This window comes from Ictidomys tridecemlineatus, chromosome Y (assembly GCF_052094955.1).
Source record: "Ictidomys tridecemlineatus isolate mIctTri1 chromosome Y, mIctTri1.hap1, whole genome shotgun sequence".
NCBI classification, from domain to species: Eukaryota; Metazoa; Chordata; class Mammalia; order Rodentia; family Sciuridae; genus Ictidomys; species Ictidomys tridecemlineatus.
The window spans coordinates 11,608,793-11,752,971 of NC_135494.1; the positions used below are offsets into that span (position 1 = coordinate 11,608,793).

At 36.1% G+C, this 144,179-nt stretch overlaps 1 pseudogene; it reads right to left on the minus strand.

The window, feature by feature from the left end:
- Nucleotides 1-1,432: 1,432 nt before the first annotated feature.
- Nucleotides 1,433-113,816, minus strand: LOC144372171 (dolichyl pyrophosphate Glc1Man9GlcNAc2 alpha-1,3-glucosyltransferase-like; annotated as a pseudogene).
- Nucleotides 113,817-144,179: the final 30,363 nt, after the last annotated feature.

Here is a 144,179-nt window from a genome sequence, read left to right on the forward strand (position 1 = left end):
CCTTAAATTGATTAGTGCCTTGCTAGTTTGCCGAGGTTGACCTCAAACTTGCAGTTCTCCTGCCTCAGCCTCCTGTGTTTGAGAAATTTTAATGAGAATATTGCCAGCAGGGTGGAAAATCAGGTTCCAATACAAAACCATGGACCTCAGTGATGCTCAATGCTTTTGCTGGCTAAAAGCATTGAGCATCACTTTATTTTATTTTATTTATTTTCATAAGAAGTGCTTTTAAAACTTAAATAGTAGTTTCCTGTAGACTTTATGACTAAACTGAAATGTTCTTGAGAACCAACATGAATGTAATGAGATGCACATACATATCTAAAAAAAAAAATGCATAGGTCTTCTTCCCATACAGACTGAATGCCATTTTCCTCCATTAATAGCTGGTTCTCATGAGGAAACCATTCTTCTCTGTGTCAGCTTGCATAAAGTTTGGTCATGAGAGCAGCTCTTCCAGAACAGGACTTGTTGGAAGTTTCACTCTCAGAGATCATGCACATTTTTACATGATCTTTTTAATCAGCAGGAGATTTTTGAGTCAGATGAATTTTGCAGAGAGGGTAAAATGTTTCTAGATAGCCTGTACCATTGGCTTGTGTTTACTTTTTTCTCCTCCCTTCCCCTTAACTCCTCCCCCTTTCTTTATCTTTTCTTTCTCTATATACTCTCTCTGTCCCTGAGGATAAACCAAATTGTTTGGACTGCAACTATAGTCTATAACACAAAATCTATTATTTAAAAAATATGAGCAACTGCGTGGGCTGCCTTTTAAAACTCTTTTAGCCAAATGAGAGTGTTTTATGTGGAACTGTTCTCTTTAAGGGAACTCTAGGGGAATTTTGAACACAGATTTTGAGTTAGAGTTCTGTTTTATGTATAAGCAGTTGTCATTTCCTTCACTTCCTACTGGGAGATACAACAGGAGAAAGAAAAAATGTTTTATCATTTTCCCTGTGAATCTGCCATTTATTAATTTTTGGGTATTTGGAGGAAGAAGAGGGAGAATAATAAAATGTCCATGTTTTGATTGTTTGTCCAGTTCTTTCAATCTGTCTCATGGATTGTCACTCTGATATATTGGGTTCACTCTTCTCCCATGTAGCAACTACACAGTTAGAATCTAACACTTGCATCATTTCCTCCATTAGGTAAAGCACAAACTCTACCTGACAGCTTTTTTGCCCCCACTACTCTAAGGAGGATTGAAGTACATATTGAAGTACATTTTATTACTTGATGGTGATATCTGAGGAGTGGCCACACTTACAGATCCATGGAGTCAATTCAGTAGGTAGGTCTGACTTGGAATCTCCGCACTTGTAATTTTTCTTCAGAAGCTTCTTTTTTTCTTTTTTCCCCAGTCAAAAATGCCCTTTATATTCCAAGAAAAGAAATTCTGGATCAGTATAGGTAGGACGTACACTTTGAATCACTCTTCTAAGAGAGATAATGTTTGTTTTTCTCCATTTCCATTGATGTCTTTCCTCCTCTCCATTAAGTTCAAAATATCACTCATGGAAATGTCCCTAACCATAACTGGGGGTGCAGACCAATCTATTTTGCTGGCCTACATAAAAAGCAAACCCATGATATTTAAGTAATATGCTTGACCTAAGAAATCTCCATATTGATACCTTGATTTGAAGTTTTGTATACTTTGTTCATTGAAGCCTTGTGGAAAGCATTAATTTTTATTATCTTTGTTATAGTGTATTAATCCTACAAGTTTCTGCAGAGTATTACCAGTTTCAAGTATAAATATGCACAGTGTCCCCTAAGAGAAAGACAACTGTAGTGTATGAGATTTTTTTTTGTAGAAATAAAAAATGCCATTTTATTTATGTTTCCTTCAGTAGAGGAGTCTAATTATCCTTTATATCCTGGCAATAGTTGACATAGTCTACAAATAATTATGGGGTTAATCAGACTCTATTAGCTTTCAGAAAAACATAGTAGTCTGAATGATCTCAGACAATTTTAACAGATAAAGCTGAGATTTTTTTTTCAGATGAATTTTACTGTTTATTGAGAGCAGTAGCTTCTTATCATAGTAACATTCAGATTGCTAGGCTGGACAAGACCAATGATGGAAGAATGATTCTCTAAACAGATCTTCTAAAATTAATGGCTCATGCCAAAAGCAACTTTCTTCAAGTTCTGATTAATTTCTAATGAAATAATTGCTTTGCTTACTTTCAAGCAGTTTCTCTATTTATTGCTCCTTTGTCTTGCTGATTGGAGGACCAGTCAACACTGAAACATACAGTATAAATGAAGCATGTGTGACACCCACTGCACAATTCACTGAAGTCAGTAACAAAGAAAATAAAAAGACCACTTCAGCTTCCAGGAGGTAAAAGGGAATACAAATTCATAGCAGACTTCCAGAATCCCCAAGCCAAGGAGATAGAAAATTTTCATTCAATTAAAAAGAGGTTTTTCTTTTTTAAATAGAATCTTCAGTGAAGAAATACAATAGATGGAGAATAGTAACATAAGATTTTAATGGGAAGTTCTGGGGCAGTGAAGAGCAGAAGGAAGAGGAAATAATGTCCTGTTATGGTAAGAATCAGAAAAATTGAAGCATCTCTTGCTTTTGCCACAGACAAAAGGATCATTGGGAAAATTTTGAGGAGTATGGCTACTTGCCATTGAGGTTTTAGGGATCTTGTTGGGATCAAGAAGTTTCAATTCCAAACCAATGACAGACAGAACTTTGTCCAAAGCATTGTATAAGGCTCAGAAGTTTGAAGCCCAGTATGCATGGCAGAGGCCCCTCTAGAAAGGAAAGAGTTGGGAAAAGACTTGAGGCAGCTGGTTTAAGGCTAGGAAAGGACCCAGTGAAAATAATGAAACTAGGAAAATAATGAAGCCCAGCAAAATAACACAGACAAAGCTAAAACTGTTCCATCAGACAGACCCATCTGGTTTCTTTGCAGCAAAACAGTAAGAGCGTAGCACGTATACACTGTAAACTGGTGCTTCATGGAAGTAGATTTATTTCAGATGTAGGAGAACGGCAAAGAAAAATGCTTCTTCCACATGCCTTTTCTGAAATAACCGTGCAATGGAGAGTGACATTAATCAAAATAGGAATCCATTGTACTGGAAATGAATATCTGTAATACCAGTGGCTGAGGCAGAACTGCAACTCTGAGGTAAGGCGAGGCAACTTAATTAATCAAGATAGCTGGATGTAGTGATAGAATTGTATCTCATAGACAGCATACACAAAGAGTGCATTTGTAAAGATGACAGAAAATCTCTGAAAAAATAAGGTTCTTAAACTGCAGTAGTTTATATTATGAACATTATGCATCACTTGATCAAAATATTTGGCAACAAGTAACAGGACATATTCAAACCACACAAAAAAGCAGGATAAGCCCAGGTCCACTCTGAAGTTGCCTCATAATACCAATGTGATATTGGCAAACTGTGAGTGATAGCAAGCCAGTTTTGGTGTACTTCAAAGTCTGTAGAATGGTAGGTGGAAATAAGAAGGCATTTGAGGAGAGTCACCCGGATCACCAAAGCAGAAAACCAATTGCCATTACTCGTTAGGGTTCCGATCGCCACCATTGCTGCAGCACCTCGAACTTTCCATGTATAAGTTATTCTTACCTGAGAACACAATAAAACCTAAGTACTTTGTATAAATCACAGACATGCACAATGGAGGCTCTTAACAATTTCCCATTTCTAGGAGTATAACATCTTGAGCATTTATTAAAAAATTATTTAATAGTGTCTTTGTCAAACTCTCCAAGAGTTTTCTCTCAGTAGTCAAGTCATTTAGTGGACATGGATTGTTTGTCCTTATTTGATAAATGCTGTCCACACTCTTTATTGCTAAAGGAACATGTTCAATCTCAAGTAACGCTATGATTGATAAGAGGGTCAATATAGTCTATAAAGGATTGAATAAGAGGGACTAAACTTTTGCTGATATTTTAACTGAGTCAGGCTCTTCTTTCCTCAGTAACATGCTTGTTGTTTGCCAATTGTGAGTCTGATCTGTATCAACCTGGTGTGTATAGGAAGGCTCCCTGTTAATTGGAAACAATGGATTGATGTAGGCATGGGGAAATTGCCTTGAAAACAGTGATCAGTGTCTTTATGGGCATTTGAACTTGGAGTTTTTAAAAACAACTTTTGACAAACTATTAAACAGATGTGTATTCATAGTATGTGAACACATTTTCCAGAAATATGAAGACTAGGATGTGTTTGCATACTTACAGAAAACAATAGCATTTTCTTTAATAAAAGTTCATGTGACTCCTTAGCCCATAGTATCAAGTGAGAAGAGATCCAGGTTTGGTGGGGTCTGAAGCTTGTGGAATTGTAGGAGATTCTTTAAGCAAAATCAAACTAAATGACCATAAGGACCCATTCTCAGTGCCCCTGCCAGGCCTCTAGGGTAATATGAGGAGAACTCAAGCCTCATGTGCATTAAGGAAAATCTTCTTTTCGGTGTACATTATTTGGGAAAAGTGAGATCAAATCATTCCAAAGTACCTGATAATTATACTAACCAGGAAAAAAGATCCAAATAAATCAAAGCAATAATGAAAACAAACAGACAAACAGATGTTTCAACCAATTTGCAAATCCCTAGGGAATATCTTGAAAAACCACACACTCATAATTGGAAAATCCAGAAATGAATGAATTTCTAGACACACATAACAACCAAAATCGAACCATAAGGATCTAGAAACCTTAACAGAACAGATGTATCCAAGGAGAGCACATCAGGAACAAATTTCCAAAAAACTAAAGCCCAGGGCCAAATGGCTTTACTCCTAAATTTTATCAAAAGTTTACAAAACAACTGCCAATTCTTCTCAAATTATTTGGAAATATTGAAATAAAGGAAAAATCTTCTAAATGTATCACATGAGATCAGCTTTGCACTAATATCAAAACCTGCACAAGAACACTGATGACCATAGATTTAAAATTCTCAGTAAAACACTATCAAATTCAATCCATCAGCACAGCACAAGGTTTGAAAATCATGACCCCATGTGAACCACAGGAATGAAAGATGGTTCAATATTTGAAAGTCGATACATGTAATTTCATTGCATAAACAGAATGAGGATTAAAAATCATATATCTTGCTGGGCATGGTGGCACACGTCTATAATCTCAGCAACTTGTAAGGCAGAGGCAGGAGGGTCTTGAGTTCAAAGCCATCCTCAGCAATTTAGTGAGGCCCTAAACAACTCAGCAAGACTCTGTCTCCAAATAAAAGACAAAAAAGAGGCTAGGAGTACAGCAGTGTGGTTGTGTGTCCCTGGGTTCAGTCCTCAGCATCAAAAAACCTCATGTACATAAACAGACCCAGAAAAGTTATTTGATAAAATTCAACACAGTTCTATTATAAAAACCCTTGAAAAGCTAGAGTTAAAAGTAATGTTACTGAACACACAGGCTGCATATTAAATTCTAACTCACATCATACTGAACAGGGAAAGTCTCAGATTATTTCTGGCAAGATCTGGAATAAGGCAAGGTGTTGCCTTCCATTGCTCTTCAAACAGGACTGAACCCATTGACTCAAACAGTAAGAGGACAGAAAGAAAAAAAGGGCATCCAAGTAGGAAAGGAGGGGGTTAAATAATTGTTAGCAAACACCATGAATTTGTATTCAGAAAAAAACAGAGATTTGTATACAAAAATTCCTCCAAAATAAAAAAAAAACTATTAGAACTGACAAATGAATGCAGGAACTGATAAATGAATGCAGTCGTATTTTCAGTTGGAAAGTACAAAATCAACAAACAAATATCAGTAGCCTTATTATACATCAAAAACAGAATTGTTGAGAAAGAAAACATAAAAGAAATCTCAATTACAATAGTTAATTTTAAAAAACTACCTTGGAAAAAATTTAATGAAAGAAGTGAATGATCTCTAAAACAAAAACTTCAAAACACTGATGTAAATAAATTAAGGAGGACACACAAAAGAAATACATCCTATTTTCATGTATTGGAAGAATTAATATTGCTAAAAACCCTTAATACCCAAAGCAATTGACATATTCAATGTAATCCTCATATAACTTTTCTTCACATAGCTAGAAAAATAGTCTTAAACATCATATAGAAGCACAAAAAAACTCAAATAGTCAAAACACACTTAAGCAAAAAAAAAACGAATCTGGAATTATTCTAATATCTGTCTTCAAAACAAAGTACAAAGAAATAATAATCAAAACAGCATAGTGGGTTGGGGTTGTAGCTTGGTGATAGATAAGAGTATTTATAGCAGGTGTGAAGCACTGGGTTCACTCTTCACCTCAAAAAAATAAATAAAGAAAATAAAGATATTGTGTCCATCAACAACTAAAAATATTAAACCACAGCATGGTACTGGCATAAACAGACTCCAGACCAACGGAACATAACAGAACCAATATTAAACCATTATTAAGATGTAAGATTATATATATATATATATATATATATATATATATATATATATAAAATATCCAACTGATTTTCAGTAAAGTAGCAAGAACATATGTTTAGAAAGTAAGCTCATCAATAATTGTGGAAAACTGATCATCCATATGCAATGTTAGACCTCATTCTCACCAGAAAGAGAAATCAACAAAGTGGATCAAACACTTAATACCTAAGACCTGAAATGATTAAACTACTAGAGGAAAATACCAGTGAAACCCAGACATTGATCTTGCAAAAAAACAACAAAGCAAAAATTAACAAATGGAGTTTACAAACTAAAAACTGTAAAGAAAATATCTGCAAAATGACAAGGGATTGCCTTCTGGAAAATATAAGAATCTCAGATATTTCTCAAGAGAACTGCAGAAGAACTTTTAAAATGTATTCATGCACAAAAGCCAAGTTCAATATTAAGAATTATCTACAGTGAAAGTTCTTATGTGTATTTAATGCAGGAATACATTTAATATTAAGAACTATCCAGAGGGTAAGTTCTACTATTTAGAGTAAAAATTTAACCTACAGAATGGGAGAAAATATTTGCAAACTATCTGAAAAGGGATTAACTTCTGGAAAAAATAAGGAATTCAATTCAATGGCAAAAAAAAAAAATCATATAGTTAAAAACCGGACAAGTAACCTCAACAGGCATTCTCAGGGGGACACACAAATACCCATGAGCACAGGAATAAATGTTCAACACCATAATTATCAAGTAAAAGATCAGAATCTAAACAAGCCATCATGACACCACATTTAGGTGCTCATTATTAAGACACAGAACAAAAAAGTTGGCCAGGAGGCACTGAGAGAAAAACCTCCACACTGGTTCTAAAAGTGCAAACTGGTGCAGCCACTATAGGAAACAGTCTGCATGTCCCTAAAACCTAGAAACAGAATGACCATATTTATAGCAGTATGGTGTATATATATTCAGGGAAAACTCATTCCTTGTTTTGAAGAGGAACCTGCACTTGCACATTTACCTTGGCTCTGCTTACAAAATCCATGATAGGTTATCAACTCTGATGTCCATCTTAGATGAATGGGCAAAGAAAATGTGGTATGTATGCACACGGGACTGTTATTCAGTTTTTAAAAAATGCATTTGCAGAAACATGAATGGAACTGGAGGACATTTATGTAAAGTAAAATAAGTCAGGCACAGAAAAACAAATACTGCATATTCTCATTTATTAGTGAAAGCTAAAGTGTATCTCAAAGATACAGAGAATGGTTGTTACTGGATCATGAAAAGGCTGTGTGGGAGGGAGAGTGGAGAAGGGATGGTAATGCATGTGGTGGTGCACCTGCATAGGAGAATAATTTTAATATTCTGCAGCAGAGAAGCGTAATTAAAAGAGCAGAGCAGCATTTTAAATATTTCAAAATATCTATTAGCTTTTAAATGTTTCCAATACAAACCTGCCTATTACCGATAATTTGTGTAATTCACTATATACATGTACTGAAATGCCACACTCTGTCCCATAAATATGTGCAAAGACCCTGTCTTTGAATAAAATTTAATAAAAAAGAAGTTGGGGAACTGAAACTGTGGGGGGCACTGGGGATGTGGCTCAGTGGTCAAGTACCCCTGAGATCAATTCCTGGTACTCAAAATTAAAATAAATAAATAAATAGATAGATAGAAAAAAATTAGACAATAGTAGTATTAAAATTTAAAAATGATTCATCTAAATACTGACAATGAAATTGCTTCTAATAAGATCACTGGGGCTTTTCACTCACTCAAGGACACCAGGATGCTGTAGGTCTCCAGCATCACATCCCTGTAGAAGGTCTTCTGAGCCTCATCCAGGTCCTGCCACTCCTCCCAAGTGAACTCCACAGACACATACTTGAAGTACAGCATCCCCTATAATGAAACATGTCTCCTCAACCCAAGCCCTCCACCCTGGATCAGAACAGAAATACAGAGTAAACTCTTGTTTGAATGTGTGTCTTACATATGTCTTTTATAAGATACAGCTTGATTTGTATTATGGAAGAGGAAAATACCAATAAAAATACCTTGTCTTTGTACTAATTTGGTAACCCTACATCACTATTATAGAATTTCCTTTATAGATTTAGAAGTGTCCTTGTTCACAGCCAAAACAGGGTGAAAAAAGTTCTGTTCCTAAAAAGAGATAAATCTAGTGTGAAGACGTCAATATGAACACATACTTGAAATACTATGTTAAATAAACTAAGCCACATGTTTGTAGTAAGATAGGGTGGGGAAGAAGGGGAAAAATAGATTGATCCACTTTTTCCCAGCATGTATTTCACTTAGATGAATGTGTCCTGGCCCTGGAATCAGACTGTGAAATTACAAAGAACCCACGCCAGGCTAATGGAACTACAGTGGTGTCAGTCTAGGTGAGGCTGCCTAGGCTGTGACATGTGGTAAAGGCAGCAAGTGTGTCAGGGACTGACAACCTAGTGATGTGAATATAAATGCTTTGCCTAATTCCAAAAGTTAAAAAATTATGTTCCCGCTCTTTTTAGAAACTATGATAGATTATAAAGTACTCTCACAGTGGGGGATGGAGGGGTTGGGGTTGTGGCTCAATGGTAGAATGCTTGCTTAGCATGAGTGAGTCACTGGGTTCGATTCTCAGCACTGCAGATAAACAAATGAATAAAATAAAGATCCATTAATATCTAATTTTTTTTTAATTAAAATCCTCTAACAGGCATCTTGTATTTCCATTCTAGATTAAACAGATCTGTATTTTGGAAGTCTTCCCCTAAAGAGAATAGAAAAACTTAAGAGGAGAGTCAGAGAAGAAACTGCTGACACATGACCACCTACACCAGGGAACAGAGCATTAAGAATGCAGCATAGAGAACTCATCCTATAAAAAGAAAAAAAGAAAGGAAAAAGAAGAAATAGAATACGGTACTAATTTTAGCTTGAAAGTAAATGCCTACTGAAAAAAACAGGCATTTACTTCCAAGCTATCTGCATAAGCAGCAGTGTAGACCCAGGATGGAAAATACAACAATGGCCATGATGGGCAGTCTGACCTCAGACATGCTGTGTTCAAAGTCCCTGTGATCAGATGTGTAGGGATGCCTGGTAAGTGCATGCATATTCCACAACTCAGAAGAGAGGTCAAAGGTAAATTAAAGACTCAGGAAGCAGCAAGACCTCAGGGACTGCTGAAGCCATCTAAGTGAATGAAATGGCTTGAAGAAAACCTAGAAGTTGAAAGAAGAATTTGATGGGAAGATAAAGATATGAGAAGTGCAGAAGAACATTTAAAATGTATTTCTGCATGAAAGCCAAGTTCAATATTAAGAAATAAATGAATGTATTTCATCATACACATAGCACTGTGGAAAACCAAATGTCACTCATTATAGACTCTGAGGAAGTGTCTTTGAAAATAATATCCCACTTGTAATGAGCACCTTCAATATGATGGCGTAATCTGAATGTGAACACATGTATCTTAAACCCAAGGCAGCATGACAGTTCAAGTGGACTCAGGGAGGAGAAGCATTCTCCATCACCACAGCACTGAGTGCTACTTGACAGGCATTAATACAAACAAAAAGGGAAAAACAAAAGTGAAGATTGTAAAAGAATCTCCTGAAAAGTGACTCGAAATAGGAATATTCAATAAAGTAGAAGACTATAAATACCACATATTAAAATCTTTACGTATGTACAAACATCCATAAAATAATAAAAGCATCAAAAAGAAAAATCTTCCAGCAAGACAACAAAAGGTAGGCAAGTGGATGAGAGGAGAATAAAAATGGAAGATGAAAAAAAAAGCAAATAAAAAGACATTCATAAAGAGTAAAATTGTGCATAGGGATATCAGTGTTTCCTATGCCAGTCACTGTGATTATCTCATACAAACTACACACTTGTAGATGCAAACAAGTTGATTCGAAGTTGCTATGAGAAAGTAAGCAAACACAGACAATATATGATAGGCAATCTTTGTGTCCCTCCCTGCTTCAGTGGCTGGGACACCAAGACAAATACCACAGACTGAGACGCTCCAGTGGAACTTGGTTCTGGCAGTTCTACAGGCTGGGAACCCAGGTCCAGCAGCCAGCTGATTCAGTTTCTGGTGTGGTCTCCTCCTGGTTTACACATATTCTTTCCTGGAAGAAGAGAGAGAATTCCATCTCCTTTCAACACCATCAATCCTATAGCCCACTTTGAGGACTTCATTTAACCATAACTATCTCCCAAATGACATCTCAGTGAAAAATGAAAAGTCTGGTGTTCCATTTTCAAAATATAGTATTTAGCCTTGAATATAAATACGGGAGGTAAGAAAAGCAGCAGGAGAAACCAGAATGGAAAGTTACAGGCAGATAACATTAGAGTGTGGAAAATTCACAGTCCCTTTACAGATAGGAGGTGAGGGGAAAGGGCCTGCTGAACCAACAGAGAGGTAAACTGCAAGATGCACTAACCTCAACAAGACTTTCCAGCTACAAGAGAACAAAGGGAGGTGGGGGACAATTAAAGATGCATTTCTTTAAAAAACCCAATAGGAGACAGAAAAAACTAGGTGATGGCATACCTCACAGTAGGGGTGCAGGGGCAAGGAGGGGCTTGTGTACTAAGGGATAAAATGCTAATTGCAACTTCTCTGGGTGTGCCTGCTCCCTCAGACACCAGATACTGCAAGGTCATCATTAAAGTCTTGCTTTCTCCACACCTTTGTCTCTCAATCCATTCTTTGAGTTTGGACAGGTGAGTGTGTTTCTCACAATCTCCAAATACAATCATATTTGGGCTTAGAATAAGCTTCCCACATAGATGGGGGCTGGTGGGGGTTGGGGCACGTTTCTTACACAATATTAACTGTGGTGGTTTTCTATGACAAAGAATTACAGATTCCCTCACAGTGAAACTCAAAGATCATTTATAATCTTCCATTTGCCTTGGTTGGCCAATGGTGTATAAATGAAAGTGATACATGCTAAGCTATGGCTTGATGTGAAATGCCCCTCCCCCCAAATTCATGTGTTGAGGGCATTGTCCCCAGTTCAGAAGCATTCAGAAGTGAGGTCTTTGGGAGGTGATAGGATCATGAGGGTTCCGCCTCATCAAAGGATGAATCCATACATAGATTCATAATGTGAGAAACAGAAAGTTTCGTGGTCCACTTTCAGAACTTACTACTAAGCCTCAATTTGTAAGATCCAATTGTACCCATTTTAACTTTAGCCTTTCCCTTTGCGCACCCCAATTTTAAAATTAGCCAACTGACAGAGTATAACCCAGACCTCTTCCTATCAGGGCAAGAGGGGACACTGTTGGGAGTCTCCCTGAGAACTCCCTGGGCCTTTCAAACATGGCGATGGGCAAATTACCAGTGGGCGGCTAGAACTCCCTGGGCCTTTTAGATAAGGAGCCCCCTAATGCAACATGGTGGCAGGCAAGTTGCCAGTGGGTGGATAACAAGTTTTTTTGAAAATTTTCTAATTGGTCCTCCCGTCTTCCGTGATCGTGGACAGCTCGTGGCCCCATGAATCTTATGCAGGGTAGATGCGCATGCACCATAGGTGATGATCTGATCTTTGCTATGATTGGCCCAGGGAGCTTCCTGGTTTAAGATAACTGACTCTCACTTTCTGTATAAGCTAGAACCAGCTTGCAGTAAAAAGCTTCATTTTTGTCACTGCTATCTGTATGTGTGCATTTTAATCTCCGACGACGGATCTCGGCCTTTCAGACACAGTTTCAGGGATAAAAGCAGGCGAACTGCCTGCCCAGCACTTGCCAGCCAGGTTTGGTGGCACATCCTTCTGGCAGGAGTAGAGTCTGCCATGCCCACCTACATGCCTGAATTCTTGCAGCACCTCGGTGTTTCTAGCAATGACACATGGGTTGCTGGAAAGTAGTAAAACCTTAACAGGTGGGGTAGTTGTGGAGGCATGTCACTGAGGGTATAATCATGAAGAGTATCTTCTGTCTCTGTGCTTTCTCTCTGCTTCCCAGTCACCCTGATGTGAGAAGCTCAGCTCAAGCATGTACTCCCACCATGTCACTGACTCACCAAAGGCCCAGAAACAACAAAGCCAAGTGAACTACAATTTTAAAAAAATATATATTTTTGTTTAAAAAAAGAATTTTTTATGGCTTTTATTTATTTTATTTGTTTGTTTGCATTCTGGGGATGAAACACATAAACTCATAGGCTATAGGCAATACCATTAGACCACTAAGTTACATCCCCAGCCCAGAATAAGGAGTTTTGTTATTATTTTTAACATTTATTTTATTTATTTATTTTTATGTGGTTCTGAGAATCGAACCCAGGGCCTCGCACGTGCTAAGCGAGCACTCTACCACTGAGCCACAGCCCCAAAATTATTTTTTGTAAATAATTATGTACAATTTTGGTATCACTGCACTATTGACTCAAAATGAGATGAGAACTGCATCTACTATTCATGTTTTAGAGCACTGGGGAAGAACTAATATTACATGCCCCAGTGTTTGGTAGCATTCTCCAGTACACTATAACAGGGACATGAGACTTCTTGGTGTGCAGCCGATAATTATTGCTGATGAAACCCTCTGTACTTGTGATAGGTCTCTTCACATTATTTTCTATCTTGTGTCTAGTCTATGTTTCCAGATACTTGCCCAGTTCATGTGCATTACGTAATACAATGACAAAATCACTGTTCATATTACTTTTCTCTAAATAATTTTGTTTTTCTAAGGGAGATAATAACATCTCCTGTGTAATATCTGAATTTACCTGAGTCTTCTATTTTTCCCTGGTGTTTTGCCTTTTGAAAAAGCTGAGAGGTAAAAGGTATTTATGAATTTAGTCATCTTAACCTTATTTATTATCCATTGTTCTCTTGATTTGAATTTTTCTTTTTTTTTTCCTGATTTTTCACCTGGAGTCACATTAACCCATTACAGCTTCACTGCCACCCAACTTTTTTGTATTATAATTAGCAAATATGTTACATTTCCATCTGGTATAGGAAGAAGAGTATGTTTTATTTGTAATTTCATACTACTGCTTGCTAGCTCAGTTAAGAGTAAAAAGAAGAAACTGAGAGGTACACTGCCTTTTACATCTTCATACATCCTGGAACCATTCCCAATGAATGAACATGACTGGCTGTTGCTGCTGTTGCTCTGTTTAGCAATTTCCTGTGATTTTGCTGGGGGTTGGGGGTAGATTCACAGAGCTCTTCACAGGGCATGCTGGAAGTCCTAGAATTGAATAAGCTGACTGACCTGGGAACTATGTTTGTAATAGATCCTGGGCAGTGATGCATCAACTCGTAAACAAAGTTAAACTAAACCAAGTTATGGTATGCTCTGAATAGTCCTGTTACTACCTGTGAGCTTAGTGGGCTTTGCACATGCTGTGATGATCTGGGTGGCTGAAACTTTTGCTTTACTTTAAATTCCCCAATTTTCATTCTTATATTCAGAGGAAAATGCTGAAACTGTCTGAAAATAATTCACAAAACTTAAATATCATAAAATTCTGCAACTGCTAGTTAATATACCATGTGGTTAGTAGAAATGATACTGCTTCCCAGAAATGGTCCTAGAGTACTACAAAAGACTCCAAATCTTTTTAGTAGCTGCCTCTTTGAGAATCTCAGAGCAGGAATTGATGCATAGAATTAAATTGCTCAAATTTACTCATCATGTATCCCCAAAGTTACAATATTACTCTTCTAAATTTAGATTACTAGAATTTCATTGAACATCTTATACAGGTTTAGAGTATGAAATTTTTAAATTAATTTTCTTCACTATTTTTAGATATCTAAATGACAGAAGAGTGAATTCTGAAATACTATATATACATAGAATATAGCAAATAACTTATTCTAATAAGGATCCTATTCTTATGGTTGTGTATGATATGTGGTTTCACTGTGTGTATATTCATAGATGAACATAGGAAATTTATGTTTGATTCATTCTGTCTATTCTATTCTTATTTCTCCACCTTCCTTTTATTCCCCTTTGTCTAATTCAATCAACTTTTCTCACATCCTTGTCAACATGTTCTATTACTTGTACTCTTGATAATTGCCATTCCAACTGGAGTGAGATAGAATGACTGTGTAGTTTAATTGCATTTCTCTAATTTTTAAAGTTGTTGAACATTTATTTCATATATTTGTTGGCCATTTGTACTTCTTTTATGATGTACCTGTTCATTTGGTGATTGGAATACTTGTTTGTACTGTGTTAAGTTTTATGATTTTTTTATATATCCTGGAGATGAACGCTAAACCTGATGTGCAGGTGCAACAATTTTTCTCCCATTGTAAGTTCCCTTCACATGCTTAATTGTTTTTTTTTTTCTGTGAAGAATATTTCTAGATGGGAAACTCATTTAACTCTTGAAGCAATTCAATGATAAGTGAAATATGGAAAACAAAATATAACTTACATGTGTGTCATGCTCATTTAAAGAGCCATAATACATTTAAGGGATAAAGGCAGTGGTAATCCTATTTAAAATCATGAATGTAGGTTCACAAAATGTAGGACCTTTAACCAAATCCCAGTGGCAGTAAGTCATAGAGTACAGATAGAAACCTAGTTCTCCTCTGTTATTAGTGTTTTCCCTGAGGCAATCTGCACTAACAGGCCCAACAATCTAATAAATTCAGTTTGTTTCAATAGACATAATAAGACATTCTTATTAAAACCCATCAGTCAAGAAAATATGATGGTTTAACATTATGTTCTCTTTGCCAGTGTTAGATGTTGATGATTTAAAATATTGTTTAGCATTCATCACATATTTTCTAAACACAGAAATGTGGGTGGATAAAGTAGGGGAAGAAGCTCTGCTAATGATCATATAAAACAATAAATTGATTCATTCAAAAGTTGACAGATGTTGCTGAGGGGTGTTTTAACAATCAGTGAAAGAAGCTCAAAAAACTCAGTGAGAAGTAAGCTTGTATTCTCATTTCAATTGATACATATATATAAATGTATTAATACAAATTGCCATTTGTTTTGCCTGCTTTATTTCCCCTTGTATTTCTTTACTTCAGAAAAAAAGATTAAAGGAAAAGATGCATAAAAGTACACAGGAAGAGAAAATAGAAACAAAATCCTTAGACAACAGGCATATGGAAAAGTAAGTAAAAAGGGTCTTCTTTCCTGTACCTTATATCTAGGAATAATTTTATTGTGCTTCAGAGTAACAGATTTAACTAGAGAGGGCTTTTCTGTGAATTTCTCCACTGATCAACTGTCTAAATGATCACTAAATTTAATAGAGCTCAATCAGGGAGTACTTCAATAATAGTTTAGGCACATGCAATGCCTTCTAGATAAAAAAAAAAACATAAGAGCTTAGTAGATAGTTAAAGCACCACTATGTGAAGTGGCCAAGATCATTAATTTAGATCACATGGTGAAAACAAAGCTTGTGTCCTGGAGGCACCTGACCTTTGTACAAAAGCTGGCAAATAGTTTCCTCCTAAGAGTTGAAAGAATTTTGGGAGTTCATTTTGAAGTGTGAGGTTCCAGATTAGTTGATATAATGATCTGTTATTTCAAGAAGATAAATATGGTCTGCTTCTGCACCCTGGAGGTGATGCATCAAGAGTTATGTGGGCTCATGATTCTTTACACTCTTTACAAAATGTGTTAGCACTTTGTAAGCTTGTTGAAAACTTATGGAAGTAAATATCATGCCCTACTGTACCTTTTGATTACTAGCACCCTGCAGAGTCACTACAGGTGTAAGCCTTCCATAATCAGTGTTTCTTCACAAACCACTATCTGTATAAAAAGGGTTACTCTGAAAATAGAATAATTTGTTGAAACAGGAGCCTTTAGACATGATTTAACAGGCAGTTAAAAAAAAGAATTTGGAGTCATAATCAGTAATACAGAAGACTTGCAGACTCCAGATGTTACCAGACCCAAGTCCAGGCACCTTATCACTGGAAAAACAAGTAGTAAAAAGATGTGAATTAGTAGAAAAGAAATGAGGTTTACTCAAGTTCCAGCACACTGGGGGATTCACACTTCCTTCTTAGAATTGTTTTTCCTATTCTGGGTTTTTTATTTTTTCATATGAATTTCATGATTGCTTTATCTATTACTTCAAGAAATTCTGTTGGGATTTTGATTGGCATTGCATTAAACCTATAAAGAACTTTAGGTAATATCGCCATTTTGATAATGTTAGTTCTGCCTATCCATGAACAGGGTATATTTTTCCATCTTCTAAGATCTTCTTCTACTTCTCTCTTTAGGGTTCTGTAGTTTTCATCGTATAAATCTTTCACCTCTTTTGTTAGGTTGATTCCTAAGTATTTGATTTGATATTTTTGAGAATATTGTGAATGGAGTGTTTTTCATTTCCATTTCAGAAGATTTGTTGCTGATATACAGAAATGTCTTTGATTTATGCGTGTTGATTTTATATCCTGCCACTTTGCTGAATTCATTTATTAGTTCTAGTAGTTTCTTTGTAGACCCTTTTGGGTCTTCTAGGTATAAAATCATGTTGTCTACAAATAGTGATAATTTAAGTTCTTATTTTTCCTATTTTTATGCCTTTAATTTTCTTCATCTGTCTAATTGCTCTGGCCAGTGTTTTGAGAACTATATTGAATAAAATTGGTGATAGAGGGCATCCCTGTCTTGTTCCAGATTTTAGAAGGAATGCTTTAAACTTTTGTCCATTCAGAATGATGCTAGCCTGAGGCTTAGCATAGATAGCTTTTACAATGTCAAGGTAAGATTCTGTTATCCCTAATTTTTCTAATGTTTTGAACATAAAGGGATGGTGTACTTTGTTGAAATTGTTTTTTCTGTGTCTATTGAGATGATCATATGGTTCTTATCTTTGAGTCTATTGATGTGATGAATAACATTTATTGATTTCCGTATACTGAACCATCCTTGCATCCCAGGGATGAATCTTACTTGATCATGGTGCACAATTTTTTTGATGTGTTTCTGTATTGGATTTGCCAAAATTTTATTGAGGATTTTTGCATCTACCTAGATCATTAGAGATATTGGTCTGTAGTTTTCTTTCTTTGAGGTGTCTTTGTCTGGTTTCGTAATCAGGGTGATGTTTGCCTCATATAATAAATTTGGAAGAGCTCCCTCTTTTTCTATTTTCTGAAATAACTTGAAAAGTATTGGTATTAATTCTTCTTTAGAGGTTTTGTAAAACACCGCTGTATACCCATCCAGTCCTGGGCTTTTCTTGGTTGGTAGTATTTTGATTGCTTCTTCAATTTCATTCATTGATATTGGTATGTTTAAATTGTGTGTATCCTCCTGACTCAGTCTGGGCAAATCATATGACTTAAGAAATTTGTCAATGTCTTCACTATCTTCTATTTTATTGGAATATATGTTTTCAAAATAATTTCTAATTGTCTTCTGTATTTCTGTAGCACCTGTTGTGATATTGCCTTTTTCATCCTGTATGTTAGTAATTTGAGTTCTCTCTCTTCTTCTCTTCATTAGCATGGCTAAAGGTCTGTGGATCCTATTTATTTTTTTGAAGAACCAACTTTTAGTTTTGTTAATTTTTTCAATTATTTTTTTTCAATTTTATTGATTTCTGCTTTGATTTTAATTATTTTCTGCCTTTTGCTGCTTCTGGTGTTGATTTGCTCTTGTTTTTCTAGGGCTTTGAGATGTAATGTTAACTCATTTAATTGTTGATTTTTTTTTCTTTTAAGGAATAAACTCCATGCAATGAGCTTTCCTCTTAGAATTGCTTTCATAGTGCCCTAGAAATTTAGATATATTTTGTCTGTATTCTCACTTACCTCTAAAATTTTTTATTAATTTTCTCTTTGATGTCTTTGGCAACCCATTGTTTATTCTTTAAAATATTATTTTGTCTCCAGGTGTTGGAATGTATTTTTTATTGTATCATTGATTTCTAATTCCATTCCATTATGATTTGATATAATGAAGGGTAGTTAAAATTGTTAAGTCTTGTTGGTGATGGTTCCTTTGAGTATAAGGTAGTGCCCTTCTTTATCCTTTTTGATTGACTTTAGTTTGAAGTCTACTTTATTTGATATAAAGATGGAAACTTCTGCTTGCTTCCACAGTCCATGTGAGTGGTACAATTTCTGCCCACTCTTTACCTTATGTCTGTGGATATCTTTTTCTCTGAGATGAGTCTCTTGGAGCCAGCAGATTGTTAGTCTTCTTTTTCTTAATCCAATCTGCTAGTCTATGTCTTTTGATTAGTGAGTTTAGGCCATTAACATTCAGGATTATTATTGAGACATGATTTGTGTTCCCAGTTATTTTTTTTTTTAATTTATGATATTTAATGTGGCTTGATTTATCCTCTGGTTTTCATTATTGTTTTTATTTTCTTATCTTGGAATATTTTGCTGAGGATGTTCCATAGTTCGGGCTTTCTAACTGTAAATTCTTTTAACTTTTGTTTATCATGAAAGGTTTTTATCTCATTATCAAATATAAAGCTTAGTTTTGCTGGATATAAAATTATTCATTGGCATTCATTTTCTTTCACAGCTTGGTATATGTTGATTCACAGTCTCCTGGTTTTGAGGGCTTGGGTTGAAAAATCTGCTAAGATATTAATTGGTCTCTCTATATATGTTATCTGATTTCTCTCTTTTGTGACTTTAAAAATTATATGTTATTTGGTATCCTAGGCATTTTTATTATAATGTGCCTTGGTGTAAATAGGTTGTAATTTTGTATATTTGGTGACCTTGAATCCTCTCGCATTTAGTTTTCCAATTCATTCTTCATGCTTGAAAAATTATCTGATATTAACTCATTGAGAAGACTGTACATTTCTTTGATTTGAAACTCTGTGCCTTTCTCTATACCAAAAATTCTTAAATTTTGTCTTTTGATGCTGTCCCATTATTCTTGGATGTTCTGTTCATGATGTCTAACTATCTTCACTGTGTGATCAAATTTATTCTCTTGATTGTATACTTTGTCTTCATTATCTGACATTCTTTCTTCTAAGGGATATTGTCTATTGGTTATGCTCTCTGTTGAAATTTTTATTTGATTTATTGTATCTTTCATTTCAAGGATTTCTGTTTTTTTTTTTTCTAGAGTCTCTATCTCTCTTAAAGTAATTTTGTGCTACCTGTATTTTCTCTCTTATTGTTAAAGTGATCAATTTTTGCCTGTATTTGCTTTTTTAGGTAAATTACAAATTCACATATCATTTTAATTATAACATTTTGAACTTTTTCTCTGACATTTCATCAACTTCACTTTCCATGGGTTCTGTAATTATAGTGTCCTTGTTTGTTTTGGGCACTTTCTTCCATCAGTTTTTCAAGTTGTGTTTTTGTCTTTATTGCAGTGTGGATCTGAGATATTACATTTTTTACCTATATTCTTGTTGTACCTGTACAGATTATCTGTACCTTGACTCGATGTTGAGCTTCCAGACTGTACTGATGTCCCTCAATGAATGCTTCTGCATACTGAATCTGGGTCCTGCATAAGTTGGCATGGTAAATGTGGGCAGCCAGTCTGAAAGTTTCACATTCTCCTCCCGGGTGGAGAGGCTCTCACCATCGCTACATTATGAAGTAACCTGGACATTGCCCCAGTCTTGGAGGTTTAGGATGCATCTTCAGAAGTAGGCATGCCACCCTATTGATTGAGCTATGCTCACTTGTTTTTTTGTGATATTACCCCTTTGCTCTGTTTGGGATAGAATGTTCCATGGAAATGCCTTTGTGTGTTTGTTTCTCTTGCTCTGGTTTTGAGTATGGCCTTCTAATATGTCAGCCAACCTGCTGAAAGCAGGCTTCAGAAAAAATAGACTCAATCCCTGAAACCAGATCCCTTGCCTCATTTGAATGGCTTCTTTTCAACAAAAATGTTCAGTGTGAACGTACACTTTCTCTCTGCATACACTTAAGGTCAGAGGAGGCATCACAGGACCCCTCCCCCCCAAAAAAAGGTATTTCTGTCTCTTGTGTGGTTATTTCATGCAGCCCGGTTGACCTGGAGTTACCCTTGGTGTTTTTATCATGAGAAACATGACAGGTGAATCTGGGCCACTGGGCTTGTCTTCTCTTGGCAGTCAGGTGACTGTGGTGGTCTGGCTGAAATTTGGCTCCCACAGAACTCTGCTGGTCAGAAGGAGTTGTCCTGTACCTGAGGCTAGGCTCTGGTTGGGGTCTGCCCTACCAAGCTAGGGTGGAATGGAATTGCTGTGAGGCTGGGACCACCAGGCCAGTGTTGATTTGTTCTTCTTGAAGTTTATTTTGTTTCAGGAGAACCAAGATGGCAGCATGTAATTTTTTATTGATTTTTTTGAATCTCAAAAGCATTGCTTATTTGTTATGTTGTTATGAGCAAAAAGTAAATAAAAATAAAGTGCTATCTCTAACCATGCACCAAACTTAACTCAAAATTGAACAAGGACCCAAGAATTATACCAGAGACTCTGTGTCTAATAAGAGAAAAAGTAGGTTTTTATCTTTTGCATGTGGGATTAGGACACAACTTTCTTATAGCCCAAGAAATTAAACCAAGAATCAATAAATTGGATGGAATCAAACTAAAAACTTTCTTCTCAGCAAAAGAAATAATCTGTGAAGTGAACAGGAAGCCTACACCTTTTTACCCCTCACACATCAGATAGAGCACTAATCTCTTGGGCATATAAAGAAATAAAAATGCTAAGCACCAAAAAAAAGAAAAAAAAACAACCCAAACAACACATGGACTAAAAACTGAAACAGGTACATATAAGAAGAGAATACACAATCAATCAACAAATATATTAAAAAAATCTTATCATCTCTAGCAATTTGAGCAATGCAAATCAAACCTACTCTAAGATATTATCCACTTTAGTCAGATGGCAAGTATTATGAAGACAAACAACAATAATTGTTGATGAGGATTTGGGGGGTAAAGGTACTCATCCTTTCCTGGTAGAACTACAAATTGGTGCAGCCCATATGGAAAATAGTATGGAGATTTCTTGAGAAGTTGGGAAAAAAAACACCATGTAATCCACCTCTCCCTTTCCTCGGTCTATTCCCAAAGGACTCAAAAAGAGCATACTTCAGGGACACAGCCACATCGATGTTTATAGCAGCACAATTCACAACAGCTAAAGTGTGGAGCAAACCTAGATTCCCTTCAGTGGATGAATGGATAAAAAAACATGATATATATACACAATGAAATTTTACTTAGCAATAAAAGTCAATAAAATCATGGCATTGGCAGGTATATTGATGGCATTGAAGAAGATAATGCTAAGTGAAGTTAGCCAATCCCCATAAAACCAAATGGTTAATGTTTTCTCTGATATAAGGAGGCTGATTCATAATGGGGTAGGAAGGGGGAGCATGAGAGGAACAAATGAATTCTAAATATGACAGAAGTGTGGAAGGAAAGGGGAGGAGACAGGGAATTAGCAAGGTGCATGGAATGTGATAGACGTCATTATCCAAAATACATGTATGAAGACAGAAATTGGTTTTCATCATATAAGAACAGAGTTATGAAAAATTGTGGTATATATGTGTAATAAAAATTTTTATGCATTCTGCTGTCATCTTTTATTTTAAATCAATTTAAACAAACAAAACAACAACAACAAGAAAAAGAGCTCTGTCTGGCAAGGGAATAGAGAAGTTCCAGGGCACTTTGGAGGAACCCATTGGATAATCAATATCTGCAAACAGTTGAGAATTATTGCTAAAAATTTTAGGAAATGGTCCATCCCTTTCCACACCTATAAGGAAAGGAGCATGAGCTATGAAGATCCACAAAGAAATAGTCTGTGAACTATTGATGATTAAAGTAGTTAAAGAATAAATTAAGAATATAAAAGGCTGGGAGACATTTTGATGTAAATTTATCCCATCTGTTCAGATTGTTTGACCAACACTTTGACATCACCACAGATTTTTGGATATTCTCATCTTGAGAATCAGTTTCTGCATCTGTGGAATCAGCCATCAAGTGTTGCACTAGTCTTGCTGGGATCCATATTGGTCTACATATTCTGGAAAAACACAAGCAAAAGCTTTCACTAGGGTTAATAAAGAGCCTGGCGGTTGCCATTGTTGTTTTTGAGGATATTTCCAGACCACTTATGGTAACTTGAGAGACTTGTTAATGGCTCCTAGTATCTCTGTATTGGGTTATGGTTAACATCCTCAAATTTCAAAAAACATAAGGTAAATAAAGCCATATTTGTTAACATATAAGGAATTGCATCAGTTAGCAAGGGATTCTAGCTCTAATTTTTGTGTTTTGAGCCATAACACATTGATGGGCTGTCTCAAAAATAGCTTGTGGTTGGGGGTTAAAAGGAATTCTTGGAAAATATTTAATGTTCTATTGTGCACAGAATACAGCAAACATTTTGAAAGTATAAGCTTAACCATTGTGTGCTGTTACATTATGTGGAAAACATTTTGTCACAATGCATTGAGCATATGTTGAATGAGATGATTATATTTTTCGCCAACCATAGGAGTAGCTGAAAGTAGTCCAGGAGATGTGCCAATTGTGACATATAAATAGTTTAATTTACCAAGCAAGGGTATGTGTATGACAACAATCTTCCATAAAGACAATGCCTTTAAACCCCATGAAACGACTCCTTGAGGTTGTAAGACACCTTTCCCTGCCAAAGAAAAAGAAAGAAGCATAACTTTAACAAGTTTTGACTATCTGTTTAGTTTGTAGGATACTGAGTGTAGAAAAAAACTGTTTAAGAGAGTGGACTGAATGATGGAATTGAGCATGTAACTCTTGTAGATTCCCAATCAGTGCCATATTCACTTCCCATGGCTTGTTCTGTTAAATTATTAAACTTTGAAATAAATCCAGGTAAAACAATATGTGATGAATCCAGCCTAATCCCATCTTAAGACTGGGAACCATCTGTCACAAGGTCATGAAAAGTTCATTACTGTTTTATTGTAAAATACTAATATTTCTATTTGGCCTGATAACACTTTGGTGTTTTAAACTTGCTTGGAACTCCTGCCCAAGTTCTGAACTTACTTATGCCTGGCTCTCCCTCAGACCAGTGGGAATAGGTGAGGTATATAAACTACAGTAATAATGTCCTTGTCAGGATCCCATTGGCTAAGATGCAAATCAGCAAGCTGATTATTAACCTCTTATAAGGCTTTGTAAGTTTCAGGAGTTAATCTTCTTTTTTTTTTTTGTCTTTGTTTTATATTTATTTATTTATCTGGTCCCAATAATTTATTTTATTTTTTTTAATTTCCTTTTTGTATTGGTTGTTCAAAACATTACAAAGCTCATGACATATCACCTTCCATACATTTGATTCAAGTGGGTTATGAACTCCCATTTTTTACCCCAAATACAAGTTGCAGAACCACATCCTTTACACATCCACATTTTAACATAATAGTACTTAATCTTCTTAAAGACAAAGAATATAGATCATTCTCCAAACATTGGAACAGAGGAGGTAGAGCCCTTCAAAGAACCTGTTGAAATGTAAGCCAATTTCTGTTTCCTAAAACCTTTTGTAAATCACTTAAAGAAATTTTATGTAAATGTTGAGAGCCTGTACTAGGATCTCTGCAAGAGTTAATAAATGATTCATAAAAAGTGAAAATGGGCTAATTTTTTAACATTTTCTGGAGCTCTATTTAATTCAATTTCTTTAAGTGTTAATAGGACTTGTTGGAAGATGAAGTCTAGGTCTTGTGCAGAGGGGTGGGCTAAAATAATGTCATCCATATAATGTATAATCATGAGGTCTGGTACCTTGAAGAAAGGCACCAAGGCCTGGAATATATAATATTGACTGGTTTTCATGCCTTATGTTAAGCCTAACATCGCCATCTCTGACATGCTACAGCTTGATTTAATATATGCAGTAAGAGTCAACTCCTCTATATGGCACTGTTGCAACATCTGTGAAAAAGAAAAACATAAAAGCTTATAGCCTAAGAGGAGACTCCTTGCTCTTTTTACATTCTTTCTCCTGTTCTTTCTCCATTTTTACTTAAATTTTAACATCTCATATCAGATACCCCTTTTCTTCTACATCTGTGTTACCCTCCTCTTGCTCACTATCTTTTGTTCTTGTTAGCTTTCCCCATTTTCCTTCTGATCTTCTCTTGTGATAGCTGTCTCTCCCAAATAACAGTGGGCCACTGCTGCAATCTCTTAACCACCCAGAGTGAGCCGCTAACAGCTAGCAAAATAACACAAAAGTAGTTTGAGGCTGGTTTATGTTTTTGCTACTGCTGCTGAGGAGCATTTTTCAGAGCCAGTTGGCCGCCAGACATCAGTATTGAATATTCCTTCCAAAGGAAACCATGGATTTGTAGCTAAAAATTCTTGCCAAAAAGTCTCTAATTCCTCATAGTTTGCTTTTATACCCTGGGCATTTAAAAGCTGTTGTGTAATTAATAGATGAACATGTTTATGTTAACCAGGTAAATTACCCATTGCCCTGACCACTTATGATTTTAGCTTTGTGTTTTCTAATGGCCAGGGATCCCTCAAGAAAAATCACCTGATTATACAATGTTTGAGCACCAGAATATTGAAGAGCCTGTCCTTCCAACATCTATTGTGGGAGCCTGAGGGCATGGAGAAACCCCTCCAGAGATTGTTTCAGAGAATGACATATGCTTTATTTCACAGCAAAAATAGCTTTAAGAGTGAGTATTTGCCAATTTACCTATAACAGTCATGATATGCCAGAGGTGATTGTCAACAGACCATCTAATGGATGTCCAGACATTAAGAGTCTAGAAACTGATATGTAGGCTGATCTTGCACCAACTCCTTGTCAAAGGAACAAGGAAGTTGCACTTGACAGTGTTCTGACAGAAATTTGTCCCCAAACATAGTATTCTATGTTATAACTTTCCTTCTGAATAATGAGCAAGATAAGCATTCCTCCATGTAGTTCCAAGGTCGGGTCCTGAAGCAAAAACTGAAACTAAAAATCTATAAAGTCTTACTTAGAACTTGCCTTCTTTTTCTCTCCAAGTCTAAGAAACCTCTGTATTCTCAAATATTAGTATTAAAGTTCTTATTCCAGCTGTCAGGAAAGGGAATAACATGGATGGTGGAAGGAGACAGACATCATTATACAAAATACATGTATGAAGATGTGAATTTGGTGTCAACATATCTTATATACAAAAAGAGATATAAAAATTTGTGTTATAAAGATGTATTAAAAATTGTAATGCAAGAAAAGAGAGCTCATGTATAATGGCATAATTTGGCATAAACATAATTTATATACAGAGTTATGAAAAATTGTTCTGTGAATGGATAAATATGAATGTAATGAATTCAACTATTGTCATGTATGTAAGAAATAAATAAGTAGATAAATATATAAATAAAATAATACCATGTCACATTTATTCTTTTATGTTTTAATACTCAGGGAATACTCAGAAACATTCATTTTTGTTCTTTTTCTCTTTTTTTATTGAGTGATTTCCTGCTTGATTAAGACACCCCTATATTAACTAGCTCATAAAATATACATTATTTTAGTATCCATTAAAGATAATGTACCCATTTTTATAGTCTCTTCAGCATTGTTTTGGCCATACTTACCTCTACATTATTTGCAATGAATTTTATATATATATATCATTGAAAAAAAAAATATATATATACACTATGGCTCATCAATATTTTATATATATAATTTATATATACAGTATTTTAAATATTTTATATATAAATTATATATATAAATTATATATATATATAATATTGATGAGTTATATTATATTTGTTTTCACTGCTAAAGATTGACAACAAGTCTTTCTTTCAAATACATAGCAAAATGTCATAATGGGGACAGATCTCATTTTGTTCTTATTTATTGTATGTTTCAATTATAACAGGATGATAGTGTTGTGATAGTGTTGTGTATATATATATATGTATATATATATATATATATATATACATATATATATATACATATATATATATAGCATTTTTTTTCTGGGTGCTACTAGGGACTGAACCCAAGATTGCATTACTTCTGAGCTGTACCCCACAGCCTATTTATTTATTTTTATTTTGAAACAGGGTCTAAGTTTCTGATGTTCTTAATGAGTTGCTGAGGCTAGCTTTGATTTTGTGATTCTTTTTGTTTATTTTCCCATTACTAGGATTTCAGGCCTGCACCATTATAGCCAGTCACTATTTTTTTTAACATTACATGCATGTGGCCCAGAAGCCACATTAGACCTAGATAGTTAATAATAAATTCAAAAAGATATAAATTAACTAAAAGACCCCTTGAATATTTATTTTCTTAAAGACAGAGAAAGAGAGAGAGAAAGAGAGAGAGAGAGAGAGAGAGAGAGAGAGAGAGAGAGAAAGAGGGAGAGAAAATTGTTTTTTATTTTAAACAGAGAGAGAGAGAATTTTAATATTTATTTTTTAATTTTCTGTGGACACAACATCTTTTTTTTCTTTTTTTATTGATTCTTCAAAACATTAAAGAGCTCATGATATATCATCTTTTATACATTTGACTCAATTAGGTTTTGAACTCCCATTTTTCTCCAAATACAGATTGTAGAATCACATCTGTTACATAGTCACATTTTTACATAATGGAATATCAGTGACTGTTGTATTCTGCTACCTTTCCTATATTCTACTCTCCCCCCTCCCCTCCCCTTTCCTCCCATCTTTTCTCTCTACCTCCTCTGCTGTTGTTCAAGTCTCTCCTCTTTTTTTCCCCTTCCGCCTTGCCCCTCATAACCTCTTATAATTTTGTGTATCATTGAAGGTCTCCTACCATTTCCATATGCTTTCCCTTCTCTCTCCCTGTCTCTCCCCCCATTTGTCTTTGTTTACTGTTAGTCTTTTCCTCATGCTCTTCTTTCCTGTTCTTTTCTTAGTGGCTGTCTTTATATCAAAGAAGACATTTGGCATTTGTTTTTTTAGGGCTTGGCTAGCTTCACTTAGCATAATCTGCTCTAATGCCATCCATTTCCCTGCAAATTCTATGATTTTGTCATTTCTTAGTGCTGCATAATACTCCATTGTGTATAAATGCCACATTTTTTTTATCCATTCATCTATTGAAGGGCATCTAGGTTCGTTCCACAGTCTAGCTATTGTAAATTGTGCTGCTATAATCATTGATGTAGATGTATCCCTATAGTGCGCTCTTTTAAGGTCCTCAGGAAATAGTCCAAGAAGGGCTTTAGCTGGGTCAAATGGTGGATCCATTCCCAGCTTTCCCAGGAATCTCCATACTGCTTTCCAAATTGGCCTCACCATTTTGCAGTCCCATCAGCAGTGTAAAAGTGTACCCTTTTCCCCACATCCTCGCCAACACTTATTGTTGTTTGACTTCATAATAGCTGCCAATCTTACTGGAGTGAGATGGTATCTTAGAGTGGTTTTGATTCGCATTTCATTGATTGCTAGAGATGGTGAGCATTTTTTCATGTACTTGTTGATTGATTGTATGTCCTCCTCTGAGAAGTGTCTGTTCAGGTCCTTGACCCATTTGTTGATTAGATTATTTGTTATCTTATTGTTTAATTTTTTGAGTTCTTTGTACATTCTGGATATTAGGGCTCTATCTGAGGTGTAAGGGGTAAAAATTTGTCACCAGGATGTAGGCTCTTATTTACCTCTTCTACTGTTTCTCTTGCTGAGAAAAAACTTTTTAGTTTAAGTAAGTCACATTTGGGTGTCCTATTAAGGAATTTGGAGCCCGACCCCACAATATGTAGATTGTAGCCAACTTTTTCTTCTATCAGACACAGTGTCTCTGATTTGATATCTAGCTCCATGATCCATTTTGAGTTAACTTTTGTGGCTGGCAAGAGAAAGGGATTCAATTTCATTTTGTTGCATAAGGATTTTCAATTTTCCCAGCACCATTTGTTGAAGATGCTATCCTTCCTCCATTGCATGTTTTTAGCCACTTTATCAAATATAAGATAGTTGTAACTTTGTGGATTAGTCTCTGTGTCCTCTATTCTGTACCACTGGTACACCTGCCTGTTTTGGTACCAGTACCATGCTGTTTTTGTTACTATTGCTTTGTAGTACAGTTTGAACTCTGGTATCGCTATACCTCCAGATTCACACTTCCTGCTTAGAATTGCTTTTGCTATTCTGGGTCTTTTGTTTTTCCATATGAATTTCATGATTGCTTTATCTATTTCTATAAGAAATGCCGTTGGGATTTTGATTGGCATCGCATTAAACCTATAGAGAACTTTGGGTAATATCGCCATTTTGATGATGTTAGTTCTGCCTATCCATCAACAGGATACATTTTTCCATCTTCAGAGATCTTCTTCTATCTGTCTCTTTAGGGTTCTGTAGTTTTCATTGTATAAATCTTTCACCTTTTTTGTTAGGTTGATTCCAAAGTATCTTATTTTCTTTGAGGATATTGTGAATTGAGTGGTTTTACTTATTTCCATTTCAGAGGTTTCACACAACATCTTTATTTGTATGTGTTGCTGAGGATCAAACCTGGGCCACAGGCTACTGCTTTAGCCACATCCCCAGCCCTTGAATATTTCTTAGAAATATATTATAAAAGCTAATTTCAAAATTTTGTTCATATGTGCACATAAAAGCTCCATAAAGAATAAATATTTCAAAGACAATATTTCTTTGTAAACACAAATTAGCTTATTCCAGGATATTCAAATATACAAATTTGTCATATGGATTAATTGAATTCAAAAACAGAAATAAAAGTGAAGAAAATGTTTAAGTAATGTTATTTAGAAATCTAAATTTTTGAAAATTTTACATAGTCACTTGAAAAATATTGTGTGACACAAGTTGAGATATGCTTACAAAGGAGCAAGAGAGGTACATAAAGTCCCTTTAAAGTGATTTGCTACATTAGCAGAAAATTGGATATTGCATGAAGACCATCAAATTAATGCTTGTAGACCAATCCACAGCATGTTTATATGTGTAAATAAAGGCACCTTTTTGACTCTTTTGTTTTATTTTATAGCTGCTATGCATCAACCTCAGGAACTTTCATGCACACTCACAGTAGGCAATCACGCTGCCACTATTCTAGTAATTAACAGATTTGGAATGAGTCCACTCCCATTAATTTATTTTCTATTACAGATTTCAGACAATAGAAACAGAAATTTATTGTGTCCCAATTCCTAACATAAATAAAATTATTATTTTTCCAAATTTATCTCTTTCATATCTCATTGTGATATTAAGATATTGAGGATTTTTTTACAATATATCAGGTTTTCTAAGTGAAAACTTATAAGACTAATAATAAACAACTTTTAATCTTTCTTGTGTACATGTCATTTATCTACTTTCTTTGCTTAAATGTTTCTATTTTCTATTTAAAGATATAAACAGCATTAGCTGGCATGCCTCAGGTTCAAGATTTTAATTGAAAAAATTAAGTGTTTTGCCATCTAAAAATGGCACTATCTCCTTATTTGCAAAAGTGGTGCTCATTTTTTTTCACTTTCAGTGCTGTTTTAATTAAAAGTACTCACCAAGATGCATCTTTATCTGTACTCCTCATTAAAGTGTTGATCAGACATGAGAGTAATCTCTTTAACTTATGAATTCCTATATCTAGAATAAATTTTTCTTGTTTTATTGATTTTCTTTACAGATATTCTTATTAGATTTTTCCACTTATATTCATTTGTAGAACTTTTATGCCATTGAGTTTATATTCATGTTTTTTATATAAATAAAACACCAAGACTTCCATAATAAAATTCTGCAGTCCAGAACATATTGAAGCACCTTAGAATCTAATGATCTGATCTTTTAATTTACCTAGAACTCAGTTAATAACCTATACTGTCTGCATGCCCACCTAATGGTAGCTTATAGTCCGCTGTCTGATATAATTTATCCATTCATATTTGTTACTCACTGAGTTATTTTTATTTGTTTTAAATTTATTTTAAAAATAGTCCACCTTCTTTATTCTCAAGTGAATTGCTATTAATTACCTGACATATTATTTTGTGATTTTGATTAATTTATTAATTGGTATAGGAGATTGAACTCAGTGGTAGTCTTTCACCAAGCTCCATTCCAAACTTCTTTATATACTAATCTGACAGAGTATTATTGTTGCTTAGAGCCTTGCTAAATTGTTGCAACTGGCCCTGAATTTGTGTTCTTATTTAGCCTCCCAAGTAAAATCATTTGGAAAAATGTACACGTCAATCTCCTGAACTTTTTGTTAAATTCTCTTTACTGGACTGTCGTTATTATTCTTTCTCAATACTAGTATTAAAGTTTTGCTTGCCTTATTTTTTCTCTTTATTTAAGGTTGAGAAGCTTGGCACAGTGCCTCATGCCCTTAATCCCAGCATGGTAGAGGTGGAAGGAAGCAGAGCAACCTAAATTGGAAGCCAGCATGGGCACTTAGTGTCTCAAAATTAAAAGTGGTCATTTAAAAAAGATGGTGTGTACAGCTCAGTGGTGGGGTACCCCTGGGTTCCATTCCCAGTACTGGGGATCAGAGGGATTGAGAACCACAAATTTAATGATCATTTGTATTTTCAATTATATATTTGATAGATTTATTCCTAATATTTAATTTATTGTCATTTATTTTTTATTGTTTAATATTTCTTAATACTTTTGAAGCTGTAGTTTTTGAAATTCTTGTTTCTTAACAGAAACACTAAGAAACGTCATTTTCTAGGCCCCACAGATTTTACAGGATAGCATGGCTCTGTGTTATGGCTTTTCTTGAGGTGCTCCTTGAACTAGTTTGCCTTTGGTTGAGAATTTTAGTTTCAAACTTCTCTCTACTGGTGGCTGCACACAGGGGAAAATCTTAACCAGCAAGCCCAGTTAAGTACTTCAGGGCTTTGTCACCCTTCCTGTGGATACACTCTCTCCAGACACTTAGCTTTCTAGGAAGAAAGCTGTGGAATTCTATCAAAAGTACATAAACTTTTTTTCCACCTGGTTTCTGCACTGTAGGTTCTTTGATGTTCAACGGTTTTTCCTCTTTCTCAATGTGATTAATTATCAAAATATGCCACCAGTTCTGTTTCACAGTACACAGAAAACAGTTCCCTAAAAATCCAGAATATTGGAGCTATGTTCTCCTTTCTCTGACACCAAAAGGGGAAAACTGAAAATTGGGCAGTTTTTCCTGATCATACTGATGTGTCAACTTGGTGGAAAAGCTGATGTGTGAGAAAGGCGAAAGTTTTACTTTACCACTTAGTGAGGCTATTCTTGGTTTTGCCCTCTATCTCCAGTTCTTATTAGTTTTACTACAACTATTTGGCTGGGTATTGAGGCTGTTTATATACATTTATGTGTGGTTATAGGAAAGAGAAATCATTTGTATAGCTGTTTTGGTGGAGTCTATACTCCCTTCATCCACTTGGGAGTTCTTGTTATTAGAAGTGGAAATATTCCATTGATGAATGAGTAATTGTAAAATTAAGTGCATGGAATTAAGTGTGGATGTGTTAAAAGTAAAATTCAATGGTAACTTTGGAAAAATTAATATTTGAAGATATGCAGGAAGAGAAAAACACAAGATTGAGATTCACAAATGAATGGAAGACTTGGGATAAGGCTTAGGGTAGAGCATATTCTGGATTAGATTGGAATATCATCAATCAATCAATCAATTAATCAAGAAAATACAAAAAATAAAAACTGATTTTAATTTAGTGTTTGCAGACCCTCCTTTTGAAAGACATTGTATCTAAGTGGAATAATGGAGAATAATATTTGTTCTTCTTTAACTGTATTTTTCAATCTTTACATAATGATCATATGTAAAACTTTGAACATTTTAAAAATTACTTATGTAACACCAAAAATGCTAAAAAATAAATTCATAAAAATTTAATATACAGTCACCATGAAAATTTCTTCCTTATTTATTAAATAAACTGAGTAGTAATTTTCTCATTCTTAATGATAACACAGGGCTGGTGTTGTTTTTCAGTGTAAGAGAATTTTTCTAGCATGGATGAGGCATTGTTTTTGAACCACATATAAATAAATAAATAAAATAAAGGTCTATCAACAATTAATATTTTTAAAAAGATAAAAAAATAAGTTTCAAGAGCCTATATGCAAAGAGTTTATTAATATTGAAATGGTGAACTCAATAACAAAACCTGAGGGCAAATTCAGAAAATATTCTTATTTTATAAACTCAATTGTACAGAAAGTCTGTAGAAAAATGATGTGGTGCATATGAAGTGTGTTGTGCATATAAAACGAAAAAACATACATGCAGGTCACCACTCAGATTTCACAGCATTAGAGGAACATTGGATAAACAAATCAAGACTAAATCCAGAATGTAGCTTGTTTTGGCAAATAAAGTGTTTCTGTTGTTGTTTCCTTTTGCCACACTGAGATTTGTCCTCAGGCTTCATATGTGCTATACATGTACTCTACCACTGAGCCTCACCCACTTATGCTGAAAATATAGTTTTATTGGAATGCCATCAGACATTCAACTATTATATTTGCAGATTTTAGGCTATGAACACAGAGAACTTCTGGTCCACAAAGCCTAAAGTCTTTATGATGTGCTCCTCTAAAGAAATATTTGCAAATTCCATTGGTATTAATTTTAATATCACCAAGTATATTGACATATTGATGGAACAGAGAACCCTATGTGTAATCTACCAGCAGCATTCAGGTTAACTTGAGAGTCAAATATTTGAGAATTTATCCACTGGTTATGAAAATTAAAATCTAAGTATAAACTGAAGAAAAATCTATAGAACTACTACTGAAATACTCCATTCAAAAATCAAAATCAAAGATATCATGAGTAGCCCAGAAATGCTAAAGAAACAATCTGAGATTAAAAAAAAAAAAAAACAGAAGAAACAAGACCACTGGACACAGTGAATAATTGATATTAAAATTTCCCAAAATTGGATTTATTTTGGTTCAAAGACAATTGTTAAAATAACTGTCAAATTTTGAATAAAATTTGTAGAGTAGATATTCACAATGTAGTTTACTTATTTTGATCATTGCACCATAGTTACAGAGATAATTTCTCATTTTTAGATAATGTGAGATTTTTTTATTTACAAATAAAAATACATGGTGTGCATCTTGCAAATGTTTCAGAGATAAAAACTGTTATGTTCGTAGACTTATCTAGAAATGAAGAATAGCATTTAGGGAATGTTTCTTATAAATTCCTTTCACTGCCATCTTAATTCTTTAATAAATCTGAGATTGTCAAAATAAAACATTTCTGAAAGATAAATACATTTTTAAAATATTAACAAGTAACAGCAAACACAATAAAATAAACCATGAATCTGTATAGATATAAAAAATGAAAAAATTTAGTGGTGAATGATACACATTTATATTTATATTAATATGTACACTCTCAAACTACCTTCACACAAATAATAATTACAAAGTAAAATCCGGCAAATACCACATTAATGACCAATATTAACATCAGCAGTAATGAGGATATTATAGGTCACAAGATGTGATTCAAAGTGAAAATCATAGAATTGATTTCTGTGGTACTCTTGCCAAAAACATGTAATGTAGCTCCAATTTATTTTAAGCACATTCTACAAGCTTTCCCTCTAAAAAATTCAAGGTCATGAAGGTTAAGAAAAGACTAAGGAATATTTAATTCAGAAGACATTTATAAAATAAAACAATTAACTTCATTTCATGTCTCTGAAGGAAATATTTTTTTATAAAGAACAATATTGGGCTACTAGAAAAACATGAAAATAATCTAAGGTCCAAGGCATTATGATAGAATGTATAAGTGTTGATTTGAGAAACAGCATTTGCTTAATGTGTAGTGTGTTTTTCTGTTTTTGTTTTTTCCTTTTTTTTTTTTTTTGCTTCTTTTCTTTATACAATCTAGAAAAATATTAGTGAAGTTGCAGGTTGTAATTCAAAGTACTTTTTCCCACTGAAGCATTTTAAAATGAATTGTTAGCATATGCCATCTTATTTCCTACAAGTCATAACATGCTAGATAACAATATAACCTTTATAATGAAACTGATACAATTAACAACTATGCTGTTACCTGTTAATATTTGAAAAATATACTAATAATAAATGAATGTTGGATTGTAGTTATCTAGCATGTTCTGACTTGTACAAAATTCTAAAAATATCATAAATGATAGCATATGTAAGCAATTCAATTTAAAATGCTTCAGCAGACAAAAGTATTTTATATTAGAACCAGTAAATTTACTATTATTTTCCAAGATTGTACAAACAAAGAGAAAAGGAAAAAAATAAAGATAAAACACTAAGCAAATATTCTTATTAAAAAATTAATAAGTCAGTGCTTGAAATATAAATTTAAAGATGGCAGTATAATAATTGCAATACATTAATCCATTATTGAATATAGAAACCAGCATGTAAAAAAAATGTTGCCTAATTCTCTGGACCCATATTCAGTGATATAATATAAATAATCCATCATTAATATGATATTTAGATCTACCAAATTAGTGTTGACTTGGTTGCTGAATTGAGCTTAAATGCTAACATTTAGATAGTCTGAAAACACATCTAATAAAAACTGGTTTGCGCTTGTACTTCAAATTTTCTTACAGATATAAACAATTTTCATATTTTGATAATTTCATTATATATGTTACACACATCCATTTCAATAAAGTATTTACATCATACATTTCACAAATAATGTAAATATTATATTAACAGTCTGAAAAACACAATATTAGCTTTCATATTTTTTTCTTGAAATCTCTGCATATTCTTATGATGTTACCAAAAATAAATCTTGTCTTGTCTTATTAGCAATTTTTAAGGCAGAAGCTTCCATGGTCAGGATTCAAATTCTGCAGAAAGAGAATAAGAATTATATTTTTTCTCAAACATTTTGTAAGTATAAATCAGTGAAGAAGTTTAGAACTTTTCATTTTTTATAAGAAGAAAAAAGATATGTCCACAACACAAAATCACTATGCAATGCAGTACGCCCGTATTTTCATACACAGTTGCCATTATGACTGAGTATTAGAGCTTTGGGTTTTTCAACCCTTATGCATAAATTTGACAACCATATGCGAGGGTATTCTGGCAAGAACTGGGATGACAACATGGAGATGATAATGGACACTTCTCAACAGTCATATACAATAGCTTCAAAAGCAGATAATCAGGTAATTTCTATAGAGTCATTGGCATTAGGACAAGGATAAAACAAGTTACTACTGGAACACTTAGAAGGGACTTCTCTCCCAAATTTGTGTCAGTGATTTAGGTCCTTCAATGGAAGTGATACATGAGTTAACACCTAAAGTAAAAGGAGAAATTGTGAGAGAAAGGGAAGAGGTGCATGCAGACACCTAGATGAGAAAGAACACTTGTGAAATCACAGTGGTCCAGTGTCACTAGAATCAAGAGCAAAGTGCCAATAAAGCAAGTGAGCTGAGATAGCCTGAGTAACCTGACAAAAATCCAGTTGTTTGGATATTTTAATTTTTGGCTAAGAAATTTCATACTTTTATTGAGGCAAATGTAGATTAATGACAGACTCATGGCAGGGTTTTTTAAATATGTGACTGTTACTAAGTCAGTCTGGGATTTTTGCCATAAATCACAGAAAATGGGTGATGCCATTTTATCCCAGAAAAGAATGTCAGTGTATAGGCTGACAGTTTCATAGAGAGGCAGAAGTGGGAAAAAAGCAGTTTCACACTTAAGGTCTTTAATTTGTTGATATTCAGAATTGGAAAAAATACATAGCCCTTTAATTGTAATTGATTTCAGAAGTTATGAAAAGCAGTTTTTAAACATTAGGCTCATTATAGATGTGCACTTGATGAGTTATGTGGTAAATACTTCCAACTCTTGTATAAATATCATCATGTACAGTGTTCTTTGTATAAAACTCTTCTCTTACTAATTCCCCAAATAGGGTCTAAAATATATTACTGAATATAGTAAGTATGTTGTAGTGATAACATACTTACTATGTAGTGTCTAATGCCTTTACATATCTGATTTGAAAACAAATGATTTTGACTGACAGAATTCTAATTCCTGTCTTTATGTTCTATTTATAAAGAAAATTATTTTAAGCAAAAATTTTTACTGGTGCATTTGACTATATATAATAGAGGAATTGATTATGACATATTCACAGATGAACATAAAATAATTTGATCACTCTTCCTCTCTAAAAGTTTTTTCCTCTCCTTCTCCCTTCACCTTTCAAGGCATTCTGCAGTGATTACGGAGACATATCTTTGAAACGTGATGAAAGAGTTTAAAAAACACTCTTCTATTCAGTCTAGCCTGATATGGCAAACTAATGTTCCACAAAGAAATGTAGAACTATTACATTAAGTTTTAAATAAATTAGCTTATGCATAAGCAAAAAAAGAAATATCACTTTCTCCCAGAAATACATTGGAAAAAGAGTTGCCTCCCAATCCCCTTTGCATTGTGTCTACATTCATACACAATTTATCATTGTTTTGTGAATGGTAAATTATCTCATTTTATTCTAGTAAGAACTAATAAGAACAACTTATACTTGCATCCTGCATAACAACTAACTTTTATTCTCTTTTTGTAAATAGTCATCCAATTTCATGACTCTGAAGCAGTACAAACCCGATTCTCTGATTTTTCTCAGAAAGATATTCATGTAAGCTAAGAAACTAAAAAAAAAAAAATATATCAGCTATTAAATTAAATTGTAATTTATATGTTAAAATTGTTTCTTACTGTCATAAATATTTAACTTCAGCATAGTTTCATAGTTAAAGGTTGAGGCCACATTTAACATAGATATGAATGTCTTTACTATGTGTAAAGAAGTTCATCAAAACACCATTAAAGTAGGGTGTGATGGCACATGCCTGTAATCACAGTGGCTTAAGAGACTGAGACAGGACAGTCTTGAGTTCAAAGCTAGTTTCAGCAACTGTGAGGCCTAAGCAACCCACTGAGACCCTGTCTTTAAATAAAACATGAATAGGTTTGGGAATGTGGCTCAGTGGTCAAGTGTCCCTGAGTACAATCCCTGGTGCAAAGAAACAAACAACAAAAAATAAATAAATAAATAAATGGAAGCTCTAAACCAAGGTGCACTGAAAGCAAGATGGTATCTTTTATTTGTTCATTTTCAAGAAGATATTTCATTATTGTAATAATACCCCTGATAAAAAAATTGTCAAATATTATAGAAATATCTTCAAATGGGTTCAAAATAGCTGGACATTTTGTTTTTCTTATTAGCTCTTAAAAATATAGCTCATCATTTTTGGACTAATATTTGACTCGCTCAAATGAAGTCTTAGTATGAAGGAAATCACCGGGTTGTACTGAAGGGCTCTTGTTATACAATTCAACTCTAACCCTAACCTAACTCTAACCCTAACCCAACCCAAGCCAGGGAGTCGGGGACAGCACTCAGTGTGGAAAAGAGAAATGAATCTGATAAAATATTTTTGAGAATTCATGTGAAAATATCACAGTGAATTTCACCTTCATGTATATTCATAATGCATAATTAAAAAAGAAACTTAAAAACTACAAATAAGTATAAGATCAGTAGAGCAGAAGAAAGAGAACACAGGGAGGAAGAAGGGGAGATAAAGTGAAGGTACTTGTCACTGATTTAGAGAACATTATATTTCATGCTTGTTTAATTATTTCAAAATTAACCTCAATATTATTTATGTCTAAATGCACATTCAAAATTTTCATCAAATAAAATAATAATTTAAATTTTTCATAAGAGTAACTGGAGGGATCGTTTCTCAGTGGTAGAGTACATGCCTACACATGTGAGGCACTGGGTTCAATCCTTAACACCACATAAAATAAAGAAAATATATAAGTAAAAAAATAATTTTAAAAAGAGAGTACGTAGAAATTCTCCATATGTGGGCACAACACTAAAAGAATCAGAACAGAGACAGTGTATGCAATTATGGGTTTGTAATTTCTCTAAAGAAGTGTACATATTTTTAGGGGGCTTCAAACTTCTAATTAAAGCAATGTTGGTGGAAGAGAGACAGAAATCAGCGATGTATAACTTTGCAGGTAACAATGCTGCCTTCTTGAAAGACTCTCCTTGGAAGATTCTTGAGGATGCCATTAGAAATATGGATATTTTAAAGATAAATATAGCAGATGGTATATATACCTTAGTTTATTTGACTACCAAAGCCATTTTACTATGTTGAAATACATTAAATCATCATGATTTCCTTAAACACATGCAACTAGAAAATTTTAGTAAAGCTAGAAAGATTCATATTTAGTGAACCAGTTCAATGACTTAAAGAATGTTCCTTGAAGATATTGTGAAGCATTTATTACAATCATATGTATATTCTACCTATTACCTAGATAAATTAAGCATTTGACAATGAGTCAATTCAGAGCAACAGCCACTGGTTCAGAACAAGATAGGTGAGTGGATGATCAAGATAGATTAAAGCTGCTGCCTAGAAAGTTGGCCCATGAATTTGTTACCAGAGCTTCAGGAGACTGCCCATTCATTCTGTCATTCACAGGTCCCAACACTTATCATCAGAATATTTTAACCACTTTGCAGGATATACTTTTCATAATCACAAGTATTAAAATATAGAGAGGAAAAACTATATAGAACATTTTGTCTCTAGATACCATGTAAGGATAATACTTAAAAATTAAAATAAAAATCAGTTAATTTGTCGGGTGTCAGAATGTGCTCAGAGTGTAGTTATAGCAACACTGGACACTTAAGGTTTGAGTTATTATCTTTCAAAAATTGAGAAACTTGTTTATGTTTCCATGTAAAAGCAGTTTTGTCACAATATAACTATGTGAATCACAAAACTTTAAAAATACTTAACTAAAAGTCTAATAGAGCAGATTACATATAGGAGAATACTAAGGGAAGAAAGCTTAATAAATAGTTTACCTTCAGATGTAAAATGCAAAGGTGAGTGAAAGATAAACTTCCTAGACTAATATTTCAAGTGTATATTCATGAATAAAAGATGTATGAAAAAACACAATATGAAAATAAGATACTGAAAATATTTGACACAAACTCAAACAACAAATTTCACATAAATTCAATTGATACAAAACATAATCTATACCAGCATTATGAAGAATAGATTAAGTTTCTATAATAAGGTATATTAGCTTTTCAGTTGGTAAGGATTATACATCCATAAATCCCAATTCTGGCTACATAATAAATGTTGATGAAATCAATGTAGAAGATGATTTTTCCCATACTGAATTTACTATTGGATTAAGTGAATTTAATTTTATATTTTGTCACTGAAATATAGTTAGAATAAAAGTCTTAACAAGCCAATCTAGTTAGAATAAAAGTCTTAACAGGCCAATCTACTAACAAAAATATTGATTGATATCAAATAGTAATTTTGTTAAAACAACTATTAGGCATTAATATTTTTCATTCATTCTAGAATAGGTGCGGATATCAGATATTACTCTCACCTTCAGAGAATTTATATCTCAACAAGATAATCACCATGAAAACACTGTTGGTGACAGAAAAGTCAGAGAAAGTGCATGAAAAATAAAAATTTATTTTATATGATCTCTGAATAAACATGATCAAGTGAATAAAAACAGAAAATTCAGAAAGTACAGCATGAATAAGACAGAGATATGGTACAATTGGCACAATTTATGAAGACCACAAAGAGGCAGGGTAATAAAAGCATGTCCAAATATTAACTTGTAAATAGATGCCCCTAGTCATGTAGTACTGGAGTTGTCAAGAGGTGGAAGCATTTTATGGTTTAGCAACTGATAACTGACTAAATGACATGGTCATAAAAAAAATTCTACTAGACAACAGAAAGAAATAAAATAGTGATGCTTGCTACAACACAGAGGATCCCTGAAAAAAGTATTCTAAGTCAATGAAACTGGTAAAAAACAAAAGACCTATTTTTGTATAAATTAACTTGTATGAAATATCCATTACAGAGTTATTTTAGAGTTAGAACTATAAGCCAATTTCCAAACAAGATTTCCAAAAAGCAAAAGTTAATATCAAGAATCAGAAAATGGTGGCTGGTAGTTCAGTGGTAGAGTGCTTGCTTAGCATATGTTCAGCTCTTGGTTTGATCCTCAGCAACACACATGAATAAATAAAGATAATGTGTCCATATACAAATAAAAATATTTTTTAAAAGCATCAATATGGGGCTGAGGCTGGGGATGTAGCTCAGTGGTAGAGTGCTTGCCTTCCATGTATAAGGCATTGTGTTTGATCCTCACTACCACATAAAAATAAAGATATTGTTGTCTATGTACAACTGTTGTTTTTTTTTAATAAAAAAAAGATCAATAAATGGGTTGGTATCAAACTAAAAAACTTTTTCACAGCAAAGGAAACCATCACGAATTATAAACAGAGAACCTTCAAAATGTGAAAAAATCTTTGCTATGTGCACCTCAGATAGAACATTAATCATCAGGATGTACAAATAATTCAAATTTTTTAACACCAATAGAACACCAACCAATAATCCAATCAATAAATGGGCAAATGAATTGAAAAGGCACTTCAAAGAAGAACATATGCAAATGGTCAGAAAATATATGAAAAAAATCAATTAAAGAAATGCAAATGCCACACTGAGATTCCATCTCACTCGGGTCAGTATGGAAACTGAAAAGAATAAAATAATGATAGATGTTGGTGGTAGTGTGGGGAAAAATGTTCACTTATACATTGCTGATGGGACTGCAAATTGGTGCAATCACTCTGGAAAGCAGTATGGAGAGTCCTCAGAAATCTTGGAATGTAACCGCCATTTGACCCACTTATCCCACTCCTTGATTTACACACAAAATCCTTAAAATCATCATACTACAGTGACACAGCCACAACAATATCTAAAGTTACTCAAATCACAACATTCAAGCTATGAAACCATCAATAGATGAAAAGATTTAAAAAATGTGTCATGTACACAGGATGGAATATTAATAAGCTGTGAGAAAGAATGAAATTATGGCATTTGCCAGTAAATGGATGGAACTGGAGATTATCATCCTAAGTGAAATAAGCCAATCCTTCAAATCCAAAGGCTGGAAGTTCTCTTTCATAAGTAAATGCTAACACACAGTAAGGAATGTGGGAAAAAAGAATAGAAGTTCATTGAATTAAGACAAAAGGAATGGGAATGAAAATGAAAACAGAAAAGACAGTAGAATAAATCTGAAACAACTTTCCTATATTCACATGTGAATACATGACCAGTGTAACTCCACATTTTGTACAAATATAAAAATGTGAAGTTATAATCTTTGATGTAAATATTCAAATACAGTTTACTATCATATATATCTAAAAAGAACAATAAAGAAACAGTGTACTACAGGGACATAGCCACATCAATGTTTATCGCAGCACAATTCAAAATAGCTAGTGGAGCCAACCTGGATGCTCTTCAATGGATGAATGAATAAAAAAATGTGGCATATATACTCAATGGAATATTACTCAGCACTAAAAATAAGGAGACCATGGCATTTTCAGGGAAATGAATGGCATTAGAGCAGATTATGCTAAGTGAAGTTAACCAATCCCAAGAAAAACAAATGCCAAGTGTCTTCTCTGATATAAGGGGGGTTACTCAAAATGAGGAAGAGAGAAAGAGCATGGGAAGAAGATTACCTCTACACAAGGAAGAGGGGTGGGAGGAAAAAGAAGGGAGAAAGGGAATTGCAAGGATGGTGGAAGGAGACCTTCATTGTTATACAAAACACATGCATGAAGATGTGAGAAAAAAATAATAGTGTTACCTTAGAGTAGGTAAGAGAAGTGATGGGAAGGGAGGGAAAGGCTGGGGAGACAGGAAGGATAGTAGAATAAAACGGACATTATTATTACCATGTGTATATATGTGAATGCATGACCAATGTGATTCTGCAATCTGTATACTCAGAAAAATGAGATATTTTATCCCATGTGATTCAAATATATGATATGTCAAGGTCATTGTATTGTCATGGGCAACTAATTAAAACAAATTTAAAAATCACATAAAAATAAAATAGAGTCTTGCCTAAAGTTAATAAATAAATAAATAAATAAATAGTACTATGGTTTACATTTGTAAATTACTAAAATAATATATTAGTAGTTTTCTAGGACTTTGGACATGTAGGGATTAGAAAACTGACAGCTAAGAAGTTCCAGGTTTCTTTTCAAGAACATGAAACTGTTCTAAAATTGACTGTGTAAATGGTTACATAACTCTGTTAATGTACTAAGAGACACTGTATTTTACATGTTATATGGGTGAATTCGATGTCAGGTACATTACATATATCATAAAAATGCCTTTTAAGAGATGTACTGAAAAAAAACTTAGCCAACATTTTTCATTGACTAGTTTGGATAATAGTCCAGACATAATACAAATATTTATATGCTTCATAATGTATCTAAATAAATAAAAAATAAAGAAATAGCCTAACTTTTTCAATAATTAAACTAAAACCTAAACATATCTGTATTTTGAGAAAAGCATAAAAAAATTTGTACACATTTTTAAAGTCAATTTAGTAATTACTTGCAGATTTTGAATAAATGCACAAAAATAAAGTAAAAATAACAAATTTTCATGAAACATTCTATTAAATAGTACCTCTATTTAGTTTTCCTTGTTGTACCATGGAAGTAGAGAAAGCATGAAAAGCTGCTGGGTTATAGAAAAAAGTCTCAGCTTTCCTCAGACTAGATATTTTAGTGAAAGATGCTGATTTTGTAAGAGAAAACTTCTAAAAAAAATTTTAAGTGTAAGAAATAAGTGCAGTATAAAGATCCCAAAATATAATAAAATCAATTATAATGAAAATATAAAGAAAGCTGTTCATTAAAATTAGTATCCCAGAGTAACTTTTATTACTTAAGCAGGTGTTGATTTACTAATGACATGTTCAATTTTCTACATACTTGACTTGTCATTTGTCTTAGTTTCTTCATTAAATCCTGTCTTTATATTTTAAATTTATGTGAAAATGTGCTAAATCTTCTAGAGAAGCCTCTGATACACTTTGTAGTTTCAGGGTACCAGTTGGCTGTTTTTCAAGATGTCTGGCAACTAACTGATATTTCTGTTAATGATTTTGTTACTCAGCTCACTTAAAAAATTTATTATTATTGTTGTTATTGTTATTATATTACTATTGTTATTATTATTATTATTATTATTATTATTATATAATGATGTTTACTCTGAAAAAATATCACTACATACAACAGTAAACTGCTGTTTTTTTCTGAATTCCCTTGAGAAAATAGAAGATTGTGTACTCCTGCTTAGTCACTATCACATTCTTTACACAACAGGGTGAGCCCTGTATCTCTATATACTGCCCTTGATAAAGTTGCAATGTTTAACAAACTACTGAAATCTCAATCAAAAATGGTTACACAGGTCTCATTGGTAGTGGTGAATTCTACAGAGGTTATCATCCCTCTCTTATTAGAGACTCAAGTTAATACTCCACATCCTCACATCTTTAAAGCTTTGCTAAAATAATTTCAATATACTTTCACAAAGAATAAAGGAGATGCTAGGTAACCTGGTCTCCACCTCACTGCCTGTCCACATCTCCTAGATTTCTCACTGGTCTTCACACCACTCCTTGTTTACATAAACCGTGCCACCCTCCTTAGTCTGGACATTGGGGTTCAGTGCCAAATTAATGAATTTTAGATGGTTACAATTATCTTTTTCACTATATAATAGGAATTGGGCCATGAAATGAAGAAAACTGTTAGCAAGTTATAATGAATATATGCATCAAATTACAGATGAAATCAACTGTGGTTCTGCTGCAATTCATCACATTAGTCCCAATTTATTATAATGACAAATAGATGCTTTTAAAGAGATGGACAAGGCATGAATAAAAACAACAACAACAAAAAATATCAGGACAGTTATTTTCAGATTTATGATAAACTTAAATGACTAAAAATAAACTTACCAACTAGAAATATACAAAAATATACTGAAGAAAGTCTATTAAAAAATTCAGCATCTACATTTCAGTTCAACTGTGAAATCTGGAATGAACTGTAAAAGTAACTAATTTATTTGAAACTAGATATGAGCATTTCCATTATGTGTTTCATTGTGATCTTCAAGTATAGCAACAAGAAGTAATTAAAATTGTTATTCAGTAATGGGATGTAGCTCATTGGTAGAACATGTGTTCAGCATGTGCAAACTTTGGGATGAATTAACAACACCAAAATTAGATATTGTTTCAGCATTATTGAGACAATATTACTAATGTCAGCATATAAACCTACAAAAAAATCTTAACTCAATCTCTTAAATCTTTATAAGAAACAATTTCTTAAATTGAAGAATCAGGCCCAAGTTTTAAAACCTTCCTCCTTTTTAAATATTAAAATACATTTTAACTAATTCTCTTGTGTTTAGTTGACACATGGGTACCTATAGTTATTTTAAAATATGTACACAGTGTGTAAGAATCAGAGCAGGGAAATTGGAATACTCAGCACTTCAAACACAGACTGGTTGTGCTGAAAATGAGGTCTAAGTTATTTTTGCTGGACAACAGGTTGTAGTTCTGTGTTGATACAGAAACACATTCATAATATCTACATTTTTATATTCATTAGGATTCAAAATTTAGCCATAAGCAGATATCACTTTGAGTATTCCTTTGAAGACTCTTTATAAAGATATCTTGCTTGATACTTACTTCTTCTGCTTTCTCCTTTCCATATTGATCCAGTTGTTCTTTTAAATCATTAGTTTCATTGATTAATTCCAAATATTTTTTTTCCAGCATGAGACAATATCTGTCATTCCGAGCTTGAAGTTTCTTTTATAACATTATAAAATTGGGTTTGGACATTAATAATTCCATCTATTTTATTTTCACCTTTGTTCTGATAGTCATGCAACTGGTCTTCATGCAATGTAGTTTCTCTTTGTAGTTTAGATACCTTCTCTTTAGAAGCTTCCTGCTTTCTGAGATGTTCATTCTTTTTTCTTTCTTCATTTTGATACCTGTGTTCCATCTCCTTAAGTTGGCACTGTCTTTAATTTAGGTGTCTGTTTACTTGATCTGTAGCCAAAGTCATTACTCTTGTCTGATGCAGCTCGTTTTCTAGGTCACTTGTTTTTACTTAAGACTTTGGAATCTGTTGGGAAGGAATCTCACTACTACTGTTTTGTTTAGATACATCAATATTCTTTTTTTTTCCTATAAACTATATGTTTCTGGTCTTTCTGTGCTTTGTTTTCCACTCTCAAATGTGAAATTTTGCAATGTATTCTCAACTTTCCAAATACCCAACTGTTCATTTTCCTGAAATATTTTTATAAGTGTTTCCTCATTCAATTTTTGTGACAATGGAAGGCTGGTATTCTTTTCTTTTAAAATTTCTGTATTCTCAAAGCAATTCTTTTCCTGGTTCTGATATTTTACTGTGTCCATTCCCAGTCTCTTCACAGAGACATCATCCTTTTTCTTGTGATATTTATGCAATAGCTTGTTCTCTGTCCCATCACTAGGAGAAACCTAAATAAAACCAAGGATACATTTAGTTAGCACTCAATAAAATCATGTTTCATAATTTTCACTGCAATTAAAGAAAAACCTTTTTATTTATATGGTGAAAGGGTTTCAATAAATAAATACCCACAGGAAAAAAAAATAGATGTAAACTTCTGAGATTATAAAAATATAAATTCCCAAGAGTTCAAAAGTTAATTCAAGAAGATGGACCTATGAGAGTAAAAGAAAATTATAACTTAAGGAATGTAAGAACTGCCAGATTCAGGGGCTCATGCTTGTAATACCAGTGTCTCAAGATACTAAGGCAGGAGGATCACAGGTTCAAAGCCAGTCTTCAGCAATTCAGTTAGACCCTGACTCATTCATAAATAAATAAATAAATAAATGGCTGGGATGCATCTCAGTGGTTGAGCACCCTGGTTCAATTCCTGGTCCTCCTCAGTTAAAAAGATAATTTCATGTCAAATAAGTTTTAAAGCCATTGTTTATATACAAACTTATGAATTCAGTAGTAATATCATTTATCTTCATAAAATATGTCAGGAATACCTATAATTGGCTTACAGTGTAACACCATATTCAGACATTCTTTTTTCAATATGTGTCTTTTGGGGCTGGGGCTGTAGCACAGTGGTAGAGTGTTTGCCTAGCATGAGTAAGGCACTGGGTTCGATCCTTAGCATCACATATAAATAAAATAAAGATATAAAAAATATGTATTTTTTGTATTACTATAACCCCGAACTGGGATAAATAATCTTAATACCTGTTATTATACTTTTTATGTTTCTTTTATGGTAACACTCTCAACTGACCTTTTTGATCATTATGTATTATACAAAAAACTCAAAATCCATTTTTGAACAAGATGGAATCTAATATTTAATCCAATAATGAAGAATAATGTTCTTTAACAGATTAAAGGGTAAAAAAAAATATGTGTGTACACACACAGAATGAAATATAAGACATAACAAAAATAAATTTATGTCAACATATAGTCTACTGTCATGTATACCTAAAAAACATAAAAAGTATATGTCCTTTCAATATAGAAATATGAACAAATTTATGTATGAGAATGAATTTCAATAAAAAAAAATCTGTTTTCATTTCATTTTTAATGAATGTTAATGTTAAAAGTATATGTATTCTAGTATCTAGCTCAGCACTAGCACATCACACTAGTAACACAAAACCCTGAGTTTGATCCCCAAAATCAGCCTAAAAAGTAAAAATGTATAATATGTTTCAGGGCAGTGAAAAATGCCTCGCTGGTGGAATACAAATTTTCTTGAGAAAAATTTAAAAATCCTGTCATCTTTTTAAAGTTTCCCAACTTTAACCAAATAACTCTATATTGAAATTTTTTCAAAAGTAAACAGAAATATAGAAAGTTTTTTTTTTCTTTTCTTCTCATCCCCACTTTGGTAACAGGGATTGAACCCCCAGAAGCTAAATCGCTTAGCTACATCCCAAGGTCTTTTTATTTTTTTGTTGTTGTTGTTGGAGACAGAATCTCATTAATTTGCTTAGGACATTGCTGCTATGTTAATGAGGATTATTTTGAATTTTTGATCCTCCTATCTTTGTCTCCCAAGCTGCTGGAATTATAGGCACATGCCATGGTATTTGAGTAAGAAATGAATTTTTTATAAATGATATTTCTTGAAATATTAATAGTAATAAAAAGTTTAAAATATAAACAAATAACAATCCCAAATTATGCTTGTTAAATAAATAGATTAGTATCAGATGGTGTTCCATAGAGACATTAAAATTGTGATGGGGAAAAATATGAACTTAGTGTTTAGAAGTAATCACATTTAATAATATGGTATCATATTTGTAAGAATTTTATAATTTATTCACATTCTCTCCTTTGCAAAGTGCTAACAGATGAGGCAGTAATTAATTTTTTGTTTGTTTTTCTTATTTTACTGAATTAAAGGAAAAGATTTCACTCCTTCTTTCAACTTAGGAAATAATACCTCAAATTGTGGAGTTGTTGTTTCAATTCTATATTTTCTTGCCTAAACTCTGGTACCCTCTTTTTTAGCTCATCAATCTCATTTTCCAGTTGTGCATTTTTTTTCAAAATGTAGTGAAGACTGTGTGCAGTGACTTTTTTGCTTTTTATTATTCTTTGAAGTGATAGAACTGCTTTCTGGGTTTTGGATAGGCTAACATAATCTGTCAGAAAAAAAGAAGATAAAAATAAAATATGTGACTAATTTAAATATATGAATGCTGTATATTTCACATGCATTATTTATACACTAAAACAATGAGTGCATAAAACACATGACACAAAATGCTGAACTCTGAAGATATAGCAGATGAGATTAGACCACTATTGTTCTTTAGCTTAAAATATAATAGAGAAGACGGACACAAAAAAAGATCATTATAATTTTAGACAGATATTAGAAAAGAGGTTTGTGATCTAATACATAAATCTGATCTTTAGAAAAGATTCCCTGAAGAAAATAAAAATACACTGAGAAATGAACAGAAAGCAGGTAGAATGTGAAGAACATTATTTTTTCCAACATAAAAATTCAAGTCTTCCAACTCCCCTGTGGTCTATACTTCTCTTGTACAGAAACTAAGCGGGGCACTCCAACTATAACCTGCTGCTGGACTTTGGTCTTGAGAGAGATAACTCTTTATCTTTCTTGCTTTTTCTTTATACCCTTTTTACTAGGTTTATTTCTCCAGGTATCAGAATATATCAGCACTCATGTTATAAATAAATATTCTATCCAAAGAAAGAACTGTGTAGAATATGTTGTTCTTACCATGAACATGTCCATCTTTTTTCTCTTTCGCTTTATGATGTTTCTCTCCAGATGAGTGAGAAACACACATCTGTGAAGAATCCTCTGAAAATACCTGCAAAATAAAAGACCCCAATGAGCTGCATGAAGACTTCACTATCACTCTTTTAGACATCACAAAAATTTGGTCTTGGAAGCAGCTAACTAACATGTAGATAACTACAGACTTAGCAGTCATACTTTCCATAGGGTTATTGTGCTCTTAGCATTGTGCTCCAGATGAAGCTGAACACTTATCTTTCAATGGCTCCTGATTTGGTAAAAGCAGGGTGAATGCCATAGAAAATGCATTCCTTGACAACATAATAACAAAGATGTATACACCCCAAAGGACAAGAGGAATGATATTCATTGTAACTCATCTGACTTTGAATTCACCATCAAATGTGAGAAGGCTTTCAAGTCTTATTTTAAAAAATTTTGAGGAGTATGTTTCATATTATATAGGATTACACTTTTTAAACAATGAACTAACAAAGTTTTTGTTTGAAAATATGAGACTTAGGTTTTCAGTTGGGGATTTGACACTGAGATATGGCCCCTGCCCAGGATTCACCCCAAAGGGAAAGCTGTAAACCCAAGGACATACATATGCCAGCCAAATAAAATAAATCTAGATGTGTGCTAAATCTCACACCAGAAATGTTGGCAATGTGAGAAAAAAGATGAGATAGCATCTCTAAATTCCATCATTCCCCCATTAATGCACACAAATACATTTCTTTAATATACTAAAACATTTTGATAAAATTATTCAACATATTGACTGAATTTTCTGCAAGGATGAGAAACAAAATAAAAAGGTCACCACAGAAAAATTGTTTAATACATGTAAAAAGACAGAAATTGCATCAACATAATTTATACACAACCAGAGATATAAAAAATTGTACTATATATGTGTAATAAGAATTATAGTGCATTCTGCTTCATTTATTTAAAAAAAATAACAAAGAAACACTAACCAGGATGTAAAGTTTATATATATATATATATATTTCACATTCTAAAGAGATGCTTATGGTGATATTTGCATGGTAGCTATTTCACTCCAAAGGCTGGAAATAGGGAGAATGTAATAGTGTGATATATAGGGGAAACAACTCAGAATTGAGGGATATTCCCAGAAACACAGAGGAGAGATCATTTTCTGTGACTACTGATGACATTGTGAAGAAAATCCTCCCACCTCTTTGGGAAAACCACTTTACATGTGAGAACACTGGTAGCATTTCAAGTGTTTAACATTGTGTTCTCTGGAGTGTTGTAATGTAAAACTTACTCAATTTGACTTCTTTTTCTTTCACCTTGCCTAATCTTTTCTGTGGAAGCGCCTCTTTTATTGTGATGGAATCGGTGCACTTAGAGAGAAGATAGTACATAAAAAGTGTATTTTTCATTGACTACAAAGTTAATAATTTAGAATAAATATAGAAATTTAATTACCTTTCTGAAATCAGATGAATCCCTATAGGCTGAAAAACAAAAGGGGTATATAATCAACCAAGTTGAAGAGGACAAAACAACTCATACATTACAGATGCCTCCACATACATCTGAGATCAATGGTTCAGCTGTGCTAAAAATTATGCTATCTCCTGGGTCTCTGTGCTGGCTGGTTTGGCTGAAAACAATCATGTGACTAAAGGAATTTTTTGAATAGGTTTTGTGAAACATGCTGTTCATTTCAAAAACCTGAGATTATTTGTCCAATGACCATAAATAAAACAGAGAAGGAAATATATACAAATGTAAAGATACAGATTGATGGAGAATCCAACAATCCTCTAGTGGAGAAGCAAAGAAGGTCCCTAAGAGATTCAATGGCAAAGGTGAAGTCAAAACAAAAAAAGCCATAGAACCTATCTTACTGAAATACTATTGAAAAGATTTAATCTTTATAATTTTAAGTATGTATATATTTACTGCATTTGTCCTTTCATTTTTGTTTAGTAAGGCGAAATCTGTGTTCAGATCCCAGGAAAATATTAGGTTCATTTCTCAACAAATATATCTGAACGAGTCAGTTGATATACATATTTTGACACTGAAAGCTATGACATCGATGATTTGTTTCTTATATTTAGGTGAAATGCTGGTTCCTCTTGTGCATCCTCTATTCCTGTATTCTCTGGTTTAAACAGATTAGATTTTAATGATCCCCTTGTGTGAGAACAGATTGTTTCTACATTTAATAAATAAGATTTAATTGGTTTAAACTTTTGAGACACAAAAATTTAAAGGAAAATTTGAAGTGGAAGAGCACAGCATTATCTAATAACAATAACATACTATTACACAAACAAACACACACATATATGACAAATATTTTGGGTATTCAAAGAGTAAACTGTATAAAGAGTTCTGTTTGCAAATGAGTTTGGTTTGGTGTGACTTGCCAGTGTTTTAAGTGTATTCACAAAAGGCCAGGCCTATCAAAAAATTATAATTAGATTTTGAAAAATGAGGATGTAGCTCAGTAATGAAGTGAATTTCTAGAATGCCCATGATCAAAATTTTATTTTCAGGCAAATAGGAAAGAAATACAGAAAGTAATTATGTGAGGAAAAAAGACAGAGAGGGAGGTAAGGAAGTAGAAATAAAAGAAGGAAGGAAGGAAGGATGGATAAAAAAAGGAAGGAAGGAAGAAAGGATGGAAGAGAAAGTGTAGAACTGTCATTAAAAATTACTAATGATTCTGAAATGTAATTTTGCTCCTCAGAATTACTCAATTTAAACCACAGCCAACAGTATATCTGAGAGGTATGGAGAAAAGATGGTCATTGCTGGAATATTTCCCCAATTTACAAGCCCCTCATGATTCAAATAATGGACAAGTTACAGTCTCTCACATATTGTGAAAGATAGATATACTGATAGCCCCTGAATTGCATGCTCTCAGTTTCCCCCTTTATTCCCTCCAAGATTACCCAACTAACTTATTTTGTTTCTTCAACATTTCTCCTTCCCAGGAACTTTTCAAAAGCAACATCTTGATCTCTGGTCTTGATTCTTATATTTTTCATTTTGTCTATGAATTATCCCGACTATTTTTTTTCTTTTCCTTTTTTTTTTAGTTATAGATGGACACAATGTCTTCATTTAATTTATTTATTTATTTTTTTGTTTGTTTGTTTCTTTATATGTGTTGCTGAGGATAAACCCAGTGCCTAAGGCATGCAAGGCAAGCAGTCTACCACTGAGCTGCAACCAACATCCACCACTATTTCTTAATTCCCAATTTAAGGATTAGACCTAAGAAATATAAATTCTATACTTTGAGTTCTTATCACTTGCCAAGAGACAAAATCAGAATAAAAACTAGATGTATGCAATAACTTTATTACATTTGATGTTCCAGTGGCTCTGCATTTAGTTTTGCTAAAAGTAAATCTTCTCCTGACCTCTTTACATGGTGGCCAGCAGACAGTAATCACTGGAATCACCTTATATGGAAGAAAACATAGATGTACAGGCCAGGTAAGTCAGAGGATACATTTTGAATAGGGATCCCCACAGATGATCTATTAGAGTCTGTAAGTCTGGGTCTGCTTCTCATTTCCCTGCCTTCAAATGCCTTACAATAATAGAACCAGTTTCCCACCCAATGATTTTTCCAAACCTGAATGATAAGAAGAAGTCCTTTTTCCTTCATTTACTCACTGTATTCTCTCTGCTTTTCTCAGTGTCAATTCTCCCTTCTCCTTTCCAAATTGTCCAAAGAATATTTTAAAAACCTATGAATTTAGGTATCAGTACATAACAATTTGCACATTTTTCTACTTCCTCTACTTCTGTGTTTTTCATCTGAGCTTCATCCCAGGTAGTGGCAAGAATGTCTATAATATAGATATTTTTATTTTTTATCTGTTTAATTACAATATTGTTTATATAAATTTATGACCCGACACATGGATTTATGAACACTTCACTTAAAAAGAAAAAAAAAGTCCTTTCTTCATGATCAGTTCTTCACATGTCAATTTCTTTCTTATGACAACTCAGAATAAGTTGAATAAGTGGTGTGAAGAAATATTCACACCTTGAGTCATTTGCACAACTGGAAATTCCCACTTTCCTTCTAAATTTTGAACAGGTTGTCTTTTTATTTTGGTACATGACTACAATTTATCAGCCTTCATGGCTTCTTTTTTCTTTATTTACTCACTGCACTCACTCTCTCTGCCTTTCCCAATGTGTATTCACCCTTATCCTCTCTACTTCACAATTTCCAACTCCCTATGATCTATGCCTGTCTTGTATACAAACTAAGAGGAACACTCCCACTATAACCTGCTGCTGGACTTTGGTCTTAAGAGAAACAACTCATTATCTTTCTCACTTTTTCATTATTACATATTTACTAGGTTCTTTTTTCCAAGTATTAAAATAAATCAGCACTCAAGTTAGAAATCAATATTCTGTCCAAAGAACTGTGTAGAGTATGTAGTTATTGCCATGGACATGTCCATCTGCTTTCTCTTTTGCTATATAATGTTCCTCTCCAGATGAGTGAGAAATACACATCTGTGGACAACCCTCAGAAAATACCTGTAAAATAAAGGACCCCAATAAGCTACATGAAAACTTCACTATCACTCATTTAGACATCACCCAAATTTTGATATTGAAAGCAGCTAACTAAAATGTAGATAAGTACAGTCATATTTTCCACAGGGAAACCTAGAACTTGTACTTCAGATGAAACTGAACTTTTGTCTTCCAATGGCTCCTGATTTGGTAAAAGCAGGATGGATATCATAGAAAAGGTATTCCTGAAAATTTAATAACAGGAATGCATGTATTCTAAGAGTGTAAACAACCATATATCAAAACCCCACAAGATGAGAGTGCATTAAATACTTAATTAAACATTCTTGAGAAATATAATTAATATTATGTTGCATTAAATGTTTTAAATAACAGACTTATGAGACTCGGTGTGATAAGAGATTTGGAATTATGTGATGTTGAGCAGGAATAAGACTTTATTAGACTTGCCTCATTTTGGTCATCAAAGTCTCACAGGATCTAAAGAGCTTATAGTAAGTGTTTCCCTGAGAGAAAATCCAGTTTAATAAAATGACAACGTAGGTTGAAGAAATGTTTCTTAGGTACTGTTAGAAAGCAACACACACACGATCCGGGTAGAGTAAACAATCATGTTCCTCTGAGAGAGAACTAAAAAGTACACCAATGAAGAAAAATGACAGCACAAAAATGTACAGCACTTCTGGACTATTTTTCATAGCTTGAGTCATATTGGCTTCTGTGTGCATTCTGGATAAAAAAAAAAAAAGCAGCTATGGAAAAAAAAAAAAACCTGGAGAGGCACCGTAGAGAGCCTCAGACCAAATGAAACCCAGAATTTTGGCTTTTAGAATAGTAAATGAACTCAAGGATTTCACCAGCCATCAATGGGCTGGGTGTCTGAGCTATGCACATTTGAGTGTATGAGAAGAACTGGTCTGAAATTACTGTCTGATTAGGATCTGCATGTATGTATGTCTTTTCACTCACTCTGCTTTTGATACCCACAGAACACCTGAGATGGGTGTGATTTTCCATGTTTATATGTAACTAAAACTGAGCCACTGGGAAGAACCATCTTTTACCATAAATGTACTCAATGACCATCACCACTATATATGTTCATTAATTAAAATGGTTATTAGCAAAACCACTAATTTTAACTTCTTCATTTTCAGGGGTTAAAAAAACAGAAACCCAAATAATATTCAGAAAAAAAACTGCCCGGATAATATTTATCTGTATGTTATCCTGAATTTTAGTGCTATTTTCAGATTCATAACCAGATAAATTCTATTAGGTTTCAATATTAAATTATCATCTTTAGATTTCAAACAACTGTTATGAAAGGTAATCAAATTTGCCCATATTGACTTTCTTATAATAAGGGATACAGTAAGAAATCAAAAGTTTTAAAAAATATAACTGAGTGAACACACCTGTGACTGCATATTTTTGGTGTCATCAAGAACTTCCTCCTCTTCTTCACATGATGAGAACCAAAGTGGTTCAGCTAAAAAATGTATGTAGATTTACGTAAACAACTTAGAACATTTAGATAGAATGATCATCTGCCAAAAATAAAAAGTGATAATAAGCTTGAATTTTAGGTGCTATTACCTTTTTAATTGTTTATTGGTGGGGTATACTTGTGTGTACTCAGTGATTTAAACCTAGAACATTGCAACATTGACAAGACCTCTGCCAGAGTTGTATATTTGTTTATTTTTACAAACTGGGTCTCTCTAAAGTGTTTGTTTTGGCCTGAGACTGCCATTCTTTTGTCTCAGTCTTCCAATAGCTGTGTTTAGAGGTGATTCACTGTGCTCAGCAAAGAATTTTTTTTCAGGGAATGTTTTTAGTGCTATAAAACTTCAATAGTCTACCTGAGAAGACGTTATGTATCACCAGGTTTAAGAAACCAGAATATCTCAAAAGTATATCCACTCAAGATGAATGAAAATTTGCCAGAATTAAATTTTAAAAACACTATAGAAATTTGGGAATACACACAATTTGGTATTCTCTTCCCCATAACAGTAACTTTTAAAAACAACTATTCATCAATAGTCATTTCCACAGTGACTTAGACTCTTCTGTTATCAATGAACATCTTGCATATGCAATATTTTTCTACATTACTCTAAACAAATGTGTTTTTCTGTAAGACGTAGTCTGTTCAGTCCTGCATGATTATCAATCTTCTTGTCATAAACTGCTTTTTAACCCCTTGAGGTGTCTCAGAATTTCAGCCAATGTTCAACTAGATTCCTACCAGTTGACTTGTAAATGACTCCTTCCCCTGTCTAGCTCTTTGGCTCCTGAACTTGAGAAGACCTCTTTTATATCACCTTAGCATCAACAGTTTATTTGAGCCAAGAATTATTATGTTTCCTATAAAAATAGAGTAAAACGGTGCCAGGAATAATGGCTTTCCTAGAGCTAGGATTCAGCAGAGACTAAAGGAATGAAGTTATCAGTAAGAGGCAGAAAATGGAGAAAGCTTAAATGGCTGTAAATAGACACAGAGTGAAGCATTAAATGGGTCAGTATTTGTCTGAAAATATAGGGATTGGTGAGGAGCCATCAAGATGACAGTAAAATTAAGGGAAAGGATACAGTGCTGAACGCATGAAAGATTTTTGGGTAATTTTAAAAGCTGGCCTTGTATCTTCTAGAGAGGTTCATAGTCACATTTGCATTGTAGCTAGATGGCTCCAAATGCAGAAGATCGGATGAGTGTGGAGAGCATGTGCATGAGCAGAAATGAATAAGAAGGTGGCAAAAGTGCCAAATAGAGGGAAGCAGGCCAGAATGTAAAAAAATGTTCCATGAAAAATAGAGGATATATCATTTTCTGGGACCAGTGTAGAATAAAATTCCATTAAGTAATGAAGGACAAATCTGGGTATCTTGAATAAGAGGCTCTGCACTGTTACACAAGCTTTCAAATGGCATTTAGAATAAAACACACCAACTGTTTAAGTTCTTTGGGTTTACCATGTAATATTTGAATTTCTCATTTTTGTATGTTAAGGGACTCAGTTTAGTGCATGGGGGTCAGTTTCCTGAATCTTGGACTTACCCAACCTTCCAATGAATAAGAGAAAATGCTTCGTGGCAGAGCCACTGCTTAGTATGCCAAAGTATTTGTGTTCAGTCCCCACCATTGAAAAGTAAACTAAAAACAAAAGCAAACAAAAAAAAAAGAAAGAAAGAAAAGCATGAAGAGGGAATATATAATGTGGTTTGTGTAAGTAGTTTTGAATTTACAACTCTGGGTCAATAAAAATCATAAAAGAGTAATTTCCTAAAAATACTCTATTAGTTTTATAGAAAATGAATAATATAAAGAATACACAATAATACTTTGTATGGTTTAATACAGAGATAATCACAACTGATGAAGGACATTGAATCCACAGCTGCATAAAGTACAACACGAGTTCAATGTAATTATTCAATAAATTTGATATTATTTTAGAATTGAAATTAAATTTTGATTGGGTCTTGTTTCACACACTATACTTAATCTCTGGGTTCAGACACATATTTTTATGTTCATCTCCCAAAATTTGGAAATTATTGGAAGCTATGCAATAAGTTTTTATAAAATTTTGGAGGAAAATAGAGCCTCATAATTCACCTAAGATGTATAAGAATTCTGGGAAATTTAATTTTAAAAATGTCTGAGATAAAGATTTTTTTTAGAAATCATTTTGTTGTGACTTTAAAGATATAATTTTAAACTTGTATGCCAATATAGACACTTGAATATGTATGTATGTGTGTATGCATGTACATATATATATATTTTACCTGATTTGCATATCTTTTCTTCTGTTTTCCCCACTGTATTTTTTTGAAGAAAATACCTCCTGTCTAAGATAGGCTGTATAGGTTTGGAATGTCGATATTAAATATGTGTTGTACATTTTATACTATAAACAGTTAAGAATTCAAGATAAACATAGAAGTTTATAATTACCTGCACAACAGGATGTGTGAAATTCTGAAATACTGAAAAGCCAAAGGGATACACAATTCACAAAACATGAATATGACAAAATCACCCACACCTTCCTGCTGAATTGACATGGAGTCAAGTTCCAAGGGTTAGCTTTGTTAAATAATATTTTAACAATCAGACTTCTGTGTTTGCTGGTTTTTGTTGAGTACAGCAGTGTGATTTAAATATATTGAAGAAAAACATCCAATATTAGTTTAATTAAGCATAGAGTTACGTTTTCAAAAGTGAGATTACATTTCCAATTACCACAAATATAATAGGAAATGCACACATGCCAAGTAAAGTGCGGAATGATTCAGAGAATGGGGATGTCTAATCAGAGGAGCAAAAGAGAAACTTTGGGGCATAAATATATAAAATAAAGAAAATAATTTAACATCAGGTATGTTTAATGTAGCCTATCACAATAATTTCATTAACTTTATTACAGGTATGTATCCTGTTCCTCCATTTGTTCTACAATATAGTAAGTCCAAAGTTGTGATAACCATCAAGTGAAAAGTATAATTCATTTGTATTGAGGAAAGTTCTGAGAAATGATCATCTTTGGTATACACTTATTAAAATAATCATTTTTCCATACTCATGGAGGACAGTGGTGTATCTTCTTTTAATATATCCTCTGGTCTGACCCACACAAAGTTTATTGATTCATTCATTTGAGAAGACATAGGAACTGTATCTAATAAATAATTTTAATAATCATAAAATATTAATATATGGTAATCCAAAGGGAAAAAGTGAACTGAAATGCAAAAAAAATTAGCAGACATGAAAAACCTTTTATATTTAAAATTCATTAGCATATATACAAAAAATAACAGCTTTAGTTTTCAACAAAATAACCTAAAGAGTCTGCTGTTTACAAAATGAGCCTTGTTTGATATAACTTCGTAGACTTTCTAAGATTTTCATAAAATATCTGTCATATCAGAATACAAGCTATTTAGAGAAAAAGACTTGGCAGAGTAATTGAGTGCATTCCTAGCATGCCCAAAGCCATGGTTTCATTAAAGAAAAAAACTAATTGTCTTTTTAAATGCCCAATATTTCTTAAATGCTATGTTTCTGATCTCAAATACTGATATCAATACATCCCTATACTTGGTAGTTATGCAGCAAAGGAATTAAAGTGGCTGGTTGCCCCAATTCTAAGAGTTTCCCCTGCTTAAAACCATCTCTGGACTAGTACTTCTCACGTTTGTTTGAAGGCAAATATAGTGAAACCCGCTGAAATGCATTACCTAAGTCTCCGTATTATTATCTTCAAAATTACCTACCTAATGTTATTCCCTCCTCACTACCCCCTCCCTTTGATTTTCAAAAGCTATCTCTAGACCCGTAGTCTTGATTCTTTTTTTGTTGTTTTTTTAGATTATTCCCACTACTTTTTCTTCCCAATGCAGTAACTGTATCTTAAAAATACAATTTCTAGGAGCTGGGTTTTCGCTCAGTCTTAGGGCGCTTGTCTAACATATGTGAAGTACTGGGTTGTATCCTCAGCACTATATAAAATAAATAATATAAAGGTATTGTGTCAATTTACAACTCAAAGAATCTTTAAAAAAATAGAATTTGGAGGCTTGGGTTATGGCTCAGCGGTAGAGTGTTTGCCTTGCATGTTCAAGGCTCTGGGTTCAATCCTCAGCACCACATAAAAAGAGATGAATAAATAAATAAAGTTATTGTGTACAACTACAAAAAATATTTTGAAAAATACAATTTTTACGTTTCATCCATTTGTTCTTCCCCTTTGCCAACAGACATACAAAGCAAGATTTATTCTTTAATTTAATATATTTATGCTATGAACTAAGACACAATGGCTCTTAATTTAGATTTTCTAAAGAGCAATTCATTCAACTGCTCTTGCAAATCAGAATGGAGTCTGTGAATAATGGAGCATGGGAAGCATCTTTGAATGTATTCAGGAGGTAGAACCAAAGACCTTCTGAGTCAGAACATACATTTTGTACATGGTCCCCAACATATGATTCAATAAAATTTGAGAGTTTCTAGGCATGCTTAATCTTCTACCAATTCCTCTAACTTAACATGCCTATTTGATGTTTCTTTTTGCTTTGTTATTTTGTTATTGGTACTGGGGATAGAACCCATGGGTGTCTAACTACTGAGCAACATCCACATTCCTTTTTATATTTAATTAGAGAAAGGGTTTTGCTGAATATCTGAGGGCCTCATTCAGTTACTGAGATGGCTTTAAAATAAAAATTATTTCTCCGTCTTCAGCCTCCAGAGCCACTGGGAATATAAACATGCACCATGTGCCTGGCCATTTATTTCACCTATTTAAAATTCTCACTATTTTGTACTCTAATTTGTAGATGTATTAGAAGTCATAATCTTTCCAAGGAATGTTTCATCAGGCCATCATCAATGTGCATCTGCATTTTTTTTCTTTTTCTTTTCTTTTTTTTTTTTTGGTTGTTGTTGTCTATAGTCTTTTCTCATTCTTCATTTCAGAATTATTCTCTCCTCTTTCGGTGTCCCAACTTTTCTATAATTTCAGCAGGTCTGGACTTAATAACTCAGCTCCTCTAGGACCACTCCAACTTACCCTGTGGTTGCAACTTGATAAGATACACTATTTCAACTCCCATACTATTTATTATTTTCATTTCTTCCACTATTAAATCATTCCAGTACTCATGTTTTAAACATGCATTATATCCAATGATTTTATACTGAGTGGTTCTTACCTTCTGTATGTCCATTTATACCATCTTTTTCTATTTGATGTGTATCGCCAAATGAATGACCAACACTATTGTGAGAAAGAATCTGAGAGATAGTCATCTGGTAAAATTAAACAACTAATGAATTATATTAAGATTGCCAGATCAGTATTCTAAGGAGACACCTAATTTTCCAGATTTGAAATAAATTAGATTAAAAACTAGAGAAGTACACATTAACAATTGAAGTATTTTATATCACAGTGTTATATATACTCTGCAATCAGGCAAATATTATATTCATTTGTCTACTAACTCTATAAAACCAGGATAGAAGGATAATAGAGAACTATCAACATGAGGGCTAGGGTTGTGGATTATATATATATATATATATATATATATATATATATATATATATATATATATATATATATACACAAATGCATATAAATTGTACAGAAATGCATATAACATATTTAGACAAATCTTACTGCCCAGTACATTTTCTAACCCTTCTGATATCTCTCCACTAATTCAAAAAAAGCAGTTGTATGAGGACAGTTTATACTAAGGGCTACCTCCATTTGAAAATCTAAGGTATTTCAATTTAAAAACCACATAATGCATCCCAAGGTCTAAGAAAAACCTCAGTAAATTAATACTAAATCCAGTATAAGAAAAGAATTCATTAAAGTCAGAGCCAAAATTATAAAATAGATATTTTTTTTTAAAAAAACATAGTAATAATGAAACAAATAGTTTGTTTTTAAAATGGTAAATAAACTTGATAAACCCTTGGCCAAGGGAACTAAAAGAAAAAAGAAGATACAGATGAATAAAGCCAGAAACAAAATTGAAATATTAAAACAGATACCATTGAAATTCAGAAGATCTCTACAGACTACTAGAGAACTTATATTTCAATGAATGGGAAAAATTTAGACTATTTTAAAGAATAAAATCGAAAGAAATAAATCTAAGTGATATTAATGAAATATGCCATAAAATGTTGAATCAAATAGATAGAGAAAACCATAGCTCAATTACAAGCAATTAGGTTGGAGCAATAATAAAAAGCCTTATGGACCAGAGGTTAAGAGGTGAATACATTGCTAAATTTTATCAGACATTTAAAGAAGAACTGATATTAATCCCCCATTACATTTAAGAGCAAAGGAAAGATGCTTCCAAAGCAATTCTGAAAAGTATTACCCTGAGTGAAAAAGTGAAGATTGGACAGAACAAGAAAAAAACTAGATATAAATATCCTTGAGGAACATAGTATAAAAATTCTCATAAAATCTTTGCAAACCACATTCAACAACACATTACAAAATAACATACATATCAGGTATAGTGGTGCAAGTCTATACTCTCAGAAAAGCATCAGGTTGTTTGAGGAACACTGTAGTTTGAAAGCCAGCCTGGGAAATTTAGTGAGACCTGTTATCAAAGTGAACAATAAAAGGTGCTGGGGATGTGGTTCCTTCGTACCATGCTCTTGGTTTCAGACTCTAGTCACATACAAAAAAAAAAAATCCATAAAAGCTGATTTTGATTCAGGATGATTCAACACATGCAAATCAATAAAACTAATACATCACATATAGAATCAAGAGCAAAATTACATGATCTTTTAAGAAGCGGCAGGAAAAGCTTTTGACAAATTCAGTGGCCCTCATGACAAAGCCCTGAGAGATTAGAAATAGGAGACTTTTATTAAAATAAAGACCAAGAGAAGAATATTTTCTCTAAAATCAGGACATACTCAAGGATGTTTATTTCTGCCAATCTCACTAATCACAGTACTTGGAATTTTAGAAAAAGAGAAAGAAATAAAAGAGATTCAAATAGGAAAATTAAAATGTTAAATGATTTACTCCTATTCTTAGAAGAACATAAATAATATATTATGAAAATTTTACTTTGATGAATGAATTCATCAGAGTAACAGGAGACAAAATAAACATATAAAAATAAACTGTTTGTCTATATACCATAGCAAACCTAGAGCGAATAAAACAAGAGTAATAGCTCATTCAAACATCTTTAAAAATAGCTAGGAATAACCCTAAGCAAGAAAGTGAATGACCTCTTCAAGAAAAATTACACATTGAAGAAAAAAATAAGAAAACAATAGGAAGTAAAAAGATCTGCTCTGTTCATAGAGAAGCAGAATTAATATTGTGAAAATGGGCATAGTACCATAAATAAATTATAGATTCCATGTATTCCCATTCAAATTCAAATGATATTGTTTGCAGAAATGGGGGAAAAATTTCTACTTCTAAATTTGTATTGAAGAAAAATAAACAAACAAAAAAATACTTAGACAAAGTGATACTGATCATAAGAGGAAACAATGGATAAACCACAATGCCCAATTTCAAAATATAAAACAGAGCCATAGTAATAAAAATCATGGTCCTGGTGTAAAGAAAGACCCATAGACCAATGGTAAAAAAAGAAGTCAGAAAGCAAACCCAGGGGTACAGTCATGTGATACTAGGCAAAGACACCAAAAACATATTTTGGAGAAAAGACAAATAACATTTTAGAAATAGTGTTGGAAAAATTAGATATCTATATGTAAAAGAACAAACCTAGATGCCTATTTTCTAGCACTGTACAAGAGTTTATTCAGAAAGGACTAAAGATATATGTACCAGACTAGAAGGTTTACAAATACTAGAAGAAAATATATGGAAAACACTTCAGTATGTAGGCAATAACTTCCTGAATAAACCCCCCTACAGCTCAGAAAATAAGAGCAACAATGGATAAGAGAAAGTGCATCAGAGACACTCATTGTTATACAAAATTACATATAAGAGGTTGTGAGGAGAATGGACTAATAAACAATGAGGGAAATGAATTCCAGTGGATGTGGTAGAGAGAGAAGATGAGAGGGGAGGGAAGGGGGGATAGTAGAGGATAGAAAAGGTAGCAGAATACAACAGTCACTAATATGGCAGTATGTAAAAATGTGAATGTGTAACCGATGTGATTCTGCAATCTGTATTTGGGGTAAAAATGGGAGTTCATAACCCACTTGATTCTAATGTTTGAAATATGATATGTCATATGATATGATATATCATTTACATTTAACCTTATTTTAGCTTCTTCAGGATATTTGCAAATATATTTTCTAACCTGGAATAGTTCATAAAAACAGTAGTGTTTTACAATAAACATTAAAGTAAGTAAATACAAAAACATCTAAAATTTGAAATTTCAAAATTTGACATAGAATCTATATATTTTAAGAAACTATGATGGAAAAACAACAATTCTGAAACTAAAATATTACCATACAATTATTGAGTGTTTCTGCTTTCAGAACTGGTTATTACTTTGCACACACCATTTATTCTTTGATTAGATGAAGAGTAAATTTTTAGAAAATTTTATTACCTCAAATTTCTTTAGAATTTTTATTGGTTCTTTTCAGTTATACATCAAAGTAGAAGTTATATACTAGAATATAGTTATAAAAGCATAGAATATAATTTGTTCTAATTCAGGACCTAGTACTTCTTTCTGTTCTTCTAATCTTTCTGCTATTTACTTAGATTTTTTTTTTAAATTACTGTCACTTTTAGTGGAAAGACTCAAAGTATAAATATGCAAGCCATTTTAGTAGAATTATTAAGATACAGATTCTAGATTTCTGGGTTGCCATAATCCCCAATATTACTTTAGTAAAAATATGGAGCCATGGAAAGAAATAGAGAATACAGGTCTCCTCAAAAGCTTTGATACCAAAATATCAAGAGTCCAAGTAAAAAAAGAAAAGTTATGTGCAATGTATATTATATATTCCAAACTAAAGGCACCAGAAAAAATTCACAATTTTATAAAAATTAATTTAGGCATAAGTATTGTAAGTCATGTAAGAATGATTTAAAAACCACAGTAATGAAAACCGATACAAAAATTCCTTGAATAAATATTATATTTCCTCTACAGTTAGGAAGTTGTTTCTAATGCAATTTTTCTTTCACTATGTATTTCACAACCCATTGTTACTTCCAGGCCCCATGATCCCCAAGTACTTGAGAGAACAGTGATACAAAAAGCATTTTTTAAAAAAAATTAACATAATTCTTTAAAATGGATTCTTAGCAAATATTCATATAAAATATAATAAAAATATAGCTAAATTTTCAGCATTAACATTTTTTTAATTGTTGGTCGCTCAAAACATTACATAGTTCTTAATACATCATATTTCACAGTTTGATTCAAGCGGGTTATGAACTCTCAACTTTACCCCGTATATAGATTGCTTTATCAAATCAGTTACCCTTTTATTGATTGACATATTGCCTTTCTAGTGTCTGATGTATTCAGCTGTCTGTCCTATTCTCTACTATCCCCCTTCCCCTCCCCTCCCCTCCCCTTTTCTCTCTCTACCCCTTCTACTGTAAATCATTTTTTCCATTTATATTATCTTGTCTTACCCCTCCTTTCTTCTTATATATCATTTTGTATAACCCTGAGGATCGCCTTCCATTTCCACACGATTTCCCGTCTCACTCCCTTTCCCTCCCACCTCTCATCCCTGTTTAATGTAAATCTTCTTCTCAAGCTCTTTGTCCCTACCCTGTCCTTGTTTACTCCCCATATATCAAAGGGGTCATTTGGTATTTGTTTTTTAAAGATTGACTAGCTTCACATAGCATAATTTGCTCTAATGCCATCCATTTCCCTCCAAATTCTATGATTTTGTCATTTTTTAATGCAGAGTAATACTCCATTGTGTATAAATGCCACATTTTTTTTATCCATTCATCTATTGAAGGGCATCTAGGCTGATTCCATAATCTTGCTATAGTGAATTGTGCTGCGATGAACATCGATGTAGCAGTGTCCCTGTAGCATGCTCTTATTAGGTCTTTAGGGAATAGACCGAGAAGGGGAATAGCTGGGTCAAATGGTGGTTCCATTCCCAGCTTTCCAAGAAATCTCCATACTGCTTTCCAAATTGGCTGCACCAATTTGCAGTCCCACCAGCAATGAACAAGAGTGCCCTTTTTCCCGCATCCTCTCCAGCACTTATTGTTGTTTGACTTCCAAATGGCTGCCAATCTTACTGGAGTGAGATGGTATCTTAGGGTAGTTTTGATTTGCATTTCTCTGACTGCTAGCAATAGTGAGCATTTTTTCATGTACTTATTGATTGAAGGTATGTCCTCCTCTGAGAAGTGTCTGTTCAGGTCCTTGGCCTATTTGTTGATTGGGTTATTTGTTATCTTATTGTCTAATTTTTTGAGTTCTTTATATATTCTGGTTATTAGGGCTATAGAGCTCTAATAACCAGAAGTGTGTGGATTAAAAATTTGTTCCCAGGATGTAGGCTCCCTGTTTATCTCTCTTATTGTTTCTTTTGCTGAGAAAAAAATTTTTTTTAGTTTGAGTAAGTCCCATTTGTTGATTGTAGTTGTTAACTCTTTCGCTATGGGTGTCTTATTAAGGAATTTGGGGCCCGATCCCACAGTATGTAGATCATAACCAACTTTTTCTTCTATCAGATGCTGTGTCTCTGATTTAATATCAAGCTCCTTGATCCATTTTGAGTTAACTTTTGCGCATGGCGAGAGATAGGGATTCAGATTCATTTTGATGCAAATGGATTTCCAGTTTTCCCAGCACCATTTTTTGAAGATGCTATCCTTCCTCCATTGCATGCTTTTAGCCCCTTTATCAAATATAAGATAGTTGTAGTTTTTTGGATTTGTTACTGTATCCTCTATTCTGTACCATTGGTCCACCCTCCTGTTTTGGTACCAGTACCATGCTGTTTTTGTTACTATGGCTCTGTAGTATAGTTTGAAGTCTAGTATCGCTATACCGCCTGATTCACACTTCCTGCTTAGCATTGTTTTTGCTATTCTGGGTCTTTTATTATTCCATATGAATTTCATGATTCTTTTATCTATTTCTACAAGAAATGCCGTTGGGATTTTGATTGGCATTGCATTGAACTTATAGAGAACTTTTGGTAATATCGCCATTTTGATGATATTAGTTCTGCCTATCCATGAGCAGGGTATATTTTTCCATCTTCTAAGGTCTTCTTCTATATCTTTCTTTAGATGTCTGTAATTTTCATTATATAAATCTTTCACCCCTTTTGTTAGGTTGATTCCCAAGTATTTTATTTTTGGGGGGGATATTGGGAATGGAGTAGTTGTTTTCATTTCTGTTTCAGAGGATTTGTCGCTGATATACAGGAATGCCTTTGATTTATGCGTGTTGATCTTATATCCTGCCACTTTGCTTAATTCATTTATTAGCTCTAATAGCTTCTTTGTAGACCCTTTTGGCTCTGCTAGGTACAGAATCATATCATCTGCAAATAGTGATAATTTAAGTTCTTCTTTTCCTATTTTTATGCCTTTAATTTCTTTCGTCTGTCTAATTGCCCTGGCCAGTGTTTCCGAGGACTATGTTGAATAGAAGTGGTGAGAGAGGGCATCCCTGTCTTGTACCAGATCTTAGAGAGAATGCCTTCAATTTTTCTCCATTCAGAATGATGCTGGCCTGTGGCTTATCATAGATTGCTTTTACAATGTTGAGGTATGTTCCAGTTATCCCTAATTTTTCTAGAGTTTTGAACATAAAGGGATGCTGAACTTTGTTGACTGCTTTTTCTGCATCTATCGAGATGATCATATGGTTCTTATTTTTAAGTCTATTAATGTGGTGAATAACATTTATTGATTTCCGTGTATTGAACCAGCCTTGCATCACAGGGATGAATCCTACTTGATCATGGTGTATAATTTTTTTGATATGTATTTGAATCCGATTCGCCAGAATTTTATTGAGGATTTTTGCGTCAAGGTTCATTAGAGACATTGGTCTGTAGTTATCTTTCTTTGAAGTGTCTTTGTCTGGTTTCGGAATCAGGGTGATGTTGGACTCGTACAATGAATTTGGAAGTTCTCCCTCTTTTTCTATTTCCTGAAAAAGCTTGAAAAGTATTGGTGTTAGTTCCTCTTTAAAGGTATTGTAAAACTCTGCTGTATACCCATCCGGTCCTGGGCTTTTCTTAGTTGGTAATCTTTTGATGGTTTCTTTTATTTCCTCTATTGTTATTGGTCTGTTTAGGTTGTCTGTATCCTCCTGACTCAATCTGGGCAGATCATAAGACTTAAGGAATTTATCTATGCCTTCACTATCTTCTATTTTATTGGAGTATAAGGATTCAAAATAATTTCTGGTTATCTTTTGTATTTCTGAAGTGTCTGTTGTGATATTACCTTTTTCATCCTGTATGTTAGTAATTTGAGTTCTCTCTCTTCTTCTCTTTGTTAGCATGGCTAAGGGTCTGTCAATTTTATTTATTTTTTCAAAGAACCAACTTTTAGTCTTGTCAATTCTTTCAATTGTTTCTTTTGTTTCAATTTCATTTATTTCAGCTCTGATTTTAATTATTTCTTGCCTTCTACTTCTTTTGCTGTTGTTTTGCTCTTCTTTTTCTAGGATTTTGAGATGAAGTATGAGATCATTTATTTGTTGGTTTTTTCTTTTTTTGAGGAATGAATTCCAAGCAATGAATTTTCCTCTTAGAACTGCTTTCAATGTGTCCCATAGATTCCGATATGTTGTGTCTGTGTTTTCATTTAACTCTAGGAAGTTTTTAATTTCCTCCTTGATGTCTTCTAAAACCCATTGATCATTCAGTAACCTATTGTTCATTCTCCAAGTGATGCTTGATTTTTCCTTCCTTCTTTTATCATTGATTTTCAGTTTTATTCCATTATGATCAGATAATATGCATGGTATTATCTCTACCCCTTTATATTGTCTAAGAGTTGCCCTGTGACATAATATATGGTCTATTTTTGAGAAAGTTCCATGTGCTGCTGAGAAAAAAGTGTAACTACTTGATTTTGGGTGGTATAGTCTATATATGTCAATTAAGTCTAGGTTGTTAATTGTGTTATTGTGTTCTATAGTTTCCTTATTTAACTTTTGTTTGTAAGATCTGTCCAGTGGTGAGAGAGGTGTGTTGAAGTCTCCCATGATTATTGTATGGTTGTCTATTAGCCTCTTGAACTTGAGAAGAGTTTGCTTGATGAATACATCTGCACCATTATTTGGGGCATATATATTTATAATTGTTATGTCTTGTTTGTGTATGGTTCCCTTGAGCAGTATGAAGTGTCCTTCTTTATCCCTTTTGATTAACTTTGGCTTGAAATCTATTTTATTAGATATTAGTATGGACACTCCTGCTTGTTTCCGCATTCCATATGAGTGGTATGATTTTTCCCAACCTTTCACCTTCAATCTATGAATGTCTTTTTCTATCAGATGCGTCTCCTGTAGACAGCATATTGTTGGGTCTTGTTTTGTGATCCATTCTACTAGCCTGTGTCTCTTAATTGGTGAGTTTAAGCCATTAACATTTAGGGTTATTATTGAGATATGATTTGTTCTTCTTGCCATATTTGTTTATTGATGTTACTAAACCTGATTTGTTATCCTCTTTGACTACTTTCCCCCCTTTACTGTCCCACCTCCCATTGTTGGTTTTTAATGTTATTTTCCATTTCCTCTTCCTGTAATGTTTTGCGAAGGATTTTTTGAAGAGATGGTTTTCTAGCTACAAATTCTTTTAACTTTTTTTTATTCGTGGAAGGTTTTAATTTCATCTTCTATCCTGAAGCTTAATTTCACCAGATACACGATTCTTGGTTGGAACTCATTTTCTTTCAGTATTTGAAATATTTTATTCCAGGATGTTCTAGCTTTCAGAGTCTGTGTTGAGAGATCAGCTGTTATCCTGATTGGTTTGCCCCTAAATGTAATCTGCTTTCTTTCTCTTGCAGCTTTTAAAATTCTCTCCTTATTCTGTATGTTGGACATCTTCATTATAATGTGTCTAGGTGTGGATCTCTTATGATTTTGCACATTCGGCGTTCTGTAGGCTTCTAGGATTTGTGCTTCTCTCTCATTCTTCAAGTCTGGGAAGTTTTCTCATATAATTTCACTGAATAGTCTGTTTATCCCTTTGGTTTGGAGCTCTGTGCCTTCCTGTATCCCAATGACTCTTAAATTTGGTCTTTTGATATTGTCCCATAATTCTTGGATGTTCTGCTCATGGTTTTTTAGCAGACTTGCTGAGCTGTCTATGTTCTTTTCCAGTTGAAATACTTAGTCTTCATTGTCTGGTGTTCTCTCTTCTAAGTGATCTACTCTGCTGGTAGTATTCTCAATTAAGTTTTTAAGTTAGTTTATTGTTTCCTGCATTTCTAGGATTTCTATTTGTTTGTTTTTTATTACCTCTATCTCCCTGTGAAATTGATCTTTTACTTCCTGGATTTTTTGTCAATGTGATCTTTCATTGTCTTATTTTGCTGTCTCATGTCTTCCTTGAGACTCCAGATCATCTGAAGCATATATATCCTGTACTCTTTATCTGACATTCCATCTGTTGCAGGTATTACCTTTTCTAAAGTTGAGTTGACCTGCATTGCTTGTGGTCCTTTCTTTCCTTTTCTTTTCATACTGCTCGCGTTTCTTTCTGCTTGGTGCAACTGTTGTGTTTTTGAAATTTACCCTCTATTTATTTATATTGCTCTTGTATAGTTGGGAAGTCTCCCTTGCAGGGCGGGTAGTGGGTGTGCTCATCTTCTAATTAGGGTGGTCTGTCTACCACGCTGATCAGTCGCAGGTCTGCCCCCACTGTGGGCACGGGTGGCTGTTCTGCTCTGACCCCACTTCAATTGTGGTAACATAACTACCATGCCCTGGGGTCGTTGGTCTTGATCTGGATGTGGGTGGCGGCTCTGCTGAATCCCCACTCCAATTGGTGTGATGTGTCTACCACGCTGGCAGGCCTCTAGGCCGGTGGGTTACAGTTCTGCACAGCCCCCACTCCCAATGGGGGTACCTGACTACTTCTCCAATGGGTCGCTGAGCCTCCTCCAGACCCGGGCGGCGACCCTGCTCCACCCCCACTCCAACCAGTGTGACGCGACTGCCTCGGTGTTACGTGTCCACCACGTTGGCAAGCTACCTGGCCTGTCTTGCCAGTGGGCCGCTGTTCTGCCTGCCCTGCTTGCTCAGATGGCAGCTCTGCACAGCCCCTACTCCAAATGAGGTTACTTGGCTACCGCTCCGCCGGGTCGCTGGTCCTATTCTAGGCGTGGGCGGCTTCTCTCTTCAGCCCCAGCTGCATTTGGGGTGTCATGATACCATGCAGGCGGGTCACTTGGCCTGCACTGGGTGCAGGTGGAAGCTCCACTCTGCCCCCACAGCACCCAGCAGGACCCTGGCTGAGAAGCAGTCACCACCGGTTCTCTAGCCTTGGGCCAAAGCAGCTTAGGTAGCCAGAACCCCGCCTTTCCGATCCCGATACACTCTCCGCTGGGAGCTGGATCCAGCGAGCGACCCCCATGGGTTCCCCAGCCCCAGGCCAAAACTGTTCTGGGAGTCAGAACCCAGTCGCCCCAAGCTCAGCGCACGCTCCACTTAGAGCTGTCCTCCACAGGCAGTCTCTGCAGATTCCTCAGACCTGGGCCAGGTTAGCCCCGGAACTAGAGTCCCGCTGCTCAGTGCCCGGCGCATGCCTTGCCAGGCAGGATGCCTCTAAGAGTATTCTCCACAAGATCCCCAGTTCTGATCCTGAGCAAGAAATCTGTCTGCTAGACGCAGGCAAATACCAACCTGAAATCACCTGTTCCATAGCTGAATGAGCTGATATCAGTAGAACAATGGGATGATTACATCATCTCTCCAAAATGGAGGCTGCTGTCCTCCTCTGTGGTCCAACCGGTGACTGGAACCACCGCTTCTCTCCTCTGTCTCAAAGCTGGAACTCAGCACTAAGAGCTGCCAATGTACCACTGGCGGGAGACCCCCCCGAATCTGTATCGCTGCTCCCCCGCTCCAGCACCTTGCCGATCCCCAGTGTGCGCCATAGACTCCAGCCGCGGGGCGATCACCTATCAGGCTATTTGACCCTCCGTGCGGAGAAATGGAGCTCCCACAGCCGAACCTCGCACGATGGAAATCTGTCCACTAGATTCTGGAGCGCCTCAATTTCACTGGAAATTCCCAACAAGATAGCCTTCAGCTGTTTCATAGCGTCTTTCTCTGGCTCATTGACATGGCGCACTGGGGTGATGCACTCCCTTCAGCGCCATCTTCCCCAGGTCCGGGTCTCATGTGTCAAAATCTTTATTTTCTTTTTCCATGCCAACTTCCACCCATGAAGGTACACGTGAAATATAAATGAAGCCGGGTGCAGCAACACACACCTGTAATCCCAGCAACTGCAGAGGCTGAGGCAGGAGGATCACAAGTTCAAGGCCAATCTCAACATCTTAGCAAGACCTAAGCAATTAAATGAGACCCAGGTTGCCCGAGAGCCCACAGTCTATTTCACGCTCCTGCCTTGGAAGTGACGTAAACCCAGAGCTTCAGCATTAACATTTTAAAACACAAAATTCAGAGCAAGTACATGAGGTTTTTTACAAAACATCACTTTACCTTGATAGGAGCTTCATAGCTGTCCGAACCATTGCAAACAAGGAATCATCTGAGTGTGATTTTTTGATGGACCTTTAAAGCAAAAATGTATAACAAAAATAGTGAATAGTTTTCTTTTTAAAATGAACTCTGTTTAATTTAAGGTACAACTTTTTAAATGGTGTTTCTTGATTGATTAATTAAAATATGACCTCCAATTAAAAAAATAGCTTGTGTTCACCTCTTTCTGACTCTACTGCTGTGAATCTATAAAATATTCAATATAGATATTAAGGCACTCTTAGTTCCAATTCAGAGCTATAGCCAGTACATGAGCAGAAACAGATAATAATTTGTTCTTGCAAATTGCCTGTCTTGAAGGCTGAATTTAAAACCAAATTAATGGCTGACAATTTTTTTTTTACTTGAACTGAAACAAAACTCTGGAAACACAAGACAAGATAACAAGAGGCACAGTTCTCTCTCATGAATATCCAGGAGTCAAATACTAAGCAATGTTGTTTTTCAGCATGGAAATCACCAATAATAATACACTATTTATTCCCTCTACCCAAAAATAATGGACAGAGTTCTCTAGAACTTTAAAAATTACTGAAAGTTAAAAAGTGTATATATGTGTTATTTAGAATACCTTTGCCATAAACATTGAAATAAATTATAAAATTGATTTTTCCTTTACAGGTCTCACTTTATTCAGGTCCTCAGAAACTAGTAAGCCCTTTAAAACCTTTTCAAGCACTCAGACACCCAGGGGAAAAGACTGCCAGAAAAGCAGAGTATTGGTATTTGTACCTCTGTTTCCCTAGCTATTATGTAAATACCCTCCCTTCCTCTGGGAATCCATTTCCCAGTCACTCATCTGCAAAACTCAGTGGCAGTGTCTAAACTTAAAATCTAAATCCCTTGAATATTCAGATTTCTGACACAAGGTTAAACTAAATGGAGTCTCAATAATCTCCCTGTCTGAATATCTTTCCAACTACTCAACTGAAGCTTTATAATAACTTTCCTTGCCAATCACTCCTTTGCCCAGCACTACATGTACATTTTAAGGTCTTCAGCAATTTGGAAAGAAAGTGAAGGTAAATGAAAACCTGTTTTGTGCCACAGATTCATGTATTCTAGCAATTTCCAGAGTTTGTTTCACTAGTCTCTAATCCATTCTTGCATCGCAGAGATGAAAACAGGCAAAATACAAGCTATTAAGACTTCCTCTAAATTTTGTATTAATATGCTTGTACAGAGAGCTTTTAATATTCTGTGTTTTTTATTCCTGTTTTGTGCTCATCAAACTAATTATAAACCCTAAGATTTTGGTCTCTTTTTTAAAATGCTTATTCTTACCAAACACAGTATTTTTATTCTGGGTGAATACTTTTATAGACCTTTCCTTCACTAGTTAAATTTTGATCCTCTCCCACTGTTTTCACTTAAAAATTCTAGTCTAGTCTTCTTTAGTTGGGTTCCTATAGTCAATCTTTAATCTATTATTTAAAAAATCACCTTAAAAATGATAACCAGAAAATGTACTGAGTTCAGAATTAAGAAACTGGAGTTTAAATCTCATTGTTGTCATTGTTTGTACCCAGAAAACTCACTTTAATATATTTAAGTTCTAGGTACATCCTCAAAACTATCATTTGGCTGGCACGTAGAACACATGCTGAAAGACTAGAAGGTTTTTAAAATTCCTTAAAATTCTGAAATTTCTAAACTTTTGATCTGTCAAAAAAATATTCAATTGACAAAATAAAACAGAAACTCAAAGAGAACAAAACAGAAAATACAAATAGAAATTAAATAAAAGGTTATAGTCATAAAAAAGAAAAAAAATGTATAAAAGTAAAAGTCTTCATAAAATTGTTAGGTGTAGTAATTGAAAAGAAACTAACTGGAAGATCAGGAAGTAGAGAAAATAAATGTCCTATAAGGATTAATATAAGTAATACAACATTGTCTAAATAATGTTATTCATAACTTTCAGTAAAATAATTTCTCTGCAACACTTGCCTGATCTCCTTGTTTATTAGAAACTATTAGACCATAGCTCTGTGAGATTTTCCATAAAAGCTTTTGATATATTAAGAAAAAATTCTAATTACTAGTGGAACTGTCAATATAACAACAAATTGTTTGACTACAACCTGGATTATTAGGTAAAATATAAATCAGAATTAACACACAACTTCCTTTGACTTTCTAAGTTGATGATACAAAATATAAAAGTTAAAATGTGAATATATATGTTATTTAGAATACATTTGTCAGACACGTTGAAATAAATTGTAAAATTGATTTTTCCTGTATAGGTCCCACTTGGTATCAACCTCTACAGTGGAACAACACAATGGAGTTGTCAGCCAGGTAAGACTACAGTCTAAACACAGGCCTGAAACTTATTAATTACACAAATATGGAACAAATAGTCAACCTCTATTAATGACAGCTTCTTATTAGTAATTAACAGATTATAATAGCACAGATACATTCAAAGTGCTTATAAGATACCTTTAGGAAAAAAGTGTTAACTGAATATGGTGTCTGTCCCACACTAAAATACTCAACAATTTTTTCTAACTTCACTCTCCACTTAGTTAATAGACATTTTTTATTTAAAATCTATAAATTCATGCCTTCTTAATGAGCCATCTTTAGGACTTTGTTTCACTATTAAATAAAACAGTAAAATATATAATTAATCAAAAACAAATATAAAATATAAGATTTTATGACTCTGATGATTTGTTATAAAATGTTCCTCCAGACCCATACTCGGAGAAATTTTTAGAATAAATATTAATTGTATTTATGACAGGTAAGTAATGAATGCATTAACAACTCTTATGTTTCCCACTTTGTGCTTATCAAATCCAAGGAAGAAACAACAGGAATTATAAAAGTTTGATACTTAACAGTAAATCATTGGTCCCGCAATCATAATCCATATTATAAGTTGCAAAAATGAAAGAAAACCTTATCATTGTCAAATAAAGTAGCATAAATATATAAGTGTCAAACAAGGGTAGACATGATGAAGAATTAGCAGGAAGTGGATTTTCTCAAAGCTCCACCATATGGTACTCAGAGAGTGAGAAAACTGCTTCTCTGTGAGGTGGGAGATAAAAGCATGCCACTGATACTCAATATTGGACAGAGACCTTGAAAACTGGGGAATTTGGGGTATATAAGACAAAGATGAGAAACAGAGCTGGAGCTTAGGATCTGATGTGATTGGGGGAAATCAATACATTAGGACAGAAAAAGACTGAAAAGTGATGCAGACAAGGGGTTAAGGTTGTGGCTCAGTGATAGAGTGTTTGCCTAGCATGCATGAGGCACTGGTTTTAATCCATGTAAAATAAAATAAATATAATGTGTCTACCTAAAACTGATTATATATATAAAAAGTACAGCAGACAGTCTTGAAATGCAGAATGTGGGACCACAGGGTCAAGCTATTCTACTCATTAAACTGTGGCAGGAAAGTCACCACCAGTCTGCCTGGAATGTACACAGCGTTAAAGCTGGAGACATATTTAAACATCTGCACTGCAATGGCACCAACTCAGACTGGGAATTTAGATCCATGTGTTGGGGCTCAGTCCGATATATAAATCTGGAAGACACCATTTACAAGACATAAACTGAGCCTAGCAAATCAGGAGAATTTCTGGCATGGACAGTATTTCTCCTGTGGTTCACACTAGTCAGATAGGCCAAAGAGAGCCTGTCCTCCTCTCCTCCCTTGACACAGCAGTGCCCAAGACCAGTGGCAGTTGCTTCAAAATCTCAACGAGCAGGAATGATGGACCTTAGTGCTTGAGGGAAGACCTAAGAAGGTAAAAAAAAAAAAACAGTACCCTGAAAATACAGAACTGGTAAAGGACTGGCATCCATGTCCCATGAATGTAGCCTGGGGAGAAGAGTAAAGTAGAGTTCTAGGTGTGCACCGATTTATTTATGCCCAGTAACTCCCCATGAAGTGAAACACCTGGGGCAAAGACAGGACCTCACTGCCTATTCTGAGAACATATTGTAGAACCTAGCATGACCTATATCCTGGAGGTGGAGCTGACAGCACCTTTCACAGGTCCCCATACCATCCCATGGAGAATGGAAACTGAGAGATGGAAAGACACTTTGGAAGAGACAGAAAGCACATAGTCTCAGTAACAATCCTTTTTTGTATTTCTTTTTAATTTTTGTATGTGTACTGATGAATACATAAAGGACTGGGAATTTAGATCCATGTGTTGGGGCTCAGTCCGATATATAAATCTGGAATCATACACTTGTACATATTTGTTTATGCTTTCTAATTTGTACTATTCTGAAACATAGTTATTTTTCCTTACTCTGTAGTTAAGGGTTAAAGTTTTCAATTAGCCTACTGTGTTCTGTTTCAAACCTTTTATTTCTTTCGTTTCTACTTCTTTTCTCCTACAAACAATCAAATTCCATTATTCTCACTTTACTCTTTATTTCTTTTACATGTTTTTCCTTCTTCTTCATAAACAATACATCATATATCACTTTGCTTCTGCCCTACTCACATCTTGAAACTGCTAATCCTTTTCTATCACCAATGCTTTTTTCTTCATAATGAATTCTATTTTTAATTTCTTCCAGAACTCTTGGTTTATAAAACTCCACACACCACCACTAATGCTAAAGCAACAATACAATTGAAGCTATAGAAAACACCTATTTTTTATTTTATGAAAGATATAACTCATGATTACTTACTGTCATTACTGATATAAGTTGATACATTTCTGTTTATTGTGCCAACTAAGTTCGTGTGAAAATAAAAACTAAGTATGAAATTTAGTTCTATATTTCTTTATGCACAGTTGGTTTCAATTACTTGGCTCCCCCCCACCAATCTGTGAGCCACAAGATATCTACAGGATCACTAGAAATGCACAGAATAGAAGTTCTGTTGTTAGAGATCTATTTTGATACATGAATAGATACACAAACAATATGAACAAGCAAGGGAACAAAGCATGCCAAACTAACCAGAATAACTCAAAAGCAGATTTCACAAAAACCACAGTTAAGAAAATATCAGAGAAGGAATTTTGAAAGTTTATATTTCAATTTATCTATGAGATTAAAAGATAATGTAAAAAGTAAAATCACAGAGAAGACACAAAAAGTAAAATATCAATAAGGAAATAAAAGTTCTAAAGAAAAATCAATCAGGAATTTTCAAAATTCAGAAATCAATAAACTAAATTAAAAATGCAATGCAAAACATCACCAGTACACTAGATGACTTAAAGGACAAATATTCAGGTAATAAAGAAGTAGTGCATAATATTGATAAAATCAAGATGTAAAAACTGAAAAAGAAATGAATCAAAAATTTTTAAATGAACAAAATATATACATATTAACCAAGCTATCAGAGAAAAATGAAAAGCACCAAAACCTACAGTGAAAATGAAAATATCAGCACAGATACTACTAAAACAGAGCATAAATAGAATCTATTTTTTCAAAATCTATTCTCCAATAAGCTAGAAAATCTAAAAGACATCAGTAAATTCCAGGAGACATAAGCTACTCAAATTTAACCAGAGTGTATAGAAAATTTAAAGAGATCAGGTTCAAATAATGAGAATAAAAAAGTCATCAAGACTCTACCAACAAAGAAAAGCCTAGGACCAGATGAATACTCAGCCAATTTCTACCATACATAAATAGATTTTAAAAAGTAGTGCACATGACCAAGTGGGTTTTATCCCAGGAATGCAACACTGATTCAACAAATGAAAATCAATAAATGTAATTCATCACACAAATAGATACAGAGATGAGAACACTTGATTATCAAAATAGATGCAGCATCTATTTTTTACATAAATCCCCATTTATTCATGCTTTAAACACTATAAAAAATAAGAATGAAGGAATCATACCTCAACATTTTAAAAGCAGTACATGACACACCCAAGGACAACATAATTATGAAGGGAGAACAACTACAGAATTTCTTCTAAAAACTGCAATGAGACAGGGATGCCCACTTTCACTACTTCTATTAGTACACAATGCAACTCTTAGCAAATACAAAATGTAGAGATAATACTCTGCAATCTATCAGATCATAAGTGAATAAAACACCAGAAGACCAAATTCATGACTGAATGATAAATAGAACTGAACAAATCAGGTCCTTTAATCTTTTGCCAGAGTAATTTGGCAAAGAAATGTAATTAAAGGGATATGAATAGAAAAGGAAGGGCTAAAATGAGCACTGTTTGAAGAAAACTTTATTTTATATAAAGAAGATCCCCTCAAAAAGTGAACCCTAATCTTCCCACCATGCACAAAAACTCAACTCAAAGTGGAAAAATTACTTATATATTAGAACAGAATTCCTGCACCAGAGAGAAGAATACATAGACCCAAAACTCCAATATATCAGCTCAGGAACTGACTTATTAATAAAATCTCTAAAGCAAAAGAAGTTGTTGGTGGGCCTGACCTTGGATCTACATGGAGAAATGCTCATCTTTCTCATTGTGCAGCAAAGATCTTCTAACATACAACACTATGTTTTGGAACAGAGTGTTGTCAGAACACTGGCAAGCACCATTTACCTGCTCCTTTGACAAGAAATTACTCCCCAGTTGGTACAAGGCAGTTGCCAGACTCTTGGTGGTAGGACTTTCATAATATTATATGTTGTGTATCCCCTCTGGCCTCTCATGACTGCTATATGTAAATTGGAACATAGCCACTATAAAAGCTAGTTTTGCTGCAAATATAGCAAAAGCAATTATCTGCAACTGTCTTTGGAGGGGTTACTGTATGCCCTCAAGCTGTCAAAAGTAGATGCTGAAAGGGCAGGCTCCTCAACTCAAAGTGAAATCAATTTTCAATAAATTGTGCTCCATCAAATTAAGAAGCTTTTTCACAGCAAAGACAAAAAAACAGAACATGAAAAGTGAGCTAACACAATAGAAAAAAATACCTTTGCCACCTGCACCTCAGAAAATGCATTAACTTCCAGGATAGATAAAATAATAATAATAATAATAACAACAACAACAACAACAACAACAAAGCTTAAAACTAATAATAACACCATCACCCACCTCAACCCATTTAATAATTGAGCAAAGAAATTCAACAGGCACTTCACAGAAAAAATACAGATGGTCAACAAATGTATGGAAAAAAAATTCTACAGAAATTAGAGAAAAGCAGTAAACAGATCAGGAATAGAAAGCTTACAAAGACATTCCAGTGTAGGAGACAGCAAATATGCTCATCACATACTTCCAGCTACTTTTTCTATCTCATGTGTGGTACAAACAATACTTTACTTTCCCTAGAGACAAAAGTGTTGAAATATGACAACCTTCAGAGTTTATACACTCTTATCCATACCACATGGTCATAGGGAAATACAGAAAGAAGCACATCGGAGGTAGCAGCAGATGTTATGTAGTAATAGCTGATATGATAAAACATTTAAATAGGCTATGAACTCACTCATGCTTTCAGAATGAGCCGAACATTGTCTCTCCATATAGAAAAATTCTTTCCCACTTTATTAAAACTATAAAACAATACAACAAGAACAAACAAATAAGACATTTACTCTGAGAGAATCTACTGGTAGGGCAAAGGAAAGAGCTAAATGGTAATGTACTGCATAGAATGAAGGAGCTCTGGCTTCAATCTCAACAGTGAAATAAATGATGATGATGCTGACAATGATGGTGATGATGATGATAATTATGATGATATGAAGGAGGAGGAGTACAAAAGACTTGTACTATTAAAACTATATAAACTGAGTTTATATCCACCACTCAAAAGGAGTATTTCAATTCATGCATGCTATTCACATTCTAGTCTTATTTCACATGGCAAGGTAGATGTAAAAGACCATTTAATGACAATTTTATAAACTATGACTTTTTTAAAAAATATTTTTTTAGTTGTAGTTGGACATAATTTCTTTATTTTATTTATTTTTATGTGGTGCTGAGGATCGAATCCAGTGTTTATCATGTGCTAAGTGAGCACTATACTACTGTACCACAACCCCAGCCGAAACTATGATTTTTTGAGACTTTTAAATTTAATAATGAAGAGTTTATCTGTTTCCAGTAGAGGAGGATGGTCCATTTAGTACTATGTTATACAATATGATGTCAATTTTCTCAATCCTCCTCATAAGTGGAAGACATTTATAGACTTCACACTTCTTCAGCATGCAATCTGTATGTCCTCATGTCTTATACTGATGTAAAAAAGTACTAAAAGTGGAAGACAACAGCTTTAAATGTAGCCCACTCACAGAAAATTTGCCTCAATTTAATGATGTTATGGGTTCAATCACTGGCACCACAAAAGCACCGAGATCTATATTTTTAAAATATATTTTCCCTTTCCTGTTTAGTTGTTACCTGAATAATTCATGGACATTTATACATATTCATAATTCTTTTTTACATTTGTAGTTTTTTTTTTTGGTACTGGGGATTGAACTTGGGGATATTCATCAACTTAGCCCCATCCCATCCCTGCTTTATATTTTACTGAGAGAAAGGGTCTCACTGTGTTGATTGGCACCTAGCCATTGCTGAGCCTGGCTTTGAATTCACAATTCTATTGTCTCAGCCTCCCAAGCTGCTGGTATTATAGGTTTGTACCACTGAACCCAGAGATTTCTAGCATTATTGAAGCAACTTATTTTTAACAGATGAATATTTTGAACTACCAATAAAAAAAGTCCACAACTAGATAAATTCTCTGGCAATTCCTACCAAACCCGTAAAGAAGAACTAACACAAATACTCCTCAAATTATTCCATGAAGTAGAAAACGAAATAAAAAAGGATTAAACCAAAAAATAAAAAGAGTACAAACAGTGAAGGACAGCCTAAATATTCAGGAAGAACTAGAGGCATCAGAAAAATGGACAAATAAAGAACTCAAGAAATACCTTAGACAGATGGAATAGAACCTTAATGAGGATATGAGACAGCAAATTCAAACAGTGAAGGAACACATTGAAAATGTATTACATAAAGAGAAAAGAAGAAATTAAGCATCTTTATCAGGAGATAGAGATTATAACAAAAAATCAAACAATAATTCTAAAATGAAGGAAAGTATAAACAAAACTAAAAACTCAAATGAGAATATCACTAGCAGAGTGGAGTAAGAAGAAGCCAGAACATCAGATAATGAAGACAAAATATATTATCTTGAAAAGAGTCTAGCAAACTCATAAAGGCTGGTAAAAAATCATGATAAAAACATCCAAGAGATATGGGATAACATTAAAAAAACAAGCTTAAGAGTCATCAGGATATAGGAAGTTATAGAGGTTCAAACCAAGGGAATGAGCAACCTGCTAGATGAAATAATTACAGAAAACTTTCCAGAAATAAAAAAGGAAATGGACATACAAATTGTAGATGCATACAGGACACCGAGCATACAAAATCACAGTAGACCAACGCCAAGACACATTGTTATAAAGATATCCAATAAACAGAACAAAGAGAAAATATTAAAAGATACAAGAGAAAGAAGGCAGATTACATTTAGGGGTAAAGCAATAAGGTTAACATTGGATTTTTCATCACAGACGCTGAAAGCGAGAAGATCCTGGAACAACATATTTCAAAGACTGAAAGACAGTGGATGCCAACCAAGAGTTTTGTATCCAGCAAAATTAAGCTTCAGATACAACATAAAATAAAAATCTTTCATGATTAACAAAAGTTAAAAGAATTTGCAGCCATAAAACAAGCATTGCAAAGCATCTTTAGCAAAACACTATACGAGGAAGAAATGAAAAACTATAACCAAAACCAACAGTGGGAAATACCTCAGTAAAGACAGAGGGCAGGGGGAAAACTTATCATGGAGAAAGAAACTAAATTTAAAAAAAAGACAAATAATCAAACATGGCTGGAAGTAGAAACCATATATCAATAGTAACTCTAAACGTTAATGGTTTAAACTCTCCAATAAAGCGACATAGGGTGGTAACATGGATTAAAAACACAAATCCAACAATATGCTGACTCCAGGAGTCACATCTGATTGGAAAAGGCATACACAGGCTGAAGGTGAAAGGTTGGGAAAAAATATACCACGCACACGGTCCTCGTAAGCAAGCAGGGGTAGCCATCCTCATATGGAATAAAATCGACTTCAAGACTAAGTTTATCAAAAGGGATATTGAAGGACATTATATACTGTTAAAATGAACAAAACATAACAATTATCAATATTTATGCACCAAATAACGGTGCTTCAACGTTCATAAAAAAAATTCTCCTCAAGTTCAAGAATCAAATAGACCACAAAACAATAGTTATGGGTGACTTCAACACACCTCTCTCACCATTGGACAGATCCTGCAAACAAAAGTTGAATGAAGAAACTATAGAACTCAATATCACAATCAATAACCTAGACTTATATATATAGAATATATATATCAACCATCATCAAGTGGATATACTTTTTTCTCAGCAACACATGGATCCATCTCAAAAATAGACCATATATTATGCTGTAGGGCAACCCTCAGTAAATATAAAGGGTTGGAGATAATACCACACATTTTATCTGATCATAATGGAATGAAACTGAAATCAATGATAAAAGAAGGAAGTAAAAATCCTACATCACATGAAAAAAGAACAATATGTTACTGAATGATCAATAGGTTACAGAAGACATAAAGGAGGAAATCAAAAAATTGTTAGAGGTAAATGAAAATACAGACACAACATATCGGAATCAATGGGACACAATGAAGGCAGGTTTAAGAGAGAAATTCATCGCCTGGAGTTCATTCCTCAAAAAAGGAAAAAAAACCACAAATAAATGAGCTCACACTTCATCTCAAAGCCCTACAAAAGCAAAAGCAAAACAACAGCAAATATAGCAGAAGGCAAGAAATAATTAAAATCAGAGCAAAAATCAATGAAATAGAAACAAAAGAAACTATTGAAAAAACTGACAAAACGAAAAGTTGATTCTTCAAAAAAATAAATAAGATCAACAGTCATGCTAACAATGAGAAGAAGAGAGAGAACTCAAATTACTAATGTACAGGATGAAAAAGGCAACCTCACAACAGATACTAAAGGCATACAGAAGATAATTAGGAATTATTTTGAAAGCCTATACTCCAATAAAATAGAAGATAGTGAAGATATCGATAAATTTCTTAAGTCATATGATTTGCCCAGACTCAGTCAAGAGGATACACACAATTTTAACAGACCAATATAAACGGATAAAATAGAAGAAGAATCAAAGGACTACTAACCAACTTTGTAAAAGCTATCTATGCTAAGCCTCAGGCTAGCATCATTATTAATGAAGAAAAATTGAAGGCATTCGCTCTAAACTCTGTAATAAGACAGAGATGCCCTCTATCACCACTTCTTTTCAATATAGTTCTTGAAACACTGGCCAGAGCAATTAGACAGATGAAAGAAATAATAGAAATAAAAATAGGAAAAGAAAAACTCAAATTATCACTATTTGTGGACAACATGACTCTATACCTAGAAGACCCAAAAGGGTCTACAAAGAAACTACTAGAACTAATAAATGAATTCAGCAAAGTGGCAGGATATAAAATCAACATGCATGAATCAAAGGCATTTCTGTATATCAGCAAAAAACTTCTGAAACGGAAATGAGGAAAATCACCCCATTCACAATATTATCAAAAAATAAAACAAAATACTTAAGAATCATCCTAACAAAAGAGGTGAAAGATTTATACAATGAAAACTACAGAACCATAAAGAGAGAAATAAAAGAAGATGTTAGAAGATGTAAAAATATACCCTGTTCATGGATAGGCAGAACTAACATCATCAAAATGGTGATATTACCCAAAGTTCTTTATAGGTTTAATGCAATGCCAATCAAAATCCCAACAGCATTTCTTGTAGATATAGATAAAGCAATCATGAAACTCACATGGAAAAATAAAAAACCCAAAATAGCAAAATCACCTCTAAGCAGGAAGTGTGAATCAGGCGGTACAGCGATACCAGATTTCAAACTATATTAAAGAGCAATAGTAACAAAATCAGCATGGTACTGGTACCAAAACAGGCACATGGATCAATGGTACAGAATAGAGGACCCAGAGACTAATCCACAAAGTTACCACTATCTTATATTTTATAAAGGGGCTAAAAGCATACAATGGAGGAAGGATAGCATCTTCAACAAATGGTGCTGGGAAAACTGGAAATCAAGATGCAACAAAATGAAACTGAATTCCCTCCTCTCACCATGCACAAAAGTTAACTCAAAATGGATCTAGAAGCTTGATATGAAATCAGAGATGCTGAGTTTGATAGAAGAAAAAGTTGGCTCTGATCTACAAATTGTGGGGTTGGGCTCCAAATTCCTTATTGGACACTGACAGCACAAGAGTTAATAACAAGAATAAACAAATGAGACTTATTTAAATTAAAAAGGTTTTTTTTCTCAGCAAGAGAAACAACAAGAGAGGTAAATAGGGAGCCTATATCCTGGGAATAATTTTTACTCTTCACACTTCAGATAGAGCCCTAATATTCGGAGTATACAAAGAACTCAAAAAATTAAACAATAAGATAAAAAATAACCCAATCAAGAAATGGGCCAAGAACCTGAAAAGACACTTCTCAGAGTAGGACATACAATCAATCAACAAGTACATGAAAAAATGCTCACCATCTCAAGCAGTCAGAGAAATGCAAGTCAAAACCACTCTAAGATACCATCTCACTCCAGTAAGATTGGAAGCCATTATGAAGTCAAAGAACAACAAGTGCTGGTGAGGATGTGGGGAAAAGCGTACTCTTGTACATTGCTGGTGGTACTGCAAATTGGTGCAGCCAATTTGTAAAGCTGTATGGAGATTCCTGGGAAAGCTGGGAATGGAACCACCATTTAACCCAGCTATTGCCCTTCTCAGACTATTTTCTGAAGACCTTAAAAGAGCTTACTACAGGGATACTGCCACATCAATGTTCATAGCAGTACAATTCACAATAGCTAGACTGTGGAACCTACCCAGATGCTCTTCAGTAGATGAATGGATAAAAGAAAAATGTGGCATTTATACACAATGGAGTATTATGCAGCACAAAAATTACAAAATTATGGAATGCACAGGGAAATGGATGGCACTAGAGCAGATTATGCTAAGTGAAGCTAGCCAATCCCTAAGAAACAAATGCCAAATGTCTTTTTTGATATAATGAGAGCGACTAAGAACACAACAGGGAGGAAGAGCAGGAGTAAAAGATTAACATTAAACAGAGACATGAGGTGGGAACGAAAGAGAGAGAAAAGGGATATTGCATGGAAATGAAAGAAGACCCTCATTGTTATACAAAATTACATATAAGAGGTTGTGAGGGGAATGGGAAAAAAAGAGAGAAATGAATTACAGTAGATGGGGTAAAGAGAGAAGATGGGAGGGGAGGGGAGGGGTGATAGTAGAGTATAGGAAAGGTAGCAGAATACCACAGTTACTAATATGGCATTATGTAAAAATGTGGATGGTTCAACCTATAGAAATCAACACAAGAATCATTAATAGACTTAAAAAACCTAACATAATTATCTCAATAGTTGAAGAAAGAGCATTTGACAGAATACAGCATCCATTCATGTTTAAAATGGTAGAAAATATAGGGATAATATGAATGTAACTGAACATTTTAAAAGCTCTACACCAAAAAATCGAAGACTAACATGATTCCAAATGGAAAAAAATGAAACATTCTTTCTAAAAATTAGAAAAAGACAAGGGTTCCCTATTTCACCACTTCTATTCAACATATGAATTTTCAAATTCTAATCAGAGCAGTTTGGAAAAAGAGATTAAAGGGATATGAATATGAAGAGAAGAGCTCAAAATATTCCTATTTGCTGACAACAATATTTTTTATGTAGAAGACACAAAACTACACCACAAAATTTCTAAAACTCATAACCACACTCATCATAGTACCAGGATATAGAATTAACACTGATAAATCAATTATGATCTTGTACACAAATTATGGATCAGCTTATGAATCACAATGGATTCAAAACAATTTAATAAATAAAAAAATCAGGAAAAAAATCTAAGAAGTGAAAGACCTCTATTATGAAAATTACCAAACACTAAAGAAAGAAATTGAAGAAGACCGTAGAAGATGAAATATTTCAAATGTTCATGGATTGGCAGAATTAATGTTACCAAAATTGACATATTACCAAAATGCTATAGTTTTAATGCAACTCCTATTAAAATGTCAATGATATTTCAGAAAGAAATAGAAAAAGCAATCATAAAATTCACTTGGAGAAAAAAAAAGCCCAGAATATTCAAAACAATCCTAAGTGAAAAAAAGTGAAGGAGACAGCAGACATCACAATATCTGATCTTAAATTATACTATAGTGCTACAAAAATGGCATGGGATTGGCACCAAAACAAGAAAAATGTCCAATGGAACAGAAAAGACATCACAAAGACAAAAATCACATAAATACTGTCTTGTTAATCTAGAAAAAGGCACCAACAACATACATTAAAAGAAAAGACAGCCTCTTAAACAAATGGTACTGAGAAAACTGGAAATATGCATGTGGCAGAATAAAATTGAACCACTTCCCCTATCCCTGCACAAAACTCAACTCAAAGTACATTAAGGAAATAGGCATTAAACCAGAAATCTTGTACCCACTAGAAGAAAACATAGGCCCAACTTTCCATCATCTTGGCTTAGGAACTGACTTCCTCAACAAGACTTCTAAATTGCAACAAATAAAATCAAGAATCAATAAATGGGAAGGAAACAAAGTAAAAAGCTTTCTCACAGGAAAGAAAATTATTAAAAACATGAACAGAGAAACTACAAAGAGAACCTGGGAGAAAATCTTTACCATCTGCACCTCAGAACATTAGTCTTCTGTATATATAAAGAATTCAAAACAAACCAGCACAGGAGGCTGAAAGAGGAGCATCAAGAGTTCAAATCCATCTAGCTTCAGCAATGGATAGCCACTGAGCAACTCTATGTCTAAATAAAATGCAAAACAGAGCTGGGTATGGGGCTCAGTGTTAGAGAACTAGCCTTTCAGGTGTAAGACCCTCTGTTTGATCTTCAGCATTACATAAAAATAAATAAATAAATAATAAACAAGTAAATAAGTAAATTGTGTCCATCTACAACAAAAATAATAAAAATAAAATAAAATAAAACATAGAGCTGGGGATGTGGCTCAGTGGTTGAATACCCCTGAGTTGAATCCCCACTACTTGCCCCCATGAAAAAAAAAAAAACTTAACACACACAAACACACACACACACATAACCCAATATAATTAATTTTCTCTTCTAGATGTCATAGGATGTCAATAAATGTGCAAAGGATCTTAAACTGGGTGTTCACAGAACAAGAAATACAATTGGTGAGCAAATATATTTTTTAAATGCTCAATATACAACCAGCAGTGTATGAGGGTACCCTTTTCCCGCATCCTCACCAGCATTTGTTGTTGTTTGTATTCATCATGGCTGCCATTCTTACTGAAGTGAGATAGTATCGTAGGGTAGTTTTAATTTCCCTTTCTATGATTGCTAGAGATGGTGAGCATTTTTTCATATATTTGTTGATTGATTGTATATTCTCTTCTGAGAAGTGTCTATTCCAGTCCTTGGCCCATTTGTTGATTAGATTGTGTGTGTGTGTGTGTGTGTGTGTATGTTTAACTTTTTGAGTTCTTTTTTATACCCCAGAGATTAGAGCTCTATCTGATGTGTGAGGGGTAAAAAATTGTTCTAAGGATGTAGGCTCCCTATTCACCTCACATATTATTTCTTTTGCTGAGAAAAAACTTTCTAGTTTGAATTCATCTTATTTGTTAATTCTTGGTTTTAACTCTTGTGCTATAGGCATCTCATTAAGGAAGTTGAGGCCTAGCTTCACATGAGGAAGATTAGGGTCTACTTTTTCTTCCATTAGATGCAGAGTCTCTTGTTTAATTCCTAGACCCTTTATCCATTTTGAGTTAACTTCTGTGCATGGTGAGAGATAGAGATTCAATTTTATTTTGTTGCATATGGATTTCCAGTTTTCCCAATACCATTTGTTGAGGATGCTATATTTTCTCCAGTGCATGCTTTTAGTACCTTTGTCTAATATAAGGTAGTTTTTCTTTTGTGGGTTAATCTCTGTGTCCTCTATCCTGTACCATTGGTCAACCAGCCTGTTTTGGTGCCAGTACCATGCTGTTTTTATTACTATTGCTCTGTAGAATAGTTTAAGATCTGGTATAGTGACACCATCTGTTTCACTCTTCCTGTTTATAGTTTCTTTTGCTATTCTGGGTATCTTATATTTCCAGATAAATTTCATAATTGCTTTTTCTATTTCTCTGAGGAATGTCATTGGGATTTTGATCAGAATTGCACTGCAGGTGAGACTGTAAATTGGTGCAGCCAATTTGGAAAGCAGTATGGAGATTCCTTGGAAAACTGGGCATGTAACCACCATTTGACCCAGCTATTTCTCTTCTAGGACTATACCCAAAAGACTTAAAAGCAGCATACTACAGGGACTCAGCCACATCAATGATTATAGTAGCACAATTCACAATAACTAGACTGTAGAGCCAACCTAGATGTCCTTCAATGGATGAATGGATAAAAATATGTGGCATATATACACAATGGAATATTACTCAGCACTAAAAAATAATAAGATCATGGCATTTGCAGGGAAAAGGATGGCATTAAAGCATATTATGCTAAGTGAATTTAGCCAGTCCCCCCAAAACAAATGCCAAATGTCTGCTCTGATATAAGGGGGTGATTCAAAATGGGGAAGAGAGAAAAAGCATGAGAAGAAGATTACCTATACACAGGGAATAGGGGTGGGAGGAAAAGGAAGGGAGAAAGGGAATTGCATGGATTTTGGAAGGAGAGCCTCATTGTTATACAAACTACATGTATGAAGATGTGAGAAAAAAAAGGAATAGTGCTACCATAGATTAAGAAGAGAGAAGTGATGGGAGGGGAGAGGAGAGGTTGAAAAGATTGTAAGAATACTAGAATAAAATAGACATTATTATTATTGGTGTATATATGTGAATGCATGCAATGTGAATCTACAACCTGTATACTTAGAAAAATAAGATATCGTATCTCATGTGGTTCAAATATATGATATGTCAAGGTGATTGTACTGTCATGTGTAACTAACTGAAACAAATATAAATAAAAAACAAATTGTAGTGCAAAAAAGTACATGTTAAATGGCATAAATTGACATAAACATACTTTATATTCAGAGGTAAAATCGTGCTTTATATGTGTAATAAGGATTGTAGTGCATTCCACTGTTATCGTGCACTTAAAAAATTATAAAATCAATAAAAAGTAGAAAAAAAATGCCAAATTTCTATAGAAATTAAAAAATGCAAGTCAACACTACATTGATATTCCATTCTTGGTCCAGTCAAAATAGTAATTATCAAGAATACAAGTAACAATAAATGCTGGAGAGAATGTGAGAAAAAAGTTACACTCATACTTTGCTAGTGAGACTGCAAATTGGTGCAAGTACTCTGGAAAACAGTATGGAGATTCCTCAGAGAATTTGGAATGGAAACACCATTCAACGAGTTATCACCCCAGTTGAATCTTGATTTTATTTGTTGCAATTTAGAAGTCTTGTTGAGGAAATCAGTTCCTAAGTTGACATGATGGAGAGTTGGGCATATACGTATATATATATACACAAACACACACATACACAAATACACACACACACACATACACACACAAACACACACACACACACACACACACACACACACACACACACACACACACACACACACACATATATATATATATATATATATATATATATATATATCTCCAAAAGACTTTAAATCAATATACTACAGTGACACAGCCACATCAATGTCTACAGCAGCCCAATCCACAATAGTTAAGCTAAGGAAACAACCTAGGAGGCCTTAAACAGATGAAACATTCGAGAAAATGGGGTACATATACACAATGGAGTATTTCTTATCCATAAAGAAGAATAAAATTTATGGCACTTGCTGGTAAATGGATGGAACTTGAGACTATTATACTTGGTGAAATAAGCCAATATCAAAAAAACCAAAGGCCAAAAGTTCTCTCTGATCCTAAATAAAATCAGATGTAGCCCATGTATGTAAAAAATACACTCTACTGTCATACATACCAAAATAAATAAATAAATAAAATAAAACCTGGTGGTGAAAAAAAATTAAAAATAAGAACAACAATAAGAAGCCTTAACCTAACACACACATTTAGTAATGGAAAGAGATTACTAAAATTCAGTGGTCTGGACACACTAAAGCAAGACTAGAAATAAATGAAGAAACTCTTAAAGAATTATGTGAGTTTGAGATCTTCATTTATGCAGGTTCTCAGCCTAGGTATCTCTCATATATTTGCAGACACCATATTATTGACAAGTATGGAGGAACAACCACATAAAATGCATTTCAGATACTCTACTGCCTATATCTCTATTTCACTAACATGACTCCACTCTCACAACACTGACAAAGAAAGTTGTTACTTAACAGTGCAAGCTATCACCATTCAGGAATCACAGATTGAACATAGGAAACTACAATAGAGACACCATTTGGAAAATAATTCAATATCACACATTTAATAAATAGCATAAGACACATCATCCAGGGAAAACAGTTTCCTAAGCAGACACTCAAATAAATGTGGAAAAGATATATATTCTTGAAGATGTACAAATTTGAATATAGAAAAATAAGAAAGACATAAAGCAAAGTAGCATGACTATTTTATATTTAATTACCCTAGAAACTATTTCTAAAGATAAAGCAATATAAAAAATGCCAGAATAAAATTCAAAAAAAATGTTAAAACAGTGAATTATTTCAAAGATGAAGCAAAGCAAAACTGAGTAGATTAAGAAAAACAATGCATGGCATGAAAAAACTATTCAATACAGATTCTGAAAAAGAATCAATTAGAAATCTTGGAAATAAAGATCTCATTACCTCAAATAAATATATCCAGTTAAAGTTAGACCCATAGGCTAGATCAAGTTAAAGAAAAAAAAATACCAGAGCTTGAAGTTGGTGATGAAATATCACATTAAGACAATATCAACAAAAATCAAAATAATTGTAAACAAATTACAAAACCATTAGATACAATTCATAGACTACTTTTATGAATCACTGGTACACATAATGGAGAAGAGATACAGGCTACAGGTAATGAAAGCTTTCTCAGTGAATAAAAGAAACTATTTCTTATATCTTGTGAAAGTTATGGACATCCAGGTATAAGATTTTCGAATACCAAATGGACATGGCCCAAAAAGTATTTCTCCAAATCATAGTCTATAAAATTACCAAAGGTAAACTGAAATCTACAATAAGGGCCAAAGCAATTATAAACATATCAGAAAAATTTTACATTTCTGAGTAAAAATTTTAAGGCCCAGGAAATGGTATATTTCAAACCCCAAATAAAAATGTTAAAATAGAAACAAAGACAATAATTGTAAAATGGATGGAAAGAGTGGTCATCATGTTAAGGTGAAAAAATCAGAAACAAAAGCCCAATTATCACATTCTCTCTCTAACGTGGAATCTGGGAAGAAGAAAATAAGAATGACTATAAAATGATGGAGAGAACATTAAAGAAGAGGGAAGGTAACTGGCAATGAAAAAGGGAGTAGAGGGAAAAATGGAAGTAAGGAGAGTTGTCAGGATTTAAGTATTGTATATGTGTGTATAGAAATATCATTGTGAAATTCACTAATGTAGGCACTCAATAGGAGCTGATATTAACAGTTGACATTATAACAAGTCCAATCTGCTATCATGTGACCATATACGAAACAGAATGTATAATTTAAAAATATTCTTACTTCTGCAAAGACATAAAATTTCAGGGTCAAAATTAATGTAAAATTTCTTCAGACAATATCATTTAGATGATAAATTTCTTATAGTTAATTATTAAGATATCCAGGATTCTATATGAGCAAGAAAGATATAAAAATATGAATGGAATTTGAACATTTATTTTTTTCCACTCTTCTTTTATGATCAAACATTCTTACTCTTATTTACACAGGGCATGAACACAAAGAGTAAATGATATTTTTAAGTCTTACCTGGATTGAAATTTACTGATGTTCTAGATGGTTCTTTTATGTATTAAAGAATTAAATTCCTGTTTCTGTATTTGAAAAAAGTAATGAAATTGGTATTTTAACACTCATATGAAAACACTGACCAAATATAATTCAATAATTTATAATGTTTTAGATCTAGTATCAGAATTTTTTCATAAGCTCTCCTAATCTGTATGCCCTATAAATATTTTGTTAACTTGAAAATTATTTGTACAATGTTTGTTTTTTTCTGTTTTGTGAGATGGTATTTCATGATGATGGTCAGGCTGATCTTAAATACCTGAGCTCAAGTAATTTTCCTGCCTCAGGCTCTTAAGTAGCTGGGGTAAATGTATGTGTAACTGAACCCATAGCGTGAAGTTAAAGAAAAAAAAGATGAAATGATCATTAATTGAGAACAGGACAGGTAAATATATTAAATGGTGTAGCTTGAACTCAGAAAAATGCCCTGTCTCTGTAAAAAATAGTTTTTTGTTCTTGCACAACTTTATTCTCTTAGGCTTAAGGCCTTTTAAAAAATAAGGGTTGTATCACTTTAGTTCACCAGGTTGTTATAAAGATTTGCAAAGATAATATTGAAACATGTTAAGCAAAATAGTAAAATAATGGCATACTTAACTACTTACAATCTCAGCTAGAACTAATGTGCATTTTTCATGGATTCTAATATTCAAAAGTTAAAATTATTTTAAAAAATGCTTGAGTCCTAATTTTCATGATAAATTGGGCTCTTCTTTGTGCTTTATAAGTCAAAGCAAATCAACGATTAATTTATAACTATTTATAAATATCTCATTAATTTAGAGAATATAATCATCCCCTTCTGTGAGACTAATCAATAATACCAAATGCAAGAAATTAACAAATGCAAAAAACTTGGACTACTACTATTTCTACTCTACCTAATTGAACAGAATCAGCAGATAAGTGTAGATACATTTCCATGTTGATCTCCAACTGACTTAAGACACAAAATTTTCTTTAACACAATGGATAATGAGGAGTCATGATGGGGCTCAGCTCTCTTAGATTCAATGAATCTGCTTAATATATTCCTTTTGAGGAAGACCTTAATAAATGCTGAAAATTTTAGGCAGCAATTCCAACAGCTTGGAAATTTTCATTACTTGGGAATACTACTAGAAGTTCAAATCTAAATTGGCATTCACCATGGAAAACAGTGATATGGAACCCGCTGCAGTCAAAGAAAATATATTTCAAGGGATAAAAAGATTTGGGGAACATATCTGTTAGCCAGGATGACAGAAAACTCTGATTAAATTAATGTATTTAATTACATTAAAATAGGAGAAAAATACTCTTTAGCATGTATCATATATTCTGTACTTATGAATATACTGATCTTGTGCTTCTTGCTGAGATTTGTTTGAGTGGTGTTGATTTTTTTTCCTGTGGATTATATTTATTCACAAGTATTTTGTAGAAACTAGTAAGGTTTTAACTTTTAAAGTTATTGCTTGTTTGCAATCTGAAGTGATTATCCAAATTTAGAAATTGTTGCATATGGTGATACAAAATGTAAAAGTATTAAACAGGAGTATAGTTGTTTCAGTTTGATTTATTAAGTAACTTGCCTAAAGGATTAATTTTATGTGCTAAGCTATTATTTTAGTTGTTATTTTCTAAAAAACACATTTTTGTAATTATTCACATTTTAAGCAAATATCCTAATGACTTGGGAAAATTCTTAGCAGTAAATTAATTGTAATTGTGAGAAGAATCAAATTCAGTGGAATTTACATCAGTCACTAGTATGGCATTATGTAAAAATGTGAATGTGTAACCTATGTGATTCTACAATCTGTATTTGGGGTCAAAATGGGAGTTCATAACTCACTTGAAACTATTGTTCGAAGTATGATATGTCAAGAGCTTTGTAATGTTGTGAACAACCAATAAATAAATAAATAAATAAATAAAAAAGTTTGGTTTACAAATTTTATTAAAAGTATCTGGTTGATTTTGTTCATTTATGTCTTATATAGTGTTCTGTTGATTTTTGAATGGTGACTGTATGGTTGACAAAATTTATCAAATTTAGAGAGCAATATTATAAATAAATTGCATAAAAGTATGTGCTCAAGTATTAGAGGGGAAGGGATGCTAGAATAAAGGCAGTGTTATGATTTGATGTAAAAATATTTTGGTGTTTAACCTGTGTTTTTGCTACAGATTGTGTTTGCTCATATTTATCAGCACCATCTCTAAAGTCTACTTGAGACATAATAAAAAATAATCCATTTGCTACTTATTGTGTGTGTTAACCAGATCCCCAGATAAGGGGAATTTTATCCTGATTAATCCAGTGAATTAACAGTTTTGTTTATATGTGTAGTCACAGGCATTTCAGTTCAAAAAGGAGACATGAATTTGAACTAATTATAAACAGAGTGGTATGTAACATCTCAAAATATTACTTAAGAATATACTGCTCTATAGTGTAGTCACTAGCTACATTCTGACTATGGACCAGGTTGTTGTGGTTAGTTAAAAATGTGATATGCTGTAAGTGTGAAATGCATACTGAATTTTGAAATCTTATTACAATTTTTGAAAGAATAAATATTTTAAAGATATCTATTGCATGTTGAAATAATATTTGGCATTTTTAGTGTTTTAAAAATTGTATTTTTATCATTTAGCATAGTTATTAAAAAATTCAAAATTATGTGTGTAGCTTGCATTATAATTTTGTTGAAAAGTATTGCTTTAGAGAAGAAGTATATCAGTATTTCTTTTAGCCTTCTAAATGGTGTGTCAAATCTGTACCATTTAGGAGGTCAAGTTAAATTTGCTCTGTGTAAAAATCACTTAACTTTCAGAGTATATTCTGATAATTTCCATTATGAAAGATGTAAAGATCTGTCAATTTAAAACTCACAAGTCTTAAAGTAGCATGTCAGGTCAAACGTTTTTAAGGGTTTCAGTTAATTTTTTTGCAAATGGCTTAAACCAGTGTATGGATATACATCTAGAGAACATAGTAGACATATTGAATGCTTTCAGAGCAGTAATGTACTGGTGCATTTGGTAAAGGAATGTGCTTTAAGTGTTTAACCCAAGACTGTTTCCACAAGGTCACAGGATGATTTTAGATGGAATAAAATCTTTCTGTGAAATAGAAAGTAAGTTTCACTTATCGCATATATTTTTCTCTTTATATACCAGATTTCATTTAAGTTCACGAAATAATGCTTAACATTTAGTGATTTAACTAATGAAACAGTAAAACTTTGGGCTTGCTTGTGCACAGTAACATGGAATACTTATATCTATTTTTTTTGTCACAGTCTTTGGTGACTGTTGGCTATTTAAAATGACATCTTTAAACTTCTATAGTTCTTTAATATCTGAGTTTCTTTGTGGCTGTGTAAGTGATTCAGGAAAAAAAAAGTAAAATACAAGTTTCTTAGGAAATTAGAAGTTGTTTCTTACTACTTTGTTGAGAGACTTTTTTCCATATACCTCAAATGTAAAATAATGCAGATGCTTTTGTGTGTCTTTGGATTCTTCTGGGTAGAAGAGTAGTTCTTGTAATCTGATAGAAAAGCCTAAATTTGTATTGTGTTTTTGATTTCATGCCAGAAAATGCTATATATTGTGGTATTATATTTCTTTTAACTCATAGGTGCATAAATGAAAATTTTAGCTTATGGTAGTTGTATTATTTAGATTTGTTAATTTATGTTGTAATTAAAAATGAGATTCCACAATCCTAAGTACATTTAGAATTTATTGGTTAATATTGCATGAGACCTTTGAAACTTTAGGCCTACTACTTCCAGATGCAAGTATTTAATTATAGTTTGGGGGATTGTGTGTGTGTGTGTGTGTGTGTGTGTGTGTGTGTGTGTGTGTAAACTTGTCAAAGTATGTGACAGTGTTAATTATCCCTCAAGGACAAAATGTTAAGTATATCTGGGTACATTCAGGGAAATGTTGAATGAGATATAGGAAAATCAGAATTATCTGTACTAGGGATATTTGTCTTAAATCCCATCTTTTGTTTTAATTAATAAGTTATTCTTTAGTTACATAATTAGGTCTAATGTACACATCCAGGATGGCCTTTGGGTAGATATCATTGTCAAATTAAAAGCATGACTTTAAAAGTGTTTGAATATATGTCAATAAAAATACTTCTTTTTTTTAGTAAAAAAAAATGTTGATAAAGATGTAATTTCTAATGATTTGACAGTATTTTAGGTTTTAAGTATTGAAAGCCTGTGGGTCAATGCATTTTAAACCCAGGGAAATAATATATGTTTTTTGGTTTACTTTTATACTTTTTACATTCTATATTTTAGATTAGGGTATAAAAATCAATTCACCAGTGAGTGTGAAGAAAAATTATTATGAACATCCCTTTGTTTTACAGAAATTTATGGATGAGAGTTGTTTAGTAATGTGTTGACATTTACATTCTATTTATCAAAGAATGTGCTTCCTTTTCCACTTACAGTGAGCAGATGTGTAAACAGCAAAAGTTTAGAAAGGTGCTGAATTTCTAAGTTAACCTTGAATTTCTTTTTCTATATAGAGGGTACAAACATGTACTCTGAAATATTAATGGGTTAGGACTGAATCTATGTTAAAGGAGATATTCAGAAGTAATTGTAAATCATTTTTGGATGAGGGGAAGGCCTTATTGGGGGGTAGATATTACAGTTTTAAGCTTATATTAATCATATATTGACTAGCAAAACCTGAATTCAGCTACTATAATACTTGTAAATACTTAATACTTGCAAATTTTGTTAACTTCCATTTTAAAAGAAAGAAAAAGAAGTAGTATAAGTTCTAAATCAAAAGTTGGCTATTTGCACATAAAAGTAATTTTTTGAGGATGAACTGTGTTTCTGTTGGTTGCCATGTCTCTCATTATTGTCCAGTGTAGATTAGAAATTTGCTAATTAAACAATGATCTTCAGAACAGCAACATATGTATCACACGTGTGATTGTTAAAACTCAAAATTTTGTTTTCCCATAACCAGAAGTACTGAGTCTGAATGTGAATTTAGTATGATTGCTAACTGAATTGCGTGACTGAGGTTGGAAAAATTCTGCTACTAAAGCAAGACTGCTCAGATCCATGCTGTGCCACTATTGGCATGCCACTTTATACAAGTTATGGGATATTTTTGTTCTTCAGTTTCCCAAGTTGTAAAATAAAGATTAAGTTGATCTCCCTATTGTAGAACTGTTGTGAGGATGAAATGAATTTGTTAAAAGTTTTGTTAACCACATAAATTGAATCTCTAAAGTGAAAACAGCATGATAAATGTAGGTGAGACAATTTAGCAGCATGCCCTCACTCTTGCTGGTGTTTGCTTCAGTGCATCCACATCCTACTTATAGAAATGATTACATCTTAATTTATCATCTAATTATTGAGTACATATCAAGCAGTTTGTTTTTAATGTGAATAAAAGCAGGTTTTTAAAAAACTTGAATTAAAACGGAAAATTGCCCTAAAAGTGTTGATCATAGATGAACAAATACTCATTCCCTTCCAAAAAAAATATATGTAAACTTAATGATTCTTAAAAAGAATGTCTTGTTACTAGGGCTGTAGCTTAGTGGCACAATGCTTGCCTAGCATGTGTGAGGAACTGGGTTTGATCCTGAGCACCAAGTAAAAAACATAAAATATACACATTCTGTTTATCCACAACTACAAAAATGTTTTAAAATGTATTTATAAGAATACTATGACGATGACTGACCAGTAAAGTATAATAAAATTTTTTAGATCGTTATATTAGTTAATGTTATCCCTTCTTTAAATATCCCATTTTAAACGTTTGTGATTTTATTCACAAGGCAGTAAATTCAATATTTGTAAAATTTACACTCAAAATAGTATAGTTTGCCAATTACTTCAACATAATTTAGTGTAATTCCAGGCAAAACAGTGGGTTGGAATTCGAAAAAAATATTAAATAACTCATATTCTTTACCTTTTTTCATAATTGAAATAGTTAATATTATTAGCTTAAAGATTATTTAGCTATCATTTCTATTTGCTTGTAGGAAGTAGTTGATAATTACAGTAATCCTAATTGTGTCTCCCATATGTGCCAGTGGAGCAGAAGGACTCAGTTACCATTGAATGACTCAAAACATTTATCATATGGAGTGATTGATTGAAAATAATATTTCTCCCACATAAGGTCACATTTTTATTAGCTGTCTATTATGTTCAATGAAGGAGAAAGTGGGTGAAAACCTTGTATACTTTTTAAAAACTTAAATGGTTATTTCAAAGCAACATGCAGCAAATTTTTAACTTTCTTTCTGCAAGTAAATGATTGGTACCTTATTCTCTTTTTGAATGTAGATTATGTTTAATTATGAGGAAAATCAACAAGTCTTGCTTAGAGAACAAGAGCACTCAGATTGAGAAAACTGAATGGTAAAACTTTTTCTTCCATTCTCATCTTTTCTACAAGTATGATATAACAAAACCACTTGTAGATTTATTAGATCTACAGGCATATAAAGTGATGATTTTTTCTTTTCATATTTCTTTAGACAATGATTGTATTTAGGGGGGCTGGACTTGTGGCTCAGTGATACAGTGTTTGCCTAGCATGTGTGATGTTTTGCATTCAATCCTAAGCACCACATAAATTTAAATAAATAAATAAAATTTATTTATGTGTCCAAATACAACTAATAATTAAATTAAAAAAGAATTGTGTTTCAGCATTTCATAAGAATATAAAAGATAATATATCTTTAAACATTTAATGGTTTTTTTGCATCTAGATCATAGAAATTTTTTTTCTTTTTCCCATATTCATAGTCTAGGAGTTAATTGACAATACCTGGAGACATTTTCCTTTTCAAAACTTTGGATAAAACACTCTAGTATACAACAAAGAATTTTTTCCCTTCGGGAAATCCTAATGAGATAAAACATAATGTTTGTGTTATGTTTTATTAGGAATATTCAAGTAACTTGTGACTACAGAATGCAAGTTACCTTTGTATTGTCTTAGTGATGAAAATAAAAACCAAATGAAGAGCATGGCTTTCTCACCAGTGTGTAATTTAGTGTCAAAATCTAATATAATGTAATAATCAATTTCTGCAATCACAGAAAGTAATGTAATTGCCTCTTTGGAAAAAGGTGAGAAGAGAGTATCAATATCAAATTTGGAGAAATGGTAAGAGTAAGGGAAGGATCTGAAAGAGATGGAAAGGATCAGTCTATAACCACAAATTTTGCACACTTCTAGTTCTCCCACCTCCTACTACATATCAGGCTTTCTAAAACTTTACTTTTTATTTCTTGCCTTAGATAACTTAGCTAAATTTTTTTTTCAAAATTATGGAATATAAATCTAATTTTTCATTATTAAATGTCTGTTTTCCATTACACATTGAAAGAAAAATTAAATAATAAAAACAGACATAATAAATTATTGTTTGATATAATCCTATTTAAATACCTTTTTTAGACAGCATTAATTCAAACAAAAAATACTTTCATTACTTAAAATATAACATTTCATATTAATGCATCAGGAGGCTAAAACACTAAAATTGTCAGGCTCAGAGAATCCTTCAAATATTTTACCTATAGAGGCAGAGCAAACACTTAGTGTTCATTATAAAGGTTTTTTTTAAAATATATAAATTCCAGGTCAAAATATATCAAATCAAACATATATCAACTTTAATTCTCAATTTACTTCTCAATGTAATCATATTTTGTTGACTCTAAATAACATTGTCTAGTAACTGATAATGACATTAAAATTTGTATCTTCTTTCTGCTAAAATATAGTAAAATATAGTAAGCTCTACTCTGAGCCCCTCATTCATAGGTCTTACATCCTGTTATTCCATCGTTATCAATAAAGCCAGTGACATTATTCTAAAATGTAAATGTCCCCATGTTATTCCTGTCTTTGCTTAAGAATAAAATCAGAGTTTATTAAAGGACTAAGCAATGTACTCTCTAATTTCTCTTTTTGCAATTTTCCCTTTGTTATAGAAATATACTGTGCATTTCAATCAAATTTAAGTCTTTCAGTTTCCCTAACTGTCTAATATATTTCTAGTTAAGCAGATGATGATGCACCACCTTAAATCCTATTTTCTTTTCACAGACTTCTCAGTCTCACTGTGCTCCATCTGGAAATATCAAACTCCTCTTTTGTGATCCTTATAAAATCTCTCTTTTGTGAACATAACCTTTATATGGTCAACTTGATGACTTGCTGCTTCCCATTAGTTCTATTTTGGAAATATTTGCAAAACTGCATTTATTACCTCATATCACAGTTATTCATTCACATCACTATTTCCATATGCTGACTATGAAAGACAACCTTTCTGGTTTTGGAATCTGCTTTGGTAGCAGCAGTCCAAGCAGACAGCCTGGGACACCTCCTCTTTGACTTCTTCTTAGCCTCACATTCTTCAGAGCTGACCTTCCTCTGGAGCTTGCTGGCTGAGAGCACAAAGCTCATGCAGGTGCTGCAGGAAGTGGCTCTCAGGAATCTTCTGAAACTGTGCTGCCTGGCCACTGCTGCTATTCCCACCACATGAGTTTCTGTGACATACCAAGTATTCAATTATTTTAATGCAGGTTTTACGATAATTGAGACATAACTATAGGCAATTGTAAATATCTTAATTTTGTGATTTCAGCTACAACACACCTTATAAAAGTTAAAATTAAAAAGTCTTATGTTCCACTAGTAGTAATTTTGGTATGTATCTAAAAAAATACCGGAGTCATTACATCATAGAAAACACTGCATGTCTATTTTCATTATAGTATTATTTACAGAACCTGGTTAAAAAAAACTGAAGTACTTTTTAGATAAATGGTAGGTTGGTAATGGTGCCACATCCCTATATTTTTAGTAGCTTGGGAGGGTGAGGCAGGAGAATTATAAAATTAGAGCCAGTCTTAGCAACTTATCCAAAGGACACTAACAAAATCAGTGAGACCTTGTCTCTAAATAAAATATAAAAATAGGGCTGGCGATCTAGCTTAGTGGTAGACTAGCTCTGGTTTCCATAAACTATACCATAAACAAACTAGCTCTGGTTTCAATACACTGTACAATAAACAAAAAAAATAAAATAAACAAATAAAGAAAGAAATGAATAGGAGCAACATATTGACCCCATGATTTATTTTCTAAGAATCAATTTATTTGAATCCTTTCTGGCTTAGCTGAACAGGGTATCTCACATTCCTTAACAAACTGTTATCTGCATGAGAAATGCATTTTCAAAATAACGTTCATAAGAGCAACCAATGTTACCATAAACAGGAAAATTTTGTGACCGTGTTAAAGACCAGATTCTGAAAATCAGAGAAACAAGGGTAATTCTTACTAACCACAATATCTAGAAGAATGTATGCTTATGGGTTCATTTAGGAATGGTGAGCAGTAATATAATTAACCTAAAGTTGTCATGGTAGTAAATACTTGAGTTTGATGTTATCCCAGCTGTCAGTACAAAGTCAAGAACTGTATCTGGACAGGACCCTTTGGAATCTCTATTTAAATCTCCAAAAAAACTGGAATGCAAGAGAGCCATGCAAGAAAGATATGTTCTCTTTTCAGAGAGAAAACTCTCTCTCTCTTTAGAGTGTCATCTTTTTCCTCTTTCACATCACTTCTAATAAACTCATTGCCAGCTACTCTGATCAATAAGTTTGGAAACTTTATGTCTTGACAAAAAAAATGCATTTTTAGGGGCTTGATCTTCATAGTACCTCAGTTTCCCAGAAAGTCCCAGCCCTGTATCATTAAAAGATCCTTGACATCTGAAGGGCTCTCAGATAATCCTTTAGTGCCTTTACTTCAAACTTTATACTGCTCTCTAGAAGGAAAAAAAAAAGAATAATAATGAGTAGACACTTCAACAAACTTTAGATATGGTGTCTCTTCACACATTTTATCAGGCAGTTATAAAACCTTCAAGTAGGGCAATATGGGAGGTCAAAATGAGGATTTATCACAAAAGAACGTCTTAAAAGAAAAATTTTAAATAAAACATTTTGATAAGGTATCTGTGCCTGGGAAGACAGAGGGAAGAGACACAGAGTGTTTTTATTTTTCAAACTTTCAAGTTACTTGTCTTTTTTTTCTCTCATGTAAAATGCTCACAAAGAGAAAGCAAAATCTTTAAATGGCAATGCAGTTCTTCTCAAAAAATTAGAAATACTGCATTCATTTGGAATATAGAATAGAAAAAAAAATAGTTGACAATGCAGAGAAGGAATGATGGCATTAAATATGTGAAAAAAACTGAGTGCAGTGGTGCACTGTAGAAATCAATCCCAGTATTTTGTGAGTCTGAAGCAGGCGAATCATGAGTTTAATTCCAGCTTCAGCAAACATCAGATGCTAAAAAACTCAGTGAGACTCTTTCTTTAAATAAAATATAAAATAGAAATGGGAATTTGGCTCAGGGTTTGAGGGGGCTGATAAGTTATAGAATTACATGTTTTCCAGTGACACATAACTATTCCAATACTCTAGGCTGCATGCCAAGATTCAATCACAAGTTCCACAGAAGTCATATGAAGTCATAGGGTGTCTTATAGATGGTGTGGTGAAGGTTTTCCTGAACCCACTGACACGGTCACACTGGGGGATGCTGTGTCAGAGAAGAACCACATGGAATTTGGAACCATAAGGAATGATAAGTGGTTTCTTTATGATACTCATGATATAAATAAAATGGCATATATCAATCAATAATAAAAGTATGTGTTGCCTGAGATTGCAGAAAAAGTCCCAGAATGAGACTAAGAGTACAATTAAGACATGCCCTGAGATGTGTTTCAATATCTCTGAGGACACAACAATAGTTTTATGTCTCAAGAAAGTTTATGGGGAAAAGATTGCAAATCAAAGTTTCTGAGAAAAGCTTAACAATTTACTCTAAGCCCCTCATCCTAAAGCCTCAACCTGTGTGAAATACATTTTTCCAACTAACAGGCTCTTCTTTTCTTTACACAGGAATCCATTATAAAAATAGAAAACAAATAGTTAATATAAATAAAAAATGGTTTGAGGTGCAGAGCCTGCTCTTTAATTAAAGATCACAAAGACATGAGAATTGGTGTACTTTGACCAATAATCAAAGAAACTCTTTAAGAAAGCAGTTAAATAAGTCTTATGAAAAAAGGAAATTACCTTGGAAATTTAAAAAAAATAATAATGTAAAATTAATATAGATATATTTTTGAGACAGTTCAGAGTAGTAGGCTTTTAAGAAATAGGCTTTCACTGTTTTAAGTGTTATTTATTGTGACTTTAGTTTAGAAGTAAGAAATATTACCAATAATTATAAGTATATTTTAATTTTAAAGGACAATGGAATAATTAAAGGTGTGATTTAAAGTTAAAAGTTAATAATAGGTCAAGAGATGTGTAGTTAAGTTGTGTATTTGAGCCCTTAGGGATTAAGATGAAAATGTAAAAGCTTAATAATGATTGGCAATGTTACAGGAAAATATTTTACACAATGTGCTTAATATCTTAGATAATTAATATATGTTTGAAAAGATTGTAACTTTTGAAAATTATGTAAACCAAAGAAGTTTTAATGCTATCCATAAACTACCTAAAAAACAAAGGTAAAAAAAAAAACAAACAAAAAAGGATATCCCTCTGGGGGCAGGAAATCCTTGTGAAGGCTGCTTATAACTTGCAACCATCATCCTGTCTCCTTTTCTTTCATTGATGCCACTTATCCTTCAGCATCTTACACCACTCTTACTTCAGGACCCCATGATTTTTACTGGGTCTTGGCCTTGGCAATAGTGATTTACTTTTTCTTCACTTAAATCTAAAGTTGACTCTTTTGATGGGCTGTATTAAGTTATGATATATAATATATATTATATATATTTATAATATATATAATATAATATATATTATATTATATATTATATATATTATAGACACAAATGTCTGTGATTTGTGCTAATATTCTCATACTACCCCATACCAAAAAAAAAAAAAAAATAAACCTATGATTATTCTCAAGGCATAATTTTTATTTAGTTACTTATACTCTAGTGTCTGGGATACTTACAGATCTGGAGATCTGACACCCTCTACCTCTTTTTTATTATTAATGTTAATACTAGAAACTTTAACATTTTATTTGTGTCTTCTTATTTATTGGGGAATGGGGATATTAGTGCCCCAGGGTATTACTTAGTAATTAAAATCTCAAGCTTTTTTCTCATAAGACAAGAGAACATGAATATTAAAGAAAATTTAAAGTAATTGTAATATTTCTTTTTTATCAAAATATACACATATATATTCATGAATTGATTTAACCTTATATACATGACTAATGAACTTCTGTCTTTGCTGGATACATGTATTTGAAGGAAACTCTGCCATGAAATAATTCTGTCTTTAGGCACTTAATGAAATTCACCACAAAATAAAATAAAATATAAACGGGCCGTGGAAAATACCTGGAATATCAGTTACTATAAAGAGGTCTGTTTTTTTGCTAAAAGACACATATTTTTGGAGTTACTTATACTCGGTCTTGGAATAGAGAAACACCCTTCTTTGTTTTATATTCTGAAAGAAACTGAACCCACTTGGAGAAATTAAATCAGGTCTCAGGTATGTGTAATGCAATCTATGTTACATAGTTAGCCTTGGGTGGAAGCAGCTGGCTCTGCAGCTAGGGACTGCCAGCTGCCTTTATGTAAACAGATAGAAACTTTGACATGCCACAGTTGTGTGTTTTCATGACAGCATGATTGATATCCAGAGCAAGTGGAAGACTGGTTCTGGTGAGGCCTGCACACAGATGCAATCACACTCTACATTCCTATGAGTTTTCAGTTTTGTCCTTTTAGCTTCTGTCCAGAACTTGGAAGGTCTAGAAGACCTTTGCCTTGGATCCTCACACAGGTCATGTAGGCATCCTGCACTTGCTCTCTGGGAAGAACAGGGAGAGTGAAGAACTCAGTGGATTCCTGAAGCCCCACAGGCCATGGGGCTCCCCTAGCCAGAGCTGCTTCCCTGAGCCACCTCCTTCTACCCTGATAAGCCAGGGAGGCACTCCCTTATGCCCCAGTTCTGACATCCCACAGCCACTCACTGGTCTCCCTATCTGTGGCTTTGAGTTCATGGTCCAGGCTGGGAGCCTTTGGCAAATGGCAGCATATGACTGAATTAAATCACTTCACTCTGTTTCTCTCTCACTGTTGGGGTGCTCTTACCCTCATTTTCAGTTTTCACATAAGTCAGGCTGTACTGGGCATGGGGTGGACTTCCTTCAGGGCACTCTGTGGGCAGAAGTTCTTTCTTATACTTGGAGAAATGTAAACCAGAGAGCAGATTTAGAAGAAAACATCCAATAAGCCACAATACAGATAGTTTCCAGAACAAAGCAAAATGGAGTGGAATGGGACAGGGATTCTGAAATCTGGAAACGCTGGTGGCAGCACATATCCATTTAGATGAGAAAAGAGTCCAGACCCAGTGGAGGGTGCACTGACACACTCTCTCCCTTTCTCAATCCTCTCAGTTCTGAATGGAACCAAGGCCTCACACATGCTGGGCAAGCCCTCTACAATGAGTTATGCCCCCCCTTTCTGCCCTGTGTCCTTGGAGTGGCTTGGTTGCCACTGAGAAGCATTCATGCAAGTGGCTAGCCATCTGGTTTTGAGATGTTTACACTCTTCTCATCCCAGTCCTCTCAGGTCTCTTTCACTTCCCAGGGCATTCATGTTTAGTGTAGAGGGATTTACCTATGGGGGGAGATCAGGTTGAGGGAGGGGTTCAAAGGCAATGAGTTAATTCCCAGACCCTCTTCCTGATCTGCTGGTTGAGGGGAGTCCATCATTAGATGGGGCTGTCATTGACCCATTAGGGCCTCTCCACTGTCACAAGCCTCTTTGGCACACACCTGTTTGGGCACTTGTGTGTGCACTGCAGGTGTCAAAATGAGTGAAAGGCAAATGCTAGGTGAAAAAAATGCCTGCTCTGGCATGTGCAGGGGACGTGACATGGGTGATGGGTTTTCTGAGTCCTCAGCCTCCTGCTGTTACCTTCAGATGCTCTATGGATAGTGGTGGTAGAATATTTTGCGGTGGGTAAGCTGGTAACATGCAGATATCTAGGCTTTTCCAGGCCATGGAGTGAGACTCACTGAGTGCAATCTGATTTTTCCTAGTGCTGTGGCATAGTCATGCTGGGACCTACCCCTGTGTTTCTTTGAGACCGAAGGAGCATTCAGGTGTGTTTGAGGAATGTGTGAGTCATTGTCCTAAAGGCTCCTCTACTGCAGACCAGTGGGGAGCTGCCCCTGGATTAGTGCCAATGGATTGAGTTCCAGAGGTGGCTGAGGCAAGAGGAGGTTTATCCTGAAGGTCAAGGAGCAAGGAGATGAGGGAGGAAGCCATCCAGAGGTTTGGATTTTGGTGTTGGTGACGTGGGGGTCAATCTGGTGGCCTTGAAAACAAAGAGCAAGTGCAGAGGGTCCAGGTTCAGAATTCCTGAGTACCAGACCCTTCTGTGTTCTGTGCCCTTATATAATATGGGGGCAATGAAGGACTTTCAAGACTGCTGTCTCAGAGTGTGTCCTCAGGTTGGAATAGCATGGGGAAATCCTTGCTGGGACACCAAGTTGGCCCAGTGGAACCAAAAGGGTCCATAACCAGAAGTATGTGCAGGTTCAAAGTCAAGTATAGTATCAGATGGTACACTGGCTCTAAGTGTGGAAAAAAGGGGCCACAAGTCCAGGGTTCTAAATCCCTAAGTTTGTGGCCCTTTGTTACTTCACAGCACCTTACCCCTTTAATTTAGAGTAGTGGCTTTTTCAGGGATCAGAGTCCTTTATTAAGTGAGGCTGAAGGTACATTTGAATGCCAGGCTGGTGTCCACCACGTAAGGCAAATGTTCCTGACTCCAGGGATGACTTTGCATCTTGGGTGAAGCAAGGATATTTTCAGGTGCTGCCAGGACAAGGAGAGGGGGTGGGACTGGAAGCTTTTCTGATTCTATCCTTATGTTAAAGGCAGACATTTGAACTCTTGTCTTGCTGTTTTTCCATTAAGATTAATCTTCAACTTGGAAAGGAATAACTGTGTTAGAGAATATATATGGAGCGAAGGATGGACATCTACATGCTGAGGGTGGTATTGCAGCTTGTTCAAGGCTGCGCTGGGGGAGGGAATTGGAGAAAGTAGAGAAGGCTAGCATGCTTTGGTGACAGCCACTGAAGATGGCATGTTGAACTAGCCACTGCAGCAGTGCTAAAACTAGAGTGATCTTGGTGGAGATTTGTTTCCTGGATGTCTGCCACTGTGTGTGCAAATACATCATCTGTGAACATGTACATGTGAATATACATGTGTATGTGCATCCACATGAGCAATTCAGATGGGCTCAAAAAAACCTGGAGGAGGCTGACCTCCTCCTGTGAGTCAGCAGGTGATTTCTATCTGCTGAGGCAAGTGCACCCTGAGTGCTATCTATCCCCCAGGCATATGGGGTATTTGTCATAAGCCTAGGTAGATGCTTGGGAGAGAGGTCTGCTGATTCTGATCTGGTGGTTCCTGCGGGAATCCTGCACACTATCTGCCTAGAACTTGGCTCATTTCTGGGTTCAAGTTTCCATCTTTCTCTGTCTCTTGAGGACCTAGGACAGGTAACTTTAACTCTGAGTCTACATTTCCTGGTGACAGAACCATTAAATAAATTGAGATGCAACCAGATGTAAGCAGGAGTCCTCACAATGTTTAAACATCTGTGGAGGACAGATGGATCAGCCTCTTCACTGATCCCAGGAATTTTATTAAACTCAGCTCAGCAATGTTTTAAAAATATGTTCTGGGGTTCGACCATTCACAGAAGCATAGCAGCCCAGTCTAACTCTGTGAGTATTATGGCAACTGTGCTTTTATAACATTTGCTCTCTGCCTTCTCTCTACTTCACTCTTTTTTCAAGGCTTTCCTTTCCCAGCCATTCTGTGAATGGCTAGTTGTGGAGACATGAAGGTGAAGGCAGGGACTGTGGCTTCATTTTTGATGACTGAGAATCAACTGAAGTTTTTTCAGCAGCATGTTTTTTTCCAGATGTGTTTTCCTGTTTTATCATCTGAGCTGCTGAACAAACTATTGGACTTCTCTGTGGTTCCAGCCACTCTCGTATTAGCTGAACTGAAAAGGTGCTGAGAGAATCACCCCAACTTGTAGCTCAGAGCCACTTTTTGTGCAGCTGCAGGGATGTAGTAGTGTGTGAGTCCAGTTGAGAAGCTAGTGACAGGCATTTTGTAGACTTCAGTAACTCTGAGCCACCTGGTCCTCTCTGTATCCACCCAAGCTACTCTCCATTACAATGTTCATTTTAACAGACATATATTTTAATGAATTGTTTTATCTTTGAATTTTATATTACTCCCTGAGAAAAACCAATCTTCTGATCTTCTGGCTTTATTCTTTATTTTCCTTAAGAGAGAGAGAAAAAGGAGAGAGATAGAGAGTTCTTTAGTATTTATTTTCAGTTTTCAATGGACACAACATCTTTTATTTTTATGTTGTGCTTAGGATCAAATTCAGCACTCTGTGCAGGCCAGGTGAGCATATTACTGCTTGAGCCACATCTGCAGCCCTGGATTTATTCTTTTTCCACTGGGCTGAGCACATTTCATCTGTCATTGACCCCACAGTTTCTTGATTGTGAGGCTCATTAGTTCTCTCTATCAAAAGGCAGGATTTGCAAATATCAGTAAAGTTTAAAGCCATTAACACCCACTGGCACATCTGCATTTTGTTTAGTCAGAAGATTAAAAAAGATGAGTGGCCTTCCTTCTCTGCCTCTTTTGCCTCATATTTAGCATTATAAAATCATGTTACCATATGAAATTTTCTCATGGACCCTTAGGGTGTCTTTCACAAAACCTGAAAACACTGCTGTCTCCCAGTTAAAAGATATTTTAATTTTTTCATTTTAAATTATTTTCTTTTAAATTTTTATTTTAAGGGACAGTTAATGTTTGAATATAATTGGGGGCTTCAATATGATATTTGGATGTATGTTTGCAAGGTGTCAAATTATCAAATCAGGAAAATTAAAAAAATATATCACCTCACTTTTTCAAATACTTTATATTGTTTATTTTTGCATGGTGAAAATATGTAAATCCATAGTTCTATATATGTAAATCTATGATGCATTATCATTCATTAGAATTGCCTTCCTGTGTCATGGTCACTAAAGCTCACCTGCCATCTAGCTGGACCTTGCTGCTCTTGCCCAGTACCCTTCACCCTGCCCCTGAAAACCCTCATTCTAATCTCTGCTCCTATGCATTCAGCTGTTTTAGATTCCCCATGTAAGTGAGCTCATACTGGCTTTGTCTTTTGTTCCTGCTTATTTCACTAAAACTAAATAATATCCATATTTTAAAAATTGAATAAGTTGCAAGAATTTTAGACTTAAGATGAAAGCTTAACATTTTTCTCTTGACTTTTTGAAATCCTCGTCTCATTCCCAGCAACAACTCATAGGGTAAAAAATGTCATGGCCTCTCAAGAGTTGAAGCCCAGGTGGAGGGTACACCCTGAGCCTGGCCATTACTTTTGAATCACACCAAAGGTGGAACTGGAACACCTCAGGGACCTACTGCTTGAGGTTACTTTCTTACCATTGAAAAGCCATGTAAGAACAGGTGCTAATGACATCTGTGTTGGACATGTTGTGACTGCCAGGCTGAGGTTTCCAAGGCTCTATTATTGTTACTTTCTTGTATTTTCTAATAGGATTGGAAACTGAAAGAAAGAAGATGAACTGATTTAAGTCAGGATCACATTAATGCCAGGGTCTTAACACTGAGTGATCTGTACTAATGCATCTGTGGGAGACCCATTAATTTCTTAATTTAACAAATATTTGAGTGTCTCCTATTTACAAGGCATTGCTTTTCCACTGACTGTGGAGTGGAAGGATGTGGTTCTCTGATTTTCAGAAAACTTATATTCTTGTAGGAAAGACATGGAGAAATCTCTGGTGTTTTTGTATTTTTGGTGTCCATATTTTCTGAGCCCAAAATATGTGTAAGTACTTGTTAATGTTTAATGGAGCAAGAGTGTAGAAGAAGCCAAGGTTTGATGAATTTAAAAAGGGCCAGACCAAGCTGTGGTCTGGACATGCACAGGCACTGGGGTAATCGGTACTTTTGAATGCTGGATAGTGGCATACTAAGATTGAAGTGTTTTATGTATAAAGAATAATGTTGTAGCAATAATAACTAATGAAAAAAATGCTTGGAACATTTGAGAAAATGAATAGATTTTACTTGCCTTTGCACCAAGCAGAGTGATGATTTATTTGGTCAAAACTGATCTGGTTTGAAATACATTTTGAGCTCTCTGAGACCTTAGGCTTCTTTTAATTTTATTTCTCTGGACAGTATTTGCAGGCTATGTCTAAAGACTGTCAGAAGGGGTGGTGTACATTTTAAAATCTGGAGTATAGGGTGGATACTGTCAAAAAAAGAGGTCCTGAGCTTTTTTGGCTTGAACATTTAGAGAGATGTTTTAAATGCGAGCACCAAAATTGTTTCTCTGTGTTATTAAATAATTAAGAATAGTGTGTTCTCTGGTCTATGTGCAGATGATGGACTTTGGCCTTGCAGGAAGACAACTCAAGGCAATGTCAGCCGGAGCTTAGTTTCCTTGGTCTTTGTGTGCCTCCATGTAGATGAGAACCCCCACACTTTGCCAATGCTCAGTGGTCTTTTTGCCTCCAAAAGGCTGGAAAGCTACTGTGGGTAACTTTTCTGGCTGCAGTATCAGATTTACTTTTTATAATCTTATTTGTAATCTTAGTTTGTAAATATCACCAACATTGTTGTAGGTAGTTATTTATAAAGCAGATCTGACTGAATCAGGTAGGACATTGTAAGTGTGGAGTAAAAAATGATAATGTCTTCTAAGAGGATTAACCTTGAGATGGAGAAATACCTATCTCCATCTGTCTGTCTTTCTGAATGACTTCATCCATCCATCCAATTACCATCTATTTATCATTCATCCCTCCTTCCATCTATTACCCATCTATCCATCCTTCCATCCTTCCATCTATCTATTCATCATCCACCACCCCTCCATGCTTCATCCCTCTATCTACACATATATCTATCCATCCATCCTCCACCATCCATCCATCCACCATTAAAGTTTGCTGTCAAGTGTGGTCTCAGGAGGTATGCTTTGGACTTTACAAATGGAGAAGAATTGTCATGGAGAATAGTCAGTAAGACAAGAGGTAGGAGCTCCTCTGAGACTGCCTCTGCAGAGGGGCCCAAGCTACATCTCCGTTGCCCAGTGGTGTGCACGACATGAGACTGACAGGTCCTGTTGCCAGAGAGCTGCCTCCTCTCCAGGTTGAAAGGGGCCTGGGCCACTCACAGGGGCAGTCTCTAAATTTGGACTTGTGAATATAATCACCAGGTTCCCAGTCTCTACCTGCCAACTACCTCTACACCACCTGCCTGGCCCCTGGAGGCTCTGTATCTTCCCAGGGTTTTGGGAATCGGACATAGTGACCTTATACAAACACCTGGCCTGTCAGGTGAGTATCAGAGCCACCTTCTCACCCATAGCTGACCTGAAGGACAAGGAGGCACAGTGCTGAGGCTGCAAGGCCTGCGTGTGAGGATGACAAAAGTCCTATTTGTCTTTTCTTTCTCTTCTTTGTCCAGCGTCAGAACCCTAGGCCTACCCACTGTCCTTGGTTCCTAAGAGGGTGCAGAAAATGTAAGAAGAGATCTTTTCCAGCTTTATTTAAAAACCTAGCCTGGTCAAAGGGCCTGAGAATTGAAACTGATTTGAATATTAGAAAGTTACAGAAATGTTTTCTGAGTTTATGGTCTGGAAGACACGCCTGCTCTGGGCTTTCCTCTTCACCCAGGGACAGAGCTAGAGGCAGGGTGGAATGAGATTTCCACCTCTATGAAAGTCTGGAAGCATGAAGTGGGGACAGGGAAGATGGTTGTGGCTGAAAGTGTGGCGTCTGCTTTATGTAACTGTGATACATTCCTGAGATGATTTCAACAGATAGAGTAAGAAGGTTTATTTCAGCCCACAGCATTGCAAGTTTCAATCCTAAGAATTGGGCACTTGTTGCTTTGAACCTGTGGTGCTGATTGGTGAGAGATCAAAGCTGTTGCTCTTATGACTGTGAGAACCAAGAAGAAAGAGGAAAGGGCTGGGACCCTTTCTCACCTCTCAAGGACACCCCTGTTCCTGAGCTCCCTCCCACCAGGCCTCCCTTCCTAAAGGAACCAATGCCTCGCAGTAGTTCCCTGCTCCCAGTGTCTTCACAATGCAGCAGAAGGAGGGACAAGTAGGCATTTGACACAGTCAAGACAGGCACTGTGCTTAAGGTATGTGTGCATGTGTTCATTCAGTCCCTGAAGATGCCACCCACATTAGCATGCTTGTCCTCACCTTGTAGACAGAAACACTGAAACAAGACAGACTGAATAAATAGCCTCAGGTTCACAGGTCCAATGGAAGCAAAGCTAGGCTTTGAACCTGGATATCAGTCAGGTCCTGAGGACACTGTTTTTGGCTTTTCTGTAAGATTCCTTTTTAGGAACTGTCACAGGGAGAGGGTTGAAACCACAGCCTAAATCTCACCTCCAAGAGAGTGCACAGCTTTGTGGCCCTGGCTGGTTTCCTCCTCTTTAATCCTCGTGCCAGGGTCCCATTGCAGCCAGGTTCTGCATTGACTTTGGGAGATTGTGAGAATATGGATTTTTTCTCTTTGGCAGTCATGTGTTTTTATGAGGAGAAAGTAAGATAAAGTGAGAACACTTGGAAGCCTTCATGGTGGCTCTCTTGAGCCACCCTCAGTGATGGCACCAGGGAGTGGATGGAAGGGCAAGTAAATGCAGTCCTGGTGTCCTGAGGACAACCTCTATCCCGGAAGATGACCTCCATCCCTGCTTCCTGGCCTGCCTTTGTGCCCAGATTTGAAACGTTGGCTCTAATAGGACTTCAAAGAAGTCCTTTAATTAGCAGCTGTAGGTCATGGATGGCAGAAGGAAACCATCATTCCCAAGCTGAGAGACCTTAGCAGATTGCCTTCAATGGCAGTTTGCTGGACCTCTTCTGATCAGGAAGAAGTCCAGATGTGTCAGTCCCAGGTGTCCACAGCATTTGTTGTTTAATTTGAAAATTGCATCCTGTGCACCAAGTGAGTGCAGGGCATGGTACCAAGTGTAGGGTGTACAACAATTTGCAAGATGAGGCCTCGTGGTCCTGTAGGGACAACACTGATAAAGCATGCATGGTGGATGTAGCATGGTAGGTGCTCTAAAGGAAAGCAGTTCATGGAATCAGTGGACAGCCTGAACTTCTGCCCTGAGAGTGCATTCTGGAGGAGGGACCATCACCTTGAAACTTGAAGGATAGACAGGAAAGGTCCAGACAACTAAGGGCTCCTACGTGTGAGGGGAATTGTTCAGAGGGCTGAGAGTGGCATTGCAAAACCAGGCAGGTGCTGGTGCACCCTGAACAGAGCACAGTGGGGGGCTTTAGCTTAAAGAGTGCCAGAGGCACTCATGAGCAGGCAGCAGGGTTATTTACAGGGATAGAGATGTCAAATGAGAGGTTCTAGAAAAGCTGAGATCCTGGGGGATGAGCCCTAGTAGGTGTGTAACCAGCCTACCTCTATATCCAGCCTCCCTTCACACTGGCTTCCACCTGGTTCTGCCAGCAGTGGTACAGCACAGGCCCCACAGCAGAAGGCTCCAGTGTGATTTTGAGTGTGGTAGGATGGCTTGAGCTCCAGCAGACCACCCTGAGGCGGCATGGTGTGTGGCTAGGAACCTGGGTGCTTCTAAAGTCATGCATGGAAGGACAGTGGCAGGGAGCATGGGGACATACACATCTCACTTGATGTGAGCAGCACATTGAGACTCCAGTGTCTGGTGTGGTTCACATGGTGGTTGCTGGTCATTTTTAAAAGGACACAAGAGGGGAAGTTTTGTTTTTATATTTGGGTGGGTTGATCTTGAGTTTGGCTTGGGCTGTTTTATTTTTCTTGGGAAATCTAAGAGGCAATGTTGGTGTTCCTTTGTCTATAAATTTGATATTTGGAAAAAAGTTATGTGCAGTTCTGATGACCATCTTAATACAGATTGCAAGTGAATTGTGAAGGTGTCATGATAGACTTGAGTACCCAGGTGTCTGACAGCTCTTCAAGGACAGGAGTGCCCATAGCACCAGGAAAAAGCCCAAGTGAGTCTGAGTAAGAGAAGTAGAGGTGACGACATTTCTCCCTGGCTCATGAACTACTTTGAATCACATAACAATAAAGTGAAAGTGGTTTTTTCTTGAGAATTTGAAAGTTTATGTCAGCAAGCATTCTACAAATAGCAGGTTGGACAGAAAATGAGTTTAATTGTATAAAAGGTAAGATTGCTTTGCAGCTATAAATCGAATTTTTTCATCTTAGCTTTGTTTGTTAATATTTATTCTTAGTGTGATAAATATTGACAGGAGAGACTCTCTGGCTGTTTCCATGGATCTCCTTTACTTAATATTTTCTCTCTGTATTCACAGAAATGATTGGAAAAATAAGTACCCTCTCATCATGTTTTTTTTTTTAATTTTACCTTGAATTTCAAAAGATACTTTTGTGTGTGTGTGTCTACTGTGGACCTCAGAAGATTTTTGTCTGGTCTTCTGAGTGGTAAAAATGTCAGTGCCTAACTGATTTTGCCAGTGAACTTTCAATTACAAATAGAATAAGTAAAATCCAATATGGCTTAAGGGAATTTCCTGGCACATATAACTGAAAAGCTCAAGGATAGCCTCAGGTCTGGCTAGATCCAGGTGCTCAGAGATATGGCCAGAAAGTGATTTCTGTCTATCTGTTGCCTCTGTGTTCTTCTGTTGGCTTTAGTCTCAGGCAGGTGCTGGACACTTGGAGCCCTCAGTGCTTTGCAGAAGGACAACTGGGCTCAAAATTTCCTGACAAGTTCTGGTCACCTGTCTCTTTGTTGGCCAATCAACTGTGGCCAAGAAATGAAGAATCTGATTGGCTTGGGTGATTGCATAGTTTCTTCTTAGACAAGTCTCTCTCCATGAAGATGCTGTGCCTTGGCCACACATGTCAATCACAGAAGCTGGAGTAAAGCCAGCCCAGCCTGAGCTTCATGAAATGCACAGGGTGCCCCCCACCCCGGGAAGCCCTGGTGCTGAGTCACTGGGTGTGGGCAGGTGGCACTGTTCTCAAGGGCCCTCTGTATGGAGAGACACAGATCAGGAGCTGTTGATAATTCATGAGGGATTCTCTCCAGGTATGTGTGTCCCTGAGGCAGAGTGGAACTGAAGGTGACTGGATTGTGGCAGGTGGGCAGGAGTGGCTACTGAGGGGGAAGAGCCTGAACCCCATAGCCCATCACTATGAGCCTGTGTGGTGAAGATAGCCTGGCAGAGTCTGCACAAAGTTATATGTACATAAGATCCTGATCCTTGCAGAGATGCTGAGAGGTAACTGCTGCTGCCAACATCCCAATTTTACAGATGAGGTGTTGGAGGGCCAGAGGTGTGGTGATTTCTATGACTTCATGCTGGAGTCTGACCTCAAGGCAGGTATGTTGTCCCAACTTCACTAAGCTACTTGGGTGCCTCTGGGGATGGCCATTCCCACAGCACACAGTAGGTAGTCAACTCCTGGTGTGTAGCAGGGACTTGGTGAACAGACATTAACGTAAACCACATGGTTTAGTGTTGTTCCTGAGTTTTCCCAACCTGCACCCACCACATTTGACTTTCTCAGATGGACAGTTATGCTGAGTGGTGAGGCCAGAGCTGGAAGCTCCTCCCAGGATCCAGGACACTTTTTAGGGTCTTTGCCTGCACCCAGATCTCTTCCTGTGCGACCCTGGAACTGTACTCTGGCCTATCAAGCTCAACTTTTTGGCAGATGCATTTTCCCTGAACCTGTGGTCTGCTGGTCCTTCCAGTCCTTTGCCAAGTCAGAGGGCAAAAATTCACATCCTCAAGGTTCTCTGCTTCCTGGGTAGGCACCTGCAGAAGGACGACCCACTGGGCTAGGACCTCCTGTCAGGTGTGCAGAGAGATCTTCTCACATAATCTCAGGCCTCCTTACTCTGCCCTGTAATCATTAAAGTCTATTTCCCATTTTCTTGCCTTTTTAAATTATTAGTTGTTCAAAACATTACATAGTCCTTGAAATATCATATTTTATACATTTGATTCAAGTGGGTTATGAACTCTTATTTTTACCCCATATACAGATTACAGAATCACATCGGTTACACATCCACTGTTTTACATATTGCCATACTAGTGTCTAATTTGTTCTGCTGTCTTTCCTATCCTCTACTATCACCCCTCCCCTCTGCTCCCCTTCCTTCTTCTCTTTCTACCCCATCTACTGTAATTCATTTCTCCCCCTTGTTTTTTTCCCTTTCCCCTAACTTCCTCTTATATGTAATTTTGTATAACAAGGAGGGTCTCCTTCCATTTCCATGCAATTTTTCTTCTCTCTCCCTTTCCCTCCCACCTCTCGTCCCTGACTAATGTTAATCTTTTTCTCATGCTCTTCCTCCCTAATCTGTTCTTAGTTTTTTTTCCTTATATCAAAGAAGACATTTGGCATTTGATTGTGAGGGATTGGCTAGCTTCACTTAGCATAGTCTGCTCTAGTGCCATTCATTTTCCTGCAAATTTCATGATTTTGTCATTTTTTAGTGCAGAGTAATACTGCATTGTGTATAAATGCCACAATTTTATCCATTCATCTATTGAAGGGCATCTAGGTTGGTTCCACAGTCTAGCTATTGTGAATTGTGATGCTATGAACATAGATGTAGCAGTATCCCTGTAGTATGCTCTTTTTAGGTCTTTAGGGAATAACTGGGTAAAATGGTGGTTCAATTCCCAGCTTTCCCATGGATCTCCACACTGCTTTCTAAATTGGGCACACAAATTTGCAGTCCCACCAGCAATGTACAAATATACACTTTTCCCCACATCCTCAGCAGCACTTGTTGTTGTTTGACTACATAATGGCTGCAAATCTTAATGGAGTGAGATGGTATCTTATGGTGGTTTTGATTTGTATTTCTCTGACTGCTAGAGATGGTGAGCATTTTTTCATGTACTTGTTGATTGATTGTATGTCCTCCTCTGAGAAGTGTCTGTTCAGATCCTTGGCCCATATATTGATTGGGTTATTTGTTTTCTTATTGTTTAATTTTTTGAGTTCCTTGTATACTCTTGATATTAGGGCTCTATCTGAAGTGTGAGACGTAAAGATTTGTTCCCAAGATGTAGGCTCCCTATTTACCTCTCTTATTGTTTCTCTTGCTGTAAAAAATACTTTTTAGTTTGAGTAAGTCCCATTTGTTGATTCTTGTTATTATTATATCCCATTTTGAAAGGCACACCCAGCAGGGCCTGCCTTGCCAGCCTTCATATCCCTATTGGGATGCAAGTGGCTCTCTGCTAATTGATCATAGACTGAGCAATTGGCCAAACAGACAGCATCTGTATGCTCCGCTTAACCAGAGCAGAGGCACTGCACTTGTGGCTGGGCTTAGCTCTGGGGCTGTGAGGTGATCTCACTTTCCTCCTACATGATGGAATCTTCTGAAATGTACCCCAGACCACACAGCCTGGTGAGGGCTGCCTGGAGCCCCTGACAGAGTAACCCCTTGGAGCTCATGTCAGTGTGTCCTCTTGACCAGCCCAGTCTCATCTCTGGAGGATGGGCACAGAACTCTGGAATATCTCTGGTGGCACCAGTGATCCTGTGTGCTTCTGAATCTGAGGACCTCTGGTCCATGTGATCCTTTTCTCAATACAGGGTTGGTAATGCCGAAGTCTGGCTTGGCACAAATCAGGAGCCACTTGTCAAAAAGAAACTAACTTTATTTTTAGAACTACAAACGCCAAACAAAACAGCTCCTCAGGGAAAAAACCCTCAGAGCCCAATTGCCACCACCGGCTTCCACAAGCCTCTCCTCACACCAACCTCCCAACCTCCCACAATCCTCCTGCTCTTGAGGCCGATTGGCTGGGTCACGTGGGCGGAGCCAAAGAAGTCCCCCAATGAGCAGCTCCATGGAGGAGCCAATCAGCTAGATGTTGCTGGGGCCGCTGTGAGCCAATCATCAACTGGTAGTCTGAAGGGCAGGGAAACAGCCCAATGAACATCACCGCACAGGAGCCAATCAGCTAGATGTTGCTGGGGCCACTGTGAACCAATCATCAGCTGGCAGTCTGAAGCTTGCTGGCAGCTGGAAGTTTGCTGGGGCCCCTTTGGCTGTGGCTCTCAACATCTCCCCCTCTCTGTTTAAACAACAAGCATGTGGCTTAGGGACCGTGCCTGCCTTAGGTTGTCCAATACTACATATGGTCCTTACCCGTCTTCGGATGAGCTGACCTCAGGGCGTCAGCCTCCTCTCTTAGGTTGGTACCATTGTAATTGGATCTTACCCGTCATTGACTACCGGTCCAGTATACAGCCACACTGTGGAGAGGTCTCAGCAGGGGGGGGTGAGGTTCTTTGCCTCACCTCTGTTGACCCTCAAATTTTAGCTGAATGATCATGACAAGCAGAAGGGAGGAAGATATACCAAGTCAATTGACGGCTCCTTTTGGGAAAATTGTACCACCGATGATATCATCAGCAAAAATACCCCAACACTACCACAATTCGCTGCACCAACAGACAGTTCACAATGCATACAAGTGACACATAGTTCTGTAAGCAGTTCAGTGCAAGTTCCGTAAGCAGTTCAGTGATGGCTATTGCAGAAACTGTAGATTAGTTTTATCTTTGTCTTCACCGGCACAGGGATGAAGATAAGAATTCTGGCAATAATGGCTAAAGAAAAAATTAGGTAACATTCCAGAAGACACTAAAAGAAAACAATTTTCTTAACAATTTATATTATATTGAAGAGAATTATTAAATATAATGAAAATGAAAGGTGAAAGTAAACAAACAGATCTGTTAACCTTCTTTTTTGTTTACATATTAAAACAATTCTTAACAGTTATTTACCCTATTTAAATTAAAATATTTAAATCACGTGAATAAAAAAAAATATTTGGATCCATCTTTTCATGAGCGCTCATCATATATGATATATGGAAATACGTACATTGGACATACGTACATTCAAACATATAACACAAAACACAAGTGTGCACACATAATATAATACATACAACACATAACATAATAGTAAAGGCCTTATAACTTTTTACAGGTAAAATCTCTATTGCAATGTTTAAAAACTCTATAGTCAAAAAAAAAATAGAACTGATCAGCAAAACACTAACCTAGGTCTGTATGAGCTCAAAAAAATAAAATAGAACTTCATGATATGGGAAAGGGCAATAATAAAATAGATATTGAAAAAAGCATCCTGGTTCTGTCGCAGATGTAAGGATAGCCAAATTGGAGTTTTGGATATCAGCTATTATGGATTTGAGCTAAATCATCTTCTTTTTGGTCTGTAGAAATTGCTTTAGTTAATCTCTCTGGAATCCAAATCGGCTGCTGTTCTCCCTGTGGAAACACACAAACAGACCCCCGACTCCAGACAATCACTGGGTCAGGATTTTAGTTAATCTCTCCGGAATCCAAATCAGCTGCTGTTCTCCCTGTGGAAACACACAAACAGACCCCCAACTCCAGACAATCACTGGGTCAGAACCTTGGTTAATCTCTCTGGAATCCAAATCGGCCGCTGTTCTTCCTGTGGAAACACACAAACAGACCCCCGATTCCAGACAATTACTGGGTCAGGACCTTTCCATTGTCCTGTTAGAATATCTTTCCAAAGTACCTTGGGCTTATGTACATTTTTTGGACACATATGCTTTTCTGCAGCACTAAGACCTGATGAATCCAAATTTAAAAAGTTTAGAGTAAAAAGGGTTATTTTAAGTTTATCTTTGGGGAATATATACCCCTTCCCAATTCCATCTTTTTGCTTTAATAAGTACATTTTAATAGTTTGATGAGCTCTTTCAACTATGCCTTGTCCCTGTGGATTGTATGGGATTCCTGTTATATGAGTAATGATGAGCAAAATTGTTTAAAAGAAGTAGACGTATAACCAGGGGCATTATCTGTTTTTAACTGTTTTGGAATGCCCACAGTGGCAAAATTTTATAAGCAATGAGCTATAACATCTTTAGTTTTTTCACCGGCATTAAGGGAGCCCATCAAAAATCCAGAAAAAGTATCAACTGTAACATGCAAATATTTTAATTTTCCAAATTCTGGCAAGTGTGTGACGTCCATCTGCCAAATATGGTTAGGCATCAATCCTCTAGGATTGACTCCAAGATTAACTTGTGGTAAAAAGGTCACACAATTTTGACATTGTTTTATTATTTGTCTATCTTGTTCCTTAGTTATTTTAAAACGCTTTTGTAAAGTATTAGCATTGACATGGAATCTTTTATGAAAATTTATAGCTTCTTCTAGTGTAGAGAAAATATGTATGTCATGTGTAGTTTTATCTGCTAAATCATTGCCCAAACTAAGGGCTCCAGGCAATCCTTTATGTGCTCTGATATGTCCTATAAAGAATGGATCTTTTCTGTCCCAGATTAAACTTTGTATAGTGGAAAACAAAGAGAAAACAGTAGAAGAAGGGGAAATCCTACCAGCATCTTCAAGGGATACTATAGCATTAACTATATACTGGCTATCAGAAAATAAATTAAATACAGAATCTTTAAACATCACAAAAGTTTGTAATACTGCATTAAGCTCTACCTTTTAAGCTGATTGTTTGGGTACTAAAAATTTAAAAGTTTGATCAGGTGTAACTATTGCTGCTGTACCATTATTTGACCCATCAGTGAATATATTTGGAGCATTCATGATAGGTGTTTTTCTTGTCATTTTTGGAAAAATTACAGGATGCAATGACCAAAAAGACAATAAAGGATTAGATGGTAAGTGGTTATCAAATGAAACATTAGATTTGCACATTATTATTGCCCAAGTATTTAACTCATTAGCTAATTCATCAATTTGATTCATAGTATATGGAGTAATAATTTTATGGGGAGAAATTCCAAACACTGCCTTTGCTGTTTTTATTCCTTTGAGTATTAATTGTCCTACAGCCTCAGGATACCTAGTAAGAATAGTGTTAGGAGAATAAGATAAATGTATCCATAATAATGGACCTTCTTGCCAAAATACTCCTGTAGGAATATTTTTTGTTGGTAGTACAATAAATAATAAAGGCAAACTTATATCAATTCTATCCAAATGCATATTTTCCATATATGTTTCAATGATTTTTAATGCCTTTCTTGCTTCAGGCATTAACATTCATGGTGAATTTGGATCTGATGGACCTTTTAGGATATCAAATAAAGGTCCCAATTCTCCTGTTGGAATACCTAGATAAGGCCTTATCCAATTTATATCTCCTAATAACTTTTGAAAGTCATTAAGTGATTTGAGTTGATCTACTCGTATTTGAATTTTTGGTGGACGGACCATGGTTGAGGATAATAGAACTCCTAAATAATTAATTGGAAAATTTAATTGTACTTTATCTATTGCTATCTCTAGATTATAATTTTTTAATAAGTTTGTAAGTGTGGCATAACATTCTAGCAATGTGTTTTTAGCTTTGTGTGCTAATAATACATCATCCATATAATGAAATATTTGTAGTTCAGGATTTTGATTTCTAAGTGGCTGGATTACTTTATTAACATAAATTTGACACATAGTTGGGCTGTTAGCCATCCCTTGAGGGAGTACTTTCCATTCATATCTCTGATCAGGACCTTCATGATTTAGTGCAGGGATAGTAAATGCAAAACATGGACTATCCTCAGGATGAATTGGAATTGAAAAAAAACAATCTTTAATATCTATAACTAAAACATACCAAGTTTTTGGCAAAGCAGACAATTGAGGAATCCCCGATTGAGCAGGTCCCATAATGACCATTTCATTGTTAATGGTTCTTAAATCTTGCAGTAATCTCAATTTACCAGATTTCTTTTTGATGACAAAAATGGGAGTATTATGGGGAGATACAGAAGGTTGTATATGTCCTTCTGCTAATTGTTGTTTGACCAGATCATGGGCTACTTGTGTCTTTTCTTTAGTCAAGGGCCACTGAGGAACCCATAATGGTCTTTCTGATTTCCATGTAATTTTTATTGTCTCAGTGGCCCTTTGTGAAAATCCAACCCATGTCTATCTGTTCCTTGATCTATTTGTATTGGTGCTGCTATATATTGTTCTTGTTTTTCTAATCTTTTTCCTTTCCTAAAACCTTTTCTAGCCATAATAGTGGGTGCATTTTGATTGATATTATTTGTTAATGTCAAACCTAATTGATCTAAGTCATCTCGTCCCCATAAATTTACGGGAAGATGAGCCAATACATATGGCTGTATAGTTCCTTCACATCTTTCAGGATCCTTCCAATCTAATACCATTGCACTTCTATCAGGATTAGTCGCCACTCCTAGGCCTCGAAGCATTTTAGTGGCTTGGTGTAATGGCCAATGTTTTGGCCATTCTTGACGAGAGATGATGCTAAGGTCTGCACCTGTATCCAGTAGCCCATTAAATTTATGTCCTTGAATATGTAGTTTTAGCATGGGGCGAGAATCTAAATTTAAAGAAAGCATAGCCCAATCTACACCTGTGGAGCCTAATTTTTTGGAACTTCTTTCTACAGAATGACTGGAAAATTTATCATGTAGGCTTGGTATTATTAGTAACTGTGCTATTCTATCTCCTGGTGAAATTATTGATATACCCTTTGGAGAACTGGCTATAATTTTTATTTCACCTTCATAATCGGCATCAATTACCCCAGGACTTATCCATAAGTCCTTTTAGCGTAGAAGAACTGCGTCCCAATAATAAGCCTACTGTTCCTTTGGGAAGAGGTCCTTTTACCCCTGTGGGAATGATTTGAACTCCCATCTCTGGAGTTAGTACTGATTTGGTGGAGGCGCAGATGTCCAACCCTGCGCTCCCTCTGGTTTGTCTGATGAGGGATCTGATGTGCTGGGCACTACCCTGATGGGGTTGCTGGAGTTGCTGGGTTCCTCCAGTGCTCCGTATATTTGTGGTTTGTGGCCCTGGAGCATTGGGGCCCCCTGTCCATTTTTTGGCAATGGAGCCCGATGCCTTTGTCCATGGTATTGTGGATAAACACCTTGTCCTTGTTTGTTTTGTGATAATGGAGTACCCTCTATGGTGGTTTGAGAACGGCATTCATTAGCCCAATGTCTCCCTCTACAGCATCGTGGGCAAATACCCGGTATTCTACTTGTTTGATACCTAGTTTTGTTAAACCCTCCTCCTATGGGGCAATTCCTTTTAAAATGTCCTGTTTGTTGACAATTGTAGCATGTTCTTGGCCTGGCATCTAAAGCCTGTTTTACTGCAGCTGCCACAATTTGCCCTTGTTCATTAATGTCTCTGGCATCTAAAACCTGTTTTACTGTAGCTGCCACAATTTGCCCTTGTTCATTAATGTCTCTGGCATCTAAAACCTGTTTTACTGCAGCTGCCACAATTTGCCCTTGTTCATTAATGTCTCTACATAATTTAATATATGTGTTTAAATCTTCCTGTTTCCATGGTCCAATGATATCTCTACACCAACGATTCGCTTGGTCTTAAGCCAGTTGTTTTATTAATGGCATTGCTTGTTCTGTATTCCCCAAAACTCTGGTAGCTGTTTGAGTAAGCCTATCTACAAATTCAGTGTAAGGTTCATTAGCTCCTTGTATTATCTTAGATAATTGACCTTGTAAACCTCCATGTCTTTGTAAAGTCTTCCATGCCTTAACTTCATCTACAGCAATTTGTGAATATACACCAGGATCATATGCATTTTGTTGCTGCCGATCCTCATAAGGTCCCTTTCCTAACAACATATCTAGATTTCTCTGAGGATAACCAGCTGCTGCATTTTGACTAGCCGTCTCCTTGCAAAATTCCTCATTGGCAACCTTCCATAACAGGTATTGTCCTCCATTTAGCACAGCTTTACACATACTAGCCCAATCTGCTGGCGTCATGCTTAAGTTGGTAATGGATTCGACCAAGCTTACAGTGAAGGGTGCTTGAGGACCATAGGTTGTTACAGCCTCTTTTAGCTCCTTCACTGATTTGAAATTTAAACCCTGGTAAGTTCGCTGCCCTCCTCCCTCAAATACAGGGCATACTTGAGATCCTGTCTCAGGATCCCAACTATCAACTGCGGGGGTTGGGAGTCTCCTAGAATATGGAGGTGGTGCTGTTGATTGGACACTTATGCCCTCTGGTGATAGAGTGCTGTTAGTAGCAGTCTCCTGTAGAGGTGGCACTGTTGGTTGAACACTTACGCCCTCTGGTGATAGAATGCTGTTAGTAGCAGTCTCCTGTAGAGGTGGTGCTGTTGGTTGGACACTTACGCTCTCTAATAAAAAGGTCTTATTAGCAGTCTCCTGTTTTAACTTTTCCCCTGATAGATTTTTTTGCTCTAAACTTCCTTCCTCTGTCTCACTATCTTGAAAGACCTTCTCTTTTACTTGAATCTTTTCCTCTTTCTGACTAACTTTAGAGACTTCCTTTTCTACTTGAATCAATATGTCTTCTTCTTCCTCTACCTTTGTCTGAACTGAAGGCTTTGGACTAAGCAAACCAGATATGTACGTCCACAATGACAATGTGCCAACTGGCAGAGTCCCTGGGTTGTTCTTTTCTATTCTTTTTAAATCTTCACCATGATAGTTCCATTGTGATATATCTAACAACTCCTCCTTAAAAAGCCATGGGCTATATTCTTGTATTATATCAACGTATGCCCTGACTGCTCTTGATTTTACTGGGAAGCTTCCTTCCTCTAACAATTTACTTAACACTCTTTCGGTTTGTTTTTTACTAATTGCTGATCCCGTATTTCTACTATAATACAACCCAGCAAGATAACACCAATCCAAACCGAGACAGAATCCAATAAAAATGTAACCACACAAAATCATTATAACAGCCTTTCTATCCTCCTGACATATGCATCCGTCCTTTCTCCCTATCTGTTCCTCAGACGCAAATAGTTTTTCCTCAGATGTGAGTGGTTTTTCTTCCCTCTTACTCATCTCCAGGGACAGGAAAGTTAAAACAAAAATGAAGCAAAACAAAAGAGGAGACTTAAAATGGCTATCCATCCTCTCGCCCTGCCCTCAGGGGCGAGAAGTTTAGAATGCTTCCAGCTGCCAGCAAGCTTCAGACTGCCAGCTGATGATTGGTTCACAGTGGCCCCAGCAAACTTCCAGCTGCCAGAAAGCTTCAGACTGCCAGCTGATGATTGGTTCACAGTGGCCCCAGCAACATCTAGCTGATTGGCTCCTCTGCGGTGATGTTCATTGGGCTGTTTCCCTGCCCTTCAGACTGCCAGCTGATGTGGTGACATCTCTTACTGGGGCCTAGGGGTGCTCAATGAAGGTGATGGTAACTGATGCTTGCCCCAGGTGTGTGAGGGCAGCCCTTGGAGGCCCCAAGACTGAGAAGAGTGGTCAAGGCTCATGATTGCACAGGTGGAACAACTGGCGCACTTCCTGGTGGGAGCATCATCCTGGTGGCAGTAAGCCTAGTGGGTCTCTTAAATATAGGTCAGAAAGAGGACTGTCTACATGTTGCTGGTGCATGGGCAGGGGCTTCCAGGGGGCACCTGGTGCAGATGCTTGGCATCCCAAACAAAGAATAGAGTGAGATATGGGGCAAGTGGGAACAGCTAGGGATTAATGAAGGGGATAGTCCAAACTGTTACCTCATGTAGCTCAAGGCCCATTGAAACACTGAGCTCCTCTGTGCTGGAATGTGCTGGTTCCCCTTACTCCCTGCCAGATCTGGGGTCAATGTGCACTGATCAACACCTAAACTTGATGTGAATGTTCTCGTTCCCATGAATTTTTCCCCCAGAAAAGGCACAGAGAGGCACATAGCTCAGGGCTTACCATATGTGTACAAGAAAGCTGCATGTCAGTGCCTCGGGCCATGTCATGCCTAGGATGGGATTTCCCCTGCAGTGTCTTGACTTGAGGGTCATCATCTGACTTCCTCCCTGAGTCACAGATACCTCAGTTCCTTTCACAGGAAGACGCTAGCTGGGGCAGGGGTGTCCTGACCCTGTCCATCTCCATCTCCTACACCACACAGAGAACTGAGGTGCAGGTGACCATTTTTGACTGAAACTCCAGCTCAGATAACCGTAGATGAATGTCAGCCAGTCAGACTTATGCCAGAGCGAGGCTGGCAGCAAACTCCACCCAGCACTCAATGGTTTTGATAGCATTTAGGGTGCTAGGAAATGACACAGGACAGTATCCCAGTACCTCTGGGGCAATCATGTTGTTATGACTTCATATGTCATGTAAGCTGAATCCATGAGGTCACACCTACCCAGATATGAAGGAGACTGGGGAGTGAGCCCCTCATGCACCCATGGGGGAACATTTCTGGCAGAAGAAACAGCATGTGCATAGGCTCAGAGGCAGAAAGAAAGATGCTGTTTTGGGAAGGAAGGGATAGTTATTTTCTCCTCTAAGATAGAATATTCACATATTTTCACACATAAAATGTGCTTTTCATGAGCATTGCCATTCAGAAATAGGAGGGTATTGTGGGACATTTTTTTTTACTCAGAGAATATTTGGCTAATTAAAAAGAAAACCAAGATTTTACAAGAATTACAAAATTAAAAAAAATAAGAAAAAATGTTCATTGGAAGTCTTTCTTGAGAAATGAAATTCAAATTATTATAATAAGTATACTTGATTTTATGTTAAATAAAACTCAGATTTAATAATTCCCATGTTCTAATATGCAGAACAAAGTATATATAGCATGCAGATCATCTGTGTCTCTTCTTTAATTTTATATTGTCACATAATGTTGCATTTTTCACTTCACATTTGACATTGCCTATAGGATCATTGAAAGGGTAAATTCAGCAAAAATATTCAAGGGCTTCTGCAGGCCCCAGAAGCTTCATTGTGCCTAGAAGTTCAAGCTGCTCTCTTATAAAGCACATCTGTTCTTGGTCTTTTTTTCCTCCACTTGTTAACTGTCAATGACTCTCCCTTGAGGAGTGCCTGTAGTCCCTTGCTGCATTCTTGTTACCAAGCACCCTGCTGGCATGTGCCAATCCTCCAGGATCTCAAGAGTTGCAATTTCACTTTGCGATAAAGATGCATTTCACATATATTGTGTTTGAAGCTGCCAGTAAGCAGAGCCTGCACAACCAACATGGCAGAGATGTCAGAGCAGAGGGTGAGATAGATCCTGCTGTTTTCCAAGGACAATGGCTAAGTGAGAAAAGACTTCTTTTTTTCTCCCCTCAAATCTATCCTCCAAATCTATCCTTCTTTCCTTCCTTCATTTTTTCTTTAAAACAAAATTCCTGGAATGGTGGTATAAGGATTTATAAAAATTTTTTATTATAATGGAAGCAATGTTCCTTTTTTTATGTGCACCAAACGTGGCAGCATATGCAGAGACTTGAGTAATTACACATAGGTTTTACTTTAATGATACCAGGACACATATAACAAATGACACCAATTGGTATAGAGTTGTTAACAGAGAATTTTTTGAGAGCATTGTAGTAATTCCTAGTAGTTGCATTCATCCTGACAAAATCATAAATACATGGGATTTGATTTCAGCTCATGGTCTCCTTTCCCTTCTCTCCTCCCTTCTCCCATTCTACTTTCTCTACTCAATTGATGTTTCCCATCTATTTATTTATATTGATTGATTCTATCTACTTATACATAAGTTGAAATTCCCTGTGGTGTACTTATATATGCATATGCATGGTTTTTGAGAATTCACTCCCTTGCCTTTTTCTTGCCCATCCCTCCTCCCTTTTGGTCTACTTCTACTCCAATTATCATCCCTGGGCACTCCCCTTCCTCTTTCCTTTATTTCACTCTAGTTTCCACATGTGAGAGAAAACATTTGACCTTTGATTCACTGAGACTGGGCTCTTTTCACTTGGCACAGTGTTCTCCACTTTCATTATTTTATTTTTCCCTATGGCTGCATACAACTCCATTGTGAGGATAGACCAAATTTTCTTAATTCATAAATCTATGACAGGCATCAGGGTTGATTCCATGACTTGGCTCTTGGAAGTTGTGCTGCTATAAAAATTGATGTGCCCACACCACTGTAGTATGTTGATTTTAGTGTTTTTTTTTTTGTTTGTTTGGGTTTTTTTTTTTTTTTGGATAAATACCAGGGAATGAGATAGCTGGGTACCATGGTGGTTCCATTTTTTATTTTTGAGAAATCTCCATCCTTCTTTCCAGAGTGATTGTGCTGATTTGCAGCTCCACAAGTAATGTGAAAATGTGCCTTTTCCCAACAATTCTTCCCAGCATTTATAATTATTTGTGTTCTTGATAATTGCCATTCAGATGGAAGGATATGAAATCTATATGTTGTTTTTGGTTTTCATTCCTCTGATTGCTAGGGCTGGTGAGCATTTTGTCATATATTTATTGTTACTTGTTTTTCTTCTTTTGAGAAGTGTCTTTTTAGTTGTTTTTTTCCCCACTTTTTGATTGGGTTATTTGTTTTCCGGTGGTAAGGTTTTTTGAGTTCTTTATGTGTTCTGGGTATTAATCTCCCTCACTGGAGCAGCTGGCCAGGGTCTTCTGCCATTCCATAGGTGCTGTTTTAATACCCTTTATCATTTCATTTGCTGTGCAGAAGCTTTTAATTTGATGTCACCCCACTCACTGATTTTTGTTTTATTTCTTGAGGTGTAGGGTTTTTTTTTTTTTTTTTTTTGAGGAAGCTGGTGCTGCATCTATATGATGGAGTATTGACCGTATGTTTTCTTTGAGAAGTTGGAAGGTTCCTGTTCTAATTCCTAAGTTTTTGGTCCATTTAGACTTTACTTTTGTGCTGGGTGAGAGACATAGGTCCAGTTCCATTCTTCTACGTATGCATGTCCAGTTTTTCCAGCACCATTTGTTAGAAAGACTATCTTTTTTCCAACATAGATTTTTGAAAACTTTGTCAAGTATCCAATGGTTGTAAGTGTGTGGGTCTATTTCTGTGTCTTCTAGTCTATTCTATTGGTCATCATGTCTGTTTTTATGCCAAATCATACTGTTTCTGTAACTACTACTATGTAGAATGGTTTGAAATCCTGTACATCATTGTGATGTTTTCTATGTCACTATCTGGTCTTAGTATCACTTAGACTATTTTGGTATCTTATTCTTTCAAATGAATTTTAGGGCTGTTTTGTCAAATTCTGTGAAAAACATAATTAACATTTTATTGGGGATTACATTGAATTTGTATATTACTATACTGGTAGAATGGCAATTTTGACAGGATTAATTCTGCCAATACAAGAACATGGGATGTCTTTTCCAGCTTCTAGGATATACTTCAATTTTTTTTCAGTGTTGAATGATTTTAATTGTAAAATCTTTCACTTTCTTGGTTAGATTAGTACTCAAGTATTTTTTTGAGCTTATTGTGAATGGGATGGTTTTCCTGATTTCTATCTTGGCTGAATCAGTGTTGGAGTCTGGGCTTAAATTGCTCCAAACAAATATAACCTAAACTGAAGGAAGATTTGGACTGAGGACTGTGATTAGGAACAACTTTTAACTTTTGTTAAAGATGTATAATCTCAATAGTTTGGCATGAGGCTGATATTTTTTTATACACAGCACTCCACTTTCATTATAACTTCAATCTTCTTTTAGGAGCATCTCTTTGATAACCCTTCATGAATGATTAAAATAAGATAAACTTTGTCCTTGGTGCAGGAATAAAAATTGTTTACTCAATAGTGTTCATCCCATAAAATTTTGGCTCCAGAATTTTTATTATGAGGAAGAAAGTCATACTTTCTTCTTTTATGAGTGTGGGTATATGATCTGGGGCTGTGGCAGCCACACTGTGACCATGAGAAGCCTTATGTGTAAATTTAATTGGATTAGCTGCTTGAAAGAAATAGGGGCATCAATTAAACCTCAATAGTTAGCTGCACTAAAAACATCTCTATTAATAGAACTTGAGCAGTCATGGAGCAGAGTTGGTGTGTGTGTGTGTGTGTGTGTGTGTGTTTACAATTGAAACCACCATACAATTTCTTAGAATTTGTCAGATTATGCACTAAGGTCTTTAAGTCCAAAGGGTTCAGAGTTTGATTTTTCTATAGAGCAGGAGTTCTTTATTTAGAAAAAAGTGGATTTGCCATTCCAAAGAGAAGAGTTTGCCCTGCCTTGGGATGTAGAAAGAATTTACTGCCAAGAAACATGAGGGGGATAAGGAAATCATATCTGGAGGACAGGTGGTTGCGGTGCTGCTGGGGTCCTAGAGCAGTTCTCAGGGAACCTCAATGGAGCTGGTTTGGGTGCTGCTCAGGTCGTAGAGCAGTTCCCAGGAACCTCAGGTGAGGTGATTGGGGTGCTGCTGGTGTCCTAGAGCAGCTACCAGTGAACCTCAGGGGAGGTGGTTGGGGTTCTGCTCGGGTCCTAGAGCAGTTCCAAGGGACCTCAGGGGAGGTGGTTGGGATGCTGCTGGGGTCTTAGAGCAGCTCCCAGGGAACCTCAGGGGAGGTGTTTTGTTGCTGACTGGGGTGCTAGAGCAGTTCACAGGAACTCACTAGGTGGGATCGAGTGCTAAATTTATCCTCTCTGGGGAGTATCTGGTGGTTCATGTTCAGAAAGTAACAGTAACATGCATCAGTTTGTAATACACTGTGCGGGGCACATGTGTGGCTTATTGAAAGTTCACCATGGCAAGGAGGCTGTGTGTCAACACACACTATTCATGTACATGGATGCCAAATCCCAGCAGCTCAGGGACACTGCCCAGGTCTCACTGGAAGTCAGCTGAACACAAACCTACTCCCAGTTCCTCTGTGATCTTTTCTGGCCCAACTGCCTCTCTCATCCTGCATTACTCCTGCTGTCCTGGGGGCCAGTGGATGACATGCTTTGGGCTTCTTAAGCCTGCACAGCAAAATCATAACATTCATTTCTCTTCACCTGCTATGTTGCATTATTTACATAGCTGTTGTCCCCTAGATATTCTTGATGCATCCTCTGTGCATCATATGTATAACATGAATGCTAGGACCTGCCCTTTACCTGCTCTCTACCTGTCCCACACATGCCCTGCCCACATGTGCACTCTTTCTGCTCTGTACCTGCATTCCACTCAAACATCGTAGGACTTCATAAAATAGCCCTGCACAAGTGTCCATCAGCTGCCACACCAGTGGTGGTTAGAGCACTGGTGATCTGTGCTCTGGGCATGGGGGTGCCCAAGCTCACAGTGCAGATTTTGTGGGGAACAGAAGGTGCTTCAGTCTCTGCTCTTCATCTTCTCCATGACTCTGTGTCTTTTCCTGTTTTGTTTCACAAAGGCACAACTTCTTGGACTGAGCACCCACACTAAAACAAGAAACTTCCTCTAGAGATCCTTAAGGAACTCCAGGGGTGGAGGACTCTCCTCTACATAAATCCACATCCTGAGTGCTGGGTGGATGTGGGGTTGGAGAGCATGCCAGACACTGCTGCAGTTTTCTCTCTGCACTTTCCATTACAGTTTTAGCTGCTGGCAGAGCCAGGGCCTGAGCCAGGCCCCTGGGTTGCCAGCCATACTCTGCCTCCCAAGGGCAGTATCTGGGCTCCAGCCTGTGCTGCAGTGTGTGCACCTTCTGATCATGTTGTTCAGCTCCCCAGGCTTCTCATCTGGGAGGCCAAATAATTAGACCTGGTCCTTTGCTGGAGGGATCAGCATGGTGCAGGCGAGGCCTGAGGCAGTCTGTGCAGAGCCCGCTGGTGTGGCAATGGCCTCCGTGGATTTTGGTACTGGAAGCTACACAGACCCATTAGAGCCCTGTGGCCTCTCAGCTGCTGCTGTCCTGTTCACACCTGACACAGTGGTCTCGGGTGTGGCCTCGGCTGGTCATGGTGCCTTCGCATTTGGATCATGAGTGTTTTTCCCAGGGGTTATGGCACCATGAGCTAGTGGATGCACTTACCTCACTCGCCTACATGTTGGCTACCAGTAAATATGGTGGCATCTGATCTCCACATATGAGCCATCTTTACTTTTGATGGATGAAATGGACAGTTTTCTTCCTTGGCCACCCACACAAGAGTCTGTCCAATGACACCTTAGTAGCGTCCTCACATGGAAAATGGGAGCATAAAGCATGCATACCAACAAGTGGGATGAGGGTGCCATGGATCTATGAGAGGCCTCAGCCTGAGTGGCCTGCAGCAGGATATAAGAGGCATCTTGGTGTTGGTTACTAAGTCCTTTTCGTACTGTTCAATGTATCCTGAGAAAGTGCGCCCACAGTTTTGACCTGTGGCCCATGCCATCTGAGACTCACAGTCCATCCTGAGCTGTGTACATCCTTATTTCCTTGGGCTTCATGCACATCACTTGATCCTAAGCAGTTCTTAAGTGTGAAGGGATGTTGAAAACAGTGAATGGGAGAAGGTGATTTGTAGCCTTAAGGATCTCTAAGTAATACTCCATTGCAGGTTTCCATAGTGGTCCCTACCCCTGGCACACAGGGACCACTATACTCACCCCCTGGGAAGTTGCCACCTGTGCAAATTATTTAAAAAGCAAACAGGATCAAGAAACAGGGACAGCAGAGTCAGGGCAAGTCTTGTGAGGGTCTCCAGTGGACGCCATCTCTCCTGGCCGAGGTTTCTCAGAAAATGCCTGTAACAAGAGATGGCAGCTAAGCAGCTGAAAGTCTGGGTACAGACTTGTCAGAGAGAGAAGGGGATGCAGAAGAGGGGGCATTAGGAGAAGGGGGGAAGGAAAGGAGGACAGCTGGGAAAGGATCCATGTCAGAAAGGGAGAGCAACAGGAGTGGAGGGCAGCATGACAGGGGGCAGCAAAAGGTGACAGTATTGCATTTTCTTTTCTTTTAGTTAGAGAGGCATGCCTGAGTTCACAGTCTCTTGTTTGCAAGTAGGTCTTCCCAAGGAATGCAGACACTTCGTTTTCAAGCATGTCTGCTGTGACTTATCTAAACCTTGACAGAATATTCTATTTGCAGGTAGACTCCATCAAGGACAATAATACTAACACAGTTACATCTGATTCTCTACACTCAGTGACTGATGATGCTGAGAATCTTCTCATGCACCAGTTTGCCATTTGTATGTCTTCTTTGGAGAATTGTGTAGTCAAGACCTTTGCCTATTTTTTAATTACATGATTTGTCTTTTTGTTATTTATTTGAAAGAATCCTTTGCATATTCTGGATATTAGACCTTGTCAGACAGATAATCTGTAGATCATTCCTCCCATATCACCTTAGTAGCATCTACTTTTTCTTTACTTTTGCTCATCTTGTTTTAACCAGCAGCACTTTTGACTGTGTGTGGTCTGATGATTAATCTTGAGGTTATCTTGGCTTCCCAGGTCTCAGCAGTGCTGGGAATGGTCTCCGTATTTCTGTATTTGCTCTCTGCACATGGGTCTAATCTGCTTTTCGCATTCCTTTTGTGTTTTCAAGAAAAAGACTGGAAAAGCCTTGCTGAGCATTCCCCATAACTGTGTGCTAGGTGCAGTGGCTTCCTGGGTCCCTGAAGTGGCAGCTTCTGGCCTTCCCCATCCCATGGTGACTCTTACCCACTTGCAGGTGAGAAGCAGAGTCCATCTGCTTCCTCACATGTCCATCACACCCCATGAATCCCAGTAGAAAGAAGTGACCTGTCCTAACTCAGACTACAGTTAAAATTAACTGAAATGGCCAACGCTTTGGGCTCTGATTTTCAGGCACTTGTAGAAAGAACAGGACACTTTGTTTTCAGAGGAAAGCCACTCACAGTGTTATTCTTTCTCCTGGGGGGAGGACAGTATGCCCACACTCCCCACTATGGTGCCATTTTGGCTTGCAGAGTTGACCTGGGATGTTTACTTATAAATGTTGTTTTCTACCTCACCGAATTAAGATGGCAGAGGGTGTGAAGATCACAGCCTTGCGAACCAGCGATGGAGACCAGAGGTCACTGGACCACAGCAGCACCTATATAATGGACACTCTGGTCTCCATGGGCCACTGGACATGCAGGGCAGGTGAATGCTTAGAGGCCCAAGGCCCAAGGCAGTCAAGGGACTGAGGACTGAGTGGAACCCAGGGATGAATGTGGCATCTTGACAGATGCAGCTTCACTGAGGAGATGTGCTCTTGCCAGCTCAGTAGCCCCCTGAAGGGCTGTGGTGCAGGAACACATGGGGTAGAGCTTGGCCCTTCTGCTCTTCATGCACAAAGGCCTAATGAGGTGGACGGTGTCCAGAGCTTCTGAGTTCACATTTATCACAATGCAGGGTTTAATATCTAGTTTTAGATCATCTTTATTATTGTTAGTATTATTGTTTTTAACTAAGGGTTAAAGAATGTAGTGGGACAAGAAGAACTGACATACGAGGTGAGAGTAAAGTGAACATTTTGTGGCAGACAGAGGGAAGCTCCAGCTTTTGGTCATTGTTCCTTACCACCTACATAGTCATTGTTCGGATGTCACACTTGGGGACTGGTGCAAGTCTTTGGTCTTAAGCTAGGACCCTGGTGCTGCTGGCTGGCAGCCTCTCTTCTCCAGCTGGGCCTCAAGCCTCAGGTATGTGGGCTGTGCTCAGCTGTGCCACAGAGAGAGGTTCTCACTGATGATGTTGCATCGGGACTCTTGGTGGGTGGCAAGACTTCCCTTGCCTGAAGTCTTGGCCCCTGCCCTCTCCAATGTGTGGAGCAAGCATCTTCAGTGTTTATTCAGGTTAATGACCATGACAGCTGTGCAGACACCATCGCGGCTCAGGCCTCACCCTGGTTGAGGCACCAGCTCCTCATCTGGGCACACGAGCCCCTAGTGCAACTGCTCTGTCATTCTGCATTTTCATAGTCTTTTCTCTTTTTGTTCTTCTCTGTTAGACTCTTTGAGGACTATAGGCACAGAAGATTTGGTGGGTGTGTGGTTGGTGGTGACAGCCTGTTCCCTGGAGTAGCATGGTGTGGCTGCCTCTTCCTGGTGACCCTGATGGCATCAACTAAAGTTTTCCTCTGCCTTCTCTTTGAGGGGCAAGAGGGGCTCAGATGAGTGCTGCTCAGAAGCCTATTAAGAACCACTGCCTGGGTGATCTGGACACCCCTCCATTCAAACTTATTTCAGCAGCCTCAGGTGACCAAAATATCTCTGGAAATCTATGTCTATCTGCAGAGCACACCAAAATGCTGGGCACTCCAAATATAGAGCATCTCCAAATTTTGAACACACCCAAATACTGAGAACCCCAAATTCCTGAGTTGTTAATATTACCTCAGGAGATTCAGCTGCAAGTAATAGATCATCTGCCCACAGATGACAGTTACAAAAAAATTTTGTCATCTCCTATTACAAAGAATTCATAGCTGGTTGGTCCTGTTATTGGTGACACCGTGATACCACATACATGTCTGCTCGATGTTTCTGTCCTCCTACTCCATTCCAGCCAGAGAACTGACCACCATCCTCTACCTTATTTCCTCATGGTCACAAGACGGCTGCAGCTCTTTCAGGCATTGAAAAGTCAGCCAGAAGTATTCAGGGGTTTAAAAAGATTGGGATTTGTCCTAAGTGTCTTTTTCTACAATCAATCTCCAGAGGAATCTTTACTTCAGAGCTCATCAGTAAGCTGTGGGATCTCTGCCTTTGTCCAAGAAGCAGGTGCTCTTTGGAATTACTTGTTTACTAGTATTTGGGCTTTGTAGTGGAAGATGGTCTCTTCCATCAGGAAATTAAGAGGAGAGAATAGAAACTAGTACTCTTCAGAGTTGGTGTCTGTCAAGGGTTGTGGTTTTATTCTGTTTTGCACAAAGTGTACCTCACCCCTATAGCTCTGAGGAAAGAAGGTTTATATTGTCTGACCATTTCAGAGGCTTCAGTTAATGGTTGGTGAAATAGATTGCTCTGTACCTGAGGTGAGGCTGAACATCATGGCTAGAGGGTGAGGTGGGGGGAGCTGCTCAGCCCCAGGCCTTGGGAGTGGAGAAGGCAGGAGCTGGGGATGAGATGAACCTTCTCAGACAACATCCCCAGTGATAACCTTCGTTCACTTGGGTCCCACTCCCAATAATCCATTCCCATCTTCAATCCATCTGTGCATTTTTCCACTGAGGAAGTCAGCACCTGGGGATGGAGTCATTATCTATGAGCCCCACCTCTGGACATTGCTGCACTGGGGACTAAGCCTTTAGGTACATGAGACCTTGTGGGACTTTCCAGAGCCAAACCATAACACACAGCACTGCTGTGTATTTCCCTGGTGGAAAAGTTTCTTTCAGGTGCTCGGTTACCAGGTGGTTTTGTCCATTTGATCCTGTAACAATGAAGGTCTTCAGGAGTGTTGGATTGAGGCTCCAACCTTCTCCTCAGAGCCTGTCCTCATCTTCCCATGATTGTATTCCTCCCATGTGCTCTCCATCCTGGAGGAGGATGTTGACATTGACTACATCTGAATCCATCTGCTGATGTGGTCACTCTGATAGAAGCTTTTCTTCACAGACAGGTTCTGCATAGGTCCTTTTCATCCTGGCCCTGAGGATATAACTATGATCATGTCATACCCTAAGCAACTGCCATAGCCAGCCCTGAAGTCAGGGGTTTTCATCAACCTCAGGCCTGTAGTGAAGGGTTTCCATAAACCTTAAGGCCCAACCTGAAGGCCTGGGATGAAAGGTGGGAGAGGACCTGGGGGCCATAAACTCTTATGGGGACTTAAGTGAGAGTGAGCCAGACAGTCGTCAGAGTGTCCGGGGTCCTGATAAACCCAGAGCATGCTGTGGGTGCCATCTGTCTCTGCATTCTGCGACACTGTGTAGGTGATACTATCCAGGTTCCATGAAGAGAAAATTTTGTTGAAATATTTGGTCAAACAGTAATGTTTCAAATGCACCGAACCACACAAGTTTTTGGAGGTGATTGTCACTGTTGTTTTCTGAGAGCAGAGTCTGCAGTTCTTAGAAGTGACTGAGAAAGAACTGTGTTAATGACAGCTCATGGCCTCAACCTCCTCCCTAGGGCTGAAGCAGGGCAGGGATTGTGGCTGTTGTGTGATAATTTATGCTTATCTAGTATCCCTCTAGAATCCATTCCATAATGTAAATAAATGTTTATTTTTATGCCTTCTGTTGCATTGAGATATCAAATGCGATGTGAAACACAGGCCTGTGGAGGGAACTTTCTGCTAGAAAGAAAGTGTGAATATATCTCAGCACATCATCTGGCGGGAAGCTGTGATGCCTGGGTTGTGACAACCTTGAGTGGAACTGAGTTTTTAATATAATATAATGTACAGACTGCTTGAAATTCTGTGATAAGAATGACACATGTTGTGTGGGGAGCCCCGATGAACACAACTAGGAGGGCAGTTCAGGCCTTAATTTAAAATATTGTAATGAATACTCGTCCTTAGGGAATGTGAGTAATAAAGATGAAACCAGAAGATAAAGTGTTGAATTGCCAAAAGAGAAAAGATTTGAAAAAGAAGCAAATTGGAAAGCTTCAGGACAGATAAGCTGAAGCAAAGGGTACAAGACAGATGACATAGCTCTCTGCATGGAAGCCACGTGTCTTTGGCCAGTGGGGACAAGGGTTTTCCTGCCTATTCTAGCTATTGGACCTAGACCTCAGGAGGTGAGCCACCAGGACGCATAGTTCAAAGCCCTTCTCTTTTAAGCACTGTGGTCGGGGCAGAGGAAGGCTCTGTCCACAGGGAAGAGGGGAAGCAGAGCCCAGGCTTTCTGAAGAGGAAAGGCCTTCCCCAATGCTGTTGCCCTGGTACAACATGTGCTGAGAAATGTTACCATGTTTGGAAAACTGGAATCCATCCCCAGCTCCCTTCTTGGAGTTTTCTTTGCTGCTGTAGTCCAAACAACATGGTGACAGTTTGCTGGCTTCCATTACCGGAGCAAACACTTGGGGTATCAGCTTGCAGAGAATTGGTTTGTTGGTTTACAGTTTTAGAGGATTTAGACTGTGGTCAGTTATGGGGCTTGTGGTGAGTTAGCACCCTGTGGCTAGGAGTGTGGGTAAAGAAAATGTCCACTCACTCTTGCCCTGAACAAAGGAGAAAGAGGAGGGAGCTGGCTTCATGCAGCCTCCCTCAAGGCCCATGATCTAGAGCCTTTTGCAAAGTCCTCAAATTTTTCCCATCCCATCAACACCAGACTAGGGACTCCATCAACACCTGGCCTCTGGGGACTACCCAGATCCAAACGGAAGCACTCACTAATGAAAGAAGGGAGGGCCACCCTGACAATCAATTTGATGAACATAGTTGCTTTTTGATCATATTTAACTATTGGCCATGGAATCAAACACATTGCTGATTGAGACAGCCAGCACATCATGGGTCATAAATCATGAATCAGGAAGTGTCTCCCAGTAAGCTGACACTTAACACCTGAGCTGAGAAAGAGGCAGCTGCCGGCCAGTCCTCACCAGGCCACGCAGCACCTCTGCAACTAGCCAGTGCAGCTGCCCCTGCTTTCCACCATTTGGTGTTAGCTTCTCCTCTCCTTCTGTTAAAGGGTTCACAGAAAAGTGAAAGAATTCAGGGAAGGGTTAGTCTGTCTCTCAGGAACATCTTGTGTGATTGAGTCATCTATACCTTATTATATGTAAAGAGTTTGTTAAAATCACACACACAAAAACACATATATAGTCAGACTTATATAAATTCATATATATATATATATATATATATATATATATATATATATATATATATATATATACATACATACATACATATCTGGAGCCAGGAATCATTTTTAAAGTCTTTTAGGAGGGCAACATTTCAAAAATTAGAAACCTTAGTCCTTGAAGTGGACACTTATTATTATTCCCACTTGACAGCTCTTTGAGTGGAGGCCCAATTCATCAACACTCATGGTCCCACAGCTAGTTTGTGGTCAAAGCCATTGACTCCAAAGCCTGTGCTTGGACTACTGCCTGAGGCTCTGAAGATGCTTTTCAAGGGGTCCCTCCATGTTTTCCCATCCTGCAGCTCTCTGTCCCACTAAATGGAATGCTCAGTAGCAGCAATGCCTACAGTGCCAGCAGCCATCTAGCACATGGACCTAGGCAACAGAGGCTCCTCCAAAAGCAGAATCATGTTCTCATCTCTAGAATGTGTTAGCTTGATTTTTGGTAAATGGGCCTTCCCAGAGGTGGTTGATGTGGGCTATAAGGTGGCCTTCACTGAGGAAATGGCACCTCCCTTCTTGGCAGGACAGTTGAGGGAACTGGCACCATGTTCTGGGGAGAAATCCATTGCAGCTTCTCTTTCAGTGAGGAGAAGCCTTCTGTCCACAGAGGATCCTGAATGCCAATCCTGAGATGTGGCCAAAGATAGGAAGCTGTGGGCAAGGTTCGGTGTTTGTTTTCCAGAGAAAATGGCTCAGTATACGAGATCCTACAAGTTGACTTTGGCATCCACAACAGCAGTGGTCTGGCTTGGACGCAGAAATCAGCTGGCAAGTAGCATACACATTCGAGGACTTATGAGCGAGCTGGTCTTTTCTGAGATCTTTATTAGCCACATAACCTTTGTGGGCATTGTCCCTCTTGCATTGGTGCACAATTATGACTTTAGGAGAAGAGGTACAGAAAAGTTTTCTTTGAATACTTTGATTACTCTAATGTCATGAAGCAGAATGTCTTGTGTTCTCTCCCATGCACTTGGTACATGTTGTTTAAATAAGAAAAATATTCTTAAATTGCATTTAATTTACCTGCTTTCCATAGTGCCTCCTGGAAACTATGTTGGTCTACTGTGTAAATTTCTTTTTATTTTTGGAGACTGTGTAATGGTTTCTTGGGGAGCCCTTGTCTTCTATTGTCTCCATCTTTTCGCATGTAAGGACTAAGTGTTGTGCTGAGGGAAGATATTTTTATTGAAATGTATGGTAGGTTGGTGTTGGGGCAGAGTTCTGTGTGCCCAGTTACCAGCCCCTCATCAATTGCCTTTGCTTTGAGGGTGCCCAGGTAGCCTGGGATTGGCAAATTTTGAAGTGCAGGTGGACCAAAAGAATCTTGTTTGCAACTGCCCAGATGAAGTTAGACAGGACCCCAGAACCCACTAAACTGCCTGTGGTTTTCCTTCATGGGTCAGAAGGCAGCTGAGTTTCCTTCCCTGTGTTTGGCTTAAACTCTGTCCAAAACTATGGCCCAGAGACCACACTTGAAGATAGAGTCATGGATGATATTCCAGTAATAAAAAAGAGGGTGCTGTGGGTCTGTGGGAGAGCCATGCCCTCTTTGCTCTTTTTTACTGGAAAATTTCAGGTACATTCTGCACTGAGTTGAACTTTCAGCCAGGATCTCACACACAGGTGTTCTGGGGAAATCTGTGGCTTCTTTAAATCATTTGTCACTCATGTTGGATACCACAGTTGAGCCAATTGCAGATGAAATTTTTATTCATTAATTAATCTACCATTACTCCCCCTATCTTGAGATCCTAGCATGTGACCTTCACTTGGAACACATGTTCCTTGCCTCTCCCTGGGTTGGTTTCTTTCTGTTCACTGGCTGTTAGAGAGGCACCTTCCCTGACCAAACTGGTTTGTACAGCCCTCATCCCCTCCCTGCTCTTCTGTTTCTGTTAATGTCTTCCTATTTCATGATCCTCACAGGTGTCATCACTGGCCATTAATGAAGTCATCTACTGACTCTCTCTCTCTCTGGAAGATGAGATTCTGGTCAGTTTCATCTACCCCTGTCTCCATGGCACCTGTAGCAAAGTCTGGCACAGTTTATGGTGGTTGAATGAATGAATGAATGAATGAATGGACCTCATGCTTGAATCCAAGTTCCAGGGCATTTAGGTTTTGAAAATTGTTATCCTGTCAACAGGATCCACATTTTGGTGTGGTGGAAGCATGACTTTGTAGGAAAGCAGCTGCTAAGAAACAGAGGTGGCTGTTGTGTATTTCAGAGAGAGATTAGGTGTCCTTGCAGTCCCTCTTCATGGGAGCTCTCCTGTAGATTCTCCAGCACAACCTAGCTTGGGCCACAGTTGGAGAATATCTTCACTCAAGTCTTTGCCCTTTGTCCCATGTCTCATCTCCAGCTCTCAATTCCCTATTGGTGCCAAAGCCTCCTGACACTTAAAAGGGTGGAATTCAGCAGAGAGCTTTATGTTCTCTTCTTGGGAAGGCACCAGTTTCAAGAGTTGCTGGGAAGCAAGATTTGTTTACCTGTCAGGGCCTGGGACTTGAGCAGGAGTTGAAAACAGCGCTGGGCAAGTGCAGAGCAAAGGCTGAATCCAGCCTGGTTATATTTCCAGCACATGAATGTAGTGAGCGTGCTTCCTGAGCCTAAGTCCACTGTAGACTCAGATAAATTTAAACACTTTGCCTCTGCCCAGCATAAATTAAAAGAAACCAGTATTCAAGGCTCCCTTCTAGAGGGCCAGTGGAGTCAGCCGAGTGCAAGAAAAGGGACAAGCCATAAAGGTATTTGGTTCAGCTGAATGGCCTCTTTGTTAGCAACCTTTACAGATTTCTAATTTCTGAAGGTGAAAGGAAGAAAAGGACTCAGAGGAGTGAGTTCAGGAGAGAGAGATGTGGGCGGTGACAGTCAGAGGCACCACCAAGAAGGGTTTGGACACTCATGTGCACAAATGCGAGGAAGTGTTTCACAGGGCTGTGTTAATAGCAGTAATATTTGTCATCTACCCATAAAAGAGCCATCATGTGGAACATCGGTCAAGGGCTTCTACCCTAGGAGCATTCAGTTTTCTAGGTGATGAGGCCTGAGTTACAACTTTAGGAGTGATTATATGAGGGACTCCAGGTTCTGTTTGAAACCACGTTTAAGGTGGTGAATCATGGAGAGTCTGTCTGGAGACAAGGTTTTCTTAAAAATCAAAAGTCCCATTTGACTGTTGGCAGGTGAATAGGCTGTTGATCACGACATGGAGCCGTGGCTGTGGGAGCTTTCCATGGGCACCATGGCTTCCAGAAGCCTTCCACAAGCATTCTATTTCTGTTCGGAAATGACAGAGAGTTCTTGCCAACAAATGGCATTGCCTGTCTCTGCGCTGGCCCTGGGGGGAGAGCCCTTCCCCACAGCTGGGGACCAAGGAGATGTCTGTGCTCACACTAAAACAAGCTTCTCAGTTTCTGTTTTACTCTCTTCTGAAACTGTGCCTTCAGCATGTCTGCCTGAGTTGTCCCATCTGCAAATGGGTCACATGGACACTGTAGTGTTGTGTTAACAGTTATTGTGAAGGTGAGACACAGGAACACACCTGCACAAATGCCACATAATGCACGTATGGGAAATGCTAATGCTATGTTTTCTTTTTCTTTTTACTTAAAGAGGTAATACACAAAAAAAGTGGTGGCATTCAGAATGCTTCCTAATGGGCAGCACAGGCTCAGACCAGCTAAAATAGGTGCAACTTGTAAATAATCACAATGGCTCTGCCCTTTCCTGAGCCCACCATCTGCATGCCAGCTTCAAAGCAAACAGCAAGTGCCCTCATTCCCCATGCTTGACTGGCTCTGCAGAGCCCAGGGAACTCATTTCTAAATTCCAATGGTCAAGATGGCATTTTTAAAATCTGCTTTGATTTTTTTTTCCCAGAAGGGAATCATGCTTACTGTCCCTAATATACCCACTAGATGGTGCTTACATGCCAGGTTGTGGCCACAGATGATCCCTTCTCCCCTCCCCCAGAGGGCTACAGAACACCTGAGGCCAAAGGGCTTTGCTATTCTTTCCTGAGACTGAACAGATAGGCTCCCTTCTCACATCCACCTGGTTCAGCCTCCACCTGGCACCTTGCAGGCTGGAAAGGTACTGCCTCCCTTCTCCACACCTCTGCAGGCCCCTCAGCTAGATGGATGCCTAGTGGACTTTCCCCCTCAGTCTTTAGTATTTTTTATTTCTAAAGATTGGTGCTGATTATAAAAATTTTAAGGTACAAAAGGAGAAATCAAGTCCCAGCCTCCCCAATATGACTCCCATTCTAAATGGTTCATCCAAATCAACGCTGTGCAGAGAAAGCTGGCTGGACAGAAAGTTGGGGATGAACATCACACTCTGTAGCTGTGAGCTCTTTCTCTGCATGCTACGATTCCAAGAGATGTAAAGTCCCTTCTACATAAGAGGAGCCAAGAAATCTAATGTGAGATTCTTGCACTTTAAAAAGCATCAACCACGACAAGGTACTTATATTTGATAAAACAAAAACCACCTATATTTTGCCAAGAAAAATCTCAGTTCACCTCAAAAAGAAACACATAGGTGAAGGTGAAGAATAAGAGAAGTTATCTCAAGAAAATGGAAACAAAAATTAAACAGAAGTAGCTATTCTTACATCACAAAAATTACACCTTAATACCAAGTGATTCTCTTGCCCTAGCCACCTGAAGTGCTGGAATTATAGGTGTGCACCATCACATCCAGCTGACTTTAGTTTTTAATGCAGTTGGAATTCAATCAAATTATGCAAAAATTCTTTTAACTGTTCAATCATATCCAGTTACCCCAATAACCAAAACATTCATGTCTTCTGATTTTATTGTTATTGTTTTGATTTATAAAGCTTTAGAATCCGATTTTTTTCAACTGATTTATAGGTTAATGTTATGATCCCTAAATAATCACTGTTATTGACTTATAACATATTTTTAAATAAATGCATATTTCTTTAAAGAATAAAATTAAGATGTATAAAGATTAATAAAATTATAATAGTCATCATCATCATTATCACTATTATCATCAAAGATAAAAGCAAACATAAAAGAGTAAATAGTATTTGTCAGGAGGGTAGATATTGTCACAGGTAAGAATCCTAAGCCTCTTCAGACATTTTAATTATTTGATTCTGCACATGCTTTATCAATTAGATTTACATGTTCATTTAATTTTCAAATTTCAAAGAGTTGTGGTACAAATCTATGTGGTATAAAATAACAAAAATAAAAGAAAGTAAGAGAGGAAGAAAGGGCAGACAGCACAAGTAGTAAACAATAACCAAAATAGCACTAGTAAATATTCACCTGTCAAGAACCACCTTAATGGTGAAAATTCTCCAGTAAAAATACATATAGTTCTATAATAGATAGAACAAAAA